This window comes from Sebastes fasciatus, chromosome 6, assembly GCF_043250625.1.
Source record: "Sebastes fasciatus isolate fSebFas1 chromosome 6, fSebFas1.pri, whole genome shotgun sequence".
In the NCBI taxonomy this organism is placed as follows: domain Eukaryota; kingdom Metazoa; phylum Chordata; class Actinopteri; order Perciformes; family Sebastidae; genus Sebastes; species Sebastes fasciatus.
In genome coordinates this window covers 2,593,534-2,737,712 of record NC_133800.1, presented here as the reverse complement: position 1 = coordinate 2,737,712, position 144,179 = coordinate 2,593,534, and the positions used below count along the sequence as shown (strand labels likewise).

General features: G+C 40.2%; 7 protein-coding genes and 2 long non-coding RNA genes across 13 annotated transcripts; 6 read left to right on the top strand and 3 right to left on the bottom strand.

The window, feature by feature from the left end:
- Positions 1–25,810: 25,810 nt before the first annotated feature.
- Positions 25,811–37,219, top strand: LOC141768767 (uncharacterized). The gene is made up of 2 exons (XR_012594209.1): positions 25,811–26,711; positions 35,028–37,219. It is a non-coding gene; the product is annotated as an uncharacterized LOC141768767 (long non-coding RNA).
- An 11,574-nt stretch (positions 37,220–48,793) lies between these two features.
- Positions 48,794–54,772, top strand: sdf2l1 (stromal cell-derived factor 2-like 1). Its single transcript, XM_074637109.1, has 3 exons — positions 48,794–49,037; positions 52,438–52,634; positions 52,800–54,772. Exons 1-3 carry the CDS (start codon positions 48,824–48,826, stop codon positions 53,076–53,078), a joined length of 690 nt encoding a protein of 229 aa, XP_074493210.1. The 5' UTR covers positions 48,794–48,823; the 3' UTR covers positions 53,079–54,772.
- Positions 54,773–56,938: 2,166 nt separating this feature from the next.
- Positions 56,939–87,301, top strand: marveld2b (MARVEL domain containing 2b). The gene is made up of 15 exons (XM_074637172.1): positions 56,939–57,068; positions 58,620–59,904; positions 60,977–61,012; positions 61,102–61,280; positions 64,592–64,763; positions 64,878–64,928; positions 66,846–66,935; positions 67,745–67,754; positions 74,406–75,160; positions 77,243–77,407; positions 81,163–81,278; positions 83,935–84,036; positions 84,270–84,441; positions 85,608–85,649; positions 85,773–87,301. Exons 1-15 carry the CDS (start codon positions 57,034–57,036, stop codon positions 85,869–85,871), a joined length of 3,309 nt encoding a protein of 1,102 aa, XP_074493273.1. The 5' UTR covers positions 56,939–57,033; the 3' UTR covers positions 85,872–87,301.
- Positions 69,185–73,157, bottom strand: LOC141768800 (uncharacterized). Its single transcript, XR_012594214.1, has 5 exons — positions 72,971–73,157; positions 70,086–70,216; positions 69,725–69,825; positions 69,439–69,566; positions 69,185–69,359 (listed from the first exon to the last, which is right to left on the bottom strand). It is a non-coding gene; the product is annotated as an uncharacterized LOC141768800 (long non-coding RNA).
- Positions 87,302–87,410: 109 nt separating the features above from the next.
- gtf2h2 (general transcription factor IIH, polypeptide 2) lies at positions 87,411–99,778 on the top strand. 2 transcript variants are annotated; one of them, XM_074637106.1, is made up of 15 exons: positions 87,411–87,520; positions 88,365–88,425; positions 90,151–90,228; positions 90,563–90,599; positions 91,238–91,324; positions 91,421–91,471; positions 92,492–92,546; positions 93,342–93,447; positions 96,053–96,143; positions 96,354–96,549; positions 97,700–97,763; positions 97,875–97,978; positions 98,096–98,198; positions 98,287–98,326; positions 99,258–99,778. In XM_074637106.1, exons 2-15 carry the CDS (start codon positions 88,370–88,372, stop codon positions 99,366–99,368), a joined length of 1,179 nt encoding a protein of 392 aa, XP_074493207.1. In that variant the 5' UTR covers positions 87,411–87,520; positions 88,365–88,369; the 3' UTR covers positions 99,369–99,778. The 2 variants fall into 2 exon arrangements, with proteins under 2 accessions (XP_074493207.1, XP_074493206.1); XM_074637105.1 differs by having other exon boundaries at positions 87,436–87,568.
- Positions 99,779–101,457: 1,679 nt separating this feature from the next.
- Positions 101,458–111,804, top strand: dhfr (dihydrofolate reductase). Of its 2 annotated transcripts, none has more exons than XM_074637107.1 (6): positions 101,458–101,740; positions 101,932–101,996; positions 105,750–105,855; positions 108,975–109,098; positions 110,439–110,554; positions 111,687–111,804. In XM_074637107.1, the coding sequence occupies exons 1-6, from the start codon at positions 101,649–101,651 to the stop codon at positions 111,766–111,768; spliced, it is 585 nt and encodes a 194-aa protein (XP_074493208.1). In that variant the 5' UTR covers positions 101,458–101,648; the 3' UTR covers positions 111,769–111,804. The 2 variants fall into 2 exon arrangements, with proteins under 2 accessions (XP_074493208.1, XP_074493209.1); XM_074637108.1 differs by having other exon boundaries at positions 101,479–101,740; positions 101,932–101,981.
- Positions 111,805–115,138: 3,334 nt separating this feature from the next.
- ankrd34bb (ankyrin repeat domain 34Bb) lies at positions 115,139–116,826 on the top strand. The gene is given in 4 exon segments (XM_074639789.1): positions 115,139–115,341; positions 115,455–116,075; positions 116,258–116,776; positions 116,778–116,826. Coding segments are annotated over 4 exon segments (1,392 nt in total).
- Positions 116,827–118,668: 1,842 nt separating this feature from the next.
- fam151b (family with sequence similarity 151 member B) lies at positions 118,669–124,218 on the bottom strand. Its single transcript, XM_074637103.1, has 6 exons — positions 124,066–124,218; positions 123,732–123,857; positions 122,789–122,948; positions 122,493–122,710; positions 120,454–120,589; positions 118,669–119,353 (listed from the first exon to the last, which is right to left on the bottom strand). The coding sequence occupies exons 1-6, from the start codon at positions 124,151–124,153 to the stop codon at positions 119,230–119,232; spliced, it is 852 nt and encodes a 283-aa protein (XP_074493204.1). The 5' UTR covers positions 124,154–124,218; the 3' UTR covers positions 118,669–119,229.
- A 13,919-nt stretch (positions 124,219–138,137) lies between these two features.
- On the bottom strand, positions 138,138–142,117 carry selenop (selenoprotein P). Of its 3 annotated transcripts, none has more exons than XM_074637100.1 (5): positions 141,943–142,117; positions 141,141–141,371; positions 140,580–140,792; positions 140,372–140,489; positions 138,138–140,248 (listed from the first exon to the last, which is right to left on the bottom strand). In XM_074637100.1, the coding sequence occupies exons 2-5, from the start codon at positions 141,341–141,343 to the stop codon at positions 139,625–139,627; spliced, it is 1,158 nt and encodes a 385-aa protein (XP_074493201.1). In that variant the 5' UTR covers positions 141,344–141,371; positions 141,943–142,117; the 3' UTR covers positions 138,138–139,624. The 3 variants fall into 3 exon arrangements, with proteins under 3 accessions (XP_074493201.1, XP_074493202.1, XP_074493203.1); XM_074637101.1 differs by having other exon boundaries at positions 141,141–141,374; positions 141,943–142,084; XM_074637102.1 differs by having other exon boundaries at positions 139,652–140,248; positions 141,943–142,085.
- Positions 142,118–144,179: the final 2,062 nt, after the last annotated feature.

The window sequence follows — 144,179 nt, the reverse complement described above, 5'->3', positions numbered from 1 at the left end:
CTATGGAGGAGTTCCACACTTCATACCCTATGACATCACAAATTTGAGTTTTAGCACTGTAGTTTTTTGGATTTGGGAGAGAGTTGTTTACTAATATTTTTTGGACTATCTTAAGCCCATAGGAATAACATGTATGAAATTTTAAAATGGGCGTAGTTCCCCTGTAAGAGTGTTTATTTTTAAGGTCTTGATTTTTGCACTGGTGAATTTTTGTGGCATTTGTTTTACTTGGTTGTGGGTAGTTTAGTTGTCCATGTGGTGAGGATTTGCCCTCCTTTCCCCATCATGTTCTGACTGAAGATGGAAGCAGAGGACTGGCTATCAGCCCATTCCCTCTGTGTGTGTGTGTGTGTGTGTATGTGTGTGTGTGTGCGTGTGTGTGTGTGTGTGTGTGTGTGTGTGTGTGTGTGTGTGTGTGTGTGTGTGTGTGTGTGTGTGTGTGTGTGTGTGTGTGTGTGTGTGTGTGTGTGTGGAGAAGAGAGTGTGGGTGAGCGAGGTAACCAGAGAGTTACAATGAGGGCAGCAGGATCATGACCAGTTTACATTTTCCAGATCAAGAATATCTAGTTGACCCCAGTCAAGTGACTAAAAGTTCCCATCTTTGTGTTTCTTTTTGATGCATACACAATGCAATATCTTTGTAGCAGTACAAAGTAGGAATATAAAGAGTGCAAATATAAAATATAAAATAACAATAAATATTATAAATAATATTCCTGTAATATTATGTCGCAATGTCTGCTGTGTCTGTGTGTTAGCCGTGTGTTTACTACGTGTTTATTTGCATATAGAGCGGGTAAGTGAGATCCGATCACAAGTGGTCACTGAAGACGCATGCGGAGATGCATTCTAATGCCAGGTGTGAACAGACGTACTTAGAGCTGTCCACTTGTGATCAGATCGGCAAGACGCGTGTTAATGCCAGGTCTTAACAGGGCCATCGCCTACATGTGGAGACCCATCAACTGGTCTACATGTTTTTTACTGCAGGTTTGATTCACCCAGTGTCACACCCCTCACCCGCTCTGACATCAAACAACCACTCCCTGCCACCTTCTCACCCTTCCCCACTGACCCCACACCTACACTAAGGATCTGTGAAGAGGATGTGTTCCAGCTCTTCAAGGCCTTGTTCAGACCTGGCCTTAACATGCGTATTGGGTACTGGTGTGAATGCAGAAACATGTTCTCATCCCAACTCGTCATATACTGACGCTTTGTCAGACCCCTCGGCGTCACTTTTTCTGTCGCAGTAAACATGTGCTTAATGGTTGGAATTAAACTAAAACACTTGCTTAGGATAAGACAACAAAACCACTTAGTTAGGTTTAGGAAAAACAACATGGTTAGGCTTAAAGGTCCCATATTGTAAAAAGTGACATTTTTGTGGCTTTTATATTATAAAGCAGGTTTACGTTCTAAATACTGTGAAAGTATCGAAACGCTTAATCCACAGAGAAATACACACAGCCAGTATTCAGAAACTGAGCTTTTGAAACAAGCCGTTAGGATTTCTGTCCATTTGTGATGTCACAAATCTACAATATTTAGACCATTTCACAGTTTTAAACGTAAACATTCTAAATGTGTCCCAGTTTATTTCCTGTTGCAGTGTATGTGAATGACATCAGCTGACAGGAAGTAAACATGGACCCAAGCTGTTTCCTAGCAACGCAATTCTGTTGCAATTCCATTGTAATGTACTAAAACAGAGTGTTTCAGACAGAGAGTAAATACAGGTATATTCAAGCAGACAGTATGAGGAAAATAAAGGGTTTTTAAAACATTAAAGCAGGTAAACATGTTCTAGTAGAAACCCAAAATACAAGTATGAACCTGAAAATGAGCATGACATGTCCCCTTTAAAATGACTATGTTTTACCGCCTCGTATGCAGGACTCCCCAGCCTGCCGTGTGTCGCTCACACCCTCCAGCTGGCTGTTAACGAGGGTCTTTGGCACAGAGAAGTACTCGTATCGGTACTCGGTATCGGCGAGTACCCAAATGTAAGTACTTGTACTTGTACTCGGTCTGAAAAAAAGTTGTATTGGTGCATCCCTAGCATCTTACCCACTCACATCTTAGCCACTTGCAAGCGTGGGAGTGGCATCACCACCAACCTTAACTGCTAGGCAAATTGAAGGGGGCCCAGTGATGGTTTAACCAAGGATCACAGGTATGACAGGACCAGCCACTCCAGGGACTTCCTCCTGTGGGAAGTCAGTGCCACCGGTCTGTAGTTGTTGGCGATGCTAGGGCATGTCTTCTCAGGTACAGGAACCAGGCATGATGTCTTCCACTGCACAGGCACCGTCTCCAGACTCAGGCTCAGGTTACAGATGTGGTGGAGTACTCCATACAGCTGAGTGGCACATACTTCCGTTGGGACCTGCAGCATTGCCTGGGCAGAGTCTACTCAGCTCTCTTCTCACCTTCTCCGCTGTAAAGGCTGGTGTGCAGTGTGTGATGGGCCCTGAAGTGTTGTTGGGGGCAGCTGGTGGGAGGTGTGGGGTGTACAGGTATGATGTTGTTTAGGGCCAGACACACCAAACCAACATCAAAGAAATAGCGGCAACGAAGGCCGCCTGTTGCGTCGCCTGCGTGAGTCGAAACGTTGCACTGGAACACACCGCAAAGACTACAGTCATCGGCCAACTACCACGTACGTCCTGCGCCCGCGTGAGATGAAATAACTCTCAGATGAGATGTAGATCAAAAATGAAAAGTGCCTTCTGTGTGCGCCCTCTTGACTTCACTCATTGGCTTGCTTTCCTCACTTCTGTTCCTCTCCACATGCACTGATTCGCTAAAACTGAACAGCCAATCAGAGCGATATCTCTCACCGACTCTGCCGCCGATTCAACACGATGAATCGGCCAAAAAGCCTCAGTATTAGGTATTTGCCCTCTTTATCAGATCACACTTGTCTTCTTATTTCCCATACAGAGTTTTTATTCAGGACTAGGGCTTTCATCTCTTATTCTACTGCACATTTTCTACATTCAGGTTTAATTTCTCAGTGTTGCAAATGTTGAAATCCTCTGGATTCAGGTTCTAGTGTTTTGGACTGGCGCTTTTGTATACATGTAATTCTCCTGCAGATATCGTCTTGTGATGTAGTGTACAAGTGTTTGTTTTGCATTCTTCCATATTTCTCCATCAGTCTGTCATCACTGGGACTTGACTATTTCAGGGATTGTACTTCTACAGTATCTATCCAAAAGGTATACTTAGAAGATTTGTTGGGAGAGATCAATTGAAAATATATAACAATGTTTATTAAGGTTAACAACAGAGATTAGACTCCATCGACGTGACACATCTTCATTTTAAGCATAAGCCCATGAAGATAGGAGATAGGTGGAATCTCCTGGAGTCTAGACGCTGGTGGAGTATAGCCAGCAGATGGAAGATGAAACCTCTCCGTTGAATCTCCATGATCAGTCTGAGGGACACGGTGGTGGTGGGTTGCATAATTGTAGGTTGCAGTAATATTTAAAGAACAGCATCTAAGGTCTGATAAGGCTCGGGTAACAGGCAGTAAGATCATTTGCCAGATATGGAGATGTCATAATTGTGAATGAAATGAAATGAAAACAGAATGACAGTGCGGGAAAGTGCAGTGATGAAAGTATAGTTTGGAGCGAGAAAATGAGAAAGTGAGAGGGAAAAGATCTTCCTTATTGAACTTTTGCAAAAGCTTCATTTCAAGGACACTAAGTCTACCAAAAATGTCTACAGCACCTCGAGCAATGAATCAGTCAATAGTGGGACTCCAAAGGGGACGTGTCAGAGCTACATCACATCAGTCATCACAGCTTCATGCCACCTTGTCATGATTGAGCTACTCATCATCCATTGTGTCCAACATTATTATGCTTGAATATATTGAAGCATGCAAGAAGATGGCTTACAGAAGATATGTCCCCTACAGTTATGTTGACATTATCAGATATGCTATTTGGGATATTACACATAAAAATCTTTGTTTTATTATCTATTGTTGCTCTCCAACCTCACCAGATTCCAAAATTCCACAGCCCTGCCAATATACTGTAACTATAAATGCACATTTTATAATTGTTGTACATGGGGTTAATAGGTACATTATTAAGAAATAATAAAACAACTGTGTGACATGTATGAAGTGCATGATGATATTTTCATAATGTGCGAGTAGTGGTAAAGACTTCTTTTCTTTTTACCAAGATATTGTCATACATTGTCAAAATCTCTTTTCTCGGTTGAAAGGTGGGGAGACTCTGTCTTTGTGCTTTAACACAGTCATCTGCTGTTTTGGAATTGGAAATTATGCATTTGATATTTTCATACTAAGACAAAGAGAGGCTGCAGAACTTCCACCAGTTTGGATGTTTGCACACCCTGCATTTGAGATGCTGTTTTTTTACTCTCTTTTTTTAACTGTTTTTACTCAGCTTTTAAAACAGTAGTGTGTAGGATTTAGTAGCATCTTTAGTGATGTGGTTGCAGATTGCACCCAACTGAGTACCCCTCCGCTCACTCCTCCATTTCAAGATTGCGATAATGCGAGCCGTCGAATGCAAAACCGTGTTAGCAATGCCTCGCTCAAAGGCCATCCTTACCATAATAACACTACGTTAGGAGCAACGGAAGTCAGACGGTGGTTGGCGTTACCCCGTCTGTACCACAGTTTCAGAAGTGTGTCAGAGAACTACGGTGGCCTTCAGGTAACATTAAACCCGAAAGTCTCTCTCTAGAGTCAGTGTTTGGTCTGTCCGTTCTGGGCTACCTCAGAAACATGGCGGAGCAACATGGCGGACTCCGTGAAGAAGACCCGCTCCCTATGGAGATATGATTCTAAGCTAACGAAAACACAACGATTCTTAATTTCAGGTAATTATTCACTAATGAAAAGATAGTTATTATTATTATATTCCATTTCTGCTAAGTGATCACCCGGAATGTTACACACTGTTCCTTTAAACATATTGTGTGTTTTTTGGTTGTAATTTTTAAATCGTTTTTTTGTATCTTCTTTTCGGACTATAATCTTTATACATTGTATATTATTTTATTCTTAATACTGTGAACTTTTGTACTTCCCGTAGAATATATATTTTGGCACATTCCTGCCTAGTTCCTTGTACATATTCTTAAATAGTAAATTGAAATGTTATTTTATAAATATTGTTATTGTAATTCTTTCTATTATCTTGTCTATGCACCAATACACCAAAGCAAATTCTTCACATGTGAACAACTATGGTACTTGGCAATTAACCGGATTCTGATTCTTATAGTATGTTGTCATCGGTCAATCACCAACACTTGAGGGCTGTGGTGAAAATCTGACTTTTTATTTTCTGTGTTTAAACTCAACAGATCTATGTGTCTTTTTTTATATGATATTTATAAAATCAAATTTGGATCAGAGGGAGGAAGCTCCTTTGGACCTGAATATCACATGTAAAGGCTGCAGAGAGCATATCCCTCTCACTCACTGCAGTATTGATGAAGATTTGGGATAGTGACAGGTGTGTGTGTCTGTGTGTGTGTGTCTGTATGTGTGTGTCTGTGTGGTGAGATTACACTTTATCACCCATCAACCCTCTCAGCCCACCTCCCCTTTATTGCTGTGTTCCAGTTCCTCTTTCTTCCCCTGCATTCCTTCTCCCAACCTGGAATTCCAGGGTTGTTTGAACAGAGTTCTTCCTCTATTGCGACAGACGACCTCTGACCTTTTGGTCCAGGGTGAGGGATGTATGCTATGCAGGCGTGACGGCTGAATACTGGAATTCTCTACACACTCTTGTCTGCTCAGAAACCTTCTTTAAAGCGATGAAAACATACAAACCAACGGCATAGACATGATCTGTAAATATCATCATACTTCACTGTACCTGTACATAATGTGACTGAATATAGGTAGGATTGCCCCCTCCCCCCCTACATCTCTGCACACTCTCACGTGCACTCTCATATTTAAAGCGGTGTTGTTTTATGCAGTGGTGGAATGTAAAGTACATTTAATCAAGTACACAATTTAAGAGCTATTTTTAGGTACTTGTACTTTACTGAAGCATATACATTTTTATGCTACTTTTTTTTTTACTTCTTCTGCATTACATTTCAGAGAAAATTATTGTATTTACTACTCCACCACATTTAATTGGGAGCTATACTGATTAGTATGAATATTTTACATAAACATATGATCAGTTTATAAAGTATGATCCATTGTTATTGATTAAACTACCCGACAACACGGAAAATACTTAAATAAGCCCCAAAAGATGCTTGCATGTTAATTTGTCATCATAAGAATACATTATAATATAACCCTGACAGGGGCCATTCTGCAAACAAAATAAGTATTTTACTTTTGATACCTTAAGCACATGCCACTCAAAATACTCTGTACTTTTAAAAGTATTTTTTTGAATGCAGGACTTTGACTTGTAATGAAATATTTCTAAATCAAGGTATTCCTACTTTTACTTACGTAAAAGATCTCATTACTTCTTCCACCACTGGCTGTATATGCTGTGATGCAGATGTGGAAAGTAACAACACATAATTGCATTGTTAAGATATTACAGTGTTTTTTTTTCCATTTTGAGCAAATTTTGCATGCAATACACATGATAAGAACATCTGTCCAACTGTATAATGCAGATGTTAGACTCAGCTCCACCTGCACCAACTACAAGATTAAAATGCTGCTGTTTCCATATTAATATATCAATAAATGATCACTAAATTAAAGCTCTGAAAGGGAATTGGTTTTAATTTTTGATACTGACTGCTAATACTTAGAATTAAAGATAAAATAAATATATAAATTATGATTGCAGTTCTTTTGAATAGAGCAAAACCGACTGAACTATGACATGCTTTTTCTTGTCATCCTATAAACTATTTTCTGTTTTTCTGGCAGTATTTAGTGATGCGTTTTTAAGAATTCCTCGTTCCAACAGACATGAGAAATTTCTTCTACTTCATATTTAATTCAGATTTTGTGTATGACTTAATAGAAGTAAATGTTTTTATTGAAAGTAAGGATCTAGTTGTATTTTTTCTATTCACAAAAAAATATCAATGAAACTTCATGGATATGTTGATATAGAGGATCAGAATTCAGAATGATCCCTCTGATGAAATCTACTAAAACATAACAGCAGAGTTTAAACAAATGGTCACTTAGTTAAAAATGAGTCTCCAGGACACAGCTCCACATTCCCACGGCTGCTAAATGACTAACACAATTAGAGGAGTATGTAGCCATCACAGTCATTTATTTCCCATGTTTTTCTCTTTTTTATTTATGTATTAATTTAAACACAGCCATTGATGGTGCAATTAGTTTCATTTGAAACTTTTTTTCCCATTTGTTTGATTCAAACTGCATTGATAATGATGGACCTATTGATCAATTTACTTACTCATTTTTTTAAATATGAAAATTATGTGAGTGGCATTTCTGACATCATTTGAATGTTATTTACTACTAGTAGCCCTTTAACAAATTGTGTTAGACATATAGGCCTATAAGAAGGATTATTACAATAAAACAATTATTCTTTCACTTTCACTGAGCAATAGAATAACAGAATCATCTTTATTACAAAGTGTTAATCATTTAAAATAAATTGGATTAAGGCATAAAAAATAGTTCTAATAAAATAATCCAAAAAGAAATAGTCTTATTGTGTTTCACCCAGAGGTTAAAAACAGTATAGGCCTAATATTAGACAATTATCTCGGCTAAATCATTTGCACCAGGCTGTTGGCCTTTTGAAATTCGTTAATAATAATTCTTTGGGACATATTGACACTGAAACCCCCCGCTGTGGAGGCTGTATAGGAATTATTTTTTGACCTTTTTATTGTTTTATTCACTGCGTTAATCCTGTCAGCTCCATTAGTTTGGCCTGTCTGTGGCTAAATGAAGCTCTGCTTGATCTAAACTGGTTCAGTCAGTGTTCAGCTCCTAACAACCTGTGTGGTCCAGCAGCTTCTCGGTTTAACCCTTTGCTTCACCGGCGGCTGTACCGGGGCTCTAACGGGAGCTCGTTATTTCACCGTCACCCGCACACAGAACCGAGCAGAAGCTGCACTAACGGAGCGATTAAAGTACATGATTAAAGGTGTTAATGTGGACTGGGCGGTTCGCTACAGGCAACGACACAAAGTACGCAGAGATCTCCGATCCCGACGTTGCTTTAGTTTATCACTCCGCCGAGAAATATAGTCCCACGGCAGCACAGAGATAGGCCATTTTGGCATGTTGCTATGGTTACGAGCTCCTATATGCTGTAATTGAGCTAAAATGTAGACAACATGTTTTTATAGTTTCATAGGTTGATGTTGCATTCATCTAACTAATTAATCGTGTCAACTTTGACATTTACACCAGCAATTATGAACCGTTTTACAACCTAGAAGTTTACTGTGAATTTAGAAAGCTGGGTTCTGTTTTTACACTAAATATAGATGACGTTAACAGCGATAATAGCCTATACTCAGGCTTAGGTCATGTTTTAGAGCAACATTATTGACCAATTAATTATTATCATTTAATCATGATTATTATTATTGACTATCACACAGTAGGCTGATCACGATCAAACATGTTTTATTTCTTATGAAACTTCTCCTTCTTCTGCTTTCTCTGGTTGATTTGTATTGAATACAAGTGTTGCCTATATTACTATAATACTATAATACTATATTACTATATTACTATAATACTATAATACTATAATACTATATTACTATAATACTATAATACTATAATACTATATTACTATATTACTATAATACTATAATACTATAATACTATATTACTATATTACCAGATGGAAGCTGAGCGGAACAGTAGTGTGTTTTCTTGTAGTGGGCCTATTTTATTAATCAACATGGAGACGGTTTTCTTCTCATAGTCTAGTCTATTACTGACCCCGTTAAAGCTGTATGTGTTCACAAACCTATGTGCCGGGACTCGGGAGCCTGGAGCTGCAAACTGAGCTGAAGGTATTGTCTCTTGTCTCCGATGTCCTGGATTTCCTACCTATCCGGTATCACATGAATGCAGCACGGGGCTCCACATTAGGCCCCGCCCTCTGGAATGCCAGAAGGCCGGACCCCCCCCCCCCCCCCTGCAGGAATACCATTCAAATATACACTGAATGGGGGGGGGGGGGGAGCATGAGTCCGAACCTGCCTGGCCTGAGACAGCAGGATAGCCTACAACGCGTCCAATAGTTCACATAAACGGAGGTAGGCTATATACCTCGCATATGTCCGTGTCACACATTCCATGTATTAGGCTATTTTACACACAGATTTAGTGGTAGATAAAAGGTCAATACATTATATTCTACAGCAGGTGGTCAATAGGTGATCCACAACCCAATAAAAAACATGATGTTTTGAAATAAATAAATTAATAGATAGATAAAAAGAAAGATAGATAGATAGATAGATAGATAGATAGATAGATAGATAGATAGATAGATAGATAGATAAATAAATAAATAAATAACGTGATTAAGTAATTAATTAATTAATTAAATAATTCATTAAGTTGCCATTCCCACAACTATACCAGTCAATATTGCCTTATAGACGGCACAAGATGGCATTCCTATAAGCCAGATCCATAATGCTGCAGGCCTACACAAGAAAAAACAAATAAAGAAAAAACAATTTGATCAGATTTTTCAGACACTCATATCAACATCAGAATTCACAGATCACTGATCAGACATGTACTAAAGGAGAAATCACAATAAATGAATTCATTACTATCAGGAGCTGGAGACAAAACTAACTTGGAAACATCAAACTGCAAATCAAATCAAAAACAATGCTTCTAAATTTAGACCATTTGTTCACCTGAATATTGTGAATATTTAGTTTTGTAAAAAACATTTCATGGAAAATTGACACAAATTATTATAGTATACAGTATGTACAATAGAAAAGTAAATGGTACTCACTTTCCACCTCTCCCGAAATACATTCTGTGTGACTGTCTCATCCAGACGAAGAACATATGTTCTCACCTATATGCAAAGATATTTGAATAAATTCTTTTGTCCAACAGTGTTGTAGTTAATACAGTCATTATGTAAAACATTGTATTATAAGAATGAATTTTGTCTTTTTTTCCCTCGCAAAGCTTTTTCTAAGAGCCTGTATGTTTGGTTAGTGTACCTCTGTATATGTATTAGGCAACTTCACATCATAAACACTTATGTTAGACGCTGAACTTGTTCCACCAGAAAAACACGGGCTCTGCTGTTCTGCTCACATGTTGACATACTTTTACACAATTATTTGAAACATTGGTTGGGATGAGAGCAGAGAGCAGAGACATCATCAGGATTAGGTTGTTATGGTGTTTTTACCTTCTGTCTTTTTGAATAGTCTTAAATCAGAAAATGTACCGTTTTGAAATACTTCTTGCCTGCCTAAAGGAAATTCTCAGTAACTGTAAAAGTTACTTTCACAGGCTGAAAAAAGGGAATGAGAAAAAGAATGAGAGTTGTTCACATTTCTGACTTTTCTCTTAGTTTTCAATTCTTCAATCCTGGTTCATTTTAAGGATTCACATAAACAAAAAAGTTGTGAATCACACTGGTAAAAAAGGATATTTGAATTTGTCATCATTGGGAATTCATTGCAATTATGATGGCATGACAATGGACATATTTTTTTTCTCTATTAACTTATTTGTTTATTTAATCTATTATTATTACTTTCTTTTGTTTGTATTAATATTATTAATTTTCTTATTTTTATCTTTTATTTTTCTATTCTTTTTTTAATTATTATTATTATTATGTTTCTCTTTTCTTAATTTTATTTCAATTTTGAATGCTGAAGTTGTTTTCCCTAGTGTACTTATTGTGTTCGTCTCTAAGCTCAACTTCTTAAAAAATTGTTTTATAAACTATTGTAATTACAAACTGTAAATTGCATATATGAAAACAACCTCGAAAAAAGGGAAAAAATAAAGTATGAAAAAAAGACAATTGACATCATGAATCATTAACATTTATTTGAAGTCAAAAATACAAATTAATAGACACCTAAAATGCCATGGAAAGATTCTCCATTCACCTCATAACACCTGCTTGAAAGAAGGTTAACTGCAAACCCTCTGTCCAATGGTACTGCTGATTAGTAGTAGAGAGTAAATACTTAAGCCGAATTTTGTTAAGTATTTGTACGTTACTTGAGCATTTTCATTTTGTCATACTTTAGCTCCACTACATTTCAGAGGGAAACATTGCACTTTTTACTCCACTATATTCATTTGACAACCGTAGTTACATTTCAGATTAACATTTCATATTCATAAACATATGATTAATCACAACACATTGTGTATTTCACAAAAATCAAATATTAGAGGAAAGTCTAAGAAACCAGAACAAATTTGTGTAACATAGTTTTTTTTTCTATCCCATTAATTATCTCACAAACCCTCAGATTTACTTTGGAGGGGCCTGGCCCCTTGGTCGGAAACTAAACTGGACTAAACTACTTTCTGCTTACACAACTTACGCTACGTACACATTGATGCATCAGTATTAGTAATTCAATAATGTCATATATGATCAGTCATAGGGACCAGATTTCTGCAGAATGAGTTATTTTACATTGATACTTAAATTACATACATTGCAACTTGTAATGGAGTATTTTTAAATTGTTGTATTGGTACTTTTACTTAAGTAAAAAGGATCTGAATACTTCTTTCACCACTTGAAGAGTCACAGAGGATGAGATGAGTTTGACTCAGCCAGCTGGGGGAAGGGGGGGGTGGGGTTTGAGAGGAAGTGATGACTTTACACCAGGAAGGTGTCGGACTGGTTCAGAGTTTGAGTGACAAAGAGAGGCTTTAGTTAGTGCTGACTGCCTAAAGTGGAGGCAGACAGTAAACTGTGCAAATCCTGGACCTGTTTACCCAGTTAGGGTTATAAGGTGAGGCTGAGAATTATATGCAAAGTCTGGCTTTATTTATGCAAATCATTGTGGGAGTTTATGGTTAAAAACCTGCTCCACTTGCAATTGTCATTTTAAAATGGATACAGGTTGGATGAAAACTCTGAGGAGCATATTGCATGGCGTAATACAAAGGCCATTTCTGTTTAAAATGATAATCAAATAATGTTTTTGTTTATATTTTATGTACGTCCTCCCTGACATAGTGTGGTTTACCATATTTGAAATAATATCCGTTTGTTGGCTCTACATAAACATCAGCAACTGGACAAATGGCACCATTTACAGAGAATGGTGAGGCAGGCATTTGATTCATCACAAACTGTGTCAGGTGTCGATTACATTCACCCATCTTTCTTTTTATCTTTCCTTAAACCCCTCTCTGATACACTTGTAAAATCCGGTTTTCCTGGAAAATCATTTAAAACAGAGAAGATGGTGTACGTGCTCCTCTCTTGGGTCCTAGAACGGGGGAAAAGAGACTGGATGTTGGGTACACCTCAGTGTGTTACCCCCCCACCGCCCACCCCCTCCCCGCACGCTCTCTCTCTCTCTGGGGCTGGCGCCATGCTGCCCAGAGTAACTTGAGTCACCGAGCGCCCACTCGAGTCACCTCTCCCTCATCCTGACATCTGGCTTCTCTACGGCTGCTGACCCCTGGAGGTCACAGGTCAGATGGAGTGGGAGGGGCAGGGGCAGGGGCAGGGGGCTGGGGGAAGGTGATAGCAGTTTCCTTTTCAGTGCCAGTGAGAGAGAGAGAGAGAGAGAGGCTTCTTAAAGGGGGCAGACACATTATAAATATATTTATTCTAATGTTCTGTGTTTCTGTTTTTCCTTACTACCAACTTTGAACGCATGTTTACAAGAGCATACATTTAATAGAATAGCTCGCAGTCATTACTACCATAAATACATTTATAGTACATACAATACCGCTGCAACTGCTGCTGCAACTGCTACTACTGCAACTGCTACTACTGCAACTGCTGCTGCAACTGCTACTACTGCAACTGCTGCTACTGCTACTACTGCGACTGCTGCTGCAACTGCTACTACTGCAACTGCTGCTGCTACTGATAGATACAACTACTTCTAGTAGGACTGCTACTGTTACCTCTAGACCAGGGGTCTGCAACCTGAGGCTCCAGAGCCACATGGTGCTCTTCAGCTCCTCTCCAGTGGCTCCCTGTGGATTTCTAAAAATGGAAATGAATAATTGTTTTTTGTTTACATTTTCATTTTTAATATTATGATTTTCAATATCATTCCTAATGTTATGAGAATAAATTCATAGGTTTACAAGAAAAAAGTCGTAATATTATGAGAATAAAGTCATAAGTTTAAGAAAAAGAAGTCGTAGTATTATGAGAATAAAGTCATAATATTATAAAGTAGTAATTTTACGTGTTATTTTCTTTTTTTCTCATCAAGTTATGACTTTTTTCTCGTAATATTACGACTTTTTTTCTCGTTAAGTTATGAGTTTAATCTCGTAATAGTACGACTTTTTTCTCCTAAAGTTATTACTTTATTCTCGTAATATTACGACTTTATTCTCGTAATATTATGACTTTATTCTCGTAATATTATGACTTTATTCTGGAAACCTCAGATTTTTTTTCCCTCAATGTGGCCCTAATACTCCGTAGTACATTTGCTCTTTGGCCCTCACTGCATTAGACTTATTTACTATATAATGAGACTATAAACTGTATTACCATCATCACAATGCTCATGCTTTGCGGCTCCAGACAGATTTTTTTATTTGTTTTTTGCCTAAAATGGCTCTTTTGATAGTAGCTAAAGGTTGCTGACCCCTGCTCTAGGCCTACTGTTACTCCAACTGCCTCTGCCTCTGCTACTGCAATTGCTACTGCTACAACTAATACTGTTGCTACAACTGATACTGGTAGGCCTACTACTACTACTGCTACTGCTACTACTGGCACTACTAGCCTACTTTTTCTACTATGTTACTGTAACTGCTATTGTTAACATTAGGCTATTGCTACTGCTACTGTTACTATTACTGCTACTACTACTGTTCTTACTATGTTAGAACAAAGTATATAAATGTGATTCCTAGGAGACAGGTTACTGCACTTCAAAGCATGGTAGACCTACTTAGTCTTCTTTGGACTATGATGGAGCGTAGAGGCTGTGTGATTGACATTTCTCTAACAACATACACTTTTATTATTCTTATTGGTAGTCGATGACCTCACATAATTCCCAGCATAATGACATAATGTCTGGCTCAGACAGAACACCTGACAACACCTGGGTGAGTGTGCAAGGCAGTTAAATGAAGTTCATTTTTCATTTTTTCTTCTACGTCACTACATTTCAGAGGTCTATATTGTACTTTTTACTCCATTACATTTATCTGACAGCAATGCAGATTTAAATATCACATTTTATAATGAGTTCATAAAATATAATGCATTGCTGCAGATTATAACCAACAGTAGCAATTAGCTCTGCAACTGCTTATACATGAGCAGCTGCAGAGCTAATGCATGTGAATAATAATCCAGTACAATAACATTACATAACACTAATAAGGGTTATTCTGCATAATGAGTACTTTTGCACTTAACTTAAAGTATGAACAAAAATGCTATGGAATATTTTTACATGCTGATATTGATACTATTTACATAAGAAAAGCGTCTGACTTCTCATTCCACCACTGCCTCCACCGGTCCCATTACAGTTTGGTGACTGCAGGTCATTCTCAGCATAACTCCTCCAAACTTGAAACTGTGCAGAGGTCTAATTAAAAAGGTTCACACCTGTGTGGTTGTGCAGGGCATTTTTTTTTAATATTACACTGTTTCCTAATTAATCCAACAACAAACAGATCCTTATCATTAACACTGATTCATGGCATTCTTTGTCAGTGGTGTGAATGTAGTACATTTGCTCAAGTGCAATTTTGATGTGCTTTTACTTCACTTGCCACAGGGCCATTTCAACCCGATATCACGGGAAGGCATATAGATAGCACACCATTACAAGGACTTTGCCTGTGTCATGACAATGCATTTTAGCCTTTTCATGTGTCATTTGTAGGCCTCTTTTGCATGTCATTCTTATGCCATGCAACAAAACTACGGTAACAGCAGTTAGTAAAATATGTACGGAAACAATGTAACAGCAGAAAACACGTCACAAACGTCACTTCAAAATAACTCAACAACACTTAGGAACGTGAACACCTGTCTACTGGTTGAAAGTCCTGTGTTTGTTTGACCCATCCACCTCCTTTCCCACTCACCAATAAGCAGGCTCTCTCACCTTTTATTTAACGTCTCTAGCTCTGAGCGTAGCATATTTACGCGGCTGCGTTTTACACTGCAGTTAATACAGACTACATGGGGTACAAATGACATGTCAAAAGCAAAAAATGCGATGTTATTGCACACAAAATTACTTACGAATTACTGTGTTATTCATATACGCCATTAGTGCAACCGGGCTGGACAGTTAGTGTGAAAAGACAGAAAGTTTGAAGATCCAAAATTTATCAGATTATGGCATTAGGGTGATTAAACCAAGAATGAATTCAACTTGATTAAAAAACAGAATTATTCATCATTCTGGATTGTTTCGCTTGTTGGTTGCACGTAGCGGAGCATCGTAAAACACTTCATTCAAACTGGACAGAAACAAAATAAAACTCATCTAAACCGTAGTCATTACCCTTTCCAACAATCACCAAGTGTGCTTTGGTCCAACTCAACTGTGATTTCACCAAGTTTAATATGAAAAAACGCCGATTCTACATTTGTTCCCCCCCTAACCCCGCTCTCTATCTGTCGCTCTCTCTGAAGAAGGGGGCGAGGTCATGCGTCATCAACGCGCCATGTGTTCCACCCAGAGGTCTTAAAATCTGATGGATTGTTCGTTGTGCCACATCCCACCCCTCCAAAATATTTCATTCAAATCCATCACGGACTTTTGGAGTAATCCCGCAAACGGACAAACCAACAAACCAACGCCGATGAAAACACAATCTCCTTCCTAGGCCTTCGGCCTTGGCGGAGGTGATAATTAAACTTTACAAACATTTGATGGTAGTAGTGCATTATAGAGACAATTCCAGTGGTATGGATATGATATGGTCTCCTATTGACCATACTAATAAGCACAAACTTTGCATTCTTGTGGCAATTTGCATATATTTTATGACAATATAATACATAGCAATATGTCTGCATTATGGGTGTTACATTACATGAAATTACTCATTTACTGTAAAAAATATAATTTATTGTATTTTGTTACCATGAATATTAATAGTGGCTGATTACTGGAACTGAATATATTATCCTGGAACTAAATAAAACATACATGCTCCTGGCCCAGAGAGGACAACATCTCTCCTGTTGTGTTTGTCTATCTCTGTCTCTGTGTCTTCTCATCTGAACCTTCTGCATCTTCTTCCTCTTATTCACCATCTTCTTCTGTCATAGGTTCAAACTCATCCTCATCTCTCTCATCATCTGACAGGTCCAGATCTGAATCTGAATCCTAAACTATCTGGTAAAGAATCCTCACTGCTGCAGTTCTGTCTCCCACAATAACGTGGATTCATTAAAGCTGCAGTGGGTAGAAATGGAGCAAATATGATTAAAAAAGTTATTTTTTATAAAACAGTCACAATATTCTGACAGTAGTGCATGAGACCGGTAATCTGAAAAAATCATGTGCCTCTGTGTCCTCCGGTGTCCTCCGGTGTCCTCCGGTGTCCTCCGGTGTCCTCCGGTGTCCTCCGGTGCTCCTAATGTCATCTGCAAGATTTCACAGACCGGAGGAAAACAAGCAGTCAGAGCTGATCTGAGGTCTGCCGTCCAGCTGCAATCTATGAGAGCCGGCTGTCAATCACTCTGAACTCCGACCAAACGGTCAAACTAGGCAGCGCTGATCAAATATGAATCAATATTCTGTTACTGTAATGCCTATTTCTTGTAGTGTACTGTTTAGCTGTAAAATTAGAAAGTTTGAGACCCAGCAGCCATGTTGAGATCAGTTGAGGAAATACCAAGCACCGCCCACCAGCCGGAGCACAGCCAATAGGAACGCTCTCTCTCTGAAATGACCTGTGATTGGTCAAAGTCTCCCGTCACGGGCTGGATGTTTTTAAAGCCTGAAAACAGAGCCATGAGGAGGAGCAGAAGTCTAGTTATCTCTCAGAACACTTGAATTACAATATGCTGAAAGGTTATTATGGAATTTTTGCCCAATGATGCCAAAAAAAATTGTTCCCTACTGAAGCTTTAAGTACATTAAGATGGTCTTGCTTAGGCCTGTAGTTTATTTCTCATACATCCTGCCATTAACCCCTCTTACGCCTGCTCACTCATAATTTCCTTGCTGTCATTGTTTGGGGCTGTCAGTTGTGTTATCAGCTGTTCTAATCAGCTGGTCACATCTATCCAGTGGATCAGCTACACACCTACATTATGACTGTCTCTCTGCCTTTAGTATTTTCATGCTGTTACGCGCGCCCCTCCACCTCACCATCACCTCCCAGTCTTCGCAAATTCATCAGCTTCATCATCCATCAGCCTCATCAGCCTACAGTACCAGTCTCAGTAGTATCATCAGCCACCACCAGTGTCTGGACTCCATGGGGGGGGGATTTATCTTGCTGCTCAGGGCAGACGCCACTCAATTACAAATCTCCCCGTAGAGTCTTAGCGCCAAAGACTTTCTGTCAAGACTTTATTATCACATATCAGCTTTTATAATAAGCAATTATCTTTTCTTCATACGCTTGACTCTCCTGATTGAAATATGTTATTATTATATTATCATAGCAAAAAAAAAAATAGATAAACAATATTTGACTTACCTCTCCTTTTTCTGTTTTGGATGGACAGGAAGAGGATTTACCAGCATCCAAGTCTGTCACATGACACATCACTGGAGAGCCCAGCCTCTCTTCTTCACAACACAGCAGGGATTGACAGAGTAGCTCAAAAGATTAAAAGGAGATGCTGTGAAAAAAAATTTCCTCTTTGGAGGTGAAATGTTACTTACTTATCAATACATAAATAACAATAATCCAGCAATATAAAATATAATAATATATCACTTACAAGAGACATTTTCTGCAGTACAATGAGTGCCCTACTTTTACTTTTGATAAGTAACAATTTGAATGCAGGACTTTTACTTCAGGAGTTCAACTTTTCTCTATAAAGGGTTTAAAGTCAAACAGAAAATAATTTAAGCAAAAGAAAAGACGATGATATAAAAGAAAATGAAATATTTTTGTAAATCAAAAAGCAAAGTATATATTATTTTTTAAAGTTAACATCTTCTCTTTTGTTTAATTATAAACATAAATCCTTTTGTGATTTACGATGCATTAAATATATACAAAAAACCCAGACCAACGTTTCCAACTGTTTTCCAATGAAAGTAGCTAGCAGCAGCACAAGGTCCAACAGTCGCCAAGTTGGCGACACTGACAGCCCATCCGTTCCGGCCTCCCTCCAAAGCCACTCCCCCAAAATTATTATTATGGACATAAACATATCATAATGAACGTAAACAACGAACATTGCTATTGTTAGTTCTCACAGCTGTCAATAGCAGCTCATGGAAGACTCCTGTGACTCGAAATGAGTGCACGGGCGGAGTGTGCGCAGGGAGGTAGGTAGGTAGGTAGCCCGTCCAATCATTTAATTCAGGCCAAATGAAATGATTGGATGGGCTTATTACAGTCCTTCCACAGCGTCAGGTAACATATTTTTTTCTTTAATTTTTTTGTCAGTGCATTCGATTTATTGATTGCTGTCGGGATGTAATGAGAATTTCAACAAATATAACAAAAAATGTTTTTGAAGAACACTACCAACCCTAGCTTTAATACTCACACCAATACTATCATGTTTAATCCTTAAACCATGTTACTACTTGTAGAAGTACTTTAACTTCTGAAATAAGATCCCATTCTCACTCCCAGCTCATCAAATACCGCCACTTGGTCAGTGCGCTTTGCCGTCTGATACCAATGCACAAGGCACCCTTGTCTGTATGAGACACACCAGGCTTTCACTACAAAGTAAACCAACCCGCGTCATTATTAGACGGGTTGAGCAACTGATGTAGTATAAAGAGCGAGAAAGTCCACATGGGATAGGTGGGATGGGAGTTTGGATGGGTTTCGTCTTGCAATACCAGCCAATCGGAGATCTATGCCTACCGAATGTCTGGGGATCTCTAAATTCAAAGTTGTTCCTAGAACAGCCAAGCACAACCGTTTATTATGCATGGGGACTGGGGGGTACGGGGGTGCCATGGAGGATAACACGCTGTTTTTGGTCGACGCCCGCCAAAATCAAAAATAAAGAATTAATTGAATAAATTAATATGTCATTAAATATAGCAATTAATAAAAATAAATGTAGCCATTATCTAATTGATAAAATGTGACATAAATTGATCCTATATTTATTTACTCTTCTGTTTAATTTTTCGTTTTGTTTATTTATGTATTTATTTTTATTAAATGTTAAATCAATTTTTTTTAATTTACTTTATATTTATTATATTTTTAATTTCTGCACAATTTTCCCTTTGCATTTTACCCCTTATTGATTTCCCCAAACATGTTTATTTCTGTATTCTTTTCTTTATACATTTCTTTACACATTTCTGTCACTCAACCTGTGTCATCATGGTGTCAGGGTGCATGACTATATGCTAACGGTGTCTACTCCTGCTTATCAACTCTAGTCTTCAAAGAAAAGAATACAGTAATAGTAGTTTGGGGAAATAAATAAGGGGTGAAATGCAAAGTGAAAATTTTTAAATAAATACAAAATAATTAAATAAAAGATAAAAGCAAAAATAAATACATAAATGTAAAATTGAATTTAAAAAAATACATAAATAAATAAAAGGACAAATTAAACAGAAGAGTTAATGAATAAGGGAATTGATACAAAGATAAATAAATAAAGAAGCAAATTAAAACAGAAATATAGATTTATGTCACATTTTATCAATCAATTAATGGCTACATTTATTTTTAATATTCATTTTGCTAAGTTTAATTCATTTATTTTTGATTTTGGCAGATTCTGTCCTCCATAGATACCATAGATTCTGGAGGAATAAAATCTGCAACCATAAGTCCCATTCTGGACCCGTTTACTGGTGGTTAATTGAGAGATTGGTTCTATTATGTAGTTTTTTTTTTAAAACTCTATAATAAAAACTATAATTGGGTACCTAGAGCGTCATAGTTTAGTAGGGCCACTGACCAAGCTGCCGTATTTGGCAAGTTGGGAGTGAGAATGTGTTGAAATTAATGATCCTAATCAAAATAGCAGTAAAATTGATTGTCTTCTGACTTATCCTCTCCTGGAAGATGAACTCTTATGGTTCTATTGTCTTGCTCAAAGACACTTCAGCAGCAGGGGAATGTTGTGTGGTTGATCCAGGTCATTCTGTCACACCCAATGTCAGGTGTATACCGAAACAAATGTACATTTTAATCTGAATGAATGTGCTCAGTCTTGTTGCCTACAACTTCATTTCAAGTGTCTATGGAACACTATCTTTTCCAATGTTAATGTTGTAGAGTCAAACCTTCAGCTGCAGCAGGCCCACTTTTCCAGCTGATGGAAGCAAACATGGCCTAGGTTGTTTTCCTGTGAGAGCCAGAGTCACGTGACCTGCACCAGGGGCAGGACACACACAAACTGAATTCTTTCTACAGGGATTGGTTCAGAGTGACATTCAGCACCTGACAGTCAACATTGTTGAGGTGTTTTCTCTTCTTCTTCTAATGCAACAAAACACAAAGCTCAGCAGGACAGTAGTTATTTTGAATGGAAGGGAAACAGCCAATTTGGCTGATAAGCCAAAGCATTAAGGCTAAACAGACTCAATTCTGAGAAGAAACGTTTTTTCTTTACTTTGACACACACTTTTTCCTTAAATACTTGGATTGGATTTGGGACTTGGAATTGAATGGGGGGAGGGGGAGAGGGGGGCGCATAACAGAGCAAGGATGAAACCATGAAAATACCACGTGTCTCTGCTGATACCTAATTAGTTTTAGACAGATGTCAAAGGTCATCAGTGGCGCAAAGTGGGCTAGTTGACTATACCTTATAAGACTACTAGTATGTATTCTGGCTAAACTGAAATCATGGCTGAGCAATATCTTTGAACAGAAAATGTTTGCAACTGGAAGAATTGAATGATTACAAGAATGTTTAATCATGAAATGTCTATGAAGGGCATAAGCAGAAAAATTTAAAAATGCATTTCTAACATGTTTCTACATCATTAACTGTCACTGTGTTCACTGTGAGATACAGTACACTTTCCTTTTGCTGTGTCAGTTGTCAGCAGGTGTCTTTGTTTGAATGAAATAATGATTGTTATGTTTAAGTCTGTATTTGTTTGCAACAGTCTATCTCACATTAGACGACTGATCGAACATATTTTTGTGATTGGCTAATAATCTTTGTAAAATACTTGTGCTGCTACAGATCTTTTCGACACACAAACCTCCCTGAGCATCGTCATGGTTATTTCAAGCATGTGCTCCATCATCCACGAGCTGTAGGACCTTATCTCCACAGCTTGACTTGCAGAGGCCTGTCTGGTCAAAAAAAAAACTCTGCAATGCTCTTCACAAACATTTGAACTATTCCTGAACACTCTGATTCACACAGCAAACTGTCCAATCAGTTTCAGAGACAACAATTTTCATTTTGCAGTGCAGAGTGCTAAGAGTGTAAAGATCATTTGCTGTATGGTTAATACGTCTCTGAAATGCTTGTTCTAATTAAATGTATGTCTAAAATTTTCTAAAAAAAATATTTTTGTATTGTGAAGATCCTCAGGCGCTTCAGAGCAGCCACTGCTCCCAAATGCTTAGGATGGGTTAGGTCAAATTTCATGTTCGTGCCTGTATGTATATGATCATTGCAATAAAGTTTAAGGTTACGTTGTAGGTTTAAGTTATATAATACATTCTGGCTGATGAACACAGAGCATGTTGTTGTGCTGTACATGTGTTACATGTGTAAAAAGCAGCAGTTACAATGTTGCTACACATGTTGACTTCTGCTCTGTGCTATCTGTTGCACAATTTTCAGTAAAGATTAACCTACTGCAGCCTGCACTGACAACAAGTTTGGACCCTAGCCATGCATGACATGCTAAACATGTTCTGTTGCTGACCTTTGTGCAACACATCTTAATTTAATTAAATGTAAAGCTGCAGTAAAAAATCATATTGTTGTTGATGATGAAGCTAAAGTGTTGTGTGACAGTTTCACACACGCGGAAAAATATCTAAGAACCAGCTATTTAATGTTAAAATTAAGGGAAATAGTTCAAATTGTCCAAAAAAGCATGTTAATGTTTTAGAGAGACATGGTGATTGAGGATTTTTTAACTATTGGAAGCACACAATCATTTAAATTATCATAAGCATGAAAATCCCCAAATTTGCAGATACATGATTTTCACAGGACAGTTGCTGGACTTTTAAAATCTCTTATTTTTTCAAGCAGATAGGGGAGCCTGATTAAACATTGTATGAATGTGAGGATTATAAACTTCTTTACAAAAACTAACATTGTGAATAATAAAACTATAAATTGTTAACAATACACTCCTTGCAGGTAGAATACAGTAAAAGTTCTGTAGGCCTACTGCAGTATATTTTGTACTAACAAGCAATAACACGTCCCAATTTCCATTGCACAAAAAGCAAGTGAACTCCACTAAAAGCTTTCAAAATACTTCAAAATATGTATTAGTTTATTTTTTGTTTGTTGATTCAAAGTAATTATGCTGCCATTTTTAATATACTGATTTGCTAGTTTTCCTGGTGGGAACACACAACAAAGTGACAATTACTGTAGTAGTTTGTCATCAGGCCATCTTAATTATTTTTCTTCTCTTAACACAATATATGACCTATAAGTCAAGTCCATTTTTATTTATATATCTCAATATCATAGATCACAAGCTTTTACAATCTGTACAGAATACAACAAACTCCTTAGACCCTCAAATTGGGTCGGGCAAAAGGGAAACTGAAAGAAACCTCAGGAGGAGCAACAGAGGATGGACAGACTTGTAGATGTGTGTACAGAATAGACCAACATTATATAATTACTCTTAACTGCATGTATTATCTGCCTCTCTGCCTGTAACTGCTTGACACATTTCCAGGTCTCTTTGATGAGGTTTAATCTTTTTTTTTTAATCATAAGAGTTATAAAATGCCCATTGTATGAACTTTTTCCACATTGCGTAAACATTTTACATACAGTGTATTCTGTGTCTCCTGCCACAACACTTCACTGAAACAACTATGTTTAGATCAAGTGACAAATTCAAACCTAGAACATGTTTTTAATGGTTGCACCATTCCATCAAATATAAATATAATATTATACCTGTACATCATTTCACATTCCTCAAAAATTCAGCCTGATATTTGTAAGTTTTGGAAACTTTGGGAACTGTATACGAATCTAAAATGTAATTCTGTGGGCATTGGTTTGTCACATTACATGTTTATATGGTCGTCCGCAGCCAAATGAGGATTTTTACTGATTTAAAGATGTGATGTATTCAGTAGAATTTATCCCAGTTAAAAATGTTTGAGAATTATTATTTTACACCATCAACAAATGGTCTTTCCAGATGGGTTCCTTCCTGTAAAGCTGCCTAATATGTGGCCAATAGGGGTCAAATGCATGCAAGAAAAAAAATGCAGCTTAGATTTGATTCAAAGAAAAGACATTATTTTAATGTTTCATACTGGAGTAACATATATTACTTCAGGACAATACAAGAAAGTGTATTTAAAACTCTTCCACGACTGAAGAAAAACATATAATCAAGAATTATGTGGAAAAAAAAATGTCCAGTGTGTAAAATCATGTTGTCAATAATTTCTCTATATTTATCAGAGGAAATATGAGAAATTACAAACAGTTTGCTTTAAAAACCAACAAACCCGACGTGTAGCAGTCAGATGTTTAGTGTGGATAGCAGCATGTCAACCCGATCAGTCAGCCGTCGCGGCTAAATATGGGCATGGTGCTTCCTGCAGCCACACATACTGCGCTCGGCACCGCTAATTTACGCACAAGTGCACGCGTGCGCGCAGCACTACACGCATAAGCAGAGGCGAACGTGAACACGCATTCCTTACATAGCTTCTAACGTACGTCATGGCAGACAGGTTTTTTCTCAAAACTCGGGGGCAAAGTAAAGAAAGTGAAGAAGAGGAGGCCTGGCTGTAATGAGAGAGAGAGAGAGAGAGAGAGAGAGAGAGAGAGAGAGAGAGAGAGAGAGAGAGAGAGCGAGAGAGAGAGAGAGAGAGCTTCCACACTTCACCACCCAACGTGTGTTCCCACCCTGCTGTAGCCTCAATAATAAATAGTCTCCGAGATGTTCATTATTCATCAATAATCTAAAGACTTTGTTCTCGTTGTTCGATTCCTTTAATATGTGTACAGTCTATAGGCTATAGGTGAGGAGCTGGCTGCTTGACAATAAAATAGGTCCATACTGCGTTGAGCTGGCGGATGTGGAGGGGGCGGAGGAGTGGTGAGGAGGAGGAGGCCTTTCTCCCCTCAACATCCAGCAGTCTTTGTTGACATGAATGAGGAAAAGAAGCCAGTGTTTCATCTGCATCGTAGTGGCTCCAAATGAATTAGTCTACTAGTGTTTCCCTTTTACCACATTAGAACACTAGCGAGCCTAAGACAGACTTAAATAGGAAGAAACTAAATCACTGCAACTATAGGTACACACGGAGATGTATTATTTATCTATTCTTATATTAGAACATGAGAAATCATCTTTGGACATATTCTGTCAAAGTCACACCAAAGGAGCAGCATCACACCCTGGTCCCCGTCCCAGAGGGAGAGGAAGAAAGGGCTGGCTGGTGTGGAAGCGGCTCTTTTCCGCCGGACAATGCAATTATTTCAGCTCCATTGGTCAGGAATGTTAGATTTCACAGGCCGCTGCCTCCTCCAAGCGTCCACCACAGCACCTCCACACAGCACCGTCAACTTTAACCTTTTCCCACCCCGACCGTCCTCTACACCACCCTACACCGCCCTACACCGCCCTACACAACCCTACACCCACCCTACACCACACTACACCATCCTACATCACCCTACACCACACTATACTACCCTACACCACACTACACCACACTACACCACACTATACTACACAACCCTACACCACTCTACACCACCCTACCCCACACTTCACCACCCTACAGCACCCTGCCCCACACTACACTACACCTCACTACACCACCCTACCCCACACTACACCACCCTACCCCACACTACACCACCCTACACCACACTACAGCACCATACACCACCCTCCCCCACACTACACCACCATACCCCACCCTACCCCACCCTACCCCACCCTACACCACACTACAGCACCCTACCCCACACTACACCACCCTACACCACACTACAGCACCATACCCCACACTACACCACCCTACCCCACACTACACCACCATACCCCACACTACACCACCCTACCCCACACTACACCACTCCACACCACACTACAGCACCCTACCCCACCCTACACCACTACCCCACCCTACACCTCACTACACCACCCCACACCACACTATAGCACCCTACCCCACACTACACCACACTACCCCACACTACACCACCCTGACCTTGCTACTGCGACCTATGGACCACCTTCTCCTTCACTGAAACTTTCATCAGAGAATAGAGTGGCTGTTGAATAAGCAGCACGCTAACTTATTGAGACTGAAGGTTACTGGAGTCTTCTTGTTAGACTAAGTTACTTTGTTTCCTGTAATTTGGAGATTATTTTTGTCCAATAAGTAAGCTAACTGTGAAAAACAATGTGTAAGATGTAGGCTACTCATACTTTGCCTACAACATGCAGCAGTGGCTCGTGTCCACATGTAGCCTACTGTTTAAAGTCTGGGTGGTCTTCAGTGCGGACTGGATTGGCTAGTGGGCTAGTCCGTCAGTTGCCATTTTCTGTTTTCCTGAAAGAACTCCTGAAGCTGATAAAGTTGCTGACTGTTGATTTTTTCCCCTCTTTGAAGCACAATAACGCCACATAGCACCTCGGAGGCGGATAATGAGGAATTTGTGAATGGAAGAGAACATTTGTGTTCATTGTTAAAATTAAACCATACAATGACGTCCCCTTGGTATGTGACCAATCCCGAAGGTGATGAGATACATTTTCCACCAATGAGCGCAGAGACAAGCGCGAAAACTGTCCAATGGCAGGCTGGCATGCAAATAAGGAATTTGTCTCGGCAAGAGATGAATGTCAACTAGTCAAAGATGGAGTCCGGAGCTGGGAGGCCGTGAGGTTGCCAATGGACGAAATAGCGTTTTATAACAGAGGAGCCGTTACGCCTCGCGAACACTTACCGCGGTTGAAACGGACGTATGAGCGGGAGAATGACGGTAACGGGAGAGAGGACGGCTTTTCCTCGCTGAAGTGGGCAACTGGCCCGTTGTGCTTCTTCTTCGTCTTCTTCTTCGGTGTGTGGAGCTGGACGGACCGGCCCTGCTGCCTCCGCCAGGTACCCTCCACTACCACTGCGCGAGGACAGGGCTGCTGCCGCGAGGCGGAGATGGCGTGGAGCTCGCGGGCAGACGCGGATGCCGGTGGGTCTGATTGAACCTCTCCGCTCCGCGAGCTCACTACTGTATTACAGCTATTGTGTGCGTGCGTGTGTGAGAGAAAGAGAGAGTGGTGGAGGCAGAACGAGCGTGCGTACAAGCGAGGGCACGCTTGATAAAGGCAGTGATTGACAGGTGAGTGCTCGTGCTAGTGATTATTTCTGGCCGCAAACTGAGATATCAGAATGTTAGTCTGCTCCCATCATACGAGCTGATCAGAGATCCTCAGAGATCCAGAGGGGGTCTAGAGAGGGTCTAGAGAGGGGTCCAGGAGCAGCCTGGGTCCGCCAGGGCTGCCGGTCGGTCCCGGCTAAACGACGACAAATGTGTAATTAATTATACTGTAATACAATAACTTAATAATAGTAATATAGTTCATGTTTCAGACCTGCGGTGGCTGCTTACTCTTTCAATATGCTACTATTCAGGAACCCTTCTTCTGGCTACACAACACAATTTAATAATCAACAACAAATTGTCTAACATCTTTCAGAATGACTTTATGAGCTGTGCATTAATTTATCATAAAGTAAAGAAACATGTAGGCCAGAGTAAAGTCACTGTGAGTTATAGTTATAGTATATATAGTTATAGTTATAGTATATACACCAGCAGGCTTATAGCTATAGTGTGGACAGTTTGTGCTTTTATCTGGACTTCCTTCATATTATACATAGTATTGGGCAGCTGTGCTATTTTCTCCACAAATCCATTTGTTTAGTAAGAGTTGCGGTTGAAGCTGTTACTGTGTTACTGGAGGAATGTGTGCTCGGTGGGTTATTATAGCTGCAGCCTTTTTTTAAATCATATTTTACACTGTGCTTTAAAAGGAACATGTGGAGAAAATAACTTTATTTAATGTTTTAACGTTCAAACAAATGTGTAGCCTCATTATTGTGGTATAGGAAAAGAAGGGCACGTTTCTCACACGTTGAGCCATTTATTTATTTAGGGCTAATTAAGCCGTTTTAAACCAGCAAAGTAAAAGGATAAAGTTGTGTTGCTATAGCTGCTGGTCTGGTGGCATTTGTTCGGTTTCAATGTGATGGAGTTTGAAACGCCATTGCGGTTTTGTTTTTTGATCCGCGTGCATGTGTGTTTTATCAGTTTTGGCAGGCAGAATGAGCACTTTGGCTGATTATAAACTTCTCTGAACACTGGAAATAACAAAGCCCCTCGTATGCTCCCCCCCCCCCCCCCCCCAGCCCTGGGTCTTCTAAACGAGGAGGGTTTCAAATTGCCACTTTGGCTGAAGGGACAGGAATAGTAGGTATTAAATGAGGGTTTCTGGTATTGTATCGCGGAATGTGCTCTTTGCCCTATATATGTTTCCTCCACCCTCGTTTCCTCCAGGCCAAGTCCTGCTCCCTGCCTGTTCCCAGCGAGGCCTCAGCCCATATGAATACAGCTTTGCTTCTGATTTTAGTAAATATGTTTTCCCCCCACGGTCTTATAGCCTGATGCTGACCGGAACAAATTACAGGAAAAGGCAACAGCCTTTACAGAAGGGAGTCACATTACCACCATATGGAACCACTATCAACAAACATTCTAGTTTGATTTTCATAAGTCAAGTGTTGCATATCTTAACAATTCCTTTCTGATTTACATAGATTATATGCTTTTCTATATATGCATTTTCCGCCATATAGACCACTGTGTGTGTAAACCTAATAAGCCTATTCGGTTGTTTCACGGCTGCTGGTTTGCATATGGCTTTCCAGCATGTTAGAAGTTGTCTGGTGGTAGGCTCACATATATATAGGCCCCATTCTGTCCACATCATTTAGTAACGTTGGAGCTGACTGCGTGCACGCTGGGGTTTCAATAGAAATTGAACAGATTTGAAGAGCAGCCGTGTTGTCCAAAGCCCTTTTTCTGTTGTTCTACTGTGAAATCAGATGAGCAGTGCAATATTAAAAGGGCATTGGCTGACACCCCCAACCTCTTCCTTCACCACGCCCCCCCTCCAACACCCACCCCCCACCACACACACACACACACACGCACACACACACACACACCTCCTTCTTCCACTTCCTCTACTTACAAATCTTATTTAAACGTGACAAAAAATTAGAATTGGTACTCTGATAGCCCTGAATTGACTGGACGCCTAGCTATAGCCACAGCATGTAAAGCTACGGCTGTGTCATAGCTTTAATTCATGTCGACATGTCAGTTTGTCGTCGTGGTATGTCTCTAGCATGGCGTTTGTGTGTGGTATGGCTGCCGTAAAAGCGCTGTTCAGTGTGTGTGTCCCAGCTTGCAGAGGTCAGCTGCTTTGACGATGTTGCACTACTGTACCATCCGCTAAAGCAGTGCAATAGTATTGTCATAGCATTCGGCCTTCGCCCTACACTACAGCAGCAGCACAGCGGAAGGACGGATGCTGCTAAATGGAGAAAAATAGACGATGTAAACTATGAAGGAGCCTCTGTAGGATCTTAGTGGAAGGCAGCCTCCTCTCCCAACCCCCACACCTACCTCCAGATTCACACACACATTTCCAGCACCAATCATATGATACAGGCCATATGTTTAGAGTAGAGTGGAGCCATTTCCACAACTGGTCGTTGCTGGCCTAATGTTTGTTCGTGGTAATACTTACTCCAATACCAATTCCAATTGTCAGTTAACGTCTAATCCTATGTTATGAATAGAGTGAATTTCTAGGGGACAAGTATAAGCATTAATGTTGACACAAGATATGTTATATTTTATTTAGTCAGTCTAATTAATAATTGGCACACTACAAAATTTAGAGGGAGAATTGCTTAGCAGATTTTTGCTCTATATTATAAGTGTACTAAATTTGGACATTGACAGCCATTTGGGGCTTACATCGGGAGGCTGTTCCAATATGTTCTTGAACATCTTCATTTCAAAGATCCACAGTTTAATGTGATTTTGAAGACAATCCAAAGGATTTTTTTAGTGTTGTTCATATTTCTCATACAGTCTATCTCAACTGTGTATTAAAGTCAGTGAAAACTCTGTCTAAAACAGTGGATTTAAATTAGCAATTTTATTGAGTGAAATCAAAAAGTATATCTTTTATTTTGGAAACTCCCTAAAGGACCGCTGGAGGTCCCCAGTCCGCAGTTTGAGAACCAGTGCCTAAGCCCAGAGGTCCTTATGACAGGAAGAGTCGGTGGCTTTTCTATTCAAACAAGCTGCATTATTAGGCTGTATTTTACCCTGGGAGATATAGGCCTCCTGGACCACGCCTCCTAAAAAAAGAACATTTTGTTCACAGAACTTCAGAGGCTTTCTTGGTTTGCGTTGCGGACCATGTCAGATTAAGTAACATGCTTTGAGGTCAACTTTCCCAACTTTTCACACATTTTGTTAAGCAGTGTAATGTGCTGCTACGTGCTGGCCCACACTGTGAAATCATTTAAATGCTGGATCACGCTGACCTTAAATTCTCCTGCTGGACAAGGCTTTTTAAGTTATCTGATTTTATCATGTGTCCTGATTTAATCACACGGCAGTGATTGAATCAGGATCAGAAATTAAGTGAAACCACAAATTAATTGTAATAGCATTTTTTATTTGCAAAAAATTATTTATTTTAATTTAAGATTTAAGTTACATGGAAATAGTATTTTAGGAACAGGAAAAGGGATAAAAGGACTGTTCTGTAAAAAGAATTGATTTATTTGTAATGTTGTGATTTTTGTGAAACGTATAGTTTTACTACTGCTAATTATTTATCAGAACATACAGACCAGGCTTTTTAAGGTATAAATTACTGTTGGTAAAAAAAACATAAACATGAAACATAAAAAACACAACCATCTATTAAAAAATATCTTTGGAACACAGTTTGGGTGCAACTGTGTAAAACCCTATGGTTTATTGCATATAAACATTTTATTTGTGAACATATGCTATTTTCCAGGATAAAAAGAGCAGCTATATGAGACTTCCCTGTAAAGGAAGGTGTGAGCCTAAGTTAACGCTACAGTTATTTTGTTATGGCTGTGCAGTATGTGTGTGCGTGCGTGTGTGTGTGTGTGTGTGTGTGTGTGTGTGTGTGTGTGGAGCACAGGGCCCTTTTTTTCTCTTCCAATCGGCTTTTGAAAGCATAATTTGAGTGTGCAGTCTTGAAGTCACGGTGTGGGTGGGAAAAATTGGGTAAGTTTCCTATTTGGGGCAGGTCGTAGGGGGGATGGGGCTCCTTGTGAGGAATGTGGAGGGCAGGGCCGCTCTGGGGGTTACTGCCTTTGCTCTGTGTGTGTGCTCGCCTTTGAGCATTGGAGCCTGTAGCGTCATATTTAGCCACTGTTTTGCAAGCGACTGTGGAATTTGCTGTTTGTTGTGTGTCTTAAGGGGGGGACGTGTTGTAGGGAGGGATGGAGTGGAGGGTAAAACCACCAGAAAGTGAGAGGAGTATCTTCTTTTTTTTGCAATAATGTGTTTATTTGCTGATAATATGAAAATAATGCTATTCATGGAAAATAACAAAGCTTTTAAAAAATGTTAAATTGATTTAGTTTTTATTGAACTACCAGTTTGTCTCATTATGATCATTCAGCTTTTTTATTTGAAGGATTAGATTCATCTCCCTTACCATGTTAATAAAACGTTAAATAATGTAGATTAATCCATAAATCATAACAAACAGTATTAATGCTTCTTTGAAACCAGTATTTCTTATATAATATCATAGATTTTGCTCCTTTTTATTGACCGTTTGCATTTGTAGTGCAGCCATACTGTGGGCTCCATGCTGGAATAGCAGGCCCTGTTATTTCAACTACTGCTCCACATGTAAACAGTCGAAGCCTCCATCAGGCGATTGTGGTATGTTATCAAATGAGAATGACTAAAAAATGCTAAAGTATGGAGCGGATAGGAGAGTTTGGATCAGCAGCATGTAGGAGCTTGTCTTTGTCATTGTGCTGGCAGGCAAATACCAGAGCAGACTGGGTATAGAGCCATATGAAGTGTAGCCGATAGGGACGGTCTAGGAGGAGGAACTAATACTGCAGTTACAGCTTCCATTAATATTTCTCCTATAGGAACCCCATCATGCTCAGCAATATGTAGATCCAGGTGTAAACGCACCTGAACCACAGTAAATCAGTGATCCTATCGCTTGAACAATATGTCAATACAGAACATCATTCATAGACCTTGTCACATTTGCTGCTTTAGTGAAGGCCACAATACCTATAGCTGTCAACAACATCCTCTGTTCATGTTGTCATCTCTTACATAAATAGTACTGTATAGTGTATATGTGTCTTCCTCCAGCGTTTATTAGCCCCAAATATGAATTCAAATAATGAAGCACTTACCATGATGAACAAATAAAGCAGATAGAGTTTGATATGCCCAGTTTGCTTTTCAGAAAAAAAAGACAAGTAAATGTAAAATAGTGTGACTCTAAGTCAGATCAGTGGTAGTCAATAACTTGGCTGATCAACAGAAAATTAGTAAACAAGTATTTTTTTTTATAATCAATTAATTGTTTAAGTATTTTATAGAACATTATTAGTCACACTTTTGGTACATAATGTGAAAGTGGTACATTGTAAGGCCACAACTGTCCTAAATCTCAAAATCTGGTGCTCATAATTAGGAGCTTTGCAAATACATGAGTATTCCTTATGAATGAATTCCACCAAGTAAGAGTCAACCATGGTGACACAGAGAAAGGAAACGGCTTGATATGATGACAGGGGCAGAGGTTATATATGTGTGATAGCATTGTTGGTTGAAATGTTCATGTTGCCATACTCGGTACATCAAAACTAAAATTGTGTAGTTTTCTAGGAGGAAGTGTAGTGCTAGGATTTATTATTTATTATTGAATGGATGTGTATGACAAATTAGATTCAGATTTCTAAAATTAGATTTTGTCATTCTTTTTTTTTTTTACTCTAACTTGCAGCCTAGCTGTAAAGAATTATTTTTCATTATTTTTCCCCCCCTAAAGTGAGCTGTTTGTGTGGTTACGGAGCAGATCAAAGACATGTGCTGAGGCCCCTGACCATTTCTAAAGGGGGGGGGGAGGGTGCGGGTTGGAGAAGAGTGGAATTTATCACGTCTGTTGTCTCCAAAGTCTTTGGTTTTAATGAGGGTCAGAGTGCAGCATTTCTGCCACTGTAAATAATATAGGCTCCTCAGAAGCTCTTTCTGTTTAATATGACCCAACTGTTTCCTCAATCCTGATAAATGGAAACATGGTCAACAGCAGAGACGTTAAGATAATGTCCTGCAAAAGATAGATAGATAGATAGATAGATAGATAGATAATGTGCGTGTTTTTTTGAGGGGTAGTAAATTGTGAGAAATAATCTTGAAAGTATTCTCGGAATAGAAATGGATATTTTACATTAATATGAAATTTCATGTATAGACATGAACTTTGCCCCGTAAAAAACTCACACGTGTAGTTAGTGCTGTTTGCCTAGGTATTGCAGTAAACTATGCACAAATAGGGGGTTGGGAAATTTTCAAACCTCCTCCAGATCTGATCTCACAGGAAATTCAACACTTTAACGAATCCACTAAAAATATAAAATAGAGCTGGCCATGTGGACTCAACCAGGAAATTGTATATTGTGTATTAAGTAAAACAGGAACAAAACCCTACCAAAATAATTCACACAAAAAATTTACTAAAAGTGAAAAACGTAGGTGTGGCAGTATTTCTGACCAGATGAAAATACTGTCAGGCTGTGCATTTTTTTCAAGCGAACCTGAAGTGAATTTCTGATAGATCATATTGTCCGCTGTGTGATCAGGTCATGTATTTTTCAACCCTCTAAGAATTCCACTTAAGAATGCTCTGAAGAGCCAACTTGAGAGTCAAATAGGTCTTCACTGAAAGTGAAGAGTATAAGGCCCATTTCTCAAGCTGCTTACTCCTACTCAACTGATCACATGATTAATCACATGTATGCTCAGAGCAGACATTTTAAAAAATCCTTACATTTTACTGTGACGTGTTATTCTGCAAAAACATGTGATTTTTTATTGTATTTCTGTGAAATCTTAAATATCCCCAATAACAATGTATCTAACTATCTATATAGAATATAGTTTTATAGAGCATATTTTTTATAATATGAATAGGGATGAAATTGGAAACTGGAGAAGGAAAGAAATTTTGCTGCCGGAATATGAGGTACATCAGAGAAATAATACAACAAGGAGAATTTAATGAGACAATAATTAACAATCAATTCCCGTTTAATTGTTGCGAAAAAGAAAAAAAAGTGGCGGAACATCCTATCATGTTGTTGATATGCTCAAATGCAAATAGTAGGCTAAAACTACTCTATTCTGAATTGTATATTGCTTCAGATAACATTTTATTCAGAATGGCTAATGATACTTTGTACAATCAATCTCTCTGTTTCTGTACTTCAGCTATCACAGATCTACACTTAACTTGACTCTGGAGCTCTCTTTAAATTTAAGAGCATTTTTAAGTAATAAAAATGTCACAGATAATTTAATTATGTTTCCGAGTAGGAGTCAGAGTGGAGAACTTTTACTTTCATCTTTCACTTAAGTCCTAAATTCAAAGTGTCAAAAGTAGGAGATCAAACTATCAGCTGCACTCAAGTATTTTGTCAAAATACAACACAGCCTTTTTATCTATTGATTAACCTTTTTTCTGTAAAGAGAATACATTATAGGCGATGACAAATGTGTCTTCTGTTTTAGACGGTTTCGTTAGCTCTTAACAATTTTTAAATGTGGTTATGAGTTGCATGACATTATTTTCACAATGTCAGCATGAGAAGCACAATGACATCTACAGGTATGTACTCCTACCTCTCCCTCGAGCCTCCGTCTCTGTGCTCACACTTTGTTTTTTCACTTTGCCATTTTATGTCTGTCCGCCTCATCAGTGGTTTACAAAGAATTTTTTTTTCTTCTTTTTATTAACAGACAGTTAGAAACAAAATTACATTTTGTCTCATTTTTAGCTAATATGATAAAGTAGTATATGAGACATAAGTACTTTATAATTATTTTTTAATTGCTTCCATTAATACTCTAATAACTTTGCTTAAATGGCCTATTACAATTTTAAAAAAGTGAATGTTTCCATGGTAAAGTTTCTTAACATCAGCATTAGATTGATGGCTCCTACAGAAGCACAGTGCAGTTGTTTTAACAGTAGCAGCCGATGGTGAGTCGACCTCACAACACTGCATCAAAAATCTCCCTCTGCGAAGAATGAAAGGCCACCTCCAGATGCTGATGTTTCAGTCTTCTCGTGGTGTTTATGGGTTCATAGTTGTTGACCTCCTCCCTCTTCTGTCTCCTCAGGTCACCTGTAGCCTCAGACCGAGACGTCCCCTCTATGAGAAGAAGTCTGTCACCTTGCAGATGAGACCCTATCAATATTGCCTCTGCTTTCACTAGAGTTAACAGAGTAGTGCAATATTGCTTATAGGGTCTTGACTCTGAGGGATGATCTTCATCCTCTGGTGTGCTATGAAGCTGATGTCACACAGGCATTATTCTGCCCAGCCGGTGCTCCTGCTCAGTCCGTTACATTATGTTAAGGTTCATACTGCTGCTGACTGCAGATCTCACTGATGGTAAAAATACAGTTGTATAATAGCTGTGTGAGAATTCTCAACATTGTTGCTTTGCTGTGAGTGAAACGCTGAGTCTCAAGTGTGTTCATACAAGAGTTTATTTGCAAAAGCAAATCAAAAATGAATGAAAGAAAAATGAATAAACCAACATCAGTTTGATTGATATTCCCTTAAGTGCACAATAGAAAATTATTTAAGAAAATTAAAAAAAATATGTGAGATATCTTAGCAAAACAACCCAACACAAGTTTGATTGATATTCCCTGGATTGGGCACAAAAACGAGCTAATAAAGTTGTTTGAACTCTTTTAGTTTAAAGAGCTATTTGTCAGCTGTACAGTGAAATAACTACTTTAGTTTAACCTCTTTAAAACCATCCTCTAGTTAAGCAAACAACCAGCTTTAATTCACACAATTAACAATACAGTGCTGATGCTAAATTTCCTTCTATGCAATAAAAACACTTAAAGGATTGGTTCACCGAGACTATAAAAAAACATATTTACTCCCTTACCTCAAATGGTATCTCTCCGTGGGTTTGGATGTCCGTGGGTCAATGTTTTGAGGCATCTGTCTGTCGAATGGAATTAAGGGCTCACATTGAAGAAAGACATTTAAACCGTTCAACAGCAGCATCTCTTCCCACAAGCAGTGTATAACTGTATATAACTGGATAATCCGAAGAACAGCTCAGATGAAACATGTTTACACTGAGGACTGTGGATTATCCAGAGTGACGCTGCAGACACTGTTTCTGGAAAGAGATATTGCTTTTGTTTGTTTTTTAATGTGATTTTATTCAATGCTTGTAGCACCACAAGTGAAATTCCATTCACCTCCATCGTATTGGTGTGGGGGGCAGAAATCTCAGAGACAGAAATTTCAAACCCTGGACAAATACAACCAAAGCTCCTGCATCTGTATTAGACTACAGGTAGATGAGGTCATTTGGATGAACTGGACCTTTAAATACTAGGACAATAACAAGTCCTAATGTTATGAATTAAATATTCAGCTGTAGCTTAAAATGCTTTAACTGTTCATTGAAACTGAGACTACTTTTCATTCATACTTTTCATCATTTCAACAATGTCTATAGTCTATAGGAGGCCTATTACAAACTCGAAGGCTTGCTGATGCAGTAATCACACCATGCGTGTCACATAGCTGCTGTTTATTTAGGAATTTGTTCTCCTGCAGTGACGTCACCAACACAAGGCCTTTATAAACAGATTATAAAGGCTACAAACTGCCTCTTGATAGGTGTTAATTATCAACCTTTTTGATCTTTTGTTTCCTCCTCTTATGCTTGTTGTCACCCAGCTATTTGTGTCATACAAATCAGCGCAGTCCACTCCTATAGCGCAGTCATTACTCAACAAAGTGTTGAGAATGTTTGAGTTATACATTTGCATAAAATGTAATAGCCGCAGAACAAAAACATGAAACCTTATGTTATACTCTGTTCATGTCACAGTTTTGTCTCATCTCATTCATTGTTTTCCTGCCTCTTAAATCGAAAATTAGTCCACATGTAGACCAATGATGTGTACAATTGCAGTACTCTCAAATTCATCAAACACTGAATTGAGTGAAAATCTCTGGTGATTCAGTCTTGAAAGGGGAAAATGATTTTTGCTTGCAGGCAGGTTGAGTGAGTCCTGCTCTTCAGGTTAACAGCTACAGGATGCTCTCTGCTTGACACTCTTTCCCTGTTGCACTACTGTGGGAGCTGCAGCAAGCAGTGCAATAATGAAAGGGCATCGGTCAGCTGGGCCAAGCCTCCTCTCCACACCCTTCATCCTACCCTACCCTACCCTGCCTCTGAGCAAGGCACCGCAACCCTACGGTAACTTAGCTGCCTTACCCAAATTCATCTTTCATCAGGGAAATTACTTCAATAAAGACATTAAATGAAGAAGTGGTATATTTGTGTTTTATTCCGAGTTTGGCTGTGATAGTATGGGATGTTGGGGTGGTACCAGTAAGAATGTTAAGCCTCCTATAGGTCCGAGGCAGTAATGATAGTATGGGATGTTGGGGTGGTACCAGTAAGAATGTTAAGCCTCCTATAGGTCCGAGGCAGTAATGATAGTATGGGATGTTGGGGTGGTACCAGTAGGAATGTTAAGCCTCCTATAGGTCCAAGGCAGTAATGATAGTATGGGATGTTGGGGTGGTACCAGTAGGAATGTTAAGCCTCCTATAGGTCCAAGGCAGTAATGATAGTATGGGATGTTGGGGTGGTACCGGTAAGAATGTTAAGCCTCCTATAGGTCCGAGGAAGTAATGATAGTATGGGATGTTGGGGTGGTACCGGTAAGAATGTTAAACCTCCTATAGGAGGCAGTAATGGTAGTATGGGATGTTGGGGTGGTACCAGTAAGAATGTTAAGCCTCCTATAGGAGGCAGTAATGATAGTATGGGATGTTGGGGTGGTACCAGTAAGAATGTTAAGCCTCCTATAGGTCCGAGGCAGTAATGATAGTATGGGATGTTGGGGTGGTACCAGTAAGAATGTTAAGCCTCCTATAGGTCCGAGGCAGTAATGATCGTATGGGATGTTGGGGTGGTACCAGTAAGAATGTTAAGCCTCCTATAGGTCCGAGGCAGTAATGATAGTATGGGATGTTGGGGTGGTACCAGTAAGAATGTTAAGCCTCCTATAGGTCTGAGGCAGTAATGATAGTATGGGATGTTAGGGAGGTACCATTAAGAATGTTAAACCTCCTATAGGAGGCAGTAAGGATAGTATGGGATGTTGGGGTGGTACCAGTAAGAATGTTAAGCCTCCTATAGGTCTGAGGCAGTAATAAAAGCTCCTGATAAGATAAAGTAAAATTCTTTTGATCTTTGTGGAGAAAACGAAGTAAAGACAAGGGACAGACAGACAAGAAAGAGTTAAGCAAAAGAATTGTATGCAAAGTGACAATTTAGACAATCCTAAAACATATGGATAAAAAAACGAACAAAATGTGAATAAAAACAGTACAGGTGGTATTTAGCCATGTAGATAGTTTTTGTTTTAGTCTCTGAGATTTCTGCCTCCACCACAACAATGGAGGTGAATGGAATATAGTTTGTGGTTTTAAATATTCAACAGCAACCTGTCTTTCCGGAAACAGTGTCCCTGTTTTCATAGGGACTACTAAGTAATTTAGTTCAAATGAAAACTCTTGGCAATGTGTTCTGTGGATTAGTAATGTGGGTAGAGATTCTGTAAATGTAACACTAAGATCACCACAAACAAATTACTATTCACCTCCACTGTATTGGAGTGGAGGCAGAAGTCACAAAGACATATATCCAAAGCTGGACAAATAAAATCAATTGTTTTATTTTTTTTGTAATTTGGGTGAAGTTAACCGTTAAAGGAATACTTCACCCACAATATGACCATTTATATGTCAATTACTCACCCCGTGTTACCTTGAAATCTTAAAGAAAACGTTGTTTTTCTTGCATGCCTCCTCGGTGAACGAAGACTAAAAGTCTTGATGAATTGAAGTAAATGGGGGGCCGCGTTTAACAACAGCAAAACTATATCAAAACAAAGTTTCATTTATCCAATGATTCCCAAACACATGCATCTTCACTAGAACCATACTATTTCAAACACTTCTGTATAAGCAGTCTGGCACACTGCGAGTCCGAAGCAGGAAAAAGACATTTGTAAATATCAGTGCCAAAAAAAAAAGAATCCCTTATCCCAAGTTATATCAAACTGCACCAAACTGACCTTGTTTACCTCCATTAAGCTGTGGTGGTTATACAGCGTCTTTTAATATCTCACTGATTTAAAAATAATCTTAAATATGCTGGAAAACATGATTAATTAATAAATAATAAAGTGTAAAACCACCTAAAACTTAATTTAACTCTCTACATAAAAACATCCTAAATCAGTGGTTCTCAACCTTTTTCATGTCAAGGACCCCGAACAGATTACAGATTAGGTCACGGACACCCATCGGATAACACTTGGCTTCAGGGACCTCCATCTCAAAATATTTTGGATGTTAAATATGATGTACAGTTGAAGTGAAACCTATAATCAGGCTATTCACTCTTATGACTCTTACTCTTATTGGACTCAATTCACTTCTATAGATTATTAAATTGTGAAAATAAACTGTTCCCCATTTTTCTGGGGACCCCCTGGAACTCCCTCAAGGACCCCTGGGGGTCCCCGGACCCCTGGTTGAGAACCACTGTCCTAAATATTTAACATGTAGAAATATTAGAAAATAGCTAATTTGGATTCATTTATAATTAATTTTGTTTCTGAATATGTTTTTTTGTTTTATAAAGGGTGTTATGGTCTAGGATTATTTTTTATTTCTCGCTGCCCTGTTTCATCTTCAGACATCAAATAATAAAAGAACAAATTGAACAGGTTCAGTGTGGTGCTATATGCAGGACTGTGAGCCTCAGTCAGTAGCAGTAGAACCAGTGAAATAGAGCCAGTGCTGTAGAAACATTAGAAACATCTAGGCGAGGTAATAGACCAACACAACACTTCCTCTTCAGAGGTGGCGGGTCACATTTACATTTCCTCTGCTCTGCCTGGTGGGACTGAGCAGAGCCTGGAGAGCCTGGGAACCTCCCTCTGCACCCCCACCTCCTGGACTCCACCCCCACCCCCACCCCCACCCTCTATAGCCCCGTTAAAGGTCAGCAGCAGTGCACCTTCCACCACAGTAAAAAGGAGGGGCAACTTCCTTTAGGAGGAAAAACACCAGCAATAATAAAAAAAAACATATTATGTTCTCAGAGAGACAGTTTTTACCTGCTATTAAATAGACCTTATTTTCCTCTGGGTTACTTACAATAGTTTAATACTATTTTATGATGTACTTTAAGCATTTGCTTGTATATGGAAAATCATATGCAAGTTAAAAATTATTCTGCAAATTTAAATTTAAATGGAATAATTTAAGGCTAGGTGTGTTTGTATTTGACTAACATCCATTAAAAAAATCCTTAAAATGCCTAAATTATTCCTCAATCTACACACATCTCTTGAGATAAACTAACAGTCTGTTTAAGTGAGTAAGAGTTTAATACCTCAGTTTAATCTTAATGAGATCAGAGAACTGACCTCTGAATATTTTTACCTTTCAAGCTTCAATCATCCATTTAAAAGCAGACTGGGGATCTTCATTAACATTAGAAATTGGCCCATTAAGAATTAAAACTCAATTGTTTTAGACCTTAATGTCCTAATTACTGTTTGCACTTTTCACCTTGCACGAAATGCTTCATCTCTTAAATTAAACTCAAGAGATTCAAATGAATGGCTATAGAGTTAAGAACAATTATTTCATTGTTTGGACAATGGTATCTATCCTTGTAATTAAATTGTACTATTTCCATATGTCAGAATAGTTATCTACGCTAAGGTAAAACGCTTCTGGATAAATAATATGACATAAATGAATAAATAAAACAATACAAATATATTAAGAGCTCGTTATTTAACATGATGGAAGGTTAATCTGCTGGTGTTCGTTAAATTAACATTTAATTTAACAGTCCAATAAAAGAAAAATAAGGACAAAACATTATTTTGCCTGTTAATATTGAAGTTTCTGATCGGAAAAAGACGAAATACTTCAAAATCCTTCAGTTGTTTATGACGTCGCTATTAAATGGATAGTAGAGGTTTTAAGGGTAGGTAGCAGTTATTTGTCACCTTCTCCTGCCCTGACGCAGAATGAGACATCAGGCAGCAGCATATGATGATAAAAAAAACACTGATGATGCGCATCCCTGCAGCTTTCCTACCGTCTCACAGCTCCTGTAAAGTAGCCTGAACATATAACCACAGTCTCCAGAGCTCTAATAGCCTGAACAGAACCACAGTCTCCAGATCTCTAATAGCCTGAACATAGAACCACAGTCTCCAGATCTCTAGTAGCCTGAACAGAACCACAGTATCCGATCTTTACCAGGACTGAGTGAAGCCGCCTCGGCAGGTTGAGCTTCAATATCCACTGTATTCATACACGCACCTTGGTGGAGTGTCAGCCGGCGGGATGCAGGACCTGCAGGATGCTGAGGAAAATAATGCTGCTGATGATAACGGATATGATGATGATGATGATGATGATGATTCTGGGAATAAAGTGCTCTCTGCGACGCTGTCTGTCTTTTACGGCAGTCTGTCGCGACCTGCTGGACGACAAAGTGAGCAGCAGAGAGACGATCTGATCCTGCTGTTAGTGATCACACTGAATTCATCTCATGGTTTAAAGCTTCAGTAGGCAACATGATTTTGGCATTATTGGAAAAAAATTCTATAATAACCTCTCAGAATATTTATTTTGTATTTAAGGTTAAAGGAATACATACACATACTTGTAGAGGGAGATAGAGACAGCAGCAACAACATATAGAAACAAAAAAACCACTAAAATATATAGATACATATACATACAGTATATACATATGTCTATATCTACACACACATTCATATACATATCCATTTAGGCACATTCGCTTACACAATTATCTATTTTATCATACAGACAAAAAAAGGACATATTTACATCCCTTTAGTTGACCTTTATCAACATTATTTATATTTATTAATTTTTGTTTAACTCCAGTCTTCACCCTGACTCAAAGTATCCCACCCACGCTCAAAAATGATATTCTGTTCTTTATTTCTATTAACATCTTTCTCAAGAACCCACTGATGTTTCAAAAACATTTTGAAACGTTCAGTGTTTAATTGCTGTCTTTTTATAGCTTAAAATATTTACATGATTTACCCATCATCATAAAGATGATGATGTTGTTCAGGTCTTTTCCTTCTCCACCATCCCTTAAATCACCAAACATAATGGATAAAGGACAACTATAGAAATTTGATTTGTAGACTGAGATCCACCTTTCAACTTTAATCCAAAATAATGAAACTTCCCAATACCAAAATGAATGAATGTCTGACTCCTCTTCCTCCTCACAGAATCTACAGAAGTCACATTGTTGGATGCCCCATTTTTTTTAGCATTCTCTTAGTAGGCAAGAAATTGTAGATTAGTTTTAATTGTAAAATTCTAATGGAGACATCAAAAGAAGTTGTGTAAATACATGCAAATACTTTCCTCCATGGGATACATTTGTCTAACAAATCTTCTCAGCACCTCTCAGCATATTGTAATTCAAGTATTATGAGAGAAACTAGACTTCTGCTCCTCCTCATGGCTCTGTTTTCAGGCTTTAAAAAATGTGACTTTGACCAATCACAGGTCAGTTCACAGAGAGAGCGTTCCTATTGGCTGTGCTCCGGATGGTGGGCGGTGCTTGGTATCTCGTCAACTTGATCTCAACATGGCTGCCGGGTGACAAACTTTCTCATTTTACAGCTAAACAGTTCATTATAAGATGATTCTGGGAACATCTGAGGAGAGAAATAGGCATTACAGTAACAGAATACTGATTCATATTTGATTAGCGCTGCCTAGTTTGACTGTTTGCTTGGAGTTGGTGAATGATTGACAGCCGGCTCTCATAGACAGCAGCTGGACGGCAGACTCCAGATTGGCTCTGACTGCTTGTTTTCCTCCAATCTGTGAAATCTTGCAGATGCCATTAGGAGCACCGGAGGACACAGAGACACATGATTTTTTCAGATTACCTGTCTCATGCACTACTGTCAGGATATAGTGACCGTTTTATAAAAGTAACTTTTTTTAATCATATTTGCTCCATTTCTACCCACTGCAGCTTTAATGATACTGTACCTATTTTCTACTTCATGCATATATTTATATATTTGAACAGCTAGTCCAGTATTGGTGTACATATCTTTTGAATGTAATTTCTTTAATTCATTATTCTATTTGAATCATATCATTTTATTTGTTCTTGTTCCTATTTCTTTAGCCCGTCTGTTGTATCAATGCAACATGTGAATTTCCCCTCTGAAGATCAAGTTTTATCTAGTTCACTAAACTAAATGAGCATAGGCCCAACTAAATGTTTCCACCACCATCTACGTGTAGTTTACTGATATCTGTTGCTTAGTTTACTTGATTCCACCAGGATAATCCACTGAGTATCAATACTGAGTACACAGAACAAACAATAAGACAATTGTTTAACCCAAGGTGTTGTAATGCCTCAACAACAGCCCAAATAGATTTTGTTTCTTGGTCATTTCTCGCCACCTGCTGGACAAAAAGTGTTTTGTCTCGTGCTTTGAATCAGTTTATTTAAACTTAAAATGTTTTTTTTAACTGATAATAAATAAAAACCCATGAGACTACAAACAGGGACTAACACAGTATTACTGTCTTCATGAGAAAATACCTATTGAAAGAAATATGGACATGGATGAAAAGTACTATACTAAGAAAAATGATATTTGCTGGTTTTATCAAAAGCTCTGTAAGGAGGAACTACAAAAGTGACGTAAAAGCATTATTATCTGTTCCCATCATCATTATCTAGCCGTATACTGTCGATGTCAGCTTGTGCCAAAATGAGTACAGTGAAGCCAGGGTCCAAGATGACATGGACCAACTTTGAAATAATGAACAGAACTATTTCAAAAGCTAAACAAAACATTTAAAAGTATAATGCAGTCTAGTGCTGTAAAAAATCTAAAATGTGTAAAGCTTTTACAGGGCGTTGGCAGCTTCACAAAGATATTTTATATCAGGGCTGTTCTGTATGAATGCATTACAGGTGTTGTACACACTATATGGCCAAACATATGTGGATACTTTGGTGTACCTTTTGAAAAATCCTGTATTCCCTATATTGAAAAGAATTGCAAATTAACTTTTAACGTGATGAGGTTAGTATGTAAATATTATAACCACTTCTACAAAGTGAGGTCTACACCTGACACCTGTTGGTTAAATACAGTCAACTTAGTTACAAGGTCAAAGTCAAATTTCCAAATGTTACATTTTCATTGGCTGAGACTGGTAAATATTTTAATATTATCAAAATTATCAAAATTAAAGCTTCAGTAGGCAGAATGTTTTTGGCATTATTGGGCCAGAAATTCCATAATAACCTTTCAGCATATTGTAATTCAAGTGTTCTGAGAGGAAACTAGACTTCTGCTCCTCCCCATGGCTCTGTTTTCAGGCTATAAAACATCTAGCTCGTGACGGGAGACTTCGACCAATCACAGGTCATTTCAGAGAGAGAGCGTTCCTATTGGCTGTGCTCCGGCTGGTGGGCGGTGCTTGGTATTTCCCCAACTGATCTCAACATGGCTGCCGGGTCACAAACTTTCTCATTTTACAGCTAAACAGTACACTACAAGATGATTCTGAAAACATTTGAGGAGAGAAATAGGCATTACAGTAACAGAATAATTATTCATATTTGATCAGCGCTGCCTAGTTTGACTGCCGGCTCTAACACGGCAGCTGGACGGCAGACTCCAGACCAGCTCTGACTGGTTGTTTTCCTCCAGTCTGTGAAATCTTGCAGATGCCATTAGGAGCACCGGAGGACACAGAGGAACATGATTTTTTTCAGATTACCTGTCTCATGCACTACTGTCAGAATATAGCGACCGTTTTATAAAAATTACTTTTTTAATTCATATTTGCTCCATTTCTACCCACTGCAGCTTTAAGTTTTATTTTCACTTTAAAAACATAGTCATTTTAAGTCAAACCATGATGTTTTTTTCCTAAACCTAACCACGTGTTTACTGCGACCATAGTGGAGCATCATAGATTGATGTGTCGGGCTGACCAAGCATCAGTATGTGACGGGTTAGGATGAGAACAACCATATTGTGAGAAAATGTTGTGGCTCCCTAGATCAAGACTACACGGCACATGAAGCAACCAAGCAGTATAGCAATCAAATCGTAACAAAGAATAGAATAAATAAAAAAAATATCAAGGAAAAATCTAAAATTACAATTTAGACAGTAGGAACATCTGGAATACAGTCAATGAATCACTAGGTAGGAACACTAAGACAACACCATTCGTTTTGGATGCTGATGTAAAAATTTTTCATTTGTTATTTTTGTAGAGAGGGGGAAAGAGGGAGAGAGAGAGAGAGAGAGCAGCGATGGTTGAGTGAGTTAAAGCATGAATGAAAAGAGGGAGAAGCTTTAGTGAGAAAAAAACTGAATCATGAAATAAAACGTTTTTTTTAGGGCTGTCAGTCGATTCAAATATTTAATCCTGATTTAATCGCACGATTATCCATGGTTAATGGAGATTTGTCAAGTATTTCATACTCTTATCAACAAGGGAGTGGGCAAATATGCTTGCTTTATGCAAATGTATGTATATATTTATTATTGGAAATCAATTAACAAAACAAAACAATGACAGATATTGTCCAGAAACCCTCACAGGTACTGCATTTAGCATAAAACAATATGCTGAAATCATAACATGGCAAACTGCAGCCCAACAGGCAACAACAGCTGTCAGTGTGTCAGTGTGCTGACTTCCAGTTTCAAGTTTCAAGTTTCAAATTTCAAGTTTAGTTTATTGATCACATACACATTTACATGGCAGTGAGATTCTTTGTTCCTGTTTGTTACTCTTTCATCCCTATATAATAGACAATCGATCAATCAATCAATTGAATAACAATAATGAAGTAAAATATAATCATCATTATAAACATTATAAACAAGCAGCAACAGTAGCAAATTGTTCAATAAAATATGAGGTAGGGAATACTTACACAATTATGAAATAAATATAAGAGAATATACACCTAGACACCCACCCACCCGCATGCACGCATGCACGCACGCACGCACACACACACAAACACACACACACACACACACACACTCCCCCAATACACACATACTTATGGAGCACTTCACAGTAAATAAATAGAATTAAAGTGTGGTGCAATAAGTGCAGTGTAACCGAGGGTGAGGGTGAGGTGACTTGACTATGACTTGCCCCAAACTGCATGTGATTATCATAAAGTGGGCATGTCTGTAAAGGGGAGACTCGTGGGTACCCATAGAACCCATTTACATTCACATATCTTGAGGTCAGAGATCAATGGACTCCTTTGAAAATGGCCATGACAGTTTTTCCTCGCCAAAATTCAGCATAAATTCAGAGGGTTATTTAGCGTCCTTCGCAACATTGGCTGCTCCCCAAGTGCTCCACAGACAGACTCAGGAAATCCTTTGTCCTCCGAGCCATCAAACTGTACAACACCTCTCTAGGGAGAGGGGGGACAAAGGAGGACAGTCTGCAGGACGGATAATAATGCACTATACTCACTTTTAACAGTCTCTTCTGCATTATATTCACTTTTTTAATAGTTGTGTATCACAGCTGTTACCCTGCACTATATTCAGTTTTAACAGTTTTCTTCATCTTCTATTTTTATATCTGGTATATTTTTTTGTACTTTGTACTTTGCACTACTAACTTTTTTTACTGCCTTTTTACTAACATGTTTTTGCACTATGGAACTGTGATGCTGGGAACCTGAATTTCCCTCGGGATTAATAAAGTTTTCTATCTATCTATCTATCTATCTATCTATCTATCTATCTATCTATCTATCTATCTATCTATCTATCTATCAAGCTACTATGACATGGTTGGTACCAATGGATTCCTTAGTATCATCACTCTAGCTTTAAAACTGAGCCCACTACAACCTAAAAAATAAATCAAATATCTGTTAACTTTGACAGCCAGTTATTTTCTGACTGCCCAGAAACGTCCCAAACACAGCAAAATAATAAGAAAAGACTAAATAAAGGCAGAGGGCATGGGTCTCTTCAGATAGAGACACTACCACACACTTCAGAAGTGATGATTGAGAAGGATTAATTTTCTGTGAGTCTATACATTGTTTTTTAGGAAAATGTCACATATTATACCTTTAAGTTATTTTTTTCTGCAATCAAATTCAGACTTTGCATGAATGTATGGATCCAAGGCATGAAATAGATGGGCTTGGTTGATGAACAGGTTGATAAAAACAAACTAATGAAAAATAAGTCATGTAAGTTTAAATTTGAAAAAGTCAGTATTAGTATAACAGAAAAGTAAGACATGTAAAGAAATGGCATTAGTGGCTGGATAATCTCAATTTGAAATTACTGGAAGCAGTATCGGATTTAATTGATCTGCCTATTTGTCAGATTACTAATTTGAGTTTGGCATAAAGAAATCTAAAAAGAAATGTGTAAAGAAATGCATAAAGAAAAGAATACAGAAATAAATAAATGCATAAATACATAAATATACATACATTCAAAATTAAATATAAAATAGATAAACAAATTTATGCAAAAATAAATAAATAAATTTAAAATTTAATAAAAATAAATAAATGAATAAATAAAAGGAAAAAATAAACAAAAGCATAAATAAATAAGGGAGTTAATACAAGGAAATTAAAAGAAATATCAATTCATGTCATATTTGATCAATTTATTTATTTATTTTTAATATTATTTTTGCTTTAATGACATATTTATTTATTTATCGAGTCATTTACATATTTATTCATTTATTTTTCATTTTGGCAGTTTCCATCCACCATAGCTAGCAAAAAAAAGGGAAATGTAAATCTGAAAAAGGAAATTTGGAGTCTGTTGAAAATGCCTAAATAGAATCTAATTTGTATGTGTTTAAAATGTTATAATTTCTTCTCTTGTTCTACTGTATTCATCTATCTCTGTACTGCCAGTTCGTCACACTCTCGTACATACAGTGGTAGAGAATTGAAGATGAAATTTGGAAATCATCATTGAACTAATGCAATGTTTGTTTTATGGTTGTTGATTGGTCATTTTGCGTGTTTTGGTAAATAACAGATTAGCATGAAAAAAGTGAAATACATTAAATTGATATAAGAGGACAGCAGCAGCACCTCCTCTGCTCTCCACCACCACTTTCTTGCCTGCCCTGCAGGTGTCGCTCTTACAGCATTTTTCCAAAGAAGAGAAAAACATTATTTTATAAATGAAAGGCTACTGGGATTTGGCAATGGTTTATTCCAACCATAATGGTTTATTTCAACCATAACTAATATATTGATCTCCCTCTTGCCTCTCAAAAATGAGGAGGTGCATCCTCCTCTGCCTCTATGTAGCAGCCTCCTCTGCTCTATACAGTCATCAGAATGATAACATAGTAGCTGACTCTGGGTAGTAATCAAGCTTTCTTTTCCTACACAGAGTAAATTTTTGTGTGCCAACTATGGTCTGTCGATGTAGGTTATTATTCATGTAAATGAAGGCTACTAAAAACTGTAAAAGTAAGTCATATCACATTCTCCCAGCTTTCTTTCTCAGCTGCCTTTGGTATGAATAAAGACCTTGTCCACTCTCTCTTTTTTAGACCACTTAATTACCACTAAATTATTGATAATAATAATTATAGGAGATCCCTGCTTCTGATTGGCCAGCAACCTGACCGCTCGGCTACGTACTACATGACTTTGACCAATCACATGTCGACACTTACTTCCGTATTTCAGGACTTGTCATGCTGTGATTGGTTGAACTCAGCAGTAAGGTTTCCAGTGACTGAATGAGCTGTTCCTGTCAGAAGAGAACAGACACAAAGATGGAGCTAACTCACGCTGTCCACGTTTTAATCAGATCCCTGCTGTTTGTGCTGCTGTGGTCGAACAGTGAAGGAAGAGAGTCTGAGCTCAACCAGGTGACCTGCGGCTCGCTGCTCAAACTGCTCAACACCAGACACAACGTCCGCCTACACTCACACGATGTCAAATACGGCTCAGGTAAGTTACCTGAGATAACTCCACACACACAGCCCATCTATCTACATCTACTTCCATGCATTCATATACCTCCAACTGTAATTCCAGCGACAACAAATAGGACTTGGTGGGTTGTGTTTGTCTCTCCCGCTGCAGCAGATGTTGTGTGTAAAGAACGGTGTGTTGAATTCCATTAAAAAAATTGACAATTTAAAGTTTCCTTGCTCATCTGCAAGTTCACATAAACTACAATACATTCCGAACACAGAGCCTCTGTAGGTTTTGACTCTGTGGTAGATTCGGCCTGTACAATATTTATCAAGCAGCCCTGTATTTCTGTGAAACATCAGTCTGTATGTAACACATGACACCCACTGACGACCGCCGCCCAACGCAGTCTAGTGAGTGTGAAGCACTGGAGGAATAACAGCTGAACAAATACGATCACTTGACATTTAATCGAAACAAATGTTCTTAGCCACGTTTGTCCCACGCCGTATTTAAGCAGATGTGCTATTCATTTGAGAAATGTGTCAAGTTATCTCTCAAGTGGGTTTGATTTTGCCAGCCAAGCAGAAAAATATGAAATAGTCATTTCTGTCGATGTAGTTTGGCATGAAGTTTTCCCTCCGCATGATGGCTAAACTAGGCTAGACGCCTGTTTGTGTCGTACTCATATTTTGTTCTTGGCCCATTAAAAATAAATATGGGTTTTTCTTTTTTCACGTTTTTACTCAAAACCACCAAAATGTAAACCACCAGGCTTCCGATCAAACTCTTCAAAGTAAAGCCTATTGTAAAGTTTATAATGCACCAAGTTGGAAACATTGGATTTAAATAGCTACAGTTCACACCTAGTAACTGTCATCAGATCATGGTGATGTGTATCAACAGTATTTACTGGCATGTTTATACTAATAAAAGAATTGACTTGAATGTATTCCAGGAATGATAAATCGAAGTATAGCTATTGTCTACTATTTTGGAGCAGCAGTAGCTTAACTGCTCTTATGCTGTCTTTTATCATTATCATAATCACAACATATGCTTGGAAAGAAATGTTGCATGTCACATGCAACTCCCCCATGCTATGATGATGATAATGATAAAATGCTAATCTATTCACTTTTGTTTCACAATTCTGTTGATCCTGCTATTTTGCTTTCCTCTGTTAGTTCTGTAGTCCATTCTATTTACTGTTGATCATTTGTTTAAATTTCCCCCATTTGCTCCACCTGCCCTCCATCTTCTCCTGTCACCATGCTGCTGCAACTACCTCATTTCCCCACAAGAATCTTTCTGTCAGTCTCAGTGTAGCTGTAGACTGTCATTCACACACATCTACATTTGCTAACACCAAGTAAAGGTGGTCATACGAGAAGTGTGCATTTCCCCTATTCAAATAGAGAGCCTGGAAGAGATTCAGGAACAGTCTGAATGCAAATTAGCCTCTGGCTGACACTTGACACTTCAACCATTCAAATGGCGTGTAATAGTGACTTAGATAAATAAGAACTTACATTGGCTAAATGCACTCGCAATTAACAAAACTGTCATCAACACATTACATTTTTGTAAATGTAATAATACATTAGGTATAATTAGATACTGATCAAGTTACAAGATGCCAGGCTGATAATGCTAAATAAATTAAAAAAATACTATATCACACACATCTGCTAAGTGTTCTCTGGTTCAGAAGAACAACTTTAATGTTTAGCTCTATTACTTTCATATGTTGTGTGATAGTACGTTCTATACCTTGTTCTCCTGTGGGGTTTTGGTGTCACGTTATTATTAAAACTGTGTCTGACAGATAAGTCTTTTGCCAAGGCAGTTGATAGCCTCTAATAAATCCAAAAATATGGGAATATGTGAAATCAAATATGTAAAAAATATAGCACTTAATAAAAAAAAAATGAACAAGGCAGATAACCAAAGGTTCCTATTCATTTTATAATGAACATTTGTGGTGTGATATTTAAACAAACCATCCATCAACAGGGAAATCAAAGTCTCTTGTCTACGAGACTGGTCTCTCTCCAGAGCTCCAGCCAGCTCACAGTGGGTGTGTGAGTGGGACTGGCCAGCCGACTAGCCAGCAATACCCACAGGCACTAGTTTCCTGTCGCACCTGTTTGTGGAGCTTCAGAAAATGTTGGAAGACATTTTCAATTTTTGTAGAACTGCCAATATTTGAAACTGCACAGTTGATTTCTAACCTCGTTCTCAGAAGTCAATTTAATGATGAAATATCATGCAAAAATTGTAAAAAAAACAAAAACAAAAAAAAAACATACTGTTTGGGTTGGGTAGCCTACTTTCGGACTACGGTAACAAAAACGTGAGCTGCTGTGGCTGAGTCACTCTCTGCCCGGTATACTTGCTAACCCTAAGACCTCAAAAATAGGGAGTTTGAGTTCAAATTAGAGTTTCAGAGACTTTGTTTCCTGCACTCTGGTGACTTTTAAATAATGAAAATAACAAAATAATAAGTACACTGCAACAGCATTTTTTGTTAAATAGGACTACTTTTAATTTTACTTTTCATTCTCAGGAAAGAAAACTGAATAATCTCTCAATTCTCTCAGTGAAGGCCCTTCCAGACACAATGCAACAAGCCGTTATTACCAATGGCTTGTGCCAGGCAGACGGCTTTGCTGTGGTGCTGTGCGGTGGCGCGAGCAGCTCCCCTCCGCCGGGAAATGACATTTGGTGTAGCTCTATTGTCGCCTGGGTGGAAACAGTAGAGCTTATACACGCTGTACAGTGCCAGAAAACTGGTTGAAATAACGAAAAGGAAAAAAGGTGTTAAAATTGCCATAAATTGGGAGAAATACGGGAATTGTGACCCCGGGAGGAAACCAGTAGAGGGCAATGAAAAACACGAGTGCCCCGGGAAAATCAGGAGGGTTGGCAAGTATGTCGCCCGGGCCTGTCTAGTTCGTAGCGCTGGTTAGCATCATAGCTAGTCTAGCGTCAGCAGACGCCTGGAACGCCTGGAAGGGTACAGCCAATCAGAGGCAGAGTGGGGGCTGGTCTTCCCACAAGGCGTCCCTCCGGACCATTCATCATTCTACCATCAATCTTTGTGTATAGGAGCTTTGTCGAAGCAGAGCTTTAACATTGCTTCTTCCTCTTTCCATTTTATGGCAGATTGCAACCATTGCTTTTGACGTTGTTGTGTCTATGTGTCGAGTCGCGTTCTAGCGATTCTTCAAAATAAAAGTCCCCTGCTTTAATGTTTTTTTTGGGGGTACTAATTAGTCTACTGGTTACACAAAAGAACACTTTGTCCATGTTGTCATCACTTAACAACTGAAACTAAACCTCCTAAAGTTAGAGATTTTCTGTCTAACATGTTAAATAGAGCTCAGTGGGATCTGTGACTTATGCCTTGTGTTTGTGTGTGTGTCTGTAGGCAGTGGACAACAGTCTGTGACTGGAGTGGAGAATGCAGATGATGCCAACAGTTATTGGCAGATACGTGGGAAGCCCAACCGTCCGTGTCAGCGCGGTGAAGCCATCAAGTGTGGTCAGACCATCCGCATCACACACATGAAGACCGGTCGAAACCTCCACACACACCACTTCAGCTCACCGCTGTCTAATAACCAGGTCAGACAGTGACACCAACACTCCCGGTTATACCTTGTGTTAAACATGATGTGTTTTTAATAGTTTTTGTGTGCTTTCAGGCTCTGGATACACACACAACTTCTGTTACTACGACACATTCATTGTCTCTTTTTGTTTTCCTCCGCCTTTCTGTGTCACCTGCAGGAGGTCAGCGCCTTCGGAGAGAACGGCGAGGGCGACGACCTGGATACGTGGATGGTGCAGTGTGACGGCGTCCACTGGGAGCGCGATGAAGCCGTGCGCTTCAAACACGTGGGTACCGATGTCTTCCTGAGCGTGACGGGCGAGCAATACGGCCACCCCATCCGCGGCCAGCGTGAGGTGCATGGCATGAGCGCTCCCAACCAGCACAACTGGTGGCTCTCCATGGAGGGCGTCTTCCTCCAGCCCAGCCAGGTGCCACTGCGCCACGATGAGCTATGACATCATCACTGGGAGACACAAAGCGTGTGAATTCCTGTTCAAGTGGAGGTTTTCTAGCTCTCCTGGACCAAATGCCATCATGTGTGAATGATGTAGAATATTACACTGACTCATCTCTGTACATGTGAAGCACTCAGGGTTGTCTGAGACGGGGGGGGGGGGGGGTAATGTTACTGTAGTTTTCATGACGGTTGGATTAAGATCAATTATGCTATATGTAGGGGAGCCATATGGTTTATATATCAGTTTCCTCTTTAGAGAATTTCATAAAGGAGAAAATACTTGTGTGAAAAATCGAGGCTGGATTACCAACTAGGCATAACAACTATCGCGGGCCCCCCCCCAGGGGCCCTGAAAGACCCAAATTCACTGACATTTGATTAAGTTTGTCACGATTAGTCAATTAACACAAACTCAATCCACACACAAGCCAATCCAAATACTGATGAGTTACGTGACTTTTAGTTGTTTATTAGTTCTGTTGGCTCACAGTTTAGACCAAATCAATGATCAGTCAACAGCTATAGCATGGGCTCAATGAAAGACACCATCAATTAGCAGATTCAATATTAGATCATTTTGCTACATTCCAAATATATTACATAATATGGTAATGCTTTACTTTACAGCTCTGTAATTTACCCATAATTTCAAAGAAGTTCCCCAGAAAGAACACTATAATTACAGGAACTGTAATTATAGTGTTCAGTTGCTAATAACATATTTTCAATTAACTTGTGTAGCCTATGGAAACTATTTTAGTCAAAGCACAACAGGTCAGCTGGACATGCAAAAATTAGATTTTTTTTTCTTATCAATTAATTAAAGCAAAATTAATCAGCATCTATTTGGATAGTGGAGTAATCCTTTAACTCACTTTTCAAGCAAAAATCTCATTCTCTAGTGTAGATAAACCAACAACAGGGAGGGACCTAGTTTGACCATCAGCACATCAGATGCTTTACATGTTCTTTTTTAGTTGAGATGGTAAACCATATTCAAACCATATTTGAGTAGAGTTAGTGCCCAGATATGGATTTTTAAGATCTTACCAAGCGTGATGCGAGTTATTTAAACCCAGAGTGTACTAGTCAGAGACAAGTAGATCCCTCGGATTCATCACCGTTCAACGGCCTCCACAACAAACACAATCGTGTTCATTATGGTAACATGATATATTCTCCCTCTTTAGCAATTTAATTGTTTGGTTTTTCAACCTCTATACACTCCCCCTTGTGTGACACTTTTATTTATGTCATGAATTTCTATTTGAAGAGAAGAGAAGTCCATACCTTCTGAAATTTGTAATTTTTGCTGCTTTCTTTCTCTCTTTCCATCGCTGTATGTTGGGTCATTTTCAAAAAGAATAGGCAGGTAAATTATTATTTACAAGTTTTTTAATAGATGGAAAAATATATCTGAAGTCACAGCAAAGGTTTCTGTGATCCCTTGATAATGCAACCCACAACAACCTCTGAATTCACTGAAATCAGTCAACCCTGCGTTCAGTTCAGAGGACCCAGGACGCCGGAGAAGCATATGGAAATGCACAAGAACATGACGTCTGTCTTACAGCTACACAAAATGAGAAAATAAAAAAAAGAATGTTGGTTGTTTGGATCCAATAATGGAATGACTATGTGTTAATGACTGTTGTTTTCTGATTTTGCATAAAATAGCTGGCTTCATGACAAGCTGTGATTTATTCTTATTAGATAGGTCTAAAATAACCTGGAGAGGATGCACTGTGTCTGAGGGAACATGCAGCAGAGAGGAATCTTTTCATGTTTTTCAAAAACAAGCAATAATGTAAGTCATCGCTTCAGCATTAAAGCTGCAGTGGGTAGGAACGGAGCAAATGTGATTTAAAAAAGTAATTTTTATAAAACGGTCACAATACCTGACAGTAGTGCATGAGACAGGTAATTGAAAAAAATCATGGTTCTCTGTGTCCTCCGGTCCGGTGTCTTCCGGTCACAGACCGGAGTAAAATGACCAATCAGAGGCGAGCTGGAGTCTACCGTCTGATCTCAACATGGCTGCCGGGTCACAAACTTTCTCATTTTACAGCTAAACAGTACACTACAAGATGATTCTGAGAACATCTGAGGAGAGAAATAGGCATTACAGTAACAGAATACTGATTCATATTTGATCAGCACTGCCTAGTTTGACCGTTTGGTCTGAGTTGGTTAGTGATTGACTCGTGTCTCTCATAGATGGCAGCTGGACGGCAGACCTCAGATCAGCTCTGATTGGTTGTTTTCCTCCGGTCTGTGAAATCTTAGATGCCATTAGGAGCACCGGAGGACACAGAGACACGTGATTTTTTCAGATTACCTGTCTCATGCACTACTGTCAGGATATAGTGACCGTTTTATAAAAGTAACTTTTTTTAATCATATTTGCTCCATTTCTACCCACTGCAGCTTTAATGATACTGTACCTATTTCTACTTCATGCATAGATTTATATATTTGAACAGCTAGTCCAGTATTGGTGTACATATCTTTTGATTGTAATTTCTTTAATTCATTATTCTATTTGAATCATATCATTTTATTTGTTCTTGTTCCTATTTCTTTAGCCCGTCTGTTGTATCAATGCAACATGTGAATTTCCCCTCTGAAGATCGAGTTTTATCTTCTAGAGTTCACTAAACTAAATGAGCATAGGCCTAACTAAATGTTTCCACCACCATCTACGTGTAGTTTACTGATATCTGTTGCTTAGTTTACTTGATTCCACCAGGATAATCCACTGAGTATCAATACTGAGTACACAGAACAAACAATAAGACAATTGTTTAACCCAAGGTGTTGTAATGCCTCAACAACAGCCAAAATAGATTTTGTTTCTTGGTCATTTCTCGCCACCTGCTGGACAAAAAGTGTTTTGTCTCGTGCTTTGAATCAGTTTATTTAAACTTAAAATGTTTTTTTAACTGATAATAAATAAAAACCCATGAGACTACAAACAGGGACTAACACAGTATTACTGTCTTCATGAGAAAATACCTATTGAAAAAAATATGGACATGGATGAAAAAGTACTATACTAAGAAAAATGATATTTGCTGGTTTTATCAAAAGCTCTGTAAATATTTGCTCCATTTCTACCCACTGCAGCTTTAATACAGTGAAAGTTATTCATATTGTTTATGTATGTATGTCTTAGCAGTCCTACAATGACAGTTGCTTGATCAAGGCGAGTTATTGAGAATTTCGTTTTTACAGCTCATCAAAGATGAAGAAAAAGTCAATAATGCATCCATTGTTCAGGGAATTTGTAATGTCATTTCTCCAAAAAGCCACAGTAGAATTTGGTCATACTCTGTCTTAAAGTCACACAGAATCCAAATATTTCAGTTGCTCTGATTACTTATTGAGGATTTGGTTTTAATAGCTTTTCAGAGAGAAGAGAAACTCAATTTTGATAAAACTCTATTTTGCATCTTTAATTAGTTATTGATGTTATTCACTCTCTCAATGACTGCCATTTATAAAAAACTACTCATTTCAAATACTTTACAATATATCAGCCAGCTGATTATACGCAGTAATCTCCTAAATATGATGAATATTGGAGAATTGGAACCATGCTAGTAGCTGTATGTGGGAGGATAAGAGAAGGCTATAATAATAATAAGAAGAAGAAGAACAACAACAACAACTGTGATGATAAAAATAAAGAGCGAGAAAAATAAAGAATAGGCTAGTTATCATCCTACCATTTCAGATATAAAACAACACACCAATAAATGAACTAATATTGGGTTAAGAATCGGAAAGTGGGAAGTCGGATGTGAGAGGAGCCCTTGAACGCATCGTGAGACTGGTCCTTCTGGCTAGGTGAGTTTAGAGTCGTTGAGGACTTAATACATCCGTGGGGGTGTGGATCTGGGATCAGTGTGGTCTCCCTCTAACGAGCCTCAGTGAACCTTTAGTTCACAGTGATGTCTGACCTGAGATCAGTAGGTGGAGGACAAAGGTAGGCTGACAGACAGACAGACAGGATGTTGTTACCTGTTCCACTGAGAGAAATCAGACTAGAGGTAAATCCACTAGAGGTAAGTCCACATACCGAGTTAGTTGTGTCCTTTTCGCTTCTAATGAGGAATATAACTGTAAACATGTAAACGTGGACCGATAGAGATGGAGGAGTTATTGTTGTACTTTCATTATAAACTAAAGCGCTTTTTTAATTTGATCTATTTGATCAAAATCTGACCGGTTTCCAACATGAGTGGTTCCATGCTGAGACACCTGTTTCCTATCAGTAACATGTCATCTTTACAACCTCAGTAAATGTTTGGACAGTTGTTTAAGCAACATTTATCCTTTTGGTCCACATTAAATGTGCAGGCTAGATGGTGCTATATCAATTAGGCTCAGATTGAACACTTCCACATCCTCGACCTGCAGAAACTCACCGACAACAGGAAGATTTAATCCCAGGAACCTCTAAAGTATGCTAACATTTAGTCTGATTATGATGTAGGCCCACTTACTTAGCTTACATTTAGCTTTTATACAGACTGTGCTAAATTGTGAGCCCTTAATGTAAAGTAATGTCTTCTTGTGACTCCTTGTAGGCTCGACTCCTCAACAGTTTCACTAAAGGGATTTAGTCTCCTCTCACATTATTTCAATTCAATGATTTTATTGATAATTTAAAGTGTGCAGTATTTCAATAGTAAAAAAAAAGAAAAGTCAGAAAAAAATATATTTATTTTTTTGTGATAAAACACATTTTATTTCTTTCATTCTTATTCCTTTAATAATCTTGTGATTTTGGGGGGGAGGTTGGGATTAACCTGTATTAACCTGTGCTATCTACAACATTGTATAAAGCAGGGGCAAGAAATCAATCACTCAAATATCTAAAATAAACACAACAGTATGATTCTACTGATTATCAGAAAGCTAACAAACAATGGTTATCCACAGTTTTATTACTGTTGGTCAAAAATAAATATGCAAATTAGGCGATTTTTTTTTTTATCCTTAAATCTGAATTTGCAAAAAAAAACAAGAAACAATCTTTTTAATTTTTAAAATATGTTATAGAGTAGACACATCTTTACATCTCCTGAATTTTTTATTCTTTGTGTCTGCTATCGGTTGAGCAACAACAGACTTCTGAGTATATGGTGGGTAGGTCAGTCTACACATGAATCCTTAATATTGCCTATGATTTTCATTTTCACCTCAAATATATTACTTCAGTTTTCCCATTTGTTTATCATCACATGACTGAAAAACAGAAAATGAATAATTGAAATTGAAATTGTAGATAACCTTGTTTGTTAGCTTTCCAATGAACCGTACTGTTCTGTTTGTTTTTTAAAGAAGATATAGGTGTCTTTAGGTCGGGTGAACTCCAATATTGGTCAACTTTGCAGGGCCCCTGTCTCCTGACTGGTTGCTCATTGTGGTTAATCAAACTGCATTCTAACAGCCTCTCATATAGGTCAACATGTAGCTGCAGGTCCATCTGTTGACAGTAGACTGTTCTAATCCTCTGTATTTGTCTTTGTAGCGAGCACAGAGTCCAGGTCCCAATGTCTTCAGGAGGAGTTGGTTCTGGCACCAGGTTTGACCGGGTGCGGGAGATCCCATACTATGACCAGGTCCCTGTGGGCTCCTTATGGCGGGACCCGGGTCTCCCTCCACCCCCGGACACCTTGCATGGAACAGTGCCAGCGGTCAGCTTGGACCCCCTTCCCCCACCACCTCTACCTGAACAGGCAGCTGTTGGGCCTCAAGCCTTTTACCCCCCCAGCAATGATGAGCCAATGGAGGAAGACTCTGACGCCATGGACATTAAGCCGGTCCGCCGCTTCATCCCCTCCTCTGTCAAGAACTTCTTCCGTGGCAACAGCGATCGGGGCAGCAAGGGCTGGTCCGTCCCCCCCCCTCAACCACCTCCGCCTGCCCCTTACTCCCCTACCCCTTACTCCCCTGCCCTCTCATCCATTAAGAGCGCCAACTGCCGCACCACGGCAGGAATCCCCTGCTCACCCCCCAACTCCGCCCCTCCATCTCCGTCCCTTCCAGGGTCCTATCGGGACCCCTACGGCGGCTCTGGGGGCAGCTACAACTCTCAGAAGGAGCGAGACGGACTGCTGTTGGGCGCCGAAGCCCTCGACTCAGCATCCGCAGTGCCCACCAATCTCTCGGCCCTGACGTACCACGAGCGGGTGGAGGAGTACCACCAGCGTTACGCCTACATGAAGTCCTGGGCCGGCCTGCTGAGGATCCTGGGCTGTGTGGAGCTGCTTCTGGGAGCTGCTGTATTCGCTTGTGTCTGTGCTTATGTTCATAAGGACAACGAGTGGTTCAATATGTATGGATACTCCCAGCCGCAGATGTTTGGGGGGCTCGGTGGAGGTGCTAGTGCATATGGATCTGGGGGCGGTTACTACACAGGCCCCAAGACCCCTTTTGTCCTAGTGGTGGCTGGTCTCGCGTGGATAGTGACTGTTATTCTGGTCGTTCTCGGGATGAGCATGTACTACAGAGCCATCCTTCTAGACTCTTCTTGGTGGCCGATCACGGAGTGTTCCATCAACCTGGTCTTGGGAGTGCTCTATTTAGCAGCAGGGATCGTGTATGTGAGGGACACCACTCGAGGGGGGCTATGCAACATGCCGGTCTTCAATAATGGAGTAAATGGAGCGTTTTGTCGCACCGAGTCGGGCCAGAACGCAGCCATCGTCTTCCTGTTCATCACCATGGTGCTCTACTTCATCGGTGCAGCAGTGTGTCTGAAGCTGTGGAGGCATGAAGCAGCCAGGATGAGGAAGGAGGGGCTGGCACAGGAGGTCTGACACACACATGTATTTCTAAACTTGTGAGGAGCCCCTAACCTTAACCGTCACAACTAAATGCCTAACCTAAGTCTTACCCTAACTAATATTCTCTCTAATTCAATAATATATCCCTTTCAGCTAGACATACAGTTTACTGATTTGCTGTAGTGTCTGAATGGAATGAAAAGTAGACCTTCTAAGCTTAGAAGGAACACTGTACACAACCCTAAAGTGGTGACCTCTTAGCTCCACCTGTGACCTCAGCACTGTGTATGTTACTCCATGATTTGGTAAAATAGCTTCTCCAATCAAAAATGTAACTTTTTACCTTTTTATCCAGCAGCAAGGTATTTTCAGTTTGTGACAGATGTCTACTGTCTGCTCAAATGATCAAATGTTTGTGTGTTTAAATCCAGTATTTAGTTGCAACAGAGAAGAAGCAGAAGAGTAGAGCGGAGCCGAATCGTCAAGTCCAAAATTTAATAATTGGAACCACTAGCTGAAAACAATTATTTGCTGACTTCCTCTGCACACAGCACCTAGTACCTTATTGCTGGTTTAGACCAGGGATCTCAAACCACTGGCCCTGGCACCAAATCCCCACATTGTATTGTTCTATGTGGCCCACACCCTCCAGGCTTTAATTTTACAGTGGTAATTTAATTTTCTAGCAAGACTGCAAAATAGGAACATTAACATTGACCAGGTTTTCATGACATATTTAACATTTAGCAAGCTGTGCTTAACTATGCTACTTGTCAATGTTGAGTTTGACCAAAAGCATTACACCAAAATGACTCTTTCTAATGCCTAAAAGAAAGGTTGACACACTGGAGCACAGACATTTAAATGTAACTGTTTCCTGTCTCATCTGCGTATCTGCCGTGTAAGCGTCTGAGTAAGCTGTCGTTCTCCGGGAATACAATCTCACTAGCATTACTCTACTAAAGTTAGCTGCAATGGACTGTAATTAAACAAAAGAAAGGTTCAAGCAGTCTCACTAGGATAAACCCCTGATAATAACACGTTGAACATTGTGAACATCTAATGAATCCCTCCCCTTCTCTTCTTCCCATAAACCTAGATGAAAACTATAGGATCATCACTCCCTCTGTCTATAGTAAGTATCTAGGATTGTTTTATTAATGTTCTAGCAGAAATTGAATTGCACACAGTGTACATGAACTGAACACTGTTTTTCTACTGTAGCTGGGTCCAGTCTCCAGCATCTCAGAGCGGACTCCTCTCCCTACTATCCAGCCAGACATCATGGACTCTGCAAACAGTTCTGCAGCTGCACCTCTGATGGCGCTGGAGCCAGAGATCCTCAGAGGACACATACCAGCCGGACACATCCCCAAACCTTATGTTATAGCCGACTATGTGGCGTGAGTATTACCTTCTTAGTCACATTTTGCAAACATTCGTTGCTGTATTCAGTGTTAGGAAGGTTCTCAAAAGCATTACTGATTAAAGATACAGTCCTTGATTCTGTGGTAGTGCCCCTTAGCGTTCTCCCACTTCAGAGTCAACAAACCCTGCTATAGAATGGAATGATTCTCAGGCTGGTATAGGCTGTTTGTGGCAGAAAGAAAAGTCGGAGCTTCAGCAATGAAATGATCTCCACTGCATTTTGTCTGTACATCTTAAATCAGTCCGGGAAACTGATTTCATCAAGATTATTTACTGTCTTGTTTCTGATAAAGTATATTGACTTTTATCAGTTTATCAGTATTTACTGAAATAGTCCACAAAATCCGCAGGTCTCCATTAAAGCTGACGTAGGCAAGATTGGAGTAAATATGATTAAAAAAAGTTGTTTTTATAAAAGGGTCGCTATTTCCTGACAGTAGTGCATGAAACAGGTAACCTGAAAAAAATCATGTTCCTCTGTGTCCTCCGGTGCTCCTAACCGCATCTGCAAGATTTCACAGACCGGAGGAAATCTGGTGAACACCAAGTTCCGGTCACTTGACCGGAGCACAGCCAATAGGAACGCTCTCATAGCACTCATGTACTTCCGGCGCCGGCGCGAGCGGCAGCCTTTCCAACTGCCTCGATGTTGTTCACGTCTTTCTTGAATTTCCCTCGGGATCAATAAAGTTACTATCCATCTCTCTCTCGATAAAATGACCTGTGATTGGTCAAAGTCTCCCGTCACAGGCTAGATGTTCTAAAGCCTGAGAACAGAGCCATGAGGAGGAGCAGAAGTCTAGTTTCCTTTCAGAGAACTTATGCTGAAAGGTTATTATGGAATTTCTGCCCAATGATGCCAAAAACATACTGCTAATATTTACCAGTATCAGCCAATGAAAATGTACCATTTGACTTTGACCTTGTAACTTAAAATATACTAGGCAGTTTATTTTTGGCATCATTGGGCAAAAATTCCATAATAACCTTTCAGCATATTGTAATTCAAGTGTTCTGAGAGATAACTAGACTTCTGCACCTCCTCATGGCTCTGTTTTCAGGCTTTAGAACATCTAGCCCGTGACGAGAGACTTTGACCAATCACAGGTCATTTCAGAGAGAGAGCGTTCCTAATGGCTGTGCTCCGGTCATGTGACCGGAACTTGGTGTTCCTTCAACAGATTGTACAATGGCGGCGGCGTCACAAACTTTCTCATTTTACAGCTAAACAGTACACTACAAGATGATTCTGAAAACATTTGAGGAGAGAAATAGGCATTACAGTAACAGAATATTGATTCATATTTGATCAGCGCTGCGTAGTTTGATTGTTTGGTCGGAGTTGGTGAGTGATTGACAGCCGGCTCTCATAGATAGCAGATGGACAGCAGACTACAGATCAGCTCTTACTGCTTGTTTTCCTCCGGTCTGTGAAATCTTGCCGATGCCGTTAGGAGCACCAGAGGACACAGAGGAACATGATTTTTTTTTCAGGTTACCTGTTTCATGTACTACTGTCATGTTATAGCGACCATTTTATAGAAATAACTTTTTTTAATCATATTTGCTCCAATCTCGCTCCTACTTCAGCTTTAACAGACAACATAAGTTTAAAGTTAAAGCCTTGATTTAGTCCTTGAGTAGAGGCCCCCTTTCTCCCAGAGCAAAGTAAACAATCTTGAGTGAAAGTTGGAAAATCTTTGGTCCTCAATCCAAAACGGTGATCCTAGATCACCCTGTCCAGCACTACATAATTTACAGCTTTAGAGACCAAATTGCATCAAAAGTCTAACAGTGTCAGAGATGTACAACCAAATTCTCATATGTGAGCCAGGTCTAGAACCAACCAATTGGAATACACCATGAAAAGAAACTAAAAAAAATAAACTGGCCAAAGGTGACATTATATCATCTTATTTTGAATAAAATAAACTTGAGGAAAAACATGAAAGTGGTGCAGATGGATGATGTGAGTTGATGACGTTTCACTGCTCTCCCTGCTTCCATGGGGAAATAGGTTTGGTTAATTCAAAACTTTCTAAACCAGTTTATCTGGTTTAAAGTCAGTTTTAGTAATAGGTAGGCTCTGGTCTGTCTTAAAGCAATAGTCAGGTGCCCATATGTACACTGAAACAGGTTTCACTAGCTGTAATCATTCCTCCTGTTCATACTGGATTATTAAGAGATCGCTTCCTAATGTGCTTCCATGTACTGTAAGTGATGGGGGACAGAATCCATAATCCTCTTTTTTTCTTCTAAATTTATCTAATTCAGTTAATATGGCTTCAGCAGTCTGAGTTGGCCAATTCAAGTGGATATCATCCAAAGTTCCAGCCTTTTTAGTACCAAATTCCCTCTTTGTGTTACTATCGCTCCATTGCAGCTCAGCAGGGAAACACAAAGCAGGAAGTTTGTACTGAAAAGATTGTAACTTTGAAAGGTACCCATTTAATTTGTCTAACTCAGACTGCTGAAGCCTTATATTAATTTCAGATAAACTTTTGAAAGTAGTTTTGCGTGGAATGAGGACTATGGATTTTGCCCCCATCGCTTACATTGGATGCACATCATGAACGAATATCTTAAAGGTCCCACATTGTAAAAAGTGAGATTTTCAGGTCTTCTACATTATAAAGCAGGTTTAGGGTGCTACAAAAATGACTGTTAAACTATCAAAACGCTCAATATACGGAGAAACACACACAGCCTGTATTCAGAAATTGTGCGTTTGAAACAAGCTGTCAAGATTTCTGTCCATTTGTGATGTCACAAATATACAATATTTAGACCATTACACGGTTTTAAATGTAAACATTCTAAATGTGTCCCAGTTTATTTCCTGTTGCAGTGTATGTGAATGACATCAGCTGACAGGAAGTAAACATGGACCCAAACTGTTGCCTAGCAACGCAATTCTGTTGAAATTCACTAAAACGGAGCATTTCAGACAGAGGGTAAATACAGGCATATTAAGACGGACAGTATGAGGGAAAATAAAAGTTTTTTTGAACATTACAGCAAGGTAAACATGTTCTAGTAGAAACACAAAATACAAGTATGAACCTGAAAATGAGCATGATATGTCCCCTTTAAGACACAAAAATTGTGAACCTATCCTAGAAGAAGAAACAGGAATCTGGTATATGGTGGTAATCTGGCCAGTAGTTGTTAGATGGATTTTTTTCCAGTGCATATTGTCATCCTTAGCAACTACTGCTAAGAGACTGAGACACATTTAGGTGCAGTTTGAGTAAGAAAATATGTTGTCTCTGTCCTGTTCCCACAGGAAGTATCCCATCATCCGCTCAGAGGAGCAGAGGGACCAATACAAGGCTGTCTTCAATGACCAGTATGCTGAGTACAAGGAGCTGCATGCTGAGGTTCAGGCCATGGCCAAGAAGTTTGGAGAGATGGATGACATGATGCAGAACCTTCCCTCCCGGCCTTCCAGCCAAATGGTACAATCCGCACTCCTCAAACATACATACACACACACACACAACACAAACACAGGAACACACTTGAATACACAGTGCGTAACTATGTCCGGTAACTTTCTAATTTTGTTTCAGGAGAAGGAGCGGATCAGTGGCATTTTAATGGAATTTCAGAGGAAGAAAGCTGTAAGTATCCCTCATAAAATATAATTTATGGTCCATCCACTGTTACTCACTGAGTGTCCGTGTCTGTGCCAGAGAGTCCAAGCTCTGATTAAGGTGTTAGAGAGATAATTCTGTTTCTATAAACCCTTCATATCCCTTGATGCCCCTGTGCACCAAAAACAATCTATTAACAAAAATAATCCCCCTTCTTCTTTTCATCTACCAAGACCTTACTTTGAATTATACTTAAATTAAAGGGGTACTCCAGTATTGAACTTCCATGAATAAGGGGGACTTGCATGAGACAGGAATGGGAAAAGGAAGGATAAATCACAGCAGCAGAAGCCAAGATATTCGGGCTTTTGGTCTCTAGCATGTGTCAACTGCTAACAACTCGGTAGCGCCCAAATCTTTCAAGCTTCATGCCCCCAGTTTGTTACACAGACTTTCTGTTATAAATTTCTAGTCTCCAAGATAACCCTAAATGACATCATCAGTATTCTTTTCTCAGATTTTATAAAGCTCCTTCTGAGCCACAGTAGAAATTAAACAATTACCCTCCTCATAACAAGTAAACTGTGCCCTTTAAATTAGTATAACACATTGGGAGAGACTAGTAATGATGCAGCACCTCCTGTTAATTTATAACAGAAAGCCTGTGTTGCAAACTGAGGCTGTGGGGGTTAGAGATGCTATCAAGTTGAATTATGGGAATAGTAGGATCCAGGGTTTTGGGGCCTTGACCCATAAAAGGAACTAAAAATCAGGTAGCTGATTCAATTTTGAAATTTCTTGTTTTAATCCGTCTCTCAGTTCCCCTCAATGTTATTGGTGTAATGCTAAATCAGTGGAATGTCCCTTTTAATTAAAGGGACTGTTTGTAAGAATCCCAAATTGCTTGTTAACAGCGACACCTTTGGCCATTAAGTCAACTAAAGTCAGCGTCCTGTTGCTCGCGCTTGTGCTCGCTCTACATAGACATGAACGAGCATCGCTCAACACAGTGAGGCGACACACGTCAGCTAAAAGCACAATATCACTCTATATTTCAGCTGCTTGGCGGTAATGTTAGCTGACCAGACGAAGGTCTCTCCATGAATCAATGCTGATCCTAGTGTTGGCTTTTCCTGCCTCAGCCTCCCGACGGAGTTTTGGTCGGAGACGATAACGTTTCTCTCTGCGGAGCAGAGGCCAAAGGTACTTCACAAGACACGGGAAACCTCTGTTGGTCTGGAGGAGCTGCAGCAGTTATTTCTGCACAAACGGTCACTGAACATTCACTAGATATTCTCAGAGCTAAACTAACTCTTCTGCAGTGTGGAGTGTGCGCGCATGCACGTGAGAGTGGAGCAAAAGAGCGAGAAAAGGCGCTGTGTGTGAGTGAAGGCAGGCCGAGGAGCAGAGTACAGCAGAGACTCCGGTCCTGGAGACCAAAGCTACGGTCTCCTCCCCGTCCTCCTACCGCGGACAACACTGTTTAACAGACGGGCTTCACTAGATAGAACTTTGTGGTTTTGGTGCTTCCGTGTAGTTTGTGTTGGAGTCTGAGTCTGAACAGCGTAGCCACACGCGAACGGGACACCAACCTGCAATGATTTATACGTGTAAGAAGTTACAAACAGTCCCTTTAATACAAACAGTACGTCCTATGTTTTGACATGGGACTTTGATATGACTTCTACATGGCTTTCGCTAATCATAAAGGCACCACCATTACCCAGAATGTTCTTCTTCCTGGTTTGTTAATGTTCGTCAGGTTTACTGGAAACTATGTAAAGAAGTAATACTGTGCTGTATTTGTTACTGTATTCCCCATGCAGTAACCCGCCAATGAATTTCCCCGATATTCTCCGACTATCACGGAGACTGTCCCCGATAGGAATTCCAGGAACAAAAGTAAAACATTTTATTTAATTTATTTCTGTTTTTTCTTGCCAGGACCCGACATATTTGGAAAAAAGGGAAAGATGTGAGTATCTAAAGAACAAGCTCTCTCATATCAAACAGAAGATTCAGGAGTACAACAAGGTGAAGGACTGGAATGATGGCAACTAAACCCTGTTTTCATTAACACACCTGGAATTAATATGGAGTCAGTCTGCACTATATAAGAAGATGTGCTCTGTTGCACAGAGAACAAAGTAGTGGGACTGAGGTGAGAACTGAATAAGAGTGTGTCCCCACCAGGCAAAAACTATCCTCATGGTTGGTATGTATTTCATTATCACATTAAAACAGGTGGACCTGCCATCACTGCTGTTGGTCATATCATCAGGACAAATGGAAAAATCGTTTTCACAGGTAGAAAAATTCAGTGGAAATCAGTAGAAATGTCCTTATAGATGGTGGTAAGAGGCAAAGAGAAAGTAAGCTTCACCAAAAATGGTCAGAATGCAGAGAGCTGGGATGGATCAGGTGTAACCTAAATACACGATAGGGTGTTCATTCAGAACGCCCTGACGCAGATCACATTTTAAAGGAACATTTTGGGAAATATGCTTTGTTTTAAGTTTAATATCAGTTTCATCATTTGTTGCTATATGGGCATTTTTACACTTCATTTGATGCTTGTGTTTGCTGTCGGCTGCTATGAAATATACCATAACAAAAATAAATGATCTTTTCACCATAGTGTGGGTTAGATGAAGCACATTTTGTAAAATGTGTGACTGTTCCTCTAACACCAGGTGTAAATGGGGTCTCACAACTGGCCCGCTATAGACACTGCCTGAATAGATGAATCAAATGAGGCAGCTGATGTAAGTAAGGTTGACTCGATGTTAAAGAAGGCTATATGATTAGATGAATAGACCTTCAGTAGACAGAGGGATCAGCAGAAGTTTGTTAGTTTAACCGAGTTTATTTTTGGTCAAATAGGATATACTTTTATGTGCTGCATGTGTTATACTGTGGAGGGTTAGCTGCTTGCCATAATGCTCACTGCATGCTGTCCTTATTGTTTTTTACGTTGCATTTCTTCTGTCCAGCAGTGTTCTCCTGAACTATGAGGCACAATGTGAATATTTTACTAAAAGCTAGAATGTATGAACTATCTCACCCAGATGGGTGTTTTTTTTTCAAATTCATTTAGTCACACCTTTTGTAAACTCATTTGTACATTGATATGTTTGATTGATATGTGATTATTTTGTATCAAATGTCCTACTGCTTTATACCAATGAAGGACCCTTTTATATAGTTGTATTTTCCCTCTTTAACCATGAAGCAATTGTCCTGTTTGAGTGACTGTTACATCTGCCATCCACTGTTTCAGTTAGTCCAGGGTAATGGTAATGAATGAGAGTAGCCAATGAAGTTAAACCATTACAAAAACAGTACAATCAGAACAAAGCTATATTTTCATAATTGGTATTTTTTTTTTTTTTTATTATTGTAAATCCTTGTTGATTTATCCTTGCTAGAAATATGAGTTTGCATAACAAATGTGTACCAGAAGTACATTTTTCCTGTAAGTATATAAGAACATTTTTCTGGAAAACCGATGTTCTGAGTCTTTCTTTATTTAAAAATTGTGGTCCACATTTTTTCTATTAAAATGTTGAGGCCACATATTGTTAAATTAATCACAATAATTACAACCACAAAGCAAAATGGACTCAATGTCCATATGCGTTGAATACTTAATTATTATTAGCAGTATTAGTATTAGAGGTAGTGGTAGTGTATACCTCAGTAAGCATGCAGGAGGCTTTTTTTGTTTTTTTACTACTGGAGAGGTGTGGACACTAAATATCTTTTCAATCTTTTCATGACCTGGATGAACTTGATTGCATGACTTGTCACCCTCCTAAAATGGCTGCTGTGGCTCAGCCTGTTTACATCCTGGAGGACTGGTTTAGAGCTGAGGTGGATTTAAAAAAAATGTTTTCCTGGTATGAAGCTTTGCAACTCGTTTTCCTGTTGATTTTACTGAGGCTGGATTAGACAGCTTCTCGTGCCTTAGGTAATTTTTTATATACAGTATAACCTATATTTTAACTTTGAATAAGACCCACTTGTCACACTCAAAATCAGCATTTAACAATATATTATTTTGTAAAATACTAATTAAATTTTTTAAAATGAATTTCTAATTAGGAAGTACGATTTCTAACAGTAAAAAAATAATTGTTTTTTTTTTGTGATTTTAAAACATAAATTATAGATACTGAGAATAATATTGAATGTATAGAAATATATTCAGATATTGATAATGAAACTAAAATATTGACATTTAAGCTCTGCCTCATTCATTCGGATGAATGACAAACAAACGTAAAAATAAACGTGTTACTTTTAGTGAGAGCATGCTGAACAACTGAAACTCCAAGCGCGTAAACAGACCTCGTGACTTCCTCGGGGACTCAGGGTGTGTCCAGGTCAAGGTGTGTACAGGTCAGGTCCACTGACGTCCCTGAGACTGGAAACGGAGCTTCTGCCTCCTCCTTGTTGCTTGATGGAGAGAGGACAGGTTAGTCCTGTCTAGGGAGGAGCCCACATGATGGACACACACACACACACACCCACACACCTGTAGGCGCGTCTCTTTGTACTACTTGAGCGCGCAGGACACGTCCACGCGCCCTGTGAGTGTGCGTGTTGTTTGCGTTCATCTCTCAGCGTGTGACTGTCTTCATCCGGATCAGACTGGTCTTCATACTAGGTAGGTCAATTTAAACATATTACCGAATGTTGAGGACGTATTAAGAGACACGTGACCTCTCCTCTCATCTGTGTTTAAAGCTTCTAAAGTGACTGAAGAACAATGATCGTTTAGTTTCGCCATTTTCAGGACCCATGTTACCTGCCTGACTCACCTTGTCTGTTTGTGCGTTGGTTGAGCAGGTAGCCAGCTGAATGTCTGTTTGAGCTGTTGTTCTTTACTCTCTCATCTCTCCAGTGATGACAGCATACATGACTAGATTGAAAGGCTTACTTTCAAATGGGAATCATTGATATTTGATATTTTTTTTCCCTGTGTGTGAAACCTCTTTGGATTGTGTATATATCAATCATATCAACTAGCCTAGTGAACAGTATAGTTTAATTCTCTGTGAAACTAGCTAACCCAGCTCAGTTTGACTCATCAGCTGCTCATTTTTTTGGAAACTTAGTCTCAGTTAGTGTGCCAGTATCTCTCCTCCCACTTACTGCTGCTTTGTTTCACCACAAACAAACCTGAAGTCTGAGCAGTAGGCTTTCCTCTTCCTCTTCTGTTGGTTGAACAGCTCAACAGCAGATCACTGCTGAAGGTCAATATTTGAAGATTTGTTTTGAATGATTTAAGCCATCCATCACTCCATCAAGCTCTATATGAAGTGTACATAGGATATTTAGTTGGCATACTATAGTTTACTTCCCACACAGAAGTATGACATCAACAAAACATACCAGATTAAAACAAGCGTAGACAAGCATTCCATTTTGGTTTCCATTTCTCTCAGTAAGGCTGGGTTTGGAACCTCCATGCTTTTTCAGTACTAACAGAAATGTGTCCACAGCACATAGTGTTAAAACTGTGTTTTGGACATTGTTTAACATAACATTTGATAAGTTTGACTTAAAAAGGTTTTGAAGGAAAACATTGTTACATTTCTCAAAGTAAGGTATCGCAAAAACTGTTGTTTTGGTATCGATATCAATTATTGGGAAAACAAGCGATGCCCAGCCCCGCATGTCAGTACATCAAATCAAATACAGTTTTAAGTGTTTATTAATTGCAAAAGTCTGCACAGCATGACAACACCAACACTTTGATGTATCTCCTTAATTCAGTTTCAGTTCATATTTTTTTTCTTTTCCAAATGGTAGTTACATACATTTGAGAAGTAAAGTTGCTGGGGTTGGTACAGAAGTCATTGTATTGGTGGAAAACTTGGTGGATATCACAATGGATGGCTGCTGCTTTGTGGCACCACAGGGAAGATATGTGATCGAACAGTGATATTGATAGTTAATATCATACAGTCACTTTTCTTCTGTTTATGCAAAATCAATAGTTATTTTTTATTTATCTATTTTTTTTATTTTCTTTTTAGCAGCGTGAGCTCCAATTGGATTTCAGGATGCCGACACATAAACACAGCCCCCCGCCGTACCAGCCAAGTGGTAGCAAACAGTAAGTTGACCTGCATGTATCCCTCACTACTACACTGTGATCCTCATGTCTCAGCCAGTATGACTTTACTTTTCAGGGCACATGTCTCTGTATCAGCTGAGGGTTCCAACAGCAGCAGTATAATTGTTTAAACAAACACTTTTCCACATTTTTGGGAAATATGCCTTTTTTCTGCTTTACCCAAAAAAACAGCAACAACCAATCATCAGATTTCTGTGGGTCTCGTAGAGACAACGTGGATAAAGTACATAGAGCTGCAACGATTAATTGATTGACAGGAAATTAATTGGTAACTATTTTGATAATTAATTTTTTAATCAAGTAAATTTTAAAGCAAAAGAGCCAAACTTTCAATGCTTCCAGCTTCTCAAATATGAACATTTGTTGCTTTTCCCTGTCTTATATTATATTATTGGATTTGGGACTTTTATGACACTACCTTGTTTCACTATTTTCTGATGGACCAATGATGACTAATCAATGAATTTCAATGAATTGATGAATATAATCATTAGTTACAGCCTTAAAGGTACAGTCCAAACACTGTGAAGAAGTTCAAAAGGTTTTGCTTACCTTTTAGCTGTTGTAATATCAGCTTCAAGTTAGTATTCTGTCTTAGTTAGTCTGCTTTACCGGAGTTGAATTTATGTGTATTGGGCTACACATATTTAACACTACTACCTTGTGGACATGGAATGTTTTTGAGGGGGCCCATTGTTGTCTTTTACAGAACCAGCTCATGTAATGCTGTAATGCCTCTAGTTACTGACGATTACCCATCTCCCTCTGGAATATTATTCTGCCTGTCTTTAGTTCTATGTTGTGCTTTGTGCGTTTATGCAACAAGTGTGAAATAGAAAGGAAACATTTTAGTTTTAGAACTACTTAAATTGTGCATTGGAACTATTTCTTGACCAACAGCTGCTTCCTGCAGAAGGACTCTACACTGCATCTCTAGAGTCCTGCCTCCAGTGAAGTTGCCGGGTTTGAGCACTATCACTAATTTGTTGTCAGCAAAACTGTAGTGACTCTTGTTTTGGTGGCCAAGAGGCCATTTGAAAATAAGACAGCTTTTATCAGAAGGCTTGTTTTCATATTTGACTCATTGTTCAGCAATTCCCTAAGTCAATTAGTCAATCAACCAAATGTTAATCAACAATTTGGTAAATGATCATTTATGCCAAATTAACAGATATTTGCTGGATCCATCTGCTTAAATCCTGGGATTTTTTTTCCTTTTTTAAATTTCACTGTCAATTGAATATGTTTGGGTTTTGAACTGCTAGTCAGCTACATTTGAAAAAAGCAGCTTGGGCTCTGAGAAATTGAGATTGGCATTTTTTGTGACATTTTATTGACAATTAATTAAAAAAAAATTTAACAGATTAATAGACAGTAAAAAAAAAATGTTAGTTTCAGATCTTCATTTTTTTCCATTTCCAGTCAAAACGTGCCTCTCTCTGTTTTAGGCACTTTTCAAGCCCTTTTTTGTGCATCCGCAACGGTTATAAATGAGGCCTCTGTTCGTAAAAAAGCTGTTTTAATATAGCTTTAGAGCGGATGTTGTTGCAGAAGTAAAGGCTTTATACTATTTAAAGTTTTGAACATTAGGTTTTCATTTATGGCATGCTGTGTGCAAGCATTTGTAAATAAGACAAGAAAGATCCATAATTTTGGTATTAGGTAAGCTTGCATGTAAATAAAATGTATTCTATTTTTGAAAAGTGTAGATGGTCATTTCTGCATTTGGTTTAATCTGTGTTGCTTTTAGCCTGGATTATGATTTTTAATTTATTCATATTTGTGTAATATTAGCTTAAGATCCGCACATCGAGCTTTGATTGGTCAGTAGGCGGTCCTTTATACAAGTTAATCTGTTATCTTGAACATAACCTGCTCCAGAGCAGGTTATGTTCAAGATATCCAGGGTTAAACCTGAAGTTACCTCGCTAACCCCAAATCCTGCTCCGTAGTACAGGGTCCAGGTCCACGCAGCTCTGACAAGATAGCACTTCTGATTTCACTTGTTGAGGATTAGCCACCCGGTTTCCTCAGGCCTACTTCATTCAAGCGTGTTTTCAGGGTTTCATGGGACATTTCAATGTCATGATTTGCTGAAAAGCATAATGAGAAATTACATCATATGAATATCCTCAGTAAGAATGTTCCCTTATGATTTCAATCTCCTCTTGCATACTTTCAAACTCAGTTTAAAATTTGTGCAAGGTCATTGCTGAGAGTAGTAAACAATAGAACCAGGAAATGCCATTGAACTGTCGCCAGGGACTTGGGTTCTGTCCAATCACAAACAAGAAGCTTTGTCCCACCTTGTCTGTAATCTGAAATGTTGTTTTCTCAAATGTTGTGTTTCGTGAAATTCGTTGTTTTTGGACATGTTGTGTTTTGTGAAATGTTTGTGGAATGTGACGAGAACCGATACTTCGGTACTAAGTCGATGCCAAAATTCTAAAAACGTGATGGTACTCGTTTTCTACAGTACCGAAGATATCGTATGATGCCTGCAGGGTCCGAAGTGAACATCCACCAAGCGTCAAATGCGGCTGCTTCCGTCCTCTGTTCACACACAGAACAGTGCCATGCAGCAGCGAGATCCAGAGACGCAGAGATCCTTTATGTTTTCGAGAAGAGGATTCACTCATGAGGGAAAAAACTGAAATGAACAAACTGATCAGAGATCCTTTATTAATTTGTTTGAGAAGAGGATTCACTCGTCGGGGGAAAAAACTGAACTGAACAAACTGAATTTCTATCTTTTGTTGTTCATTGCTAAATCTCTGAAAAGTGGTGTTTTTTTATTGAACTCTGGACTCTGTATTTCCAGTGAATGTTATTGGGATTTGCATTTGATTATCTTACACTTAACTCCCCAGATCCACTTTGTTTTAACCAATCCAACAGCATCCAATCAAGTTTCAGGAGAAAACCATGAAGAACTAACGTTATGTTACTGAGCACCAGATGGATCCAGTTACTCTGCTGTTAAAATGACGTTACATTTGATGAAGAGCGTATAGGCCTCGTTTAGGACTCGAGATCTGAGTTGGGACTTGAGTCACAGACTTGAGACTTACTTGTGACCTGTAAAACAATGACTTGGTCCCACCTCTGGTAGCCTTTACCCAGTGAAATGTCACCATGTCAGTGAATTTAAACTACTGCTTGCAGTCTGAGGATATATATAGACACATGTACACATTACATGTTTTTTTTACCGTGGTATCAAATTTGGTATTTGGAATCGTGGAAATTGACTGGTATTGATATCGACAACTGGTATCGTGACATCCCTAGTGTTTGGTGAAATGTTGTGTTTTGTGAAATGTTGTTGTCTGAAATGTCCGAGGTTACAGATCACTCAGTTTGTTCTGTTACAACATCCATTGAACACAGCTCCCCTGTCCTCTTCTATTGCAGCCATAGCAGCAGACAACACAGGCACAGTGAGCGCATATCCAACCCAGCCTTTTCCAACTACCCAGGAGAGAAGATGCTTCACTTCTATCGCTGGACTTCACCACCTGGTGTGATGAAGATATTGTGTATCATCATCATCATCATGTGTGTGGCTGTGTTTGCCTGTGTGGCCTCCACACTGGCCTGGGACTACGATATGAGCCTCTTGGGTCTGGGAGGTGGCTCTGGCTTGTTGCCAGGTATTGGTGGTGGCTCTTATGGAGGCGGCTCATTTGGAGGTGGAGGCGGCCAGTATGGAGCCGGCCAGTATGGAGGCGGCGCTGGCACTGGCGGCAGCTCCTATGGTTCTGGAGGAACACAAATGGATCCCAAAGCTGGCAAAGGCTTCATTATTGCCATTTCTGGCATTACCTTCATAGCTGTGCTCATCATATTTGTGTTGGTTGTTTCAAGGCAAAATGCTGCCCGCTCATCAAAGTTCTACCTAGCAACCATCATCATCTGTGCCATCTTGGCATTCCTGATGATCATCGCCACTATCGTGTACCTGGTGGCGGTGAACCCGACAGCCCAGTCCACGGGGTCTGTCTACTACAGCCAGGTCCGCCAACTGTGTGCCCAGTATCAGAACCAGAACCAGGCCCAGGGCATCTTCCTCAACCAGTATCTCTACCATTACTGTGTGGTGGAGCCCCAAGAGGTGTGATATGCTTGCTTTTCACTTTCACTTTATCATTGCTAACCATTTCTATGTATTATGCTGTGTTCTACTGTAGCTCTTCCACGGTTTGACTTACTAAGTCATTGGCTCTAATTCATTTCAGTATAATATAAAAATCAACATGGCAGAGTCTTGTATAACTTCATGGAGAAACTTCAGGATATCTGTCACACTCAACAGCATGTCTCTGTAGCTGACATAATAATCAATGTGATGGACGCCTAACAATATTTAGAGGCTCACTGGTCACATCATTTAGCATGGAGATGGATAGCAGGCGATAACAATAATCTGTGGATTATTCATAGTAGCCAGGACAATGTTTCTAGATAGAAGTGTTGCTGTTGAGTTTTTCAAATGTCATTTTGGATGCTTTGAGCTCCTTAAACCAAATGATGATTTTCTATTGTTTGGGGGTAGTGGAAGAAGTTTCTTTGTAATTTTGGGGGGATTTTGGTGAACTGACCCTTTTACATGGAGGCAGCGGCTTGGAGCAATCCTGTTTGCTCTATCCACTCAGATCCAGTACTGATAAGTCTGAGGCTTGTGTTGGCTCCCACCTCCAGACTAGACTAGACTTTTTCAGTCCCGATACTGATAGCAATACCAGAGGCCTGTACTACGAATAGAGTTCAACATACCCAGGGTATCTTCTCGTTATCTGGCTTCAATAACCCTAACAAACAAGATCCCGCTAAGCGGTCCTACGAAGGTGGTTATCAACTCGGTAAAGCAACGTAGGGATTCTCAATCTGGCTATGAGCGCGTTCACATGAACGGGGCGGTGTTTGCAGTATATGACCAATCATAAACATGGACAAGTCTACTGTCAGCAGAGCGACACATTTTACAAATAAAGAGCAAATATTAGACAAATACAAAGAAGTTAAACACATAATCCAGGCTAAAAGTAATACAGTTGCAGGAAGGACAGCTGGCAAAAGAAAAGCATACGATGTGTGAATGTGTAAATTAACAGATTTATGAATTTAACGGAAAACTCAAAAGTCACATATGTTTGTCTACATGGGGCAGTGATGTATAAATAGCTTTCAAAATATAACAGATAGTAGACACATCATTATACCATTTAGCTAAGATGTGGCGTGTATGACTAATTCAGCCTTCTTTCAGCTGTGTCTGCGACTCCGGCGGTGTGAAACGGACTTAAAAGCAATTTAAAAAATAAATATAAAAACATAATTCAAAGCGGTAAACACCCACAGCATACAGCCAGCTGTCCTTCCTGAATTTGTCAGTTTAAACTGTGTTGTTTTTAGCCTGGATTATGACTTAAACTTCTTCATATGTGTGTAATATTAGCACACGATCCGCGCACTCAGCTCTGATTGGTCAGTAGGAGGTGCTTTTATACGAGTTGATCTCTTATCTGGAACATAACCTGCTCCGGAGCAGGTTAGCTGTTCAGAATCAGTTACCATGGCGATTTACCCCGGTAAGAAGTGGTCGTAGGACGAAAAACCCAGAGTTAACCCTGAAGTTACCTTGCTAACGCCAAATCCTCCTCCGTAGTACAGGCCTCTGAGCTTAGGGTATCGGCCAATACCATTTATCGAACCGATACCAGTGTTTAATCAATAAGCTGTATACCTCACTGTGTGGAAGTGACTGGGATCATTACTTTATGGCAACATTAGGACTGACTTAAACATTGCTTTCATAACTTTTTAAAACAAAATGTGACCAATAAATACATAGATGTAAATTAATTTAATTGTTCTTTATTATTAAGAACTTAAATTGCAATTCAGCAACTTGGTAAAAAATCTTCCAAATTTAACAGGAATTACAATTCAAGTGTAAACCTTTTTAATGCGGCAATAAATTGGTCAAAACTTAAACAGGAATTCAAATTACCATATAAAATGTATATAGTATATAAACATAAAATTGAATTAAATGGATCGGCCCCATTGTCACCGATATCCGATCCAGTATCAGTATCGGTGCATCCCTACTCCAGACATCCCTGTTATTTACTCTTTATGTTAGTGGATGTATATTCCAGCCCGCTGACGTTGAGTTCTGTTGTTCCTGCAGGCCATAGCTATTGTTCTGGGCTTCCTGGTGTTTGTTGCCCTCATCATCCTGCTGGTGTTTGCAGTCAAGACTCGCAAGGAGATCAGGCGCTGGGGCCGGGATCGTATTCTCTGGGAGGAAGCGAAGGTCGTCAATGATGGTCTACGCAACAGCGTCGGGGAGTGGGTGAGTGTGAGTGTGAGGTTGATGGTGAGTGTGAGGTTGATGGTGAGTGTGAGGGTGAGGGTGAGGGTGAGGGTGAGTTTATGGCATCTGAGTGCCTTTTTTAAGAGCAAAAGCCTTGATCAACTGAATGTACCTTTATTCAACAAACTAATATTAACTAAATACAACAGGTCAATTCAACAAATTATGGACAGTAGTTATAAACTGTGAACTGAACTAAGTAAAAGACAGTATGTCAAAACACATGGGTACTAAGTGTTAGAATGTACTTTTAAAGTGGCCACTTTAAATTGTCCTACTTTGCCTAACCTTAACCGTCTTGCGGGTTCCCTTCTCAACACTACCATGATGTAAACAATAAACATGGCGACATTCAAGAAGGTTGCTAAGTAGCGGGTGGAAGATCCATACGCAGCCACAACAGCCTGGCACCTCCTCATGCTGGTCACCAACCTGGTCACACGTTGCTGTGGGATGGCGTTCCATTCCTCAACCAGAATAATGACAAGCCTTGTTTTGCCAGTGACATCATTGACAGAACCACAACCACGCTGGCTGACCTGCAACGAATCCTGGTTGAGAAATGGAACGCCATCCCACAGCAACGTGTGACCAGGTTGGTGACCAGCATGAGGAGGAGGTGCCAGGCTGTTGTGGCTGCGTATGGATCTTCCACCGCTACTGAGGCTCCTGACAGTGTTTTAAATGAATTAAAGTGTAAAATAGTCAATTGTCTTGTTTGTTCCTTGTTACTGATAGAGAGTTCAATCATCCAATCCACCAAACAACTCAAAACAAGAGTCAAAAAATTTGAAGGTTTTTCACTTAAAACTATGCAATTTCACCCCATTTTGGACCATTATTATTATTATTATTAGGCTACTATGGGCTAGATAATGCCTAAAGTTAAATAATTATATTATTATTTAGACATATCACAGCCTTTCTTTTGGAAATGTTTGCCATGTAAAATCATATTATATAAATCAAAAGAGCAGATTCAGAAAACTTTTAGATAATGTTTCATTCATTTTATTTTTTCACAAATTTAAAAAAAAGCTATGATGAACAGTTCACTAATTATTTTACAAAAAGGACATAAACATTGTATTGATAAATTACATTACCCTCTCGTTCTCAACCCCCCTCCCCCATGCCGTGCAGTGGCTCATCCAGATGGCTCCGCATTGTTTTTATGTTCATACATCTTATGAGGCACGGCGCAAAAACACTGATGCAGTGACGTTATGAATCGCCCACAAACCTGATATGGAGAGGGCGGAAAAGAGTAAGAGTGTGTAAGTGCGTGTGTGCGCGTGTGTATGTGTGTGTGTGTCAGGCGAGACGTGGGGCAGGGAAGGATGGTATCATTTGCAGTTTCTGGGTGTGGTCTGTTAAGCCACTCTTGTAGCATGATGTGCCGTGTTGTCAGGAGGATGTGTTCTAAAAATAAAAACTTATCCAACAACTATTAGAAGGTACAACATTGAAACTACATTTTCCTAATCCTAATCCTAATGAGTGGATGTACAAAAGAACTATAATACAAATTTAAGTGTTCTTACATTTCCAGTAGTGACATAATCATGGTTTGTGTTCCGAAGACAAAGGCACAAATGAAAGTGTTAACCTGAAAACTACCTCCATAGCAGCATAGTTTTCATTCCAGGTGTGTGGATTTTCCCAGCATTACATTCACACCTGACATTTCAGCAGTTGTAATGGCTGAGAGACATTGTCTCAGGCTTCCTGTTGATGGAAGTCATGGTATCGGTGGTACTCAGGCATGCATGGAGAAGTAGAGGAACCGGTTGGTCCTGGTGAATGGTGCATACAACCAGAGTGTTTATCATATGGAGAGAACAGGTTAGCGTAGCATAAGCTAGGAGCCTCAGGAAAAGCGTACTGAAACCTCAGGACGGCAACATTTTGTAAGAGAAAATGGATTTTAAAAATGGGTATCTTTGTAATACAATGGCTGAAATCAAGCAAATAAAAAAATCCCATAAAAGAGTTTCTTAATCTAGGACTGATGTGTTGTTATTACTGTATACTTTAGAATTAGGGCTGTCAATCGCTTAGAATATTTAATTGCGATTAATCGCATGATTGTTCGTACTTAATAGCGATTAATCACAAATTAATCACACCATTTTTATCTGTTCAAAATTTACCTTAAAGGAAGATTTGTCAAGTACTCTTATCAACATGGGAGTGGGCAAATATGCTGCTTTATGGAAATGTATGAATATATTTATTATTGGAAATCAATTAACAACACAAAACAATGACAGATATTGTCCAGAAACCCTCACAGGTACTGCATTTAGCATAAAAATATGCTCCAATCATAACATGGTAAACTGCAACCCAACAGGCAACAACAGCTGTCAGTGTGTCAGTGTGCTGACTTGACTATGACTTGCACCAAACTGCATGTGATTATCATAAAGTGGGCATGTCTGTAAAGGGGAGACTCGTGGCTACCTATAGAACCCATTTACATTCACATATCTGGAGGTCAGAAGTCAAGAGACCCCTTTGAAAATGGTCATGCAAGCTTTGCCTTGCCAACATTTTGCACAAGTTTGGAGCGTTATTTAGCCTCTTTTGTGACAAAGAGGTAAGACATGATTGGTACCGATGGATTCTTTTGTTTTTTTAGTTTGATATGATGCCAGCATCTTCACTCTAGCTTTAAAACTGAGCCCGCTACAACCTAAAAATCGCAATTTGCGTTAATGCGTTAAAGAAATTAGTGGCGTTAAAACTAATGATGGCGTTATTATCGCGTTAACTTTGGCAGCCCTATTTAGTATATAACAAATGAGAAAAAATAGATAATAAAAAATCTATAGTAAAATTGAAGAATACATGCCACTGAAGTCCATAAAATATACGTCTTATCTGATATATTATGATAAAGTTTATTATTATTAATAGCTAGTAATGTATTAAAAGTCATCTGCAACTGCAGATTTTTCCTTTTTTGCTCTAATGAGGTACATACGGTAAAAATGTATGTAAGAACAGTAAAAATGTTTACTTAACATGATTATCTTTACAAGACACAGTGTAAAGTCTTTAAAGTGGTATAACATAGTTATTTATCACATGACCGATAGAATGGTACTCTAGTGATTTAGTATTGCACTTTCATAAAGTTGAGGGACTTGTGAGAGGTAGTTGAAAATAAGAGTAGCGAAAAATTCAAGCAGCTGAAGCCCAAGGCATGCTGACATTTATCTTTAGTATGGCTCAAGCTCCAAAAACACTGGATCCAAAAACAATGGATAAACATCCCATAACGCAACTAGATAGTTAGACCCTTTTCATTAGCATCTCCATACCTGCTCAACCCCCTTGCATGCCCCAGTTTGTAGTCTAACACAGGCTGTCTGTTATAAATGTGTTGTCTTCAGGGTTATATTCTGAGACTTGACAAAGCTCCTCCAGAGCTACAGAAGACAGATACCACTGTTTTCACAGCCTGATGACTACCCCCATCGCTACTATTCATTTGTGAAATTGGTAGTGTCCCTTTTTTAAGTTTTAATTCATTCCACACATTTTTTTTATTTAAGATTATTTTAGGGCTTTTATTATTCCACACAAAATTTGACCAAAACTGAGCTTCAAACTCATATCTACAGTAACATGTTTACTGTCAAACTCATATCTACAGTAACATGTTTACTGTCAAACTCCTATGAATTCTTAAACAAAAAAATGTTTGACCGTGTCTCTTGCTTCAGGTCACCAATGTGTCTGGTAACCCAGAATTTCTGGTGAATGACTCTAATCCCAAAGTGAGGGGGTCCAGAGACTATCTGGACAAGCTGGACCACCACAAGCCTCTTTACCTGCCAGGGTAAGCTATGCATCATACAGCACACTTTGCAAGGGCCTGCCATTTTCTCTCAGCTTGAAATGAGTCTGATGAGTTTACGGTCTTTGTTAGCTCAGTCTGATGGCAATGATCTGAAGCTTGTCTAAAGTAGGCTAACCTGAACTGATGTGAAGGAATAATGCCTATTGATCAATAGCAAAAACAATGGGGGGGGCTTCATGGGGGCTTGGTTGAGGTCAGTTGAAGAAATACCAAGCACCGCCCACCAGCCGGACCACAGCCAATAGAAACGCTCTCTCTGAAAAGAGCTGTGATTGGCCAAAGTCTCCCGTCACGGTGGCTGACGTATGCGTATACTGGATGCCTTCTGCTGAGATGCAGAAGCATTGTCATTGTGCTACTGTGGTAGGCTAGTTGGGTTTTACAATAGACACACTGTACACAGTTTTTGTTTTGTTACGGCGGGGAAAGCTCACTCCGGTACGCCGTAACGTTACATTTTGAAGGGAAGACGTCTGGTAGTCTACCGGGGCAGCCACTCCTCCTCTCCCACGGTCACAACAACAAGCGGCCGTGGAAGTTAACTTTAGCCAACGTTCGTTTGAATTTGAATCGGACATTTCTGCAATACTGTATTGTCTTTTGGCGTTACGCTTCCGATTGAGGGCTAACCGCTAACGGTACCTAGCAACCAGCAACACACTATTTATTAGGGAGCCGTCAAGGATCTAATGTTAATGTCCACCTGCCCGACATACAAAGAGCTGCTGTGGGACTGGTTGTACTAATAACAAGACCAAAATCCAAGTCTCCAGTTTATATTAACATTGTACCTGTAGAGGAATCGCGAAGGAAAAAGTGTCTGGCGGCGGTCAAGAGGGGCTCACGTAATTTGAACTCTGACTGGAGTGTCAACCAAACAGACCCTGGTCCCCCCCAAGTCAAGTCACACTTAACAGTATGTCTGATATAACGTCCATAACATGTGATAATAATAATCAAATCTCATACTAGTACGTCATATGATAATGGTATCTGGTGGTCGGACTCTGCAGGGGTCTAGTATAGTCAACAATGCAAAATCTACGCTGCCAAAAGCACTTTTGGCCTGAATGCGCACGCACCCAGTAAATGTTTTCTGAAAGAAACCCGTCTATAAAGAGAACTGGATACAGCATTGAAGGGTGCCAGTTAGTTGCCAGAGAGTTGCTCAGTGGTGCATGAAGCCAAATGGCTTGACTGCAGAGTGATAAAGTACCGATCTTCCGCATCCATTGGGCCCATAGAGCAGGCGCAAAAGTCCTTTGACTCCGCCTCCCAGCCCTCGGTCCAGCCACGGACTGGGGCTCATTCACGTGAATGGAGGAAGGGAAATAACTCTGAATTTGGCTATTAGTGCATTTTACAACTTTTAAGACCTCATGATTTAAATAAGGACTATTAGAGGGTTCATACTTGGATATTGATTTACCTAAAAAAATGATCAGCTGATTTACAGATGTCTCTTTCCCAATGTAAGTCTATGGGAAAAAGTATTTTTGGGCTTAATGGCATCACGTGACTTTACACAGACGCTATAGTACCGCCGTTTGGCCACTACGAAAATTTGCTTCAATGCCCGGCGCTCTTCCTGGGGGCTTGGTGTGAACAGCCAGGCTTCGGTACGTGCAACGATTAACATAACCCGGCGCTTTGCGGCCTATGTGAACCCGTCGTTAATAGTCCTCCGTACGAAACACAGTGTGCTGTATAGCCTATAGTTGTACGGAGGAATCGTTTAAGACCTAGTGGAGTGTCCCATGCCAAGTATGGAAAGAGTAAAGCAGTCCACATTGGAGTTTTCAGAAACTTTCCTCTCCTCACTGTGCCGCTTGGTTGTTAATTGCCCGGCTCAATGAGGCTCTAACAACTATTTAAAGGTATAATATGCAAGAATTTCCTAAAAAAACAATGTATGGACAGATACTAAAATAATCCCTCTCAATCATCACTTATGCTCCACTAAAATGTGTGGTGGTGTCTGTTTCTGCAGAGACCCTGCAGCCCTCTGCCTGTAGTTTATCTTTTCTTCTTATTTTACTGTGTTCGGGACTCTGGGCGTCAGCAAACAGTCTTTCGGCCCCACGTGGGGGTGTAACCCCCAACCAATAACAGCGTGCAGGATGCGCAGGTGTGTTCAGGTGGTCAAATATCGCTGCTTTGTCACGCCCCACGGCTTCTGATACCGAGGCACAAGTCCTTAAGCTCTGTCAGATACAAAACAGCTGTATTTCACTGACCTCCCTGCTCCTTCGCCTCTCATCTGCTGTGCGCAAGTGCTGCTGTGATCCGTGTGTGTCCGTAGTTTGACCGAGAGCATCGCTGATCCACACACACAGACTTCGGCTGCATTCATTCAAAATCCAGCAACTTGGTTCCTTCCTGCAGTATTGTGCGGATTTAGTTGTGTGTTTATTTGTGCTTTAGAACGTAACCGCCGGGAAAGAATAAAAAACAATAACGTTTCATTTCTCTGGTTCGCTGCTTTGTTCTCACTAACACTGCTCTCTCACTTCCTTCACACTGCTATAAAAAATATATGCAATGATGCAACGTGTAATGGCAGTGATGATTTTGAAATAAAAGGTACCCGACAAGGCGGCTGCAAAAATGTATAAATCAATCATTTTATTTGCAGAGACTCAGAGATCAGCAGTTCTGTGGGAGGCCTGAAGCCCAGACTGAATAACTATGACACTGTGGAGTCTGGAGATGACCTAGAGGGAGAGGACTTCTATGTGTGAGTGGATATGGAGGGGTCTGATCACCAATTATGATTAAGGAAAAGCTGCATTAAGCTTCTTTTTTGTTATGATGAATGACACTGTTTTTGACTGGGATTGGTGTGCATTTCTTCACCATACATCCATCTTGTATGTGCACTACCCCACTGTATCTAATAGAGGGTATTACTAGTAATGGCTAGTTACCACATAATGAATTGACCAAATTTCATTCTGTTCTCATCTGCAGTTTGTTTCCTTCCATTGTGGATGAGCAAGAGCGTCTGAGCTACAAACGGGAATTTGACCGGGAACACCAGGAGTACAAGACCATGCAGGCTGAGCTTGACAGCATAAACCAGGACCTGGCTGACCTGGACAGAGCTCTGTATCGACACCCTGAGGGCAGTCCACAGTTCCTGGTGAGTGTGGCAGAGCCACTGAGTTTTGGCTCTTTGAAGTGAGGATGAACAGTCCACACCAATGCGTTCTCATCCCAGTTCGACATAAAGGCTACTGACGCTTTGTCAGACCCCTCGGCGTCACTTTTTGGTTGCAGTAAACACGAGCTTTAATGTTGAGTTAAACAAAAACACTGCGTAGGTGCAGCCTACAAATCCACTATAGTTAGATTTAGGAAAAAAACAACATGGTTGTACTTAAAGGGACTGTTTGTAACTTCTTACACGTATAAATCATTGAGGGTCGGTGTCCCATGTGCGCTCGCGTGTGGCTACGCTGTTCAGACAAGACTCCAGCACCAAAACCTCTTGGTTGTATCTAGTGAAGCCCGTCTGTTAAACAGTGTTGGCCGCGGTCGGAGGACGCGGGGGAGACCGTAGCTTTGGTCTCCAGGGCCTCTGCTGTACTCTGCTCCTCTGCCTGCCTGCTTGCCCTCACTCACACACTCAGGTGTCGCTGTTAACAAGCAATTTCTGATTCTTACAAACAGTCCCTTTAAAACTACTACGTATTACAGTGAAAAAGACACTGATCGTTGTGAACACGGGACATGAACGAACAGCTGATTGTAATATGAAAGTGAAATTTAACGCACGGGACGCAAACAGCGGCCTCCTGGATGATGTCTTGTGTTTGTTGGACCCATCCACCTCCCCTTCCATCTGCCCTGTGTGTCTCTTTCGCTCTTTAAACTATGACACTCACTTTCCCTGAACGTTTAATATGGACGCCGATGGGTTTACATTATAGGTAATGGAAAGCCTGGTGCATCTCATACCAATGCTTAAGGTTGCCTTGTGTATTGATATGCAGTATTTGATGATGCCCTGGGAATGAGAACGGTTTTAATAGGCAGAAGGTGTCACAGGAGATTTATATGACTGATATGCATTGTCATTTATACTTATTGAATTCAGGTTTCCCCTAATGTTACTAGAAATACAATAACAGTAAAGGAAAAGTATGCCATTGCTAAATCCAAACATCTGTGATTGTGGGGGTAATTAAAATGTTTGGACTAAAAACTGGGGTAAAAGGCTAAGATACCTTAGCATGAATCAAATGTGTGTGTGAGTCTGGGAAGGTGCTTCTGAGTAGTCATTGACTAGTATCTTTCTAATCTCAGGATGTCATGGACAAATACACCAGACTGAAGAATCTCAAGAAGGTAAGGCATATGCAGTGATTTCCAGCAGTGTTGTTCTTTACAGTGAAATACAGTCCTCTGAAAACAGAGAAGAGGTTTTGTGAATAAAATCTAATTGTTTGAATTATTTTCTATAATTTGCAGTCCCCAGACTACCAGATTAAGAAGAAGAGGAGTAAATATCTCAGGTCCAAACTGTCACACATCAAAAGCAAGATCAGCGAATACGACCGCCGGCCATGAACCTCCACCTCTGACCCCCTCATGACCCCACTGTGTTTGAGTTTATCACAAACATATATGGGATTACTATAGTGAAAACCTTTTGCCTTTACATCTCTATCAAGCCAATCAACTGTGATTTTTTTTTTTCCCGGTGAAGGAAGTGATTTTTTTTGTTGTTTTTTACCATTGTCTTTGATCAATTATTCAATCTCTGAGTTTCATGAAGTATGAGCTATTTAGGTGTATAAAATGTATTTTATTGTATCTCCTGAAGATAGAAAGTCAGAGAATGTATATGAGATGTTTTTGTTTGTGATTTTTATGTAGCAGTTATTGTGCTTCTTTTAAAGCCTTTTTAAAAGCATGTTTGACAGTTTAATGTACAATGAAGGCACAGCTAAGATGAGATATATGAATTTGGTTGGCATCATTGAGTCACCGTTGTGACGAAAAGAGAGCTGAGCTGGAAGGCAAAGCTCTCGATCTACCGTTCAATCTTCGTTCCTACTCTCACCTATGGTCATGAGGGTTGGGTCATGACCGAAAGAACGAGGTCGCGGGTGCAAGCGGCCGAAATGGGTTTCCTCAGGAGGGTGGCTGGCGTCTCCCTTAGAGATAGGGTAAGAAGCTCAGTCATCCGTGAGGGACTCGGAGTAGAGTCCTTGCTCCTTTGCGTCGAAAGGAGCCAGTTGAGGTGGTTCGGGCATCTAGCACGGATGCCTCCTGGGCGCCTCCCTTGGGAGGTGTTCCAGGCACGACCAGCTGGGAGGAGACCACGGGGAAGACCCAGGACTAGGTGGAGAGATTATATCTCTACTCTGGCCTGGGAACGCCTCGGGATCCCCCAGTCAGAGCTGGTTAATGTGGCCCGGGAAAGGGAAGTTTGGGGTCCCCTGCTGGAGCTGTTGCCCCCGCGACCCGATCCCGGATAAGCGGTTGAAGATGGATGGATGGATGGATGGATGGATCATTGAGTCACTCCCTTCCCTTGTAAATAATCTTTATTATACTCTTGAGAAACCATTTTAAATTGTTCTTTTGTAAGTTTTTATATACTTCTGTTCTTATTATAGGCCTTATGGTGGATAGTAAAAGGAAAAGTCCAAGTGTAACTAAATGATTGATTGATGTCTCGGTTCCCTTTAAGGTGTTACCATAAATCATTTGTCCAACAAATGTCTTTTAATATAATTAATTTCATTTCTCATTCCCATGTTATTCAAAAGCAAAATGAACAAATCCTCTCACCCAGTTGTTATTCTGCAGATTTTCCATTCACGGAAATACTGTTCTCTAAACGGATGATGTGCTTTGGTGTGCAATCACAATGTTATATCCGCAGATATAACAGTATAACATGTATAAGCTTTCAATAAACACAAGTTAATTATTAATAAGCTCGTCGTGTTACTCTGTTTGAAATAACAAATAAAATAACTTCATGAAAATAGTGTCAGTCATGGTAATTGAGCTGTTATTATAGTTGAGGTAGGCTAGTAGTAGATGTGTAATCAATAACCATATGATATATGTCTATGATATGATCAGTAACAGCTGAATGAGCGGATGCTTTCTCTGGAGAGCATGTTTCTTTCCGGAAGAAAACTCCGTTGCACCATCTGGCGTCGCTCTAAACCGGTATTGTCTCCAGGAAGAGCGGTAGAAAGGTAACGTTACAACTGATTCTATTAAACTAACGTCATCGCAGTGAGCTGGTGAGTTGAATCACACACCATCATGTGGTATTATGAACTAGATGAGACGCATCATAACGTGTTCACGTTAACAGCTTGAACGTGTTGTGTGTTTAGACACATGGTGTCAAACTGTTCAGTTCACTAGGAACCCAGCACTGCATCGATCAGTCTCTGCTTTGTGGAACACAGTCTTTTAAGAGTCATTAGTGTCTTCTGATAACTGTATAATATTCTGCTTTATAATAACGACCTGCACATAATGCTATTGATCAACTGTAAGATCAGATAATCATTAGGCTTAATCTGACACGTTATTCGACATTGTTTCTGGTGACGCTAGAATCTCTGATATTGTGTTCTGTGTTTGACACAGGGTCATGTAGGGTCCTGTAGGGTCATGCAGGGTCATGTAGGGTCATGCAGGGTCATGTAGGGTCATGCAGGGTCATGCCGGGTCATGCAGGGTCATGTAGGGTCCTGTAGGGTCATGCAGGGTCATGTAGGGTCATGCAGGGTCATGCCGGGTCATGCCAAACTCCAGACTTGTTCACTTTATTTTACTGCCAGCGTGTAGTAACACTGTATATTAGGATTAGTGTCTTCTGATTATGGCTATATTCAACATACACATATTTCACAAACCAGTTTTAGATGTCATGTTTTATTAAAATCAGAGTCACAACTGACTCTTTGCACTTGTCTGGCCCTGATTGGAGTTTGACACCCTGTTTGACACCCTGTGCAGTAGACTTGTGTGAAGCTGCATTTTCCCACTTCTTTAGCTTTTAGCGTTAATTGGATTTCTGTCTTGCAGACACAATGGATGAAGAACCAGAGAGAGCCAAGCGCTGGGAAGGGGGCTATGAGAGGACATGGTAAGACTGTTAAACTATGGATATATTCAATTTGAGATATGTGTTGTCCTATAGATAGATAGATAGATAGATAGATAGATAGATAGATAGATAGCCTTTATTTAATCAGGTGAAACCAGATGAAAGCAAAGCTCATTTTCACAATGGTGTCCTAAGTGCAGATTCATAAGGTAATCAAAAATCAACATTCTTATACAAACATAAATACAACACAAACACAAGACAAAAAAACAAAAGAGTAAAACAAGCACATCCCACAGGGACAAAGCAGACACGTTAAGTAAAATAGGGGCATTCATTATATTAAACATCATTCAATGGAAGCTTAAAATATTCTAGGGTTAAAATGTGTCTAACTTCAGGGAGTCCTGAAGATTATTCCACCTATGAGCAGCATAAAAGGAGAATGCAGTTCCCAGTTCCATATTCATATATGGGGTATCCAAGTTAATGCATTCTTGTGAACGAGTATGGTATCCCATATCTCTGAGTCTTAAAAGCGATGATAGATAAAATGGTAGCCTATTAAGGATGGCTTTGTAAATACAAAAGAGACAGTGTTGTTCCCTTCGAGTGGTAAGTGATGGCCACCCTACCTTCTCATAGAGGATCCAATGATGGGTTTAACTTTAAGAGAACTGCGTGAAAGGGCTTAAGGGTATGGGCAGCAGCATGCATGTAAATTACATCTGCATAGTCGAGCACTGCTTAAAATGTTACCTGTACAATCTGCAACCTACTGCTATAAGTGAGGCACTGTTTATTTAAAAAAAAAAAAAAAAATTAAATTTACTGAAAGCTTCTAAGCCAGCTCTTCAACATAGGTTTCAGGAGATACTTTTTCATATAACCAGATACCCAGGTACTTTTAACATGGGACTTTTTAATTTGAGCTCCAGTTATTGTACTGATTGTGAAACTTGAAGAGGAAAAAGAAGAGGATGCAATTAGTCTTATCTGGATTTAGTAAAAGCTTAAAGGTCCCATATTATAAAAAAGTGAGATTTTCATGTTTTTTTCATTATAAAGCAAGCTTGAGTCCTATTGAAATACTGTGAAAGTATCGAAACACTCAATCCACAGGGAAATACACACAGCCCGTATTCAGAAACTCTGCATTTGAAACAAGCTGTCAGGATTTCTGCCCATTTGTGATGTCACAAATATTTAGACCCTTTACACAGATTTAAATGTAAACATTCTAAATGTGTCCCAGTTTATTCCTGTTGCAGTCTATGTGAATGTCATCAGCTGACAGGAAGTACACATGGACCCAAGCTGTTGCCTAGAAACGCAATTCTGTTGCAATTCCGTCAAAATGCACTAAAACGGAGCGTTTCAGACAGAGGGTAAATACAGGTATATTCAGGCAGGCAGTATGAGGAAAATAAAGGTTGTTTTTAACATTACAGCATGTAAACATGTTCTAGTAGAAACACAAAATACAAGTAGGAACCTGAAAATGAGCACGATATTGGACCTTTAAGTTTAATCAAGGCCTTTGAATAGCCAAAAAAAATCGGACTTAAAATTAGACAAAGCTTTGTCAATACAGGGCGCTGATGAGTAAATAACTGTGTTGTCAGCATAGTAATGAATAGAGCTGCTACTAACCAATGAGCCCTGGTCATTTCTATGCAATGTGAACAGGATAGGATGTACAGTATGTCTCTGTCCACGGCTCTCTATGGTGAAACATTATGGTCTATATGTATTCTCCTACAGGGAGGTGCTGAAGGAGGACGAATCTGGCTCACTAAAAGCCACAGTGGAAGAGATCCTGTTCCAGTCCAAAAGGAAAAGGTGCGTGTGTGCGCATGTGCGTACAGTTTATCTGACAAGTACAAAGAAACATGAAAATGATTAATTTAATAATTACTTGTTATTCTTAAGACTCCATTCTATTTCTTAAGACACTTCTTCTCTGTTATGATGTAAATGGACTTATTTTCCTCTGTTGGAGTTATCAACTCTATAACATAATCTCAGTTGTACTTTTGAAATGCATTTTTCCTCTCATGCGCTTCCTTCAAAGGAATGTCTTTACTACTATACTGTCAGTGGAACGTTTTCCCCTTGCTGCTGTATATTTGTTGTTATTACAACAAACCTCTCTGCTGCTTTGTTGACCTCATAGGGTGACAGAGAGCCATGGACAAGTGAGGCTTGGAATGGTGAGTGACTTCTGCATCCTTCCTACACAACATTGTGCTTCACTTATCAGCATGGTTCTAAACCCCCCTAGGTCTCTATGATATCATGTCAACATGGTGGCAAAATGCTACACCGCATTACTTTTATATATTTAGAAATACTAAAATAGTATAATTACACTTTTGGTCAACATTGTGGGTATATATATATTGTTTCGATTGATTTGAGATCCTATCATCAGACAAAGAAATGGAAAGCATAGAACTCTTTATCTTGTGTTTTACAATATACTGTAAGTGTTAATAAAAGTCATGAATGGCAGAGCAGCTTTCATAGACTCTTCTTGTGAATACGGCAAAAACAACCCAACTTCAAGGCACCAATACGATGTAAGGTTGCTGATTGGAATACCTAAATCAAATGAGCTAACAGCTTCAGTTGTTCAGGGTTAAACTGGTCTTTTTGAACTGCAGTGCATAGGAAGGATTTTGGTATTGGAACATTGTACTAGGGACCACTTTGAACAAACTCAGCGTTAGCATAACATTAAGTGCCATATTGGGATTAGTGTATTTTGCTATTAGGAAAATAAAATATGATGTTTAGAATATGTGATTACCACAAACTTCAAGATGTGAAAGGATGTCATGTGCTCTAGATGCGTCATCTCCATGTGGTGATTGACTGTTCAAGAAGTATGGAAGACCAGGACTTGAGACCAAACCGCCTCACCTCTACTCTAAAGGTAAATCATCTGTAGCAGACCCATCACATTGTGCAGCAGCTGCCATGCGGTATGATTAGCTGTAAAGCATCATCTCTTTTCTCCTTTCCTCTTCAGCTGATGGAAGTTTTTATCGATGAGTTTTTTGACCAAAACCCCATCAGTCAGGTACGTTTATACGACCGTGAGTTCTGTGCATGTATTATACACTGAACTGTATTGACACTTAACATTTCAATCCCTCCAGCTCTTGTTTAAACACGGCACGCTCACGTGAGTTTATTGGAGAAAATGTTCAATTAGTGTATGAAGATACAAATAGTGAGTGTAGGTCTGCCCCATCATGTTGTAAGTACAGCGGAACCGAAGGGTTCTCAACCCTATCGCTCCATTGGCAACTCCTTTTGGCCAGGGGGCATGCCGCATAACTTGTGATGTGAATTTGTCATTATTATACCCCCGTGACAACGTAGTTGGGGGTATATAGCGCTCCGCGTGTCTGTCCTTCCGTCTGTCTGTCCGTCCGTTCACGTGTCACACTTAGTTTTCCGGAGCAGAACTCCAAAACTATTTAACTTAGGAACTTCAAATTTGGTCTGATGGTTGACAGTGTGGTCGAGTTTTCCAAAAGGGCAAAACCGTCTGCCCTACTTCAGCAGGGGTCAAGCAGTGAGCGGGGGTACGTGAGCCATGCTCGCTTTGCCTTGTTTTTAGACATTTTTTGGAACAATTGTTAAATGATCCATAGATGAATCTGTAGCAAAAAATAATCATTATCTGTTCCAGTATTATGATTGAATTATGTTTAACAGGTTCTTATGTTATTGTATCCACTCCCTGAATATTGTATTCCATATGGGGTAAAAGTAGATGATGGCTACCAAGTGGCAAATGCTTCAACAGGGTAGATAACGGCAGATTTACATTCTAAAACCTTTGACCGTAAAGTCAGGCATTTGGGAACATTTATGGTCCTATACCTCCTCCATGAATGAGTCATTGAAGGAAAACTATAGACTAGCAACACAAAAAATGTTGGAGCACATTTGTTATAGCATCACAGCACTGCTGCTGTCAATCCTCAATCAGAAACAATAACTTCTTCTTATATAATTATACAATATCTGCAAACAAGTTTTAAATACTATTACAGTGGCTGACCTAACAACATGTGTTGTGTGTTTGCAGCTGGGCATTATCACCACGAAGAATAAAAGAGCTGAGAAGCTGACTGACCTGGCAGGTGAGGATCACATAAACTGCTAATGTGATGCTTAAAGGAATATAGGGAAAAGAATAAGGAAAATGTTTTTGCTTTATCTTTTTAAACCACAAGGGCATGTTATCAGTATTAAAGGTCCCATATTGTAAAAAGTAAGATTTACATGTCTTTAATATTATAAAGCAGGTTTAAGTGATATATAAATACTGTGAAAGTATCAAAGCGCTCAATATACAGAGAAATACACACAGCCCGTATTCAGAAATTGTGCATTTGAAACAAGTCGTCAGGATTTCTGTCCATTTGTGATGTCACAAATATACAATATTTAGACCATTTCACAGTTTTAAACGTAAACATTCTAAATGTGTCCCAGTTTATTCCTGGTTGCAGAGTATGTTAATGACATCAGCTGACAGGAAGTAAACATGGACCCAAACTGTTGCCAGGCAACGCATTTCTGTTGTAATTCCGTTGCAATTCCGTTGAAATGCACTAAAACGGAGCATTTCAGACAGAGGGTAAATTCAGGTATATTCAGGCAGACAGTATGAGGAAAATAAAGGTGTTTTTTCTACATTACAGCATGTAAACATGTTCTAGTAGAAACACAACATACAAGTATGAACCTGAAAATGAGCATGATATGGGACCTTTAAAATGTCTAATTTAAACCAGTAGTTATTGCAACAGAGAAACATTTTGTGTCGCTCATCTATTCAAACTTTTCACTTGTGTCAACTACAGCCTCCAGCCTCTCAAGTTACCCTGTGCAGCTTTAATGTACTGTGATGTGTTGTTTTGATTCATTACCAGGAAATCCAAAGAAGCACATTGTTGCTCTGAAGAAAGCAAAGGACACGGTGTGTGTAGGAGAGCCGTCCCTATACAACTCTCTCAACCTGGCCATACAAACCCTCAAGTAGGTTCTGCAGTCCTATTATTAGTCATATTTCTGTTATTTTTTATTGTTATATCATTGTTGTTGCTGTGCATCTCTGTGGGTCTTTTTCATTTCCCCAGTTAGTACATTCTCGATTCCTTTCCTCGCTTCCTCGCCTTGCATCTTAGTCCATGGGAGATGCAAGCGGAGGAGGCGAGGAGAGAGGAGTCAAGGCAACAGGCATTTAACAATGAGACATCCTTTGCCTTGGATCCGTCTTTTTTGATGACGTCAATTAAATATGACGTGGGGCAGAGCCGCAACATCTGTCATACAGCTGTATTTTATGATCTCTGTCAGATGAACATAACAGTGTTCAACTTACATAATTACTATTAATTCAATTCAAAATGTGGCATAATTGAAGCACTACAAATGTTTGTATGCTGTTTTCCATCTTTCTCCATCTTTGGTAAAGAATTAGCTCTCCTGGAAGCATAAAACACATCGGAGCTATCAAACACAGAAACTGTAACAGCACTTATGAACTGGTTATAAGAGACAGAGCGCAATTAAAGTCCTGCCTACACCGGAGGGGAAAGCAATTCATTGCTCTCTATTGACTTTGTATTGCGTGAAGGTGCCTCCTTGTCAATGTTGTCTGCTAGCAAACAACAGAAAAAAATGCCTAAAAGCTGCTGAATTAAGTTTTTATAAGCTGCCAAACTGAAAAACTGAGCTGTTAAGAAGACAAAGGTGAGGCATCATAAGGAAGAATGGGAAAACTGAGATCCTGACACTAATGCCTATTTTATACTTCTGTGGAAAAGCTTGCACAGAGCTTGCACAGAGCCGCAGAGACGCACCCATGGATGTATAAGGAGAACTGGAAACAGCGTTGTTAGCGTTTCAGCTCTTGGTTGCATATTGTGGCGCTGAATGTTTTACATTATGTGAAGCACTACAAATGTTTGTATGGAAATTACTATACAAATAAAGAGTGACATATAGTATTTATATATGATTGAGTGATATATACAGTATTATACACACCCACACTCCTGTCTATATACATGACAACATAAAATACAGCAAATTAGTGCTGATTGCAAGAGAATGCTAACGCTCTGAAGAAGGCTCCGTTTATTGTGATGTGAGCCAATTAAACAATTGAAATGTTTGTCCTCCTTGATTTTGAAATCTGGGATGTGCTACCCTATCACATTATTATGCAAGAGGATGTTGTTATTGATATAATAATTTGCTGTCAGCAGCTGTTTGCACTTCAAACATTAAACATTATGTCACGATTATAGCAGTTGAATTGGATGTAGCCTACATTCAACGATAAAAACACAAGTAATCTCAAGGTGAGATGTCATTAAGGGATACGGTTAGAACAGCGCCTTACAAGGCGCGACACAAATGGTGAAGGGCAGAAAGTTTGATCGGGCATTTCATCATCGAAAATAACTACAACTTATGGATACGAAATGAACAGTTCCATTTGTAAAGTCTTGCTACGGTTTGGGATTATTCCAGCTGTGTGTCACGCCTGTTTTCTATGTCACGGGTGCCGAAAAGACTTCCGCAAAGTAGGGATGCTCATTTTGTGAAATGTTCTTAACCAATGACCGACCCTCGTTAACCGATTATTAACCGTTAACCGGCAAGATTTGTGTCTCGCGCCAGCTGCAGTGTATGAGCACAACAGACAACTGAGAACCCAGTTCACCGTCCGGGAGCGTTAACTCAGCAGCTACGATGCTGCGTGTAGTGTCGCCGACATGCAGCCACTTTCCCAGTAAAAGTCTCCACCGCACATTTAGTTTAGTTTAGCAGGTTGTCAGCTGTGTGTCTGCCCAGCGTTACGACACTCTGTCTGCCCGGATTAACGATAGCGATTGTCCGATAAACAGTGTGTGTGTTTGTTCTACGTTAGCAGCTCTAGCATTGCCGGAGGCTTCTTGCTCGCCGCCGTCGCCACACACATACAGTCTGTCAGCGCGACGTAACTTTAACGAGTGTCCGTGTGTGTGTGTTGGCGGTGACTGTGAAGTTGTTGGTGGCGTTCTAGCTGTGATCGTAGGTGTAGCAGTGTGTGTACAGTTTATTTGTCGGTGAATAAATGCTACTAAACTACAACTCCTCTGCTCCGCTCAAGCGAGCCAGAGACCAGAGCCGACTTCCTGTACCCTGCAACTCCGGCTCAGCCTCTTAAGGTGGACTGTTAAGGTGGACCAGCTTTTCTCCTTAAAGAGACGAGCCGCTCCTCTGAGCCGCTCAGCTTTTTAATTAATTATAAATGTTTCTTTTAACCGTTTTAACCGATAGCATTAATCGGTTAAAATGCTTAATGTCGGTTAACGGTTAAACGTGTGTGGCCGCCCACCCAGAGCCTGGTTCTGATCGAGGTTTTTTCCTCTTAAAGTGGAATTTTCCTTGCCGTTGTTGTGCCAAATGGGGGAATGTTGGGTCTCTGGAAAAGAGTACGGTCTAGACCTGCTCTATATGAAAAGTGTCATGAGATAACTTCTGTTGTGATTTGGCCCTAAATACATCAAATTGACCTGACTTTATGTTCTAGATTGGTTTCTGTAATATCACTGAATGTCACTCAGCTGGTGCCTGTCTTTGTTTGAAGGCACATGCCTGGACATACGAGCCGGGAGATCCTGATAATCCTCAGCAGCCTCACCACATGTGACCCAGCCAACATCTCTGAGCTGATTAAGGTAAAGTCACACCTTAAACCCTAAGGGGTGCACGGTCATAGTCTTGGTTGATATCCAGTCAGCTGAACAGCTGACTGGATATCTGGCATTTATTTCAACTTAATGTAAATGTGACTGTCTCTCTCCCCCAACATTTCTAGTCTCCCTCTCATGCTCTAAGAAGAATCTTATACAAATACCGTCAATATAACCGTGTTCCTCCTCTGTCAGACCCTGAAGTCTCTGAAGGTGAGGGTGTCTGTAATCGGCCTGTCAGCAGAGGTCAGGGTGTGTACGGTTTTGACCAGGGAGACGGGCGGCTCGTACCACGTTATCCTGGATGAGAGTCACTTCAAAGAGCTGCTGATGCTGCATGTCAAACCTCCTCCAGCCAGCTCCTCATCTGAATGCTCTTTAATACGTATGGGTCAGTATTCAGATGCTGTTTTCCATCTTTCTCCATCTTTGGTAAAGAATTAGCTCTCCTGGAAGCATAAAACACATCGGAGCTATCAAACACAGAAACTGTAACAGCACTTATGAACTGGTTATAAGAGACAGAGCGCAATTAAAGTCCTGCCTACACCGGAGGGGAAAGCAATTCATTGCTCTCTATTGACTTTGTATTGCGTGAAGGTGCCTCCTTGTCAATGTTGTCTGCTAGCAAACAACAGAAAAAAATGCCTAAAAGCTGCTGAATTAAGTTTTTATAAGCTGCCAAACTGAAAAACTGAGCTGTTAAGAAGACAAAGGTGAGGCATCATAAGGAAGAATGGGAAAACTGAGATCCTGACACTAATGCCTATTTTATACTTCTGTGGAAAAGCTTGCACAGAGCTTGCACAGAGCCGCAGAGACGCACCCATGGATGTATAAGGAGAACTGGAAACAGCGTTGTTAGCGTTTCAGCTCTTGGTTGCATATTGTGGCGCTGAATGTTTTGACGCGTCACGCTTTATTTCTATTCTGTTGCCATCACAGACCTGCAGTAGGACTGCGTCTTTAAAGGAGCAATATGTAGCACTGATGGCTAGCGTTTAAAATGGCTAACAGCAGCCCAAATTCAAAACATTAGAGCCGTGGCCCGTCCGCTCCTCCGGTGTGGCTGAAATTGTCGCAGTTTGAGGGTCACCTTCAACACGACTGCGTCCACTGGCCAGCAGCAGTCAAAATCACTTCACTGACTGTGTCTCAAATACTCGCTGCCTTGTTAAGCCAGCTGCACACGGACCACAGAGAGATGTGCTGAGGCTTTCTAGGTTGGGTGGAATCTAACGTTAACGTTATCTCTGTTGATCCAGTTTGTTAGCTTGCTTCCATAGCTGCTGAAAGCTGTGTTTGCATGCCAATTGTTTTCATAAGTGGCAACGGGTAGTTGAAATGGGCAGTGGACGGGATCACATAGAACACTAAGAACAGTCCCTCCCCATTTTCTTATTGGACAAGGAAGGCACCAATAAAATGTTTTTTGTTTCCATAAAATACATTAATTCTTGCTCCTCATCAAAATATTACGATTATTTATAACTATAAAAGCATCTACTGAATATTTGTCTCCTACTCACTTGTTTGTTCAGGTTTTCCTCAGCACATCATCGCCTCTCTGACTGACCATGATGCCAAGCCTTCGTTCAGCCAGTCGTAAGTTGAAAACAGTGCTATTTATTTAAACCTCGTGGCCAGGACTGTGAGCAGCCACTGTGTACTAAAATGAATTTTCATTGTTGATCCTCTGCTGTGTGTGTTTCCCAGTCATCTGGACTGCAGCAGTGGTGCCGGGCTGTCTCTGGGAGGATACTTCTGTCCGCAGTGCCACGCCAAGTACACAGAGCTTCCCGTGGAGTGTAAAGTCTGTGGTATGTGTGATGGGAGATTAAAATAAACTACTGTAGTTCTTTTTGCTGTTTTAAAAGTACTGCATGTTCAAACTAATAGAAGTACCATAGCTTTGACTGATGTGTTGTCTCTCCAAGGTTTGACTCTGGTGTCGGCACCCCATCTCGCCAGATCCTTCCACCACCTCTTCCCCCTCCAAGCTTTTACAGAGAGTCCTGTGAAGGACCTCCGAGGCGACAGGTGGCTCTGATGCACTCACACACTCATACAGTCCCACTCAGATATACTGTGCCGCTGTGTATCTAAACCTGTTGTGATTTGGTTTCAGGTTCTGTCAAGCTTGTCAAGGGGAGCTGAAAGATAAAAGTGTAAGTACAGCAGCTGAATGTATGTCTGGATTTATAGAGGCCTTTCAGATGATGGAACATTTAAAGGGGCAGTCCCCAAATTTTTAAAAGTTCAGTTTACTCATCCCAGAAAGTATTATTCAGCTTGTAAAAAACAGTTGTAAAATACCTTCTGTAACTCTGAAGCAGCTTTGTCAAGTCTGAGAAAATAACCCAGATAATGTACTGGTGTGTCAGTTATTCCCAACCAAATGTATATGTACCCCAGGATGTACTTCTTCAGTTACCAATGGGTACTGGGTGGTAGGATCATTTGAGATACTAGATAGAAATTAGTTTGATAAAAAAATATACAGTATATCCACATTTATTTTAAAATAATCACACATAGGATTACAAACTAGTGTTAGGATCTCTTTTTTGGCATTTTATGATAGCGACAGTAGAGGGATGACAGGAAGTGAGTGGAGAATGATGGAGAACGACATGCAGGTCCCTGGGCGGATGTGAACCGTGGACGTTGCTGTTCACAGGTCTGTGCCTTAACGCCTCGGCCACCCTGATCTTTATCACATTTATTGTCACAATTACCAGTAATCTTCCAGCAACAAGAGGCCTGCATTGCATTACATTACAAAATAGAGGTGTGGAGTTTATTAGACATTTACTAGGCAGGGAAGGTTAAATAAAGATATGTTATTGAGTTCCAATATAGGAACTGTAGGATCCAGTGTCTTTGGACCTCTCTTGGCCTCTGCTGCTTCAATTTGTACTATTCTTTTTTTAAAGTCCCCAAACTACAGTATGTAGAACTGCAGTTATAATTTGCCGGTTGGTTAAAAATAATCTTCATATTCTTCTTCATATTAAGTGTAAAAATTGTGTGCTTGCATTCATTTATTCTAACTTCAGTCCCTCTATCCATCTTTATCTGCTCTGTCTGTGTCTCTAGATATTTACCTGTCCAGCATGTTGCAGTGTGTTCTGTGTGGAGTGTGATATCTTCATCCATGACTCGCTACACTGCTGCCCCTGCTGTATTCACAGTCAGAGTGCCTCCTGAAGCTGAGAGGCCAACTGTGAGAGACTGAAATAAACTCAGCAGTTGGCTCATTATATGCATCTCATCAGTGTTATCCACCTCTCACAGAATGGATAGGATGCACACAGGCTATGGATCATCCGAATGGTCATATTTCAGAGTTGTTGAAGATTGGCGCAAAATATTGGACAATTTCAGTTTATCCAAATAGTTTGAAGGTGCAGCACCTTCTTACTGAAGACTGTGTTGAGTTGGACCAAAGCCTCTGCCTGCTCTGAGATCTACATCTTAGCCGCTGCACTGTTTTCCTGCTGTTAAACAGCACACCACTTTATATATGTCAGAAATGGTTTGTGTGCATTGTTTATACACACTTTTGTACTACAGTTCTGTTTGTGACATGGCAGTTACAATAAAACATATTTAAGACATTTGTTGTGTAGTTTCAAAGCAGGACTTTATCCAATTACCCAGATGTTCCACTTTCAAATCCCAACTCTTGCATTTGCTATGCTTGATCTGGAGTTAGATGCAGGGCTGCAGCTACCATCGAGAACACTGGGATTCTGTCTGCTATTTTTTCTCAGGGAATGTGGGCTTAAACTCCGCAGCTCGATTCCTCTCCTCTCCTCTCCTCGACTCCTCTCGCCTTAGTCCTGCCCACAGGAGATGTGAGCGGAGGAGGTTGAGGAAGAGACACGAATGGATGTATTAACCCTTAACAATACGTTCAAAGTCAATTGGATTAAACAATTTCTGAATAACCCCACATCAATTTGGAACTTTATACCCCATTACATATTCTCCAAATTAGGTGGCCTCAAATTTATTTTAGTCTGCAATTATAAGATTGATAAGATCCCCCTAAAAATGTCAAATTTTCATCAACCCATTTTACTTGCTTGGTCCCTCATTTATAAGCATAACTTCTCGCCTCACAAATACTTTATTTGGAACAATAGAAATATATTATATAAGAATAAAACATTATTTTATGAGAAATGGTTCACAAATAATATTTTGGTGACACAGTTGTTTAATGATAATGGGCTTCTGCTGAGCTATACAGAATTTCTCACTAAATATGGTATACCTGTAACTCCAAAGGAGTACGCTATTGTCATGGACGCTATCCCCTCTGGGGTCATTATGTTATTAAAAGGTACAACTAAACAGGGATTTGTACCACAGATTCCTAATCCAGTGGACACGCCCGTGGGCAGGATATGTTTTTTGTCTACCAAAAATAATATAACAAAGGCAAACGTCATTTATTTCAGAGTGATATTGTTTGTGTGACTTATGTTGTCAACCTTGTAAAAGACCTCAAGTTGAAGAACATCTGGACTCTACCCTATAAGTATCTTTTGACAAACAAAATAAGAGAAGTATCCTTTAAAATCCTTCACAGATATTATCCAGCAAGTCATTATCTTGTTAAGTTTAAACAGGACATCAATGTAAACTGTTCATTCTGTGATGTACTCCCAGAAACTCTTCATCTATTCTGCCACTGTGACCATAGCAACAGGCTGTGGAAGGACTCGAGTAGATTCATTATTGATAATATTGACCCTGATTTTATTCTATGTCTAGAGAATGTTTGGTTTGGATTCCATAAAGGTAACCGTAAAATCAAAGAACATTATATTATTAATCTTATTATTCTCTTAGCTATTTTTCATATACATAAATCCAAATTTAGTAAATCTAAACCTTCATTTTTTTGCATTTGAACATGAAACCAAACAATACATTAAATTGATTCTCTCCTCCGAAAACAAAAAGGCTTTTAGGAAGGTAACTTTTGTCTTGTTGTTCTTCTTACAGATTTGCACATCTCTTTGTAGCTAAACCTCTATGACCCATGGATGTATTAAGGTATGACCGGTTTGTGAAAAGTGAGGAAAAAAACAAAACCCGAATGGATGTATTAAGGAGGCTGGGTCACGCGTCACGACGGCAGCTTCAGTTACACTGCGTTATACTCCATAGACCCCAACACCCATGTCCAGCCAGCCTCCTTCCATTAACCTTGGTAGTGGCTAGAAGGGAGCCTGCAAACTGGGGAAACTCTCGCGAGATTGTTAAGGTTAGGCGTTGATCTCTAGTTAAAGGTTAGATCCGATAGGTCGTCGGGCAGCGAGTCTCGAGAGAGTTTTTGCAGATCAGTTTGCGGGCTCCCTTCTAGACACGACCTCATTTCCGGTCCTTCTCTAACATTTTCCCGCCAGCTGTGGTGATAACAGCTACCAGCTACCGACACCGAGCGGAGCGGTCCCGGTGTCCGGTCTCCTCACGATGTCCCGCATTCTGAACGCTATCGTGGCGGTGTGTCCGGACCTGGGCATCGGGAATAATGGAAACCTGCCCTGGACGCCGGTTAGACTCAGGTTAGTCCTGCTGAGGGATGATGGACTAAAGTTCAGCTTTAACACGCTGTTGAGTTGAGCTCGAGCGAGCATTAACCTGCTGTTTACACAAGGAAGAGCACGAGACATTGAAGCTCGCGTGGTGGCAGCAACAATGACCTATAAATGTATGAATTATATAAATGTATTCATTTTATGTTCTTCTTTTATAGTAACGAATTCAAACATTTCCGAAGGATGACAGCGACGCCGTCTGTGACAGGTAACAAACATTCAGGTGATGATTAAAGTGGAACAAGTAGTAAGTGGATGGAACCAGAGAGCTGCACAGAGACTCACCACCTTCAGTACACTACTAGACTATAGTACAGACACAGCTTTAGTCTGTCTAGCTGGCATTAATGCCATAAATCAGCACTATCATGATGTAGAACAAATTACTAAATGACATAATACTACCAAATAGACTAGAAATTATTGAAAAGCATCATTAACCACCAAACAGTCAACAGAATACAGTAAGTTAGTGAGTTCAGTTCTCTCTAAGTGAACTCAGGCTGATTAATTATTTTAGACTATGATGTCTGAAGGTTGACAAACATGCTGATCATCATTCTTATCTATCATTGACTGTGATTATTGACTTGACTTTTCATCTATAAATGCGTGAAAATTGAGAATTTGCCTGCTGAACATTTAAAAAAAAAAAAAAAAAGTCCTTGGTGGTTGAGGAGTGATGAACTCTGACCCCTGTGGTGGGTAACGTCACAGAAGGCCTCCTCATAAAATGCACTGACTTCACCAATACCGAATCTCCCTCCAAACTAAACTAAAGCTGACGGCCCCTCAGTATGATCTGATCAATACCACGCTGGCAGATTGATTTGTTGACTATGTAATGCCACAGGACTGATCAATTCCATAGGTTGTGTCGGCTACGTGATGTAGTCAACAATGAACAACAGCTATGAAACTGAACATTAGCTTGATGATGTTGTAGAATGTGAAGTTATTTGGTGGCCTACTCTGAAACGGTGAACAGTAATTTGGTAGCGTGAGGTGGGAACCTCTGCTGGAAAGGACCACAACTGCGATTTCCACATATAATTAATTAGGCTTTTAATTCACGCTGCACAACTTAATTGTACATCACACACTTTTTAGATAAAAAGTGTCGTTTTCTACATGATCTTCATATATTAATGAGAATTTGTCAGGCTCTGCATTGCCCATGCCTGGAGAAATAACAACAAGGATTGTGTACCTTTGTGTCTTTTGAGAGCTAGATCATAGAGCATTGTGAACATATTCACTGCTTAATAATTGTGAAATATTCTTTTTCAAATAAGCTACAGTAGCCTTCATCATCCTTTCTATGTATCTGGCTCCAACTGGACTCTAGTCTGGAGCATGAAACAGGCTACTGGTTCTATGGTGCACTTTACTGGGTGAAAACGGAACTATATCACATTAACTCTATTACAGCAATGGATTATAGTTTAGCTATATTACTCATACAGATTACATATAAAAGCAACATATACTTGAAATAATGACACGCGGAGTGCAGAATGAACAGTTATTCTCTTTTACCTCTCTGGATAGGCTACAGCCTTACTAGACAAGTGCAAGGGATTAGGTGAAAGTGTCAGGTGTCTCTCCAGGAGGAACATAGTGCTTCACACCTGCCGACATATAAAAGAAACAGCCCATAGTAAGGGTGTGAGAGTTCCGTATAACATCTGTAGAGACCCTCCCTGTAATTGATCACACACTTTTTGTATAGAAGACATTCATGTGTTAATGAAAAGAACAAAACAAAAAAATATCTATTTATCTAGCTATGTATTTATTTAGCCTATCTATCTTCTCCCGTTCCCCCGATCCTGTGCTTAAAGAATGTTACACTTTTATAGAATGACCGATATATCTTCTTGGCTTTTATTTTGAGATGTTTGCTTTTACTTCCGGGTCACCTGTCTGCCATTCTTCATTCTTCAAACCAAAAGGAAAAATAAATTAGGACTGTTTTTTTTTATTTATTTTTTTTTTTGTTGAGAAACAAAAAAGGAACTGACCACGTGATTTAGTTTTTCGTTTAAAATGAAAACAAGAACGACTTCCGTTTTTTTCATTTTTGCTTTCAAATGAAAACATTAACTGCCAGAAAGTACACAGACCTGAATCACAGATATGATGTTTGTCAGTTTAAAACAGGACTTTGCCTCTCTATGAGTATGTGCGTTGCCCTGTAAAGTGCTTCGCTATTGATTAACTCCATGGAGGCTCCTCCTCAGCACCTGAGACGGATCTTTGCACAAACTGCCCAATCAGGAGGTAGCATTTGCAATGCTCCTGGTGGAGTGTTCCCTGAGACCCACTGGGGAGGCCGAAGCCCATAGAGTGGGATGATGTATTTTTGTAGGCCAACCAGGAAGTTATCATCGCCATGGGTTCTCGCCGAAAAAGCCAATTGGATTTTGGATTATTGTAGAAAACAAGCCCTGTGGCAAACAAACTTTTAATACTTGCAGGTTTTGTTCAGCAAGATAATCTTCACAAATGAACACCACTTTTATTTTTAAAGTATGAATGCAATCGCCAGAAGTCAAATGCTAACGTTAGGCTATTAACAAACTACACCACGGTCACATGAACGCGAGTATACACAACGAGGCTGTAAAGGCGGACGAGTCTGTGTGATGACGTTTTAGTAGCCTCATTTAGCCACTTTAGCCAGCAGCATAAAGACATAAGTAAGTAGCATACAGATAGAAAAGTCAAAAATAAGAGGTATCTAGAATAAAAGACTTTTAAAGGTCCCATATTGTAAAAAGTAAGCTTTTCATATCTTGTATATTATAAAGCAGGTTTTAGTGCTACATAAATACTATGAAAGTATCGAAATGCTCAATATACAGAGAAATGCACACAACTCGTTTTCAGAAATTGTGCGTTTGAAACAAGCCGTCAGGATTTACTGTCACACGTCACTTTCATTGATTGAAACATTTCAATTTGACGTTGGGTCAAGCTGAACGAAGAATAATTGACTTGACTGATGGCATTATTATCATTCATTGGCTATAAATAAAGTGCTTTGTTTTTAAGAAGGATTTTGATCATTTTTTTAAATGTAGTAGTAAGAGTCCTGTGGAGAGAAATCTATCATGTTCATTCACAAAGGGTTTATGTTGTTCCACTGTTTAAACAAGTGATTAGGGGTGTAAGAAAATATCAATACGCCTGAGTATCGCGATATTATGTTTTGTGATACTGTATCGATTCTCAAAAACACAGTATTGATTTTTAATTAATAATTAAAATATATATATATATATATACAGTATATACACTGTATATGGCGGTGTGTTCTTTATACTATGTCACCATTCCTATTATATTTTTTAAAATGGCAATATATCGCCCTGCTAACAGTATTGCAATATATTGAATCGTAACCCTTGTATCATGATACGTATTGTATCGCATCGCCAGATTCTCGCCAGATTCTTGGTCAAAAAACCTGGTCCATTTAACATCCTGACTATGAGCATGTGTCTGTTCCAGAGGACGATAGGAAAAGGCCCTTTGGCCTGCTGACTTCTTTGTAACTCTGGGGACAGACAGGGGCACTGTATTCTGAGAGTGGAGTCCTGATTGGAGCATAAGGTTGAAGATCAGACAAGTAGGAAGGGGCATACTCATTTAAAACTTTGTAGGTCATCAAAAGCGATGTGACAAACATCTTGAATCTTGAATCTTGAAAGCACCTGATCATCTGCCTTTTTATAGACTTCCGGGCATTATAAAACAAGCTGCAGAATAAAATAAATATTACAACTAAATAAATGATGAAACTAGTGAAAAAAATGATTAAGGGATCCACAAGACTATCTCACCAGATGGTCATTAATTCAGTTTTAAAATCCATCACTAATGGAGCCTGTAAGAGAATTGAGACCAATCTGCGGCTTCGCCAGCAGCGATGACTTAACTAGTAATTAATTCCAACCTTGCTGTCCTGCAGGCAAGCAGAACGTGGTGATCATGGGCAGAAAAACATGGTTTTCCATCCCAGAGAAGAACAGACCTCTGAACAACAGGATCAACATTGTCCTCAGCAGGGAATACAAGTATGTGTCACACCAGGGTCTGAAATTGGCACCCGCCAAATGCGGGTAAATTGTTGGCAGTGGCGGGTAAAATCGTCAGGCCATCTGCCACTTTGGCAGACAGGGAAAATGCGAGTGATGGGGATAGAGAACGGGTATTTTCTCCCTGATAATGCGACACTGAGAACAACAAACCTGTGTAGAGATCAACAGGAGGAGAGTTAGTAACGTTACCTGTTAGAAGCAGGTGGGCAGAGCAGTCCTGCTTGGTTAAATAACGGAGATACGAACATTAACGGAGGTACCATTCAGGTATTATTATGAGGCAACGTTATCATGATGGGTTCAAATGTAATCGTAAAATTAAGTTTTTGACAAGAAACTTGAATAAATCCAGATGTTTGAAGGAGATGTTTTCACAGCAATATAAAATATATATTAGAGAGAGTATTATATATATATATATATTTAAATAATCATTTAAATAATCATTTGAATTGTGTGTTTTTATGCAAACAACCACTATAGATGACAATAACAACGTACAGTACTGTGTACACTACCCTCCCATCCCCAAAAAATAGGGCTCTCCCTGAAGCCATGGTGTAATTTGAACACTGTAATTTACCATGCATATAATATTTTTTATGTAAAATACATCGAACATTGAATGACAACATATCTAGAATGTGGTTCCTTCATTTAGCGCAGAGATTTCAAACGTGGTAGATCAAATTTCTGAGTGGCAGACAAAAAAAATACTTGCCTGCCACAGTGGCAGGAGGTGAAAAAAGTTCATATCAGACCCTGTGTCACACACAATTAATGCTACTACACAGCAGTGTGTACTAATGAAATGTAATATTTCACTGTAGACGCACTGCAACTTGCATAAAGAGCGCTCTATTTTACTTAAAGTGTAACTAAACCCTCTCAACACTTTCAGCGAAAACGAAAAAGTAAAGAAAAGTGTATATATATGGAGGTATATATATATTTAGTAGTGTTGTTGGTGGATTCAGGTCTTGACACAAAGTATTGAGTTCTACATATTGTGTTGTAAATACAGTATGCATAGCGACTTCCCTCTACTGGTTGAAACCCGCCTATTGCAACTGAATTTTGCTATTGACTGATCTGGAGACAGGTCTCGTATTATGGAAGCAGCTTTTGTCACCAAAAAAAAAATATGTAATTTCAAGTCCACAGAAAAGAGAGAAAAGGCTTGTGCTGTGCCGTCATTGTAATTTTACACTGGTTTCGGTAAATGAGCCGACACCGATAGACGCGTGTCTTTCCCAGCCCTGACCATGTTGGTACTCTTTCATGTTCTAGTGGCATTTTTTGAATTTACAGGTTAGACACATTTCAGCCAGAACTCTAGTTACACTTTAATTGTTGCTCAGTTTGTTCAAATTCTATTGTTGGCTTTTAGTGCTGACTGTAGAGACAACTCTGGTGTTATTTTATTTTACAGTTTTTACCTGTAATCTATTTTGGTATAGACTTTTTGTATATGTTGGTAGACAGGACTTGCCTCTCAGAAATGCAGCTTGTAGAAGTCAAAAAACAAAAAGCAGGACTGAGATGTATTTTTGTTTTGTTTTAAAAGAACAGTTTTCCAGTTTTAGTTTAGTTTATTTGTGAAGGGACGGTGCAAATTAATAAATACACATGGTATGAAAAATGCCAGATTTAGCCAAAAGGCTATTTTTCATCTGTTGTCTCTGGCATCCTCAAATACATCAGAACAAAAACATCAAACAGGGCTGCAGTTTAAAAGTTGGAAAGGGCACAGTTGTTAAAAGCAGTGGAAACAGTAGTGATATTTCTACATATAGAATGACAATGCAGACATGCAGGACATATAGATAGAAGCAGCAAATAGAGTTTAGTGCTGACCTGTGGATGTATTAATCATCCATTTGTTTTAATGGGGTACTGAAAGATCTATAGGTGTTTAGTTGTCTGATGTGAATTAGATCGACTCCACTCTCTTGAACCTCTGACAGACCAGGCTGGCTGACTTTTGTATCTAGTGTTTTGAGTGCTTGTTTATCTGGTGATTTGAGTGGGTTCAGTGTGCTATGGTTGGTCTGTGAGCAGCTTGTTCAACAGTAGTTCAGATGAGTACAAATCATAGACTTTAAAAACATCTTAGCAGCCTCTGGAGACATGTGATTTCTAATGAATCGGAAATTTGCAAGATTGAACTGGACCCCTTTACGTTTTTTTTAACATGTCACTTAAAGGAGTGGTTAGAGTCAATTAACACCCCAAGATATCTGAATTCATTCGTTAACCGACAAGATTTGTGCCTCGCATGCAGCGGTGCGCCAGCTGTATGAGGACAACAGACACCTGAGTCCCCAGTTCACCGTACGGGAGCGTTAACTTAGCAGGCAGCCACTTTCCCAGTAAAAGTCTCCACCGCACATTTAGTTTAGTTTAGCAGGTTGTCAGCTGTGTGTCTGCCCGGATTAACGATAGCGATTGTCCGACAAACAGTGTTTGTGCTTCATTAGCAGCTGCTAGCATTGCCGGTGGCTCCGTGCCCGCTGTTTCTCAGTAACCTTGGATACTGACGGGAGAATTGTGATATGTCTAAAATTACAAATGGGAAGTGTGTCACCAGATTTGAATATTGGACTGACGATGGCAGATTTGCAGGTAGAGCATTGTAGATAGCTATACGTTCCCCCAAATGGGACACCTTCACCCCAACTTCCTTTGATAATTATAAAACAGGCAGATTTAATTATGGACAGCAAAGTTCCTGATTATAGTGAAAAAATGGTGTCCCTTTGACAATACCATTAATTTGGTTGGCATTGAAAGAGACTGACTAAAAGCTGAATCCCTTTCACCTGAGCTGGAGGCAGAAATATCAGACAGATATTTCAAAACCTGGACAAATAAAGCCAAATGATCTGCATGGATGGGTAGGGGTAAGGAAGAAAATAGTTTTTTAAGTAATTTTAGTGAACTGAACCTTTAAGTCAATAAGTAACACGATGGCCAGTTAGCAGGGTGTTATACTGCTCAGCAAACTTGATGCAGGGCCAATAGGTGCTAATCAAGTAATGCCATCAAGTGCCGTTTACTGAAGTGACCTGATATATGTGCCAATTTCCCTCCAGAGCGCCCCCTGCAGGAGCACACCACCTGGCACCAGACTTCAACTCCGCTCTCAGGCTGGTCGACACGCAGCTAGCAGAAGAGGTTGACCAGGTCTGGGTTATTGGGGGCAGCTCTCTCTACAAGGTACTGCATGGAACACCCAGGGCGCCCACTGGTCACACGTTTTGGGATGTTTTAAAATCTGTAAAAAACTGACTGTCGTGGAATTTTACTTACGTCACACACATTCTTTAAAGGGACTGTTTGAAATTGCTTGTTAACAGCGACACCTGTGGCCGTTAAGTCAACTAAAGTCAGCGTCCTGTTGCTGGCGCTTGTGCTCGCTCTACATAGACATGAACGAGCATCACTCAAAACAGTGAGGAGACACACGTCAGCTAAAAGCACAATATCACTCTATATTTCAGCTGCTTGGCAGTAATGTTAGCTGACCAGACGAAGGTCTCTCCATGAATCAATGCTGATCCTAGTGTTGGCTTTTCCTGCCTCAGCCTCCCGACCGCGGCCGGAGGGAACAGGGGAGACACCGGAGTTTTGGTTGGAGACGATAACGTTTCTTTCTGCGGAGCCCCGTCACTTCACAAGACACGGGAAACCTCTGTTGGTCTGGAGGAGCTGCAGCAGTTATTTCTGCACAAATGTCTACTGTACATTCACTAGATATTCTCAGAGCTAAACTAACTCTTCTGCAGTGTGGAGTGAGCAGCATGCACGTGAGAGCTGGAGCGAGTGAGAACGAGCGCGGTGTGTGAGTGAAGGCAGGCAGAGGAGCAGAGTACAGCAGAGACTCCGGCCCTGGAGACCAAAGCTACGGTCTCCCCCGCGTCCTCCGACCGCGCCCAACACTGTTTAACAGACGGGCTTCACTAGATACAACCAAAAGGTTTTGGTGCTTCCGTGTAGTTTGTGTTGGAGTCTGAGTCTGAACAGCGTAGCCACACGTGAGCGTGCATGGGACACCGACCCGCAATGATTTATACGTGTAAGAAGTTACAAACATCCATCCATCCATCCATCCATCTGCAACCGCTTATCCCGTTAGGGGTCGCGGGGGGGCTGGAGCCGATCCCAGCCGACATTGGGCGAAGGCAGGGTACACCCTGGACAGGTCGCCAGTCCATCGCAGTTACAAACAGTCCCTTTTAAATGTTCAGTCTTTAATTAAAAATGTTTGTCATTGTTTTTGAATCTTGGTGAAAAACTGCTGCAGAAATTGACCATTTTCAAATAACCAATGAAGATATGTTTAAGTATCTAATTACTAGTGAACAACGGGAAATGCGATCTAAATAATTATCCAGTGTTAATTATTTTATTTATCCAATTTTACTGTCATACTGGTTGCCGCTATCAATGCTGGTCATGGTGAACCACTAAAGGATGAACTGAAATTACACACACTTCTGCATACACACAGCCTTTTTCTTTCTGTAATTATGTTTTTGTTGCTTTGGGCTACCCAGGAGTTGATGGAGAGCCTGGGGACCAGGAGACTGTTCGTCACACGAATCCTGAAGCAGTTTGAGTGCGACACGTTCCTCCCTGAAATCAGTCCAGACAAATATCGTCTACTGCCAGAGTAAGATCAGTAATTCAGGTTTATTACAACTTGTGTCATTTCTGTCAGTTATGATAATCTTGTACTAACCAAAGTATTTACTGAGATATTGGCGCAAGTTGACATCAGATGGGTCAGTCAGATGATCAGACAGAAACAAACCAACAGTTTATCCAGATCTAAACAACTTAATTTGGAGGCCAAACTGAAAGTGAGCACACCTGAAATATTGCTAATAATCCCTCATAGTACAGGAAATCTGTGTGCACAACCACAGTAAGTGCAGTAGGTCAGAGCTGAAGCAGGACACGGGTCTGTGAACTGCGATGGATGTTTACAGGAGACAGTCTGGGTCATATTTCTTTCTGTTCGCTTTAGTTTTCTCATCTGAATAAGTTTGACGAACCGAATTGTCCCTTAAAGTTGATTCACTCAACATTATAAAGCCTTATTTGCACAGTTTTTCAAAAGCAAATCCAAATCCATTTAAAAATCATGGTAGTAAAACCAAATGTTTTGTTTTTCATTACTGACAGCTGTTGGCTGCTGAAATTAGGAACTTCCCCTGAATTTTGAATAATGCACTGACTGCCCTTAAAGGTCCCATATCATGCTCATTTTCAGGTTCATACTTGTATTTTGTGTTTCTACTAGAACATGTTTACATGCTTACAACACATTATTTTCATCGTACTGTCTGCCTGAATATACCTGTATTCACCCTCTGTCTGAAACGCTGCGTTTTAGTGCATTTCAATGGAATTGCAATGGAATTGCATTGCTAGGCAACAGTTTGGGTCCATGTTTAATTCCTGTCAGCTGATGTTATTTACATACACTGCAACAGGAAACAAATTGGGACCCATTTAGAATGTTTAAAACTGTAATTGTCTAAATATTGTATATTTGTGACATCACAAATGGACAGAAATCCTAGCGGCTTGTTTCAAACGCACAATTTCTGAATACGGGCAGTGTGTATCTTTCCGTATATTGAGCGTTTTGATAGTTTAACAGTATTTATATAGCACTTAAACCTGCTTTATAATATAAAAGACCTGAAAATCTCACTTTTTTCAATATGGGACCTTTAAACCTTTAATATTATGTGTATACAAGATAAAACATACAGTAATGTTTGTCCCGCCTACAGGTTTCCAGGAGTGCCACAAGAGCTACAGGAGGAGAACGGCATCCAGTACAGATTTGAAGTCTATGAGAGCATCGAGCAATGAAGTGAATTAAGAAAAATAAAACCAGAACCGTATAAATCCTGGACTTTTAGTCATTTCATTTGTAGTTATTTACAGGTGTTGGAAATCTAAAAAAAAACACCTTTACTGTATTTATTTGAAAAAGGGTTTATCCTTTACATGATCATATATTTTGTATGGCATTTTACAGACGAGCTGAATTTCGCATGGGAAGTGTTACAAAATGGCAACATGGTAACTTCACAAGACCGTCACATTAATTGGGTTGCATGAACCTGTAGCACCACCGATGTTGTCTACAGGCTCGAGTGCCCCTGTGGTTGATTTTAAATAGGTTAGACTAAAAGAAAACTGAGGGACAGGGTATCTGACCGCTTGTATGTCAGGCACCATCTGATGTCTCAACAAGTGACTCCACATTGAAAGTTACAGGCATCAATGCCACAGGTTTCGGATATTAGAATGGTGACAAAATCAAACGCCTCAAGCAACTAGAGGCATACCGGATCTATAGCCTCAAAGCCACAAATCACCCTGAACACTTTATTATAGCGGAAGTGTGGTTCATTCATGGGAGCATCTAACCATCTTTCGTCTGCTATGCCAGTATATTTAATTACTGAATGATCTACTATAGATGCTACAGTATATACTCTTACTAGTTAAGACACATTATGACCTATACGTGCTCACGCTTTTGCCCCATTGGTTACACATTTCTCCCTTCGGAGTTCACACTGTCAGCACAACAGCAGTCAGTGAGGAATAAAATGTGGAGACCTTTCCATTCTTTTCACACACAATGCATTCAATGACATCTTTTTAAATTCATGAATTGTTTTCTCACTCAAACTCGGCAACCACCAAAACTGTGTATTTACAGTCCATTTCACACGTTTACATACTTTTTACATTAGAGATGAAAAGTTTATGATATATTTGCTGGATACAACGAATGCTAGATTTTTGGACATATCTGCAGCAGATTTCCAAGGATGGAGAAAGATCATTTCCCAGGTATATTTCAAGAGAGGACAGAAGGTGTGATGTGGATAAGAACCTGCGGCCAAATGCAGAAGAAACCTGCCTTGGCGGAGGTCTGCGCTCTCCGAGTGCACTTCTAGTTTACTAAATCCAATGTTAGTATTTACAGTGTAAAAGCTCCTGTATTGTTTCCCCCCACAATACAGTTTTTGTGGTTGCCATGGTCACACGGCAAGCCATGGTGGCAAGTTGAAAAAGTTGAACCATCTCCGAATGTAGCAGCAAAGACCTGTGCATGTTCACATGGGGGGGCAGCCACTCCCTAGCTCCATGCCACAGAGGCCCATGTGTTTACATTGAAAACCACCGAGGTGACAGTGAAAGCATCTTTAGATGTGGTGGACAATAAATCCCTTCTCTATATAAAAGCACAATAAACAGGAAATCACAAACTGGAATAGATGGATCAGTAAGAGGGAAAGAATAGAACAGCAGAACAGTAAATGTGAGCATTTCATACTGACATCATACTGACTGTTATAAACCGACACATCGGTCACACATTGGAGAAGGACATCAGCCTTTTAAAAAACAATACTACCAGATTTAAAAGTGGCTATCAATCAGCATATATTTAAAGGGACTGTTTGTAACTTCTCACACGTATAAATCATTGCAGGTCGGTGTCCCATGCGCGCTCGCGTGTGGCTACGCTGTTCAGACAAGACTCCAACACAAACTAGACAGAAGCACCAAAACCTCTTGGTTGTATCTAGTGAAGCCCGTCTGACTTTTGTTGACTTAACGACCACAGGTGTTGCTGTTAACAAGACATTTCTGATTCTTACAAACAGTCCCTGTAAGGTATTGGTTCTAGGTTCTTTGTTTTCTAATGTGTTTTACAAAGCAGAATGTTTTAGATACATGCCATTAGAATACACCAGGATACCAAGACTAAGGTTGTCATTTTGATGTGCTGTGTAGGTGAATGCAGTTCAATTGTGGGACGACAAACGAAGCTGATATTGACTTTCTTTCACATTTACATGTAATGACTTTTGAACATCAGCATCATTAAATCAACATAAGAGCCCCACCTACAGTAGGGGGTCGACAGAATGGAGCAAAGAGAATACACCAGACCAGTTCCCACCCTGCTGACCAGCTCTCCAAACCCAGGTGCATCCCAGGTTGGCTGCCGGCCCAGCAAAGCAGAAAAACACAAATCAGGTATTTTAAATCAGAGTAACGCCTGAATATTGTAACAAACTTCCTTGCATACGTAATTAATTGCCATGTTTGCGGTGTTGCAAACAGCTGTCACATCTCTTTCCCTCACGAGTACCTGGAACTGGAATTTAGTACTTGTATCTCCTGAGCAATGCCCAAATTTAGGTTCAGGACCTTGTTCAGTGGAAACAGAACCTGTGATAATGGCTAAAGTTAAGTTCCTGTCGTGGAAAAGGTACTACAGTATATACAATGTATATTATGCACAAAAAGCAGTATCACAATGTACAGTAGCCTACATGTTATGTGCATGTTACCCTGATGTAAGACATTTTAAAAAACATCTTTTTTTATAGCAAGTATGTGAGAATCTCAGAGTGCAGACGTACAGTATATAATATGTGCAAAGACTGGGATGTGTTTGGAGGAGTCTGGAATCAGACAGAAAAAAAAATGTGGATCAAACAAATGGGGACTGCAGTTTATGTGTTTAAAGGTCTCATATTGTAAAAAGTGAGATTTTCACGTCTTTAGGTTAAGTGCTTTATAAATACTGTTAAACTATCAAAACGTTCAATATACGGAGAAATACACACAGCCCGTAGTCAGAAATTTTGCGTTTGAACAAGCCATTAGGATTTCTGTCCACTTGTGATGTCACAAATATACAATATTTAGACCATTACACAGTTTTAAACATAAACATTCTAAATGTGTCCCAGTTTATTTCTGGTTGCAGTGTATGTTAATGACATCAGCAAACAGGAAGTAAACATGGACCCAAGCTGTTGCCTAGCAACACATTTCCATTGCAATTCCGTTGAAATGTATTAAAACGGAGTGTTTCAGACAGAGGGTGAATACAGGTATATTCAGGCAGACAGTATGAGGAAAGTAAAGTTTTTTTTTTTTTTTACATTACAGCATGTAAACATGTTCTAGTAGAAACACAAAATACAAGTATGAACCTGAAAATAGGAACGATATGGGACCTTTAAGTTCCGGTGTGGTTTGAGGACCCACACAAGAAACGCCACCAACAGCTGCCCACCTGATGGATTACACCTGAGTATTTAAATGTTCCTCTTCCTCTATTGCAGGGACTGGGCTGTGTGCACCTTTGGACAAATGTAACAATCCTTCATCAAAGACAGTGAAGGTGGATTAGAGGCAGCCGATGGATGAGTCAAGAGAGGTTCGAACCGATGGCAATTCTCTGCTGAAGGCTGTCTATTTGAGTCGTCTGCGTCTGACTAGGCGGCTCCTGGAGGGAGAAGCCTACATAAACGAAAGTAATGAATATGGCGAGACACCACTTATGGTGGCCTGCAAGACGCGCCATACAGATTCACAGAGTGTGCCCAAACACAAGATGGTTCAGTATGTTCTATCTGGATGCATGTATGCTATTGATTCTTAAAAGCATGTGGTTTGGTGAGGATTACTGGCTTCCTCTTTCCTGGTGTAATAAATGGGATATTTACTCCCATTAGGTATCTTCTGGAAAATGGTGCAGATCCAAACATCCAAGACAAGATGGGGAAAACAGCTCTGATGCATGCATGCCTCGAACAAACTGGAACTGAAACTCTGTCACTCCTGCTGAGCAGTGGAGCTGATCCAACGCTGGAGGATCATGCAGGCTTATCAGCACTGGTTCATGCAGTCAATTCAGGCAACAGGGACATCCTCTGGGTTCTCCTGGATGCCTGTAAAGCGAAGGGTAAGGACGTAATCATCATCACCACCAACAAACTGCCATCCGGCCATCAGATGACAAAGCAGTACCTCAATGTCCTTCCACCTCCAGACCTTGAGGAGCGTCTGCATTACACCCCAACATCTTGTTGCTTGTCTCCAAATGAGGTCCAGCTACAAACTCCTTCACAGAGCTTCACATCAAGTGCTTCTCCCCAACCTGGTAGCCCAGGTTCTCTAATCCAACATCTTAGTCCTTTACGTGTTCCTGGTGTGGATAAGCCACTCACTCTCCAGGGGCTACACTCAGAGCAGTGGTCCAAAAGTCCTTCCCTGTTGCTCCAGCAGAGCCAGGCCTCCTCTCTGACAGAGGATCCAGTGGAAATTACACCTAATGAGGAGTTGACAGCATTGATGTCAAAGACACAACAGGGCTTCTAAATGCACTAGAGAATATGTCAGGAAATGAGAAAAGGGGAGGACGTAGAAGAAGAGGCTTTGGTAGAAAGATGTCATATGACAGTGCTGCAAGTTCAGCCCATTCTGCCTCACACCCAAACTTACATCAAGACAGCCTCCCCTTTCCCCATGAATCCAGTCCTGTGGATGGAGATTCCTCTGAGAGTCTCAGAAAATATAATGTTTTGAGTCTGCAAAATGTGGTCTGTCGGCGGAACATTGGTATTGAGCACTACAGTTCAGACTCTCAGTTACCACAGTTTGGCAGCCAAGATAATAGCTCCAAGAATGGTGGTGGGGCTGGAGTTGGACCAGAAAAACACAAGCTGGTCAACAGCAGATCCTTTACTCTGTCAGGATCCAGGGAGTCCTTGGAGGGCACTGTCCAGAGACAAGGCACTGCCGGGCTGGAGCGAAGAGGCTCAGGAGCCCTTCTGGATCACATCACCCACACTCGCCCTAGATACCTCCCTCCTCTGAATCCCCATGCTCCTATACCAGATATAGGGGTCAGCTCTAGCTCTTCCAACCCTTTGAGTGGAAGTAGCAAGACATTGAATGGTGTTCTTACAGGGCCAAAGCCTGTTCTACCCTGTGCACCTGTTTTCCAGAGGGATCTAAAAAAAAAAAAAATGCTGTGGAGACGCCACTCAATGCAGTGAGCAGATAAAACAGCTGGCCAACTTCAAGGAAACTTTTGGCCACTAGAATACAATTCTATGTTAATAATAAGTATCAGTAGAAAATGCATGTGCTCCTACCAGTATCATACATTGCTGTATACCTATGAGGCCACTGCTGATGCCAGCACATGTGTACTTTTAAGACAAAATACAGTTTAGGCATTCTGAGCCTTCATTGATATCCTGTTTTTAGACCTTTCATGACATCATTTCACATCGTCATACCCACCACATGGTTTGAGCTCTATGTAATGAAACATACAAAAAAAGTCAAGAAAATTGTAACTTTAGTGTGAAATTTTGCATTATAATTACCTGAGAAAATTAAAAAATGTATGTACTTTAGCATTTTTCCAGAACAGCTACATAGTTTGACCAAAAACTTCTAAACACAATGTCCTTTCAAAAACATCTTGTTTCCTTTCTCAGTGGATGGAGTCGTTTAGTTGATATGGAGATGGTTTTGTTTTAATCACATGATGTAGTACGGAATTCTTGTCACATGATCACAGGTGGCCGTATGGGGAAAGATGGCAAACTGTTGGATGTAAAGGTCCTCCTTGGTCTTTTTCCGGCCGTCCTGGTTGATGATCCCTTTCAATCAATCTATGCTGTGAGTGTTTTTTGTCTGGTGTTCACAGACAGTTGATGTCTGTTTCACGATGTTCATTAAAAAGATACTGTACACAATAAATAAATAAATTATTAAAGTGTATCAGGGCTTAAGACATGATGATATGAGTTTGTGATGGTCATCCTCATGCTCTATTATATCTCATAAATTGTTGCAGCAATTTTGGGGTTGATACCATTTTGTTACACACATTTGGTGCTAAATCTAACCTTTTTTTTAACCACTCGATAATTGATAAAAATTGTCAATAATCCCTCCAAAATACCACAATAAGACACTAAGACCTTAAGGAGCACCAAAGAAAAGCCATGCTGTGATTTGGTATCAAAAAACTTTCACATTTGGAGATTTCTACAAGAATTTCATTTTTCGATGATTGGATGGCGAGCAGTTCTGTTCTGGTAACTGCTCAGAAACCCCCTTATTGCCAATCTAGCTAGGAAAGCCATCCATCCTCTGAATGCTCTAGGTCTCTAGTTTGATCCATCCATCCTCTGAATGCTCTAAGTCTCTAGTTTGATCCATCCATCCTCTGAATGCTCTAGGTCTCTAGTTTGATCCATCCATCCTCTGAATGCTCTAGGTCTCTAGTTTGATCCATCCATCCTCTGAATGCTCTAGATCTCTAGTTTGTGGTTGTAAAGTTTCATGAGGCTGTGATTATCCTAGAGGTCACCACAGGTCATTTTATACAGTGATGTCAAGTTTTAAAAAAATGGTCTCACTACAATGAAATGTCTCCTATGGGGACTAACATCATCACACATGAATCCAGTTGGGCTCATTGGATCCACAAGAGTCTCAGCTTTAGAGTGATACCCAATTTATGTAATTCAAGACTGTTTAGGGACCCCAGTAGAAATATTCAAATACACCATTTTAGAATAGGAGACAATAACACATTTGTAATAGATATCACGGGCACTCCAGATAGCATTAGCTGCAGGCCTGATAGCAGACCTGCTAGCGATAGCTCCAGCTGTCAAAGAGCAGTACCTCCTGAGTAGCTGCAGATCAGTGATAGGCTCTCTTCATGGGATATGAAGCTGGTATCCACTAAAGCAAAATAAAAAACAAAACAAGAGTGATGTTCCCTTCTCAGATTATTTCATTGTAACACTTTTGAAGCCCATAAGAAGTATATCTCTACAGTATTTCACAAGGAAAACACAACCATTACAGAAAAGTCATAAAATATAAGCATCATTTATGTAGAGAAACAGAAATACAGTATTTTCTCAACTTCTTTTCTATCTTATTAATCATGACACCTAATGCCAAATTCACACTGAGACGAAGTGTGGCTTGCCACAATCATTACATCTTTCTGCAGCCCGGAGTCATGTTCATGTGTTTCAGGTGGGAGAAAACTCTTTAAAACATAGGTCAACATGTCACAGCAGTCACAGGATCTGTTAACTGATTGTACTCTCTGGCCACATTTCGCCACTAAAAGTTAAATTTTTTCCAACTTTTAGTTTAGCAGCACTTCACCGGACACAGCTTGGTGAGCTCGGGAGCAACCACCACTGCTCTGTTGTGAATTTGGCGTAAGATTTATCTTGCAACCCCCTGGGTGGTCCCGACCCCAGATTAGGAACCACTGCTGTAGCATATCATGATGTTTGTCCATGGCAGACAAACCACAGGAAAGGTTTGGCAGAGACAAGTTCCACTTTTCCCTCTCCACTATTGGGCGTTGGTCTGGTGTCAGAGTTAAGAAACTACCACCAGACATACTTCTCAGTATGTGCTGGCAGACTTTCAGTTATTGTCTTGCGATGTCATACGAAGTTATGTCCATTGAGAGTCCGGCAGGTCGTAGTAGATCCTACTGATGTCAAATACTTTTTTGTAGGGCAGTAAGTCCTGTAGTGTGAACTTGTCGTTCTGGCTGGTCCACACTGTTAGAGTGTACCTGTACAACGTGGGAAAGCACAAGCATTTAATGAACAGCTCCAAGGTATTACATGCATTTGTGGAGAGATGTCAGAGTGACGGGGTTGCTGCATAGCACAGCGCCCTGAGCAGTTAGGGGTTCGGTGCCTTACCCAAGGGCACCACTGCAGTTCCCAGGTGGTGAACTGGCACCTCTCTAGCTACCAATCCCCACTCTGTACCGACTGGTTTGTGCTGGACTTGAACCGGCCACCCTCCAGTTCCCAGGCCAAGTCTACGGTTTGGGCTACTACTACTTTATGCTACCATACAGTACTTTTGACTTTTTCGACATTTTGTGCTGTCACAGGCTGAACTACAGCACGGATGGGTCTACAGTTCAGCAACCTGAACTTAATAATACAATTATCTCTGTCTCTGTCTTTCTCTGTGATGCGTGTCATGTGTTGCAAGTAGATATGCAATACCCACTGGGAAGCAGTTGCAGTTGCTGACCGTCACTTTCACTGGTTAAAATGATCTTATTAGTTGTCACTAATTAGCGTTTATTCTTTAAGTAACTTGATGTCAGCTGATCGCATGTCAATTTCAAAAGTTGCATTCTCCAGTTTTATTCTCACTGGAACAAGTTGCCTTTGATTTTTAATGAATTATACAAAAAAAAAAAGACAACTATTACTACTACTAAAAGCCTGACTACTGTTCATCAGTGCTGATGGGGGTAAATCCTGAAAGCACTGTGACTTTGTTGAAATTGTTTAAACCTAAACTCACCAAAGAAATTAAATGATAATTCCGGTTTATTTCAACCTGGAATATTTCCCATAAATGTGGCCATTGTGGCTCTATGGGTCGTTGGCAGTTTATGGGTCTTTGCACAGACCCATACTAAATGGAACTGAAGTGCAAGTTGCTGCAAATGTACACTAAATCCCTATGCATTTCGCCAGACTCAGAAACAAGCGTTTGAAATGATTCATGTTAAGACTATGTTTACTGCAAGTCCTCATTTCATGATTCTCACACAATGGCCATATTTATGAGATTTTTGCCAGGTTGACTAAACAGAGATCAAATAATGCTGATGTGAGTGACTGGAGTCACTGTGTTGATAATCACCTTTCTGACTGCTGCAGCAGCCACGTGAGCTGGGAGAAGGACTGGGCCAGGAGAGCTGCGCGTACTGGGAAGGTGACAGGATGTTTAAGGGTTCTACATATCTCCTCCATCTCACGCACCATATCCCAGCTGTAACCTGAAGACATATTCAAACAAAACAAATCAACATGCAAGCTTTCTTCTAACAGTATCTACAGGTTTCACAAACCATGTATTCAAGATGACACTCTGTTCTGATATATCTTATTCCTCTGTGCAATAGAGCTCCATTGTTATAAAAAAACAATATATATAAAAAACACATCAGTATGAGCCACACTGCTGCAATGGGTGACATGTTCCTTCATTACCATGAACACACACACACACACACACACACTGTCGTTCAGTGAAAATTGAACATCTGCCAAGTATGTTTCTCAGGAGTTGACAGACCAAACCAAAGCATAAAGGACCAGTGACACAGAGAGGACTCCATTCTGTTGTGTGTGTATGTGTTCACTGATTAAGATGATTCAAGATGTTTTATTGTCATTGTAGGCAATGCAACCTAGTATGCAGTTTGCATGTTCTTTAGCAAGTAATCACAACAGTTCTCACAAGCACAACACGCCGAATCATAGGAAGGCTTTTGGAAAAGCTGGGCCTGTGTTGACAGAGTTCTACAGTGCAAGCATTTTGCTTGGATATTCAAGTGAAAATAAGAGTGTGCAAATGAGAGCCAAGCTCCCATGCTAACGGATCTGTTATCTCTCCTCTCTTTCTTAATAGCAAAGAGCAGTGTTCAAGGCGTTCAAGTACCAGCTTCTCATTTTGTAGCCGTCACTGACCATCACTTTCACTGGTTAAAATGATCTTATTAGTTGTCACTAATTAGCGTTTATTCTATAAGTGACTTGATGTCAGCTGATCACATCATGTCAATTTCAGAAGTTGCATTCTCCCATGAAAACTTTCATTCATATCAATAATTTATGGTCATCAGCTTCATAGTTCTGAATCAGGACCTTGAGTATTTGGAGAAAGTTGCTTGTAAAAAATAAGGTGTGCCACATTAAGTCAATAGGCTGCTGTTGTATCAAAGCCAGACACATATTTAATGAAAATTTCATATTTTCTGCTTCTATATGAACATTTATTTTACAATGTATACCAGGCATCTATGGCACAAAATGTCTACAAGATGGATTCAATGAGAGATTTGAATGGATTCAGATTTGGTAAGCAGATTCAATAGTGAAATCAGATTCAGTAAGCGGATTCGATACTGGATTAAGATCGGAAAAAATGCTATCAAACTTCAATACTAAAATGATTTAGTGATCTAATAGCAGCCTGTCCCTGCATTTTGTGCATACTAGATGTTTAATGTTAAAAAAGAGAAGCATCGATCAAAAAATTAAATAAAAAATATAGCTTTTGTGCCCCTGACACTAAAAGTAAGCTTAGCCTGGTTGAGCGCAGTCGCCACTTATTATTGGTTTACTTTTGTATTTGTGTGCAAAGCAGCCTTCGTCACATGGATAGTTTATAGATAAAAGAACCAGATGGGAGTGTCTGCTTTTAGGAAACCTAGTAAATGATATACCCCACAAATCAAGATTCCTCATCATATTATATATCATGTATATAAATATCCTGTAAATACAAGCAGAGCTATCAAAGTGACTGCTACTTCAGGATAACAGTATGGACAAATCTATTGTCCCACAGTACACATTCAGTCATTTTGACCAAAAATGCATTGCTATCTGTTTTTTAAGGCTTTCCAATATTGATACTGGTATTGACCTGGTATTTAGGGTTTAGCACTAACAAGCACCTTGCTGGCCTGCTGTTAGCTCTGTGTGTCAGGTTTCATAAATGAATCAGTGAGAGTGGTCTCACAGTGTCTTGTCTACTACTGAATCTGAATAAAACTTCTCTCAGAATGAATACTCTGACTGAAGTGTTTACATGTTATATTCTTCTATAATTAATTAATAGAATCAAGGCATCCACATAAACCCAGCCAGTGGTACTGGCCAGTGGTACTTCACCTGTGTTATCTGTCCCAGCAGTCCATCCTGTAGTCCATCCAAGTGAAAGCACAGTGTGAGTAGGAAGACTTCTCACAGCAGAAAGGAAAGCCTGAGGTTCCAGAGGTCTGGCCTGTCCCCCAGGACCAGAGAGGATATCTGCATTGATCCACACAGGATAGCCCGGCTGAGCCAGCACCTCCTCTAGCAAAATGACAGATGGAGACACCGCCTCCAGGCTGTGTGGAGAGTACACCACAGCGTTAGCATCACACACAACCACACATTACATAGAAGGGATAGAAGATGCGTCTCACCTCTTGAAGTCTAGTTTGATTCCCTTGTCATAATCCCTCACTCCTTCCAGCCACTCCTTCAGTGTGATGTCACCGTCTGTGTCAGGGGGATGTCCCATGATTGGCTCTTTGGGGTCACGACCTCTCATGATTATGTCGGCCTCGATCATATGAGTGGGACCTACGGGTGAAAGTTGTTGGTCAAAATGATGAGTGATGAACCCGGGACAACTGCTGGGTCAACACAGAATTAAAATGTCTTTCACTGTTCATTTAGCTGTGAATTGACATTGTCATCATGCCTGTTCACTTCAGACTAAATCATACATATAAATCCTACCTTCATGAAGGTTCTAATGTTCACTTTTTGTTTGTATTCTTTTGGTGTTGATTCAACTTTATGCTTATTTTGGAGGCAGTTCAAGGAGAGGTGTCTCTAATACTCTTTCCACCCCATGTATTACTGAGTGTTTTAGCAATGTGGATTTATTAAACCGGAAATTGAGTGCATATGGAGCAATAAAATAGAATACAATACAATACAGCCTGACAAATCACCACATATTTAAATCAATGTCTCTCTGACAAAAGCCTCAACAGCAAGTACACATTAGAATTTAGGATTTATTGAAGACCAGTGGTACTGAAGTGTAATATTTAGTCCAGAGAACTTGATTTAACTGCTTTATTGATTGTATTTGCCTACTGTGACTATAATGATGTATCGTTGGATCAACTTTATTATGTGGAATCAAGTAAAACCGTCAAAGCATGTAAAAGACAATGAGGGGGGATTAAAGTAACAAATCAAAAAGAAGATACAGCTATTTAAAGAATAAAGGAGAAGAGACCATGAACATGACTTGATCCTAATTATACATGATAACAGAGTGCACCTGACTCTGAAACAGAGATATGGACACATAAACCCCCTGAAGAAGAACAAGGTGTAGAATCCATCCACCTGAGAGCGCCTCCGTCAGCCTGCTCCTGCTGTTCACAGCGTGCGACCATCGGACCGAGGAAGCGTCCCTCTTCTTGATCTGACTCTGACTCAGGAAATACTCCAGCGTCTGGTCACTCATCTGATCTACAGAATACAACGTAATGTTAATGTTCACCGCCACATCAGGACCACTTTACCATCTCACAGTGTGATCTGAGCTCGGTTAACTGACAGGAAGATAGACGTCAGACCGAGGAGGCAGTGCAATGTAAGCTAGCTAGATTACTATGAATACCATGGAGGGTAATAGAAAGTAGTTCATTCATATACTCTGATGTTTGGGCTGTTTTACCCTTTAAATTCCAAACGACGTAAACTGTAAAAGATCCGATGCAAATAAAGGCAGCACAGAGCAATTTAAAGAAAAGAGTCCTCTTCATGGCGCATCTCCTCCTTCTTCTTCTTTGGTGTTTATTGGCGGTTGGCAAACCATCTTAGAGGTGCATTACCGCCACCACCTGGACTGGAGTGGAACAGAAGATTGTGCAGAAAGAAAATAGAACTAAAAAAATTAAATAAATAAATTTTAAAAAATGATAATGAAAACTCTAGATTCTTTTAACTAAATCAGTTTTTCTCAAAAACTGAATAATTTCACTGTATATATTATCTGCTTTATTCCCCAATAGACCTGACACTGAAAAGTTGTGATGTTTTGCCTTCCTTAGTGTCTGAAAAAGGTGATTCCTCTGGATAGTGTAATTACTGCAGTGTATCAGTACGTGTTCAACAGTTTCTGGCTGGTTACAGTGTGTACATTTCCCAGTTGGGTGCTTGCCTATTCGATATAATGTTTGATTAAGACCTGCATGTCCAATTCTTAGTCGAGTGATGATATTTTCTTCCCTTCTTTTCCAGCCCACCTTTCTCCCTGCTCCAACATGTTTCTGTATATTCTACATATACCTTCCAGTTTCCTGCTCATCCCTTTTTGTGCATAGTTCTTGATGGATGGTTTAGCCTCAGCTTTACTTAATGGAATTTGTAATTCTATATTCTTAATTCTTAGTGTTTGTTTGGCCAGAATGTCTACCTGCTCATTTCCTTCCACACCAACATGAGCAGGAACCCATATGAATCGTGTACCTGTGCCTTGTATTTCCATCCTATGCATAATGAGAAATATTTCATTAATTATATCCGTTCTGACTGATGATCTACCAGATCCTATGCTTGTGAGTGCTGAAAAACTGTCAGATGCAATAACGGTGTTTTTTATTTCCCTCTCCTCTATCCACTGCAGGGCCAATAATATTGCCAATATTTCTGTAGTATATACTGACACATCATTTGATGCTTGTTTCTTGATGTAGGTCTCACTCACTGGGATATAAACTGCTGCACCGGCACACCCTGTCTCTGGATCTTTGGAACCGTCTGTAAATAAGAACACGGAGTCTGTGGAGTGCTGATCAGAATAGTTCTGGACTATGCGTCATGCTGGAATTTTCTTTGACTTCGCCTTCAATTCCTGCTGTATATTGAGGTCAACATTTGGTAAGGGGAATAACCAGGGAGGAATGGAGGAAAATGAAACTGTAGAGCAATATTGGAATTGACATAACCCTATGTTTTCTGCCTTTGCATCACCTACCCACCCAAAGCTTATGTTCCCAGCAGTCTGTCAAAACACTTTTGGTAGGGTGAGTTTCATAATGCCCCTGAAGATTAACCCAGTATACCAGCATTCATTTTATTCTTCTAATCCGTAGGGGCATTTCTCCCACTTCCACTTGCATTGCTGATACCGGAGATGTTCTGAATGATCCACTAATGATTCTAAAAGCCTGAGCTTGTAGTACATCTCATTTCTTGAGGTTTGATTCTGCTGCTGACATGTAAGCTACACACCCATAGTCAAGGACAGATCTCATGAGAGCCCAGTATATATGTTGTAAAGATGCTCTACTTGCTCCCCACTACTGTCCTGTCAAACAACGCAGTATATTGATGACTTTTTTACATTTGCTCCTGATTTTGTCTAAATGAATGTTCCATGTGAGCTTTTCATCAAACCAAATCCCCAGAAATCTACAGCTTTGACTTGCTCCAGAGGTTGATCATACAGTTTTAGGGAAATGGGTGCGATTTTACGCCGTTTTAAGAAACAAATAACTTGTGTTTTTGCTACTGATAACTTGAATCCCCATTTATTCGCCCATTTCTCCACCTCAGCTATTGCAGCTTGCATTTTCTTATTAACAAATGATACATTGCGGCCTCTTATCCAAAGAGCTCCATCATCCGCGTACATAGACTTTCCTATATTTTGCTCAACCTGAGAAAATCTATCATTGATCATTATATTGAATAATAACGGACTACATACATTACCCTGTGGAGTTCCATAATCCACTGCATATACATTTGAATATTCTGCATCTACTCCTACCTGTATTTTCCTGTCAAATAAAAAGTCCTTCACCCAATTATATGCTCTACCACCAATTCCCAATGAATTCAATTTAATGAGTAACCCTTCTTTCCAGAGCATATCATATCCTTTTTCCACATCAAAGAAGACAGCTGTTACTACTTCTTTGTTGGTCTGTGCTTTCCTGATGTCTGACTCCAAGCATAAGACAAAGTCCATAGTATTGCGACCCCTACAGAACCCACTTTGATGTGGAGATAAAAGAGCTTTACTTTCCAGGAAATAGGTTAATCTCTCTGTAACCATTCGCTCCATAATTTTACATAAATGAGAGGTTTGGGCAATAGGTCTGTAACTATATGGATCTGAGGGGTCTTTCCCTGGTTTTAGAATAGGCACTATTACGGCTTGTTTCCACACTGAAGGAAGTTGTCCAGTTTCCCAAACTCTGTTATCCAGTCTTAACACAGTGACCAGAGTGTTATCTGCCATGTTCTCTAACATTTTATAGCATACGCCATCTTTACCAGGTGTGGTCTGACGTGCACAAGTTATTGCTCTTCTCAATTCAAACCTACTAAAAGGCAGGTCTATTGGATCTTCTGATGTCTCTTTTTTCTCTAATATTTTAGATTTCTCCAATTAAACTCTATTTCTACAGCGCCTGGCCTCATCTGTTAGATTGTCGGAGCTGTGAACTTTCCTGAATGTTTGCGCCAGAAGTTCAGCCTTTTCTAGGTTGCTGACAGCCATTTTATCCCCATTATTCATCACTGGTAACTTATAACTCCTTCTGATCCCACCCATTCTCCTGATCATGGCCCAGACATCTGAAAGCTTTACTTCTCTTCCTATACTGCTACAATATTGCCTCCAAAATGTGCGTTTTGGGGTTCTTATTGTTTTCCTTACTATTGCCTGTGCCCTTTTATACTGGATCAAAGCATCCTGCGAATGAAGTTTTTTGAGTTCCCTAAATGCTTTATTTCTGTTTTTATGGCTTTGCTACAGTCGCTATTCCACCAAGGTACATTCTTAATACGTTTAGTTCCTGTACTCTTTGGGATTGTTTCCTCAGCAGACTGAATTATTTCATTAACTAGTTCACCATTAAATATGTTTACATCCATTTGATAATCTTCTTTAATTCCCTCACATCTCGTTGCACTTATCTCTTGGTAAGCATCCCAGTTAGCATTTTCCAACTTCCATCTAGGAATTTTCTTTCCCTTATCAAAATAAATTTTTACACCAACTTTAGTCACTACGGGGTAGTGATCGCTGCCCATTGTAGTATGCTTTATTACTTTCCATGTGCTTACACCTGCTAAAGTACTATTTACAAATGTTAGGTCAAGTGCTGCTTCTGTTTTGAGTGCAATTATACCGTGTTCCCTCCCCATTATTAATACACACCAAACAGTGATCATCTATAAATTCTTCTACAACTACACCATTAGCATCTGTGCTATTGCTCCCCCACAATGAATTATGTGAATTAAAATCCCCACACCATATTACATTATTTTGCAATGATCCCCCTACATCCTCCAATATACCTTGACTTAATTTCCCGCATGGATTATAAAAGTTAATTATATCTATATCACCTCTGTCAGTCCACACCTTAACCACAATTGATTCATGCTCAGTGTTTACATGCATTATCTTGTAACTCATTTCATTCTGTATGAATGTTGCAACTCCTCCACCATTACCAGATTACCAATTATTTTAATCCTTTCATTGCGACTTTTTGACTGTGCCGAAGAGTTGATTATTTCTGCCATAAAGAGCACAAAGTCACTTTTTCTGACTAGCAGAGTTTCCTCCTTCAACTTATCACATCCTGCACATTTTACAACATCTTCATTCACAGTGTTATTTTGCTTTGTCACCTTTATGCCTCCTGAAACCTTCTTTGCTGCCTCTGCATAGCTGATTCCCTGATACACCTTGACTCGCTGCACCTCTGCCGCTCTTTTGCTGACCTCACATCCACCATACGCTGAACTATGTTCTCCGCCGCAATTGCAGCATTTCAGCTTTGCTCCCTGGGCACATTTGCCATACTCATGTTCTCCACCACATCTTCCACACCTTTGGTTTCCTTTACACACAGCCGCCACATGTCAAAATCTTTGACACTTAAAGCATCTGAGTGGTGGGGGAATATACAGCCTGACATCATAGCACATATATCCAATGAAGATTTTTTCGGGAAGTTTTTCCTCCTCAAAAGTGATCAGCACTGAGAGACTGTCACTTTTAATCCCATTTCTGTTTGATTTCATGCGTTTGACTTCACTTACTTTTGCATTAGTTATGTTTGCTTTAACATCGTCATCTGGTATATTTACTGGGATCCCTGAGATGACTCCCTTGACTAGTTTTTTGTCACCAGCTAGGGAACATTGTACTTTTCTGCCATTTATTTTGTTCATCCTGATTGCTCGCCCTTGTTGTCCTCCATCCTTGCACATAATTAACAGTGATCCGTTTCTTAACACTTTAGCACTTTTTATTTCTCCGATTTCTTTACATATTGATCTGGTAAGTTGTATTGGATTCCACTCTCCAAAAGAAGCCCCTTCTTGCGCCAGTTTAATGATTACCTTATAATCATCTCTCCTCCTCTCTGTTACAGCTTCTCTGCCAACAGAATCACTATCATCCGATTTATTATTTGGATTCTTTTTACGTTTCTTTTTCCGAGCAATATCCCACTCTCCGTAGCTCCCGCCACCTAATTCCATCTCGCCTAACTCGCTTCCTGATCCGTCACTTCCCTCTGCCATCTCCTGTCCAGTCACAGCCCAGTGTTGCCAACCGCCCTTCCTTCTTCTTCTCTCCTCATGGCTCATCTCCACCAGCAATAAAATGAGTTAACGGCTGCATGTCAAAGCTCTTAATTGCATCCCTGTTTCCCTCACTTGCGTCTCATTCTTGCGTCTTAGGCTGCGTTCCAAAGCTCTTAATTTTCATTTCCTCGCTCCTCGATCCTCGCTTGAACCGGAAGTTGTTCTTGTGCGCCATTTTGAAGACCGTTCCAAAGCCCTTATTTGTGCATCGAGGAGCGAGGATCGAGGATCGAGGAGGCTTGCCGGAGGAGCTATGAGCGAGGATACACCAGTATATCCTGCACGGAAGTCTTTTGCCGACCGACACGCCCCCTTATTGGATATCAGTTACTGATTGGACGCTGCTGCCGATCAGACTGATCTAATAACTTTACCTCTCAACATCACTGAGTTTCATACCGGAGTGAAAACAGATCACAGATTAAACGTTTTATAGTTTAGTTGTCTTCTGATTCACCATCTAGTTATAATCTGTGTTAACTGTAGCTGTGAGCTACAGCAGAAGGACCTGCAGTAGCTCTGCTTCACACACCGTCAGTGAAGCAGCCTGACACTGAGAGGGGTTTATAATACCTGACAAACTGAGTTAAAATCACTCTGCATTCATTAGAATGATTTTTCTTTTCATGATCTGTTATTTCCCCCGTTAACTTTTATTAATGATACTATTAAAGTCAGAGAGAGAAGGAGAGTCTGTCTGTCAGCAACAAACACCTTTTACATCATTTATCATCATTTCCATTCAGTCACATGAGGCTGATGATTCCTGAACGTCGGGTTTGATATGAGTTACATCATTTACATTTTCCCTTTAGCCTAATAAATAATGTCCAGTGTTCAAAAAACACCATAGTCATATTCTGGGTTATGAAATAATTAACTCACAATCAGAATATCAATAACTACAGACGCTAATAATGAATAAACAATGTAAAGTTATTGTGCCAGTAGAAATGGTTCCTGAGCATCTAAGCAGTCCACAGTAGAAATACAGGCTGCAGCTTGCACTTGTCTTTATTAGTATTACTACAGTTCAGACACAAACAGCTGTTAAAGTTGACTGACAGCTGATCCAGCTGTGATCAGCTGCTGCTGTCATCAGAAACGGACGTCGCTTCACGTGACGCTTCAGAGGAAACGACCGTCCCATGTCGCTTAAATCGTATTTCCTCGTTTCCTCTCTCCTCGCATGGTTTCCTTGCGTCTCTCCATGCTTCCCTGGTGGGAGGGACTAAGACGCAAGGAAAAGACGCAAGTGAGGGAAACAGGGATGCAATTAAGAGCTTTGGAACGCAGCCTTAGTCCCTCCCACCAGGGAAGCATGGAGAGACGCAAGGGGTCTTTCCCATTAGTGCTTTTATACGGCTTGACTCCTCGACTCCTCAGCTCCTCGACTCCTCGACTCGCGTCTTAGTCCCGCCCCCGGGAGATGCGAGCGGAGGAGGCGAGGAAAAGACTCGAGGAGAGAGGAAACGAGTAAATATGTTTTTAGAGACATGAGATGTCGTTTCCTCTGAAGCGTCACGTGAAGCGACGTCCGTTTCTGATGACAGCAGCAGCTGATAACAGCTGGATCAGCTGTCCGTTGGCTTCAACAGCTGTTTATGTCTGAACTGATCTAACAGTAATAAAGAAACAGAGTTATCAGAGCAGCAGTGTTTCCTCTCTGTAGCCTGTTACCTGTTTAACAAACACCTGCACATGAATAACAGCTGCAGTCTGTATTTCTACTGTGGACTGAGTCCTGCTTAGAGAACCAGGAACCATCTCTACTGGCACAATATCTTTATATTATTTATTCATTATTAGCGTCTGTATTAATTTATATTCTGACAGTAGAAGTTATGTATTAGTCTGAATGTTTGAGGGAAAAGTGAAATGATATAACTCATATCAAACCCGACGCTCAGGAATTATCAGTTTCACATGTGACTGAATGGAAATGAGGATAAATGATGTAAAAGGTATAAAAGACAGACTCCCCTTCTCTCTCTGACTTTAACTGGATACTTAATAAAAGTGAATGATCATAACAGATCATCAAAAGAAAACTCTTTCTAATAAATGAAGAAAGTTATTTTAAGTCTGTTCATTGTCAGCTTTTATAAACCCCTCTCAGTGTCAGACTCCTTCAGTGACGGTGTGTGAAGCAGAGAGACTGCAGGTCCTTCTGCTGCTGGAACACTTCACCATCAACATGATCCGTTTGCTGTTCACACCTACAGTTAACACAGATTATAACTAGACGATGAATCAGAAGACAACTAAAATATAAAACTGTTAATCTGTGATCCGTCTTCACTCTGGTATGAAACTCTAGTGATGTTGATGTATCTGATCAGTCTGATCGGGCGCAGCGTCCAATCAATAACTGATATCCAATAAGGGGGCGTGTCGGTCGGTGATAAACTTCCGTGCAGGAAACACTGGAGGATGCACTGGTGTATCCTCGCTCATAGCTCCTCCAGCAAGCCTCCTCGCTCCTCGATCCTCGCTCCTCGATGCGCATTTTATGAATTGGGACGTCCTTCAAGATGGAGGACTGAGATCGATTTCCGGGTCACAGCCGGAGGATCGAGGATCGAGGATCGAGGAGTCGAGGAGGCGAAAAATGCTGAAATGAGATGCAGCTATGGAAACCATGCGAGGAGAGAGGAAACGAGGAAATACGATTTAAGCGACATGGGACGGTCGTTTCCTCTGAAGCGTCACGTGAAGCGACGTCCGTTTCTGATGACAGCAGCAGCTGATCACAGCTGGATCAGCTGTCAGTCAACTTTAACAGCTGTTTGTGTCTGAACTGTAGTAATACTAATAAAGACAAGTGCAAGCTGCAGTCTGTATTTCTACTGTGGACTGCTTAGATGCTCAGGAACCATCTCTACTGGCACAATAACTTTACATTATTTATTCATTATTAGCGTCTGTAGTTATTGATATTCTGATTGTGAGTTAATTATTTCATAACCCAGAATATGACTATGGTGTTTTTTGAACACTGTACATTATTTATTAGGCTAAAGGGAAAATGTAAATGATGTATATCAAACCCGACATTCAGGAATTATCAGCCTCATGTGACTGAATGGAAATGAGGATAAATGATGTAAAAGGTGTTTGTTGCAGACAGACAGACTCTCCTTCTCTCTCTGACTTTAATAGTTTCATTAATAAAAGTTAACGGGGGAAATAACAGATCATGAAAAGAAAAATCATTCTAATAAATGCAGAAAGTTATTTTAAGTCAGTTTGTCAGGTATTATAAACCCCTCTGACTGTCAGGCTGCTTCACTGACGGTGTGTGAAGCAGAGCTACTGCAGGTCCTTCTGCTGCTGCTCAGAGCTTCAATTAACACACATTTGAACTAGATGGTGAATCAGAAGACAACTAAACTATAAAACGTTTAATCTGTGATCTGTTTTCACTCCGGTATGAAACTCCAGTGATGTTGAGAGGTAAAGTTATCAGATCAGTCTGATCGGCAGCAGCGTCCAATCAGTAACTGATATCCAATAAGGGGGCGTGTCGGTCGGCAAAAGACTTCCGTGCAGGATACACTGGTGTATCCTCGCTCATAGCTCCTCCGGCAAGCCTCCTCGATCCTCGATCCTCGATGCACAAATAAGGGCTTTGGAACGGTCTTCAGAACTACTTCCGGTTCAAGCGAGGATCGAGGAGCGAGGAAATGAAAATTAAGAGCTTTGGAACGTACCCAACTTCTTCTTCTGCTGCTTCTTCTTCTTCTTCAGTTGAATTTGCGGCAGACTAGACGCATCAACGGCGTACTGCTGCCCTCCGCAGGTCATCTGTAGAAGAAGAGGAAGAGAGAAAGAAGAAACCTTTATTTGTTATATACATCCAGGTACATACATGACATTTGTAGACCTCTGCTGTGTGATTTATATCTTCATGTAGAGTCTAGTGCGATGGAGAACATTTATTACAGAATTTTTTTTTTTTTTCACAATTTCCCACACTGAGAATTGACTTCGATGAATAATCTTTATTACACAGCTACTTACTTAATCAATCAATATTTGTACACAAAAACGGTCCGCCAGGATCCGATATCAGAGCTGCGCCCATAGCAACGGTCTGTTATACACAGCAACGGTCTGTCATACACAGCAACGGTTTGCTATACACAGCAACGGTCTATTATACATAGCAACAGTCTGTTATACATAGCAACGGTCTGTCATACACAGCAACTGTTTGCTATACACAGCAACGGCCTGTTATACATAGCAACGGTCTGTTATACATAGCAACGGTCTGTCATACACAGCAACGGTCTGCTATACACAGCAACGTTCTGTTATACACAGCAACGGTCTGTCATACACACCAACGGTCTGTGATACACAGCAACGGTCTGCTACACATAGCAACGGTCTGTTATACACAGCAACGGTCTGTTATACATAGCAACGGTCTGCTATACACAGCAACGGTCAGCTATACATAGCAACGGTCTGCTATACATAGCAACGGTCTGTTATACAGAAATAACAGACCGCAGAACGCTGTGATTGACCAATCAGAATCGAGTATTCAACACAGCCATGTAATAATCGCAGATAACTGATAGAACATGGACATATTTGAAAGCGAAAGACAATAAACCATGAGTTTACCTGAAGATTGGAGCCTCCATCAAGGATACTGATTTGAGAGAATCAACATCAAATTATATTTAAGTATGCGGATCAGTGAGTGAGAGAGCGAGCTGCACTAAAACAAGAGAGAGGGGTTACTCACACCGAACAGTCTACAGAACCTGGGTGAAGTATCCAACGAGGACACCTGAGCCTATTTAGGGGAGAAAACCAATGACAACACACACACACACACGAAAAATGAAGTGTGTTTGTGATTACATACATTGGGAGTGAAAGTGTGTGTGTCTGTGTGTGTGTGTGTGTGTGTGTATGTATGTGTGTGTGTGTGTCTCCATGTATGAGAGAGCGAGAGAGAGAGAGAGAGAGAGAGAGAGAAAGAGAGAGAGAGAGAGAGAGAGAGAGAATATTCACTTACATTTGAACAATCTTCAGACCCTGGGTGAGGTGTTACATGATCAATCAGTCAGTGAGAGTGTGTTACTCACACTAAAACAATCCTAATGGTCCCATATCATGCTCATTTTCAGGTTCATGTTTGTATTTTGGGTTTCTACTAGAACATGTTTACATGCTTTAATGTTCAAAAAACCCATTATTTTTCTCATACTCTGCCTGAACACTCCGTTTTAGCGCATTTCGACGGAATGGCAACGGAATTGCGTTGCTAGGCAACAGCTTGGTCCATGTTTACTTCCTGTCAGCTGATGTCATTCACATACACTGCAACAGGAAATAAACTGTGAAACATTTAGAATGTTTACGTTTCAAACTGTGAAATGGTCTAAATATTGTATATTTGTGACATCACAAATGGACAGAAATCCTAACGGCTTGTTTCAAACGCAGTTATTGAATACGGGCTGTGTGTATTTCTCCATGGATTGAGTGTTTTGATACTTTTACAGTATTTATATAGCACTTAAACCTGATTTATAATATAAAAGACATGTAAATCTTACTTTTTACAACATGGGACCTTTAAGATCATAGTCAAGCACCTATTTAGGAGAGAAAAACAATGATAACAAAAACTATGTTGGTGAATGTGTTTTCTCATTCTCATTCAGTCACTAACTCGAGGGAATGAGTTAATACAAATGTTCTCCTAGGTGTTTAGGGGGGCTCTGTATGCAAGAGTAATTCAACTGAAAGAAAAAGTCTGAGAAAGAATGTGGTGTATGTGGTATATATGAGGCCAGTAAGGAGGACAGGCTCCACCTGTAAACTCTCCAGTTAGCTGTTGTTGGTGGTGGTTTGTAATGTAAACCTTCATCGTCACCTGCTGACAAATATTGGGCAGAACAGTTTAATAGCACCCTTTACATAAACCTCCAAAATATGTTTAGTGAAAACAGTTTTATCTACTTAACAGAGACATAAACGTCGGTCTATTGGACTCAAATGTCATGCTATAGTCTCTTGTGAAGATTATAAATGTACAAGTATTGTGAGCAGTGGCGGCTGGTGGATTTTTTTTTGGGTAGGGCCAATCAATTTCAACAAACATCCTAGTACGATTCAATGCAAAAAAAGGTATCAAAAACGCATTACTACTTTGCAGTTAAATTTTTATCATTTATTCCAACACTGACATAAGGACATCTTATTCATACAATTCAGTATGTTAATATAACATACGACAGATCATTTATAAAGGAACTTTGCTCTTCTGTCCTTCTGAGTGGCAAACCTCTCAATGACCTTCTTATTGAAGTCAGGCATGTTCCTGACAAGTTTCTTCTCCATGGAGAGCATAGCCAGAGCATTAAGGCGATCCTGTGTCTTGGAGGAGAGATTTGATCGAGTTAGGGTTGAGTCTTGCAAGAGTAGCGCTACTAGTGCTTGGCTGTTCCATTGTCATGCCGTTAAAATGGGCTGTGAGAGAAGAGAAGTGGAGAGAAGCGAGAGACGAGAAGACAAGATCACGCGAGAACTGACACGAGCCCTGACGAGAACAGAGAGAGACACACTTGAACGTGCGCGCGCACACCATGGGCCAAATCAGTTTGGCCCTCCCGGAAGTCTTTTTTACGGCGCTGATTGGATGAATTGTATGTCATTCATGCTTGTAATCATATATCTTTAATCAGTGATTGGCTGTACTGCTTATTAAACCAGCCTTCCTTGGGCCAAAATCCATTTGGCCCCAGAAAGTGCACGTGCAGCAGAGCAGCTGAGAGGTGCACTAGCAGAGAGTTCAAGGAGGAAAGCAGATATTTGGCGCAGTTATCCTATTTTACAAATATTACGGGTATATTCCATAGGTCAAAAACACACATATTGACAATTTTTAGAATTTTTAGAATTTTTATAATTAATAATTTTATAATTTTTTTTTTTTTTTTTTTTTTTTTGGTGGCTCAAGGTGGGTGGGGCCAGGCCCCGTGGCCCTCTATTGGCCGGCTGCCACTGATTGTGAGTAATATGATCCCTCTGCCTTGTTGAAGTCAAATGCGTCCAAGTTCCCAGGCACGTGCAGGACAGTTGCCAAATACTGCAAAGAGTCACTCCCTCCAGCCCAGAACCAACAGTTCATCTCATGCAGCATATTTGAGAGTCAAAATGGTTTATAGACATTCATGGTTAACTTTTATGATTTAACTTTAAAGGGACTCTATGTAAGAATCAGAAATTGCTTGTTAACAGCGACACCTGTGGCCGTTAAGTCAACGAAATCAGCGTCCTGTTGCTCAGTTCGCGCTTGTGCTCGCTCTACATAGACATGAACGAGCATTAATCAAAACAGTGAGGCGACACACGTCAGCTAAAAGCACAATATCACTCTATTTTTCAGCTGCTTGGCAGTAATGTTAGCTGACCAGACGAAGGTCTCTCCATGAATCAATGCTGATAATGTGTTTCCTGCTTCAGCCTCCCGACCGTGAGACACCGGAGTTTTGGTCGGAGACGATAACGTTACTCTTCTGCAGTGTGTAGTGTGCGCGCATGCACGTGAGAGGTGGAGCGAACGAGAACGAGCGCAGTGTGTGAGTGAAGGCAGACAGGCAGAGGAGCAGAGTGCTGCGTCGACTCCGGCCCTGGAGACCAAAGCTACGGTCTCCCCTGTGTCTTCTGGCAGCGGTTGGGGGGGCTGGAGAAGGATTAGTTGACACTGTTTTGCAAGACGGGTTTCTGACAAACAGAACGCAGCAGGTCAGGGTCAGCAGAGCCCTCTCGGAACCCAGGTCGATCAGCACTGGTGCCCCTCAGGGTTGTGTTAGCTCCCCAGTCCTCTTTACATTATACACAAATGACTATAAGCGTTCCCATCCTGAGAACTTTATTATTAAGTTCTCTAATGACACAGCCATACTCAGCCTGCTACACAGGGATAGCAGCCCACTGGACGATTTCTCTGAAATAGAGGAATTTGTGCAGTGGTGTGAAAACAACCATCTTGAGCTGAATGTGAGGAAGACAGAGGAGATGGTGTTTGACCCAAAGATGGTGGGGGACCTCAGGCCTGTGGTTATTAAAAATACACCTATCACACAGGTCTGTTCATACAGGTATTTAGGGCTCCACATCGACAACACTCTCAGCTGGAAGGTACATGTTGGAAACCTCTGCTCCAAACTTCAACTGCGGATGTACTTTTTACGCAGACTCAGGTTCTATGGAGTGGAGCAGAAGATCATGTTACTTTTCTACCGGGCTGTCTTGGAAAGTATTGTAAGATATGGCATCACGGCCTGGTACGGTAACCTGACTGTGCAGTTGAGGTCACAGATTTCTCGCCTGGTGCAGACTGCCATGAAGATTATGGGGGTCAAAAACCACCCTACCCTCCAGATGCTTTATGAGCAGTCTGTCATCACACAGGCACAGAACATTGTGTCAGACCCAACTCACATCTTACATCAGGAGTACCAACTTTTACCTTCCGGCAGGAGATATAGAGTCCCACGGTGCAGATTGAACTGTTACAAACATTCATTCCTGCCGATGTCTATTAAACTCCTCAACAACTCGTAACATCAGGCTATCATAATGACAGTGCAATATGTTAAATTGGGACAGTGCAATATGTTGCATATGTGTAATATTAGACTATTGTCTGTGCAATATGGGCAACACGGTAGACGGTGCAGTGCACTACCGGTGAAATACCTGCCATGGTGTGTGTGATAGTGTGTGTGATAGTATGTGCCATTATGTACATGGACTGTGTATGTGTTGGAACATCTGTTTCTGTGAAACTGTTTCCCTGTCTGATGTGGAATTGTTTATTATTGTTGTTTATGCTGTTTTAATTTAGTGTTTGTAACTGCAGTTGGACGGAGTCCAGGAAAAATTTCCCCACGGGGACAATAAAAGTAGATCTTATCTTATCTTATCTTAGATATAACTTTGCTGTTTTGGTGCTTCTGTGTAGTTTGTGTTGGAACAGCGTAGCCACACATGAGTGCGCATAGGAAACACCGACCCGCAATGATTTATTAGAGTGTAAGTGTAAGAAGTTACAAACAGTCCCTTTAACAAGAACACACACACAAACTCAAAAAAGTAACTCAACCATCTTTATTCAACTCTCAGTTTCCATGTTTGAGCCTTAACACAATACAGTTCTCTGTGCGAGCATCATGTTTTCAGGGTGACTGTCGTCTTCCCCCAGAAACCGTCATTAAGTACAGAGTGTATTCCAACAGTCGCTCATTGCCTCACTCATTTCCCCCCTTTTCTAAACAATAGAGTCTTGTATTTTTTTTTTTTAAAGCAAGCTTTGTGTTTTTTGCAACTTAAAGAAAATCTAGAAAATGCAAAGGAATGCTAAGCACGCAACATTTAAAAATGTGCATGTTTGTGATAAAAAGATACACCTGATATATGTTTAAGCTTGCAGACTTAAGAAAGTCATTCATGGTGCCGTTATATGTGCTCAAGAACAGGGATCAATAGCATGTGCTACAGACAAACATATCGCTGGTATAAACTTTTTTTTAGGTTTGCTTTTAAATCTTGTAAGGACTTTTTTTCCCCAGTAATGGGCCAGTGCTTTCAGGTTTCCTCAACAAAAATGTAGCATTTGCTACAACCTTCTTCAAGGATTTCTTACCTAATTCACTTTATCTGATGTCATTTGTTGTTTGCAGTATTTTCAGATCTTTTTTTTCTGTTCCCTCAAATATCCTCGATAGCAAATGTTTAAAGTGTTTATCATGTTCCTGAACTGCCCTCTCCTCTCTCTCCTGCCTGACTTCATACAGATGCCACTAGAGCGTAGTTTCTGCGTCTGGATTCATAAAGGATGGAGAGAGCAAGGTGGAGGAGGCCATTTATGAACATGACAACCACATACACGCCTGAGAAAGGATGGGAGCAACCCGCTGACAGACACGCAAAGACAGGTGACACATGGTATATATTAAAGGGGAACACCACCCAAAGTAAGAATTCCAGTATGTTATTTCCATCTCCTAGGAAAGTTCAATCAATATCTGTGAACATGAGCTCCTCTCTCTCAAAACCAGAAACCAGAGAAGGAAGTCTCAAACTTGTGATGTCATAGGGTATAAAGTCCGGAGCTGCTCCATAAAAAATGAATGGGAGACTGATTTCGTATAGAACATCTCTCCCAATTCATTGTCTATGGAGCAGCTCCACACTTTATACCCTATGACATCACCGGTTTGAGTTTTAGCTCTCTAGTTTTTGGATTTGGGAGAGAGTTGTTCATGTTTACTAATATTTTTGGACTGACTTAGACCATAGGAATAACATGTATGAATTTTGAAAATGGCCGTAGTTCCCCTTTAAGGCACAACCAAATTATTTGTTGCCAAATGTGCCGAGTTAACAAGCTGCCAATGCACGCTTTGCTCGATGTGTTTAATGTTGGACTCATGTTCATCTATCCCACATGCTGTCAGGGATTGCCCTGCCCTCTCCCAGGGTAATACTTGTTGGTAAATAGAGCGCTTGGCCCCGGTGTTTCTGGCTGGTATTATTAATGTGAAGCTGATGTCAGAGCCAGCTTACAGCTGCTCTCATGTTCAGCTCACAACACCTGGGGGTCAGGCTCATTGCGCTGGCTGAGGCTGCTGTCAGTCAGCGGGAGGCGAGCGTCACTGTCAGGTCTCCCTGACATTATTGGCTGCGTCGCCCATCAGCCCGTGTCACTGTCAGGAGGCGGGTAGCGCCTCGTCACAGTGTCACAGACCAACCGGCTGCTCGCTCCCTGCGTCGCCAAACAGCCTGCGTCAGTGTCAGCATCAGCTGGCCTTAGGAGAGGCGGCGTTGTCGGAGCCTGCTGTCCACTGTCAGCTGTGCTTTGACTTTCACCTGGCCTGCTCTTGTGCTCAGGGCCTCTGCATGTACACTGCTTGCTGCGTCTGGCCTAAATCTAAATGATCCTGCCTTTGACCATCTTGCGCATGCCTCTGTGGTCTAACAGCTTGCTGTTCATCGTGGCTTCCATGGTGATGACCATGGTTGTGATCATAGCCATGGGGCTGAACAACACCCTGGTTATCCCCATGGTGGCCATGACCATGGGGATGTCCATGATGGTGACCATGCCCGTGACCACGCCCGGTGTCTTCCTCTACAGCTGGGGCGGCGTCTGCGTCAGGCTGTGCGTCTGCTCTCACAGTGCACTCCACTGGTGTGTCAGTGCTCTGTGGAACAATTAGGAGAAGAGAATGAGCTCATCTTTGATTAAAAGTGTTACCAACGTATTATCTGAGGACTTATGCTTTTTGAAATGTATGTATATTCTAGCAGTTATGTGTGGTCTATACCTCGTGTGTGCAGTCCCCACATATGCGTCTGCAGTAGGTATCTCTGATCGAACCCTCAACATGACCTTGTCCGATGATGGTGTACGGAAGAGAGATGTGGTTGGTGAGACGACCACACCTGATGGCGAAGGGATAGAAAAACATGGTGAGGAACCAAAAAATTTAAAATATTTGCTCTTGAATGAACTATCCACTACAGGTAACAAACCTGTCATAAACAAAGAAGTCATCTTTCTCTCCGGTCAGTGCCTGCCAGACATTAGGCTGCTGCTCCTCCTGTTTGTAGAGGGTGATGTTCTCTGTCAGTCTCTGGGCCAGCATGGTGTGCAGGCGCTGTGCTTGCTCCCCCTGCTGGTTAACCACCATGTAGACTACGTCCTTCAGACCCTGACTCTCCAGCTTCTGGCGCAGGCCGTCCATTCTGCTCAGAAGGGGGAAATCAGAGTTGAACAGTGTTGTTTAGAAAGCTTCCCTGGATGAATAGGATGCACTTCTTCGAAAACGAACTTTGTAATAGTTGCATAAGAAGGACCAGTCTGAGCCTGCTATACCTTGCTGCCAACTTAGTAAGCCTTGCAGAATGGGCCAACATTTCACTGGCAGTGCTAAGATTCAAATATCATTACTGTAACGCTTCCTGACTACCCAAGACAGTGTGAATATCATGCTTTGCCACAGATTTAGGGCTCCTGTGGTGATGCAAGTCATGTTCTTGAAAGACAGAAGTGCATAGCAAGAGGTCAAAGGTGGACACACGATTGGCACACACCTGGAAGCCTGCACCAAGCAGAACAATCAGCTGGCCTGTAGAAGGGCCACCACCGTCACCCGGCCCATGGCCCCCTTCATGGGCTCCACCTCCCCTATCCTCCATGCTGGCGGCAGCTGACAACGAGGCCCGCCCCCGTCACTCTCTGCGCCGCCCCCATGGAGCAGGCAGAGAGTGGTGAGCAGGCTGAGGCACGCCCACATCTCTGTGGTGCCTCCTCACTGCCCCAATCTGCTGAGCACAGAGAGAGAGAAGGGAGGGAGGAGTTGGGGAAGGGGTGAAAGAGGAGACAAAGGGAGGGGAGAACATTAGAGATTGGTTGAAGTCTATCAACAGCGTACAAAAGGTCAGAGAAGGGTTATCATTTGTACATTCTCCAAATCCCTGTATCCTCCCATGACTCTGAGCAAAGCAGTTTATTTGAGGTCCCCAAATCTGTCCTCATGTTGTTTCTATACAAATTGAACTTGTGGATTCACAGTAAATACAAAGAGTATAAAGCAGTACAGTGGAACAGGAAGCATACTTGAGTGTTGAAAGCATAACGTTTAAAATGTCTGCACTGTGTTACCATGCATGACAGAAAGGTTACATGAATAAAGAAAATTATTCAGTGGCTGGTTGAAGTGGGATACATTGATACACTGCATATTTGCATTTATGAAAGGTATTGCGCAACACCCCTAGGTCCCTGTCTCTTAGCATTTCTCCATTTATATATCGTAGCTGTAAAGGGGAACACCAGCAAATACTTTTTGCTTTCTTGGTATTTACTGCAAATGTAATGAATTCTGTCACTTACCCTTTGGTAAAAAAGTTTCTCTCTCTGTGCTCAGCTCTGCGTTGCTGCAACTCCTCGAACAAAAACAAGTCTCTTCCTCCGCTGCTCCCCCTTTTTATACTCTGCCTGTTGTTTTTCTGTCTGGAGGTAGGACAAAGTTCAGCCCCAACTGTATGCTGATGCCTACACTTTTTCTGAAGTTAGAAAAAAAGTCACAGTGCATGAAATCCACTTGTTGACAGGAAACAAATGCTTTTTTAATGAAAAAAGGTTTCATAGCAACTGGCAGTTTGACAAATTCCTTCGAGAGGACTGTGTGAGGAGAAAGAGTCGCCTCTTTATTACGGCCGGTTAAGATATGTCAGCCAGCGCTGGAGATAGTGCATGCATTTGCCTTGTAAATCAAATTGAATGCTTTTACATCGTGTTGAGTATATTATTGAGGTGTATTATGTCTAAGAACATGGATTGTGCAATTCTGTTTTTCACTTTCAGAGAGGGGGAGTGAAAAAGGACAGAGGGTGGGACCTTGGTTTGTTTCCAGCATAGTTCTGCAGGGTCCACACAAACACAGCTATACAACATGCACAAGTGACATGATTAGAAAAAGTAGGCCTATCCATACACACGGGCAGTAAAATAGGAAGATATGAGCAGGGTATTGTACAGTACTGAACATGGGAGATCCAGTGAGCAAGTTCAGGGAAGGCCAAAAGAAAAAATAAGTACAATAAATTAGAAAAGAGGAATTCAGCTCACCAAGCAACAGGGGAAATTTAAATTATGAACATCATTTTGCAGAAATTGAGGAGGGACGAAAAAAAATATGGAAAAAAATCCTTTATAATCCATCAGCCGCTGAAGCTAATTTACAGTTTGAGGTGCTTTACTATTTATTCTGGAGAAACGTATCAATTCTTGTTAAAACCCAGTTTTAGCTAAGGGAACAATTATTGCAGCAATCTATGAGACAGTTTAAGTATATTAAAAAGCTGCAAACAGCCTCAAAGTCCAATCAGGCAGACAATATTGTCTAGGCCATGCAGTTCGGGACAGTGAGAGGACTTTTATAAGATAACTGAGGTCAAATGTCCAGTTTTAACTAGGCCATCAAATGTCAGTGGCGTTGTTTAACAAAGAATAAAATGCATTTAAACACAATGTGAATATAAGCTTTTATCCAAAACTATGGTGCAGGGGATGGACACAATAAAAGTAACACCTGCACAATTGAATACAATAGCCCAGCAGTTTGTAGCTTGTTGTTATAACTGTGTTAGAGAATTTTTTTTTTTTTTCCATGGTGATTTTTAGGATGTATTTTGCAGTGTTGTTGGGTTGGGTTTCCCAGTTGCATTTGGTGTATATAAACTGGAAAAACAAAGTTCGGAAACTTGTGTTTGGTCGATTATTTCTCTGTTGTTACAATGGTAATGGGCATTGTATTTTACATCGTTGGAAAGCCTGTTTATTTACCTTCGCAATGATGTCCAACTTGTAAGGATCATGCATTTGTGGGATGAGCAGCACAGCTGATTATGTGAGTAGCGCCCAAGAAAAATTTGCCAAAATGCTACGTCAATGGTAAACAGTGTATTCTCCTGTTGGAATTGACTCTTGTTTTGAGTTGTTTGGTGGATTGGATGATTGAACTCTCTATCAGTAACAAGGAACAAACAAGACATATTGGCTATTTTAAACTTTATTCCTTTAATACACCGTCAAGAGCCTCAGTAGCGGTGGAAGATCCATACGCAGCCACAACAGCCTGGCACCTTCTTCTCATGCTGGTCACCAACCGGGTCACACGTTGCTGTGGGATGGTGTTGGGGGTGGGGGGGGCGGCATCTCCCTCACTGGCAAAACAAGGCTTGTCATCATTGAAGGCCATCTCAATGCAGTGAGATATCGGGATGAGATTCTGCAGCCAGTGGCGATCCCATATCTCCACAATCTGGCATCTAACTTCTTCCTCCAAGATGACAACGCTCGCCCCCACAGAGCCAGGGTTATCACAGACTACCTCCACAATGTGGGAGTAGAGAGAATGGAACGGCCTGCCAAGAGCCCACACCTCAACCCAATTCAACATGTGGGATCAGCTTGGGCGTGCTGTACGTGTTAGAGTGACCAACACAACCACGCTGGCTGACCTGCAACGAATCCTGGTTGAGGAATGGAACGCCATCCCACAGCAACGTGTGACCCGGTTGGTGACCAGCATGAGAAGAAGGTGCCAGGCTGTTGTGGCTGCGTAT

What these genes read in the sequence shown, in the direction of transcription:
- gtf2h2 (XM_074637106.1), top strand. Translation starts at nt 88,370, where the DNA reads ATGGATGAAGAACCAGAGAGAGCCAAGCGCTGGGAAGGGGGCTATGAG. An exon ending in GACAAGTGAGGCTTGGAATG is followed by an intron (nt 90,600 to 91,237) that starts GTGAGTGACTTC and finishes CATGTGCTCTAG; the next exon opens with ATGCGTCATCTCCATGTGGT. An exon ending in ACCAAAACCCCATCAGTCAG is followed by an intron (nt 91,472 to 92,491) that starts GTACGTTTATAC and finishes GTGTGTTTGCAG; the next exon opens with CTGGGCATTATCACCACGAA.
- fam151b (XM_074637103.1), bottom strand. Translation starts at nt 124,153, where the DNA reads ATGAAGAGGACTCTTTTCTTTAAATTGCTCTGTGCTGCCTTTATTTGC. An exon ending in CGTCGTTTGGAATTTAAAGG is followed by an intron (nt 123,858 to 124,065) that starts GTAAAACAGCCC and finishes TGTATTCTGTAG; the next exon opens with ATCAGATGAGTGACCAGACG. An exon ending in CTGCTGCAGCAGTCAGAAAG is followed by an intron (nt 119,354 to 120,453) that starts GTGATTATCAAC and finishes CACGTTGTACAG; the next exon opens with GTACACTCTAACAGTGTGGA.
- dhfr (XM_074637107.1), top strand. Translation starts at nt 101,649, where the DNA reads ATGTCCCGCATTCTGAACGCTATCGTGGCGGTGTGTCCGGACCTGGGC. An exon ending in TGGACGCCGGTTAGACTCAG is followed by an intron (nt 101,741 to 101,931) that starts GTTAGTCCTGCT and finishes CTTCTTTTATAG; the next exon opens with TAACGAATTCAAACATTTCC. An exon ending in GGGGCAGCTCTCTCTACAAG is followed by an intron (nt 109,099 to 110,438) that starts GTACTGCATGGA and finishes TGGGCTACCCAG; the next exon opens with GAGTTGATGGAGAGCCTGGG.
- marveld2b (XM_074637172.1), top strand. Translation starts at nt 57,034, where the DNA reads ATGTCTGACCTGAGATCAGTAGGTGGAGGACAAAG. An exon ending in AATTTCAGAGGAAGAAAGCT is followed by an intron (nt 64,929 to 66,845) that starts GTAAGTATCCCT and finishes TTTTCTTGCCAG; the next exon opens with GACCCGACATATTTGGAAAA. An exon ending in GTGTGGTGGAGCCCCAAGAG is followed by an intron (nt 75,161 to 77,242) that starts GTGTGATATGCT and finishes TTGTTCCTGCAG; the next exon opens with GCCATAGCTATTGTTCTGGG.
- sdf2l1 (XM_074637109.1), top strand. Translation starts at nt 48,824, where the DNA reads ATGAGCTGTTCCTGTCAGAAGAGAACAGACACAAAGATGGAGCTAACT. An exon ending in CGATGTCAAATACGGCTCAG is followed by an intron (nt 49,038 to 52,437) that starts GTAAGTTACCTG and finishes GTGTGTCTGTAG; the next exon opens with GCAGTGGACAACAGTCTGTG. An exon ending in CACCGCTGTCTAATAACCAG is followed by an intron (nt 52,635 to 52,799) that starts GTCAGACAGTGA and finishes TGTCACCTGCAG; the next exon opens with GAGGTCAGCGCCTTCGGAGA.